The sequence below is a fragment of the Simochromis diagramma genome, unplaced genomic scaffold, assembly GCF_900408965.1.
Source record: "Simochromis diagramma unplaced genomic scaffold, fSimDia1.1 OVJJ01000531.1, whole genome shotgun sequence".
Taxonomy (NCBI): Eukaryota; Metazoa; Chordata; class Actinopteri; order Cichliformes; family Cichlidae; genus Simochromis; species Simochromis diagramma.
The window spans coordinates 1,064,955-1,209,133 of NW_024387353.1; the positions used below are offsets into that span (position 1 = coordinate 1,064,955).

The 144,179-nt window shown below is 40.6% G+C and overlaps 3 protein-coding genes and 2 long non-coding RNA genes across 16 annotated transcripts; all 5 read left to right on the forward strand.

Annotated features, from left to right (window-relative positions):
- The first annotated feature begins 642 nt into the window (after positions 1-642).
- LOC120718571 (mucin-2-like) lies at positions 643-62,326 on the forward strand. Of its 4 annotated transcripts, XM_040007109.1 has the most exons (14): positions 643-1,805; positions 1,966-2,038; positions 3,149-3,245; positions 51,362-51,630; positions 51,720-51,904; positions 52,150-52,287; positions 52,454-52,592; positions 52,837-53,017; positions 53,225-53,366; positions 53,699-53,842; positions 59,554-59,606; positions 59,702-60,070; positions 60,812-60,888; positions 61,536-62,326. In XM_040007109.1, the coding sequence occupies exons 1-14, from the start codon at positions 1,777-1,779 to the stop codon at positions 61,644-61,646; spliced, it is 2,007 nt and encodes a 668-aa protein (XP_039863043.1). In that variant the 5' UTR covers positions 643-1,776; the 3' UTR covers positions 61,647-62,326. The 4 variants fall into 4 exon arrangements, with proteins under 4 accessions (XP_039863043.1, XP_039863046.1, XP_039863045.1 ...); XM_040007112.1 differs by lacking the exon at positions 3,149-3,245 and having other exon boundaries at positions 646-2,038; positions 61,536-62,325; XM_040007111.1 differs by lacking the exons at positions 643-1,805; positions 1,966-2,038; positions 3,149-3,245; ... (2 more) ...; positions 52,150-52,287; positions 52,454-52,592 and adding exons at positions 35,562-37,520; positions 37,609-37,781; positions 37,897-38,037; positions 38,389-38,527 and having other exon boundaries at positions 52,840-53,017; positions 61,536-62,319.
- LOC120718573 lies at positions 6,130-7,720 on the forward strand. Its single transcript, XR_005692516.1, has 4 exons — positions 6,130-6,226; positions 6,698-6,841; positions 7,391-7,443; positions 7,538-7,720. It is a non-coding gene; the product is annotated as an uncharacterized LOC120718573 (long non-coding RNA).
- On the forward strand, positions 8,119-16,233 carry LOC120718574. Its single transcript, XR_005692517.1, has 3 exons — positions 8,119-8,155; positions 11,573-11,649; positions 15,645-16,233. It is a non-coding gene; the product is annotated as an uncharacterized LOC120718574 (long non-coding RNA).
- A 26,765-nt stretch (positions 62,327-89,091) lies between the features above and the next one.
- On the forward strand, positions 89,092-115,613 carry LOC120718576. 4 transcript variants are annotated; one of them, XM_040007123.1, is made up of 11 exons: positions 89,092-89,298; positions 89,385-89,572; positions 89,763-89,903; positions 90,799-90,937; positions 91,040-91,220; positions 91,351-91,492; positions 92,036-92,179; positions 92,627-92,703; positions 93,064-93,118; positions 93,292-93,313; positions 93,662-94,232. In XM_040007123.1, exons 1-10 carry the CDS (start codon positions 89,152-89,154, stop codon positions 93,293-93,295), a joined length of 1,218 nt encoding a protein of 405 aa, XP_039863057.1. In that variant the 5' UTR covers positions 89,092-89,151; the 3' UTR covers positions 93,296-93,313; positions 93,662-94,232. The 4 variants fall into 4 exon arrangements, with proteins under 4 accessions (XP_039863057.1, XP_039863056.1, XP_039863055.1 ...); XM_040007122.1 differs by lacking the exons at positions 89,385-89,572; positions 89,763-89,903; positions 90,799-90,937; ... (5 more) ...; positions 93,292-93,313; positions 93,662-94,232 and adding exons at positions 106,543-106,730; positions 106,934-107,074; positions 108,381-108,519; ... (5 more) ...; positions 114,494-114,515; positions 114,843-115,613 and having other exon boundaries at positions 89,094-89,298; XM_040007121.1 differs by lacking the exons at positions 89,092-89,298; positions 89,385-89,572; positions 89,763-89,903; ... (6 more) ...; positions 93,292-93,313; positions 93,662-94,232 and adding exons at positions 106,254-106,456; positions 106,543-106,730; positions 106,934-107,074; ... (6 more) ...; positions 114,494-114,515; positions 114,843-115,613.
- Positions 115,614-119,714: 4,101 nt separating this feature from the next.
- Positions 119,715-133,557, forward strand: LOC120718575 (uncharacterized protein YMR317W-like). Of its 6 annotated transcripts, XM_040007114.1 has the most exons (14): positions 119,715-119,834; positions 120,007-120,159; positions 120,246-120,421; positions 120,626-120,793; positions 123,154-123,286; positions 123,377-123,557; positions 124,512-124,653; positions 124,890-125,033; positions 129,036-129,179; positions 131,213-131,271; positions 131,374-132,138; positions 132,282-132,327; positions 132,416-132,442; positions 132,588-133,557. In XM_040007114.1, exons 2-13 carry the CDS (start codon positions 120,022-120,024, stop codon positions 132,417-132,419), a joined length of 2,100 nt encoding a protein of 699 aa, XP_039863048.1. In that variant the 5' UTR covers positions 119,715-119,834; positions 120,007-120,021; the 3' UTR covers positions 132,420-132,442; positions 132,588-133,557. The 6 variants fall into 6 exon arrangements, with proteins under 6 accessions (XP_039863048.1, XP_039863049.1, XP_039863050.1 ...); XM_040007115.1 differs by lacking the exon at positions 129,036-129,179; XM_040007116.1 differs by lacking the exon at positions 124,890-125,033.
- The last annotated feature ends 10,622 nt before the right edge of the window (positions 133,558-144,179 follow it).

Here is a 144,179-nt window from a genome sequence, read left to right on the forward strand (position 1 = left end):
ATATAGATATGTAAGTATATTACAGAAATGGGTCTGTTATGGTATGTTATAATGTACACGGTATGAAGGTATGTTATGAATATGTTATAACTATAAGTATGTACAGGCTATGAACAGGATATAAACATGAAAAACTATAGAAATCTGAGATATACAGCTATACAGAAATGTGAACTATGCAAGTTATAAACAGTTGTAGAATTAAAATTATCGTATTGTACAGAATGATTATTTATACAGAATTATATAGTAGTGCAGTTAAGATAAGTGAGATATGCGGATAATTTCTACAGAGGCTATATAAAGTGCTATCACCCATAAAAATACAATAAAAACAATAAAATGTAATGAAATCAATAAAGAAAATACCTAAAGTGCCAATAAGAATAGTATGAGCAAACATTTACATATCCTTCCACATACATGCTTCAGTCATTTAAAGATTTTTTTTTTGTAGCAGCATTCAGACATGTTATTGTGGTTGGGTAAAAACTGAGTTTGAGTCTATTTGTCCTTATACTGATTGCTCTGTATCGTCTGCCCGACAGTAACAGTGCAAACAGTCACACTTGAAAACTGTTTTCTCCCTATTATAACAGAAATGAACTGTGGTGTATCACAGTTTTGTGACCTTACCAACCAAAATAACCCTAAGAATACAGCAACGACTCATCCAAAAAGGTCACAAAAGACTGCAGAACAACATCCAAAGAACTGCAGACCTTACTTGCCTCTGTTAAGGTCAGAGTTCATGACTCCACCATTAGAAAGTGACTGGGGAACAATGGCCTGCATGGTAGAGCTCCATTATGAAAACCACTGCTGAGCAAAAGAAACAAAGGCTCATCTCAGTTTTGCCAGAAAGCATCTTGATGATCCCCAAGACTTTGGGGAAAATACTCTGTGGACTGATGAGACAGTTTAACTTTTTGTAAGGGTTGAGTCCCATTATATTTGGTGTAAAACTAACACAGCATTTCAGACAAGGAACATCATACCAGTGGTAAAATATGGAGGTGTTAGTGTGATGCCCTGAGGCTTTTTTGTTGTCTCAGGACCAGAAAGACTTGCTGTGGTTAATGGAACCCTGAATTCTCCCGTCTACCAAAACATCCTGACGAAGAATGCCCGACCATCTGCTTATGACCTCACCATGAAGCACACTTGAGATCTGCAGCAGAACAATGATCCAAAACACACCAGCAAGTCTACCACCAATGTAATCAGCTGCTGGAGTTGACATAAGTCACAGAAACACATTCAGTTATCAGTTTCTCTTGTGGTGCTGGGTTTGTAGCCACATTTTGCATTTTGTACAAACCTTGGTCTGTGTTGCTGGTGTGTGCGTCACATTTATAAACAGCTCATTGTGTCAGTAGCTTAACAGCATTCTGCAATTCAGAGAAGCGTCATATCTGCAATTTTCATGAGTACTTCATGCAAATCAGATCTGAGGAAGCAAAATGCACTTCATGTGGCAACACTATCCTGGCACTGTTCACTGCTTGCTGTGTGAAGAACAGTAGCTGGGCTAAGAGTTGTACAGTGATGTTAGGATATTCTCTGTACTGTCTTATAAAGGCTGAAGAAGCCAAAAAAATAAATAAAAAATGAGAAGAAAATTAAATTAAAGAAAGGCGGAATTTAAAATTTATTTTCTTGTGTAATTAACCTGTTGAATTTTGAAGTATCTAACAGCATCTGTAGATTTGTTTTTAGTTTATAACTCAATTTCCATTCATTCATTTTCTTGACTGTTTATCTAATTCAAGACAAATGGATCATCTGGTCACAGCTTTCACCAGGTGAGCAGAAACAGGGATCTATAATGTTTCATTCAAAAATGTTTGGTCTTTTGCACTTGATGAGGAAGACATTTTAATATTTTCCATTGGCTACATGTTTTGCATATTCATTAGTTTTTAGCCAGACCGTATAAATAAAGCAGCTCTCCGATTGATCCAGCTTCAGCTCAGCTCTTCACTGTAATCCAGATCTGATAACAAGAAACTCTTCTCTGGACTGGACAACAAATTGTGTGAGTATGACATACTCATAATCCTATATTTAGAAATGAAATTCACAGCAAACATTGAGTATAATGCTCCTCTATCTTAAGACTGTAACATGACATGATTTTCTAAAAATTTATTGGATTAGTTAATATAACAAAGATCAATAAATGCTTCTATAACTATAGCAGGATAGTCAGGCTTCACAGTGTCCTGAGAGTTATTAATGAGAGATAATTTACTTGTAAAATGTCTGTGAAGGTTCTCAGTCATCCAGGTCATTGTAGTCTAAGGAGCTTGGAAAGAAAAGCGCCTGGACTTCTTTAAGTTGCTTGAATACGTTTTACCTGTCATCCAAGAAGCTTCTTCAGGTCTGAAGATGTTGGAAGATGTTTTAGTTCATGAAGATGTTTTAGAATTATTTTTGACAAAAAAACAAGCTCCTAAGTCATTATTACACAGTATTATGAGCTTGTTTGTAAAACATATTTTTATCATTGTTTTAATTCCAAAGTAAAGTGATTAATGGAATAATGAATTAAAACATTGAGAAACTTATCATTTCACAAACCATTAAAAATACATTTGTTACTTAAGTAAAAATATTTGTGTTAAAAATACCATGAAAGTACTGACTCAACATCTTTCTTCAAGCAAATGTGAAAAATAATTGGTACTTCTCTGCAGGATATTCATATCTTGAGGTTACTCTATTCTGCACAAGGGCAATAAAGCAAGGATTCCCGTGAGAACAGTTTCAGAAGCTGGCATAAATAATGTAAATATTTGTCAGGGGTCAGCAACCTGTGGCTCTTTAGTCTTTATACTGCGGCTCCATTAATGACTTTCAACCCCAGACAGGCCAAGTATGGATCTTCAGATCCACATATGTATGTGAGCAGCTATTCTCCCCCATGTTAAAAACAAACACCGCTCACGCCTCAAAGATGACAGCTTACAGTCCTGCGTAAAGATAAAAGTGACTTCGTACAGCCCCGATATGCAGACGCTGTGCGCAGAGGTTCGGGACCAGAAGTCCCAGTGTAAACATACCATGGCAGACCCGACGATGTTTGCATGTACATGCTTTTTTCTTTATTGACCACTTTTCACACATGGTTGTTGTACCCACACAGCCGGCTGTAGCTTTCCAGTTCACGGCTCGACACCAGCACAACAGCAGGGAACGCAAAGACTTTAAACCGGCGAGGCTTGATTGCGGACGCCATGCAGGTGCGTCCGCCTCCCCTGCAGCGGCACTGCAGACCACACCCTGTCACACACATTAACTGCGTAAAATAAATATTTATTCAGATATTTTGCAAATATTTATTTTTCATTTTTTTTAGCAGTTGAGTGATTTTTTCGAATTATTTTTCAAATTTAGGTCAAGGCTCCACTACAGGCTGCGAAATCCCAAAGGTGATATAAGGATCACGGCTCACTACATTTTTTTTGTTTGGTATATGAATAATTTAAGTTCAGCTTTTTTTTTTTCCATATATTTTTATTGAAATTTTTTATAGTACAATACAAACAAATGTTGAACATCCTCACATTCACACACCCATCCATACATCAAACCTGCCTACATCACATTCAAATGTAGAAATGAGCATAGTTCTCACAGCAGTACAAAAATACAATGGGTTAGGATAGACAAGATTTTCCCTTCCTTCCCTTCTTCTTTTCCTTCTTTTTCATAAATGTCCTTCACCTCCTCCCCCTAAAATATCCATATGTGGCTTCCACATATTCACAAAGTCCCATTGTTTGCCCTTGGCAATATATGTTAGTCTTTCCAGGCCTAGAGAGACTGCAATTTCCTTCTTCCAGAGTCCCATGGAGGGAGCATCCATACTCTTCCAACAGCTCTTCTGGCTTGAAGTAGTCCATATTGCAGTAATTTAGTTTTTTTATCCAATTGCTTAAATTCCCTTGGATATATTCCAAGTACACAGAGTTTTCCTTTTAAAGGAATTTTTTACCTTAAACACTTCGGACAGATATTTGATAACATCTTTCCAAAATTCCTGGATTTTAGTACTCCCATAGACAATGAAGAAGAGTTCCTTTTTCAACTAAACATTTAGTACAGATGTCCGGAATATCATTGGACATATGATGAAGCTTGACAGGTGTTATATAGGTTCTCATGAGCCATTTATATTGCAGTAGTTTAAAGCGTGTGTTTACTGTTTGTTTTTGTGCTTTTAAGCAAGCCTGGTTCCAGTTATTTTCATCTATGTCCTCTTGGATCTCCCTTCTCCAAGCATCCAGTTTATCTGCCGCTGAGTCTTTGGAGGAAAGCATCAGTAAATTATAATATATAGAGAGAAAACCTTTCTCTTTTGTATTCTTAATGCATGCCCCCTCTATTTTTGTCAATGGTGGAAGTTCCGCAATGGTGTGGTGTGAAAATCTGGAACAGTCTGAGTTCACAACTGAAACAATGCAAAAATATTCATAGATTTAAAATTCTCTACAAACAGTTGGTCTGGTCACAGTATACTCAATGATGGTTTTTTAGTGTGTTCTGTAATGTCTGTTCTCTTACCATTGCTGGTATGGATTCAAAAAAAAAAAAAAAAAAAAAAGACTGTGCGTATGTATGTACATATATGTACATGTGTGTGTAGATATATATGTATGTATATGTATGTGTGTATGTGTGTGTTTGTTACTTGTAGTTATTACTGCCTGTTACCTGTGGTAATGTAATTTATAATTTATATATTCTGTATTCAGTTATGAAGGCTCTAATTGTTGTTTGCGAGCTGCAGTTTAGATGCTTGTATGCGCCCGGGGCTGTTGATGGGACTGTATGCAATAATGGGCGTAGCTGCGGGAAGTATATTGTTTTGTTTTGTTTTTTGTTTTTTTGTTGATGAGTGAGTATAGGGGTGGGATTTAATAAGTTTTCTTCGTCCCACTCCTTTTTCAGGCAATTTTTGTTTTTTGTTTTGTGCATTTTATGTTCAATATAGGTATTTGTTGTGCCTGGAAATGAACAAATAAATGAAATGAATGAAATGAAATGAATCCTTTGCAGTTTCGATGACAAATAGTTTTTCAATTGTAAATATTTTAAAAAGTGAACTTCACTACAAAATAATCCATTATGGTAAAGAGTTTATCAAATGAATGAGTAGCACTGCAAAGGTGACTGTGAAGAAAGGATGTATGCACATCATGTATTATTTTGAATTTACCCCCTATGTAGGCACTTGTGTCTTGCAGGGTTATTGACTCAGAGGATGTCCCCGCAGAGATGCCTTCGGCCACAGGGCGCCCACTGTTTTGGCTGAGGGCCAACTGCTCAGCCTCTGTGAGTGGTGGTGGTGGAGGACCCCCACCTGTTTTTCGGGCCTCCGCTTTTTTTCTGTTGGCTATAACGGGTCACATTTGAGCATACAGAGTAAGCAAATATGTACTTGTAATGTGCTCAGATAATTTCAATAAGTGCTTACAGAAAGAAAATTAATGTAGCCTCTAACTGCAATTGATTTACATCGGACAAACAGACCAAGCACTATGGCCCATAATACAATTACACCTTACCTGTTTGGACTATATTTTTATATTTCATTTTTACTTGCTGCCAGGCACGTTTGGGGCCTGTTGGGTTGCACCTGCGCTCACATCACGTCACAAAATAAAATGTATAAAATAACAAATAAAATAACATATGATAAAATAACGTGTTAAATGGGTGGAAATCCCTAGATCAATGTTTAAATTAACACTCACGCATTGACTCTGTCGGCTATGTTTTGCCATGCATGCTCCCTTTCTTTCGCAGCTGTGGCTGTGTTACTTTTTCTGCAAAATTTGCATGTTTTCGGCATATGGCTGCCATCAGAATTTCGCCGTCAAGCGCTGTAAAATACATTGACCGCGCCTTCTTTCCCTCCGTCTCCATGGTGACTCGCTGAATCTGTGCTCCGCTTATCAGGGCTTTATGTATCCTCGTGCGCGTGCTTAACTTGGGGTTAAAGCAACTCCGCGTTGATTGAACTACTTGTTATCAGCCTTTCTGAAACCGAATATTCCGAGTTGGACAGTTCGGGGTTACTCAACCGTGGGTGTCGTTTTTCACTCTGAGTTTTCTAAACCGGCTTCCTGAAACAGGGCCCAGCCAACAGAGCTCAGCTCTACAACAATGTCAGTCAGACTCTGGAAATTAACATCACTGCAGAGGCACTTAACTCCACGTAAGTAAAAACGAAAAAAAAAAAGACTTTGCCTGAAACGGTAAAATATTTATTTCAGGGCAGCCTCTAGGTAGATATAAAATATAGTCCTACAAGTCATGAATCTAATAGAAATGAGTGATGTGCAAATCTAAAATATGTTTCAGGTTATTAAGTTACATATCTGACCAGATCTTTAGTAATAAAAAACTCCAGTGCTGATGTACAAGATTACAGTCAGGTGTCAATTTAGACGACACAGTAAGTGAAACACAGCCAAAACCATACAGATTTAAGGACATAAATACTTAAAGATTAGGTAAAACAACAATAAACATTGAAAGTTACCAACAAGAAACATTTCCATCTTTGGTTGGTTTGAGGAAAAAACCCGGCTAGATAAAAGAAACAAAAGAAATATGCTCCTTTTGCAGACGTGGAGATTTTGGGAAAAGAAAATTTACAAATTTTGGATTTTTGTGTTTGTTGAAGGATCTCTGAGCTGCTCTACAGCGGGCCGTACAATTTAATCAGTAGTACATCAGGACCTGGACAGTTCATCCTGAGATGGACACCATCTGAAAGTGAAGATGGACAAACCCTCCCCATCTGTTTTGTTGTCCAGGCAGTTTTCAGGTCAGTCTCCTGTTTCATACTCTGTAGAAAGTTATAATATTTTTTATCTTTTGAGATTACAGTTGTTGTCAGAAGGCGACATATAAACCAGGAACCTTCCATGTTTTAAAAAAAATGCTCGATTAAAATACAAAGTGTCTTTGGTTAAGTAACTTGAAGTTGTCATGTGATTGAAGGGCTATATAATGAAACATTAAACTTTATCATGATTTGCCTTGGCATCGCTCAATCACGTTATTTTCTAAAAAGGCTTTAAGTCTTTTTTTTTTGTCATATTTGTTGTGTTTTGATCAAATTTATCACATTTACCTTGAAAACATTTTTGGCTTCGCTGATCTTTTACACAACCATTTTTACTGAAATAATTACATTCACTTCTCAAGAGCAGTTTTTACCAAACCATTAGATTTCCATTTATTGTTAACTTTTCTTTTTGAGTGCAGTGTGTCTGTGTGAATTTTGTCTTGTGATCTAACCATCATCATCAGAATCCCTTAAGGAGTGTTGAACAGGTATATTTGAAAAAGAAACTTGCACTTATTTCTGCAGTGGGACCAAGTATCACTCCGAGCTTCGATGTGTCACTGTGACTGTTGCAAACGGTGAGTAGAGTCCTTCACCATTTCAGCCACATTTAAATCTAATTTACTGGATCAGTGTAACTGAGCTATAACCTCTAATTCTGACTGTTCATAGGACCAATAATAACCACAACAACTACCACCAGTACTCCAACTACTGTACCTACAACAACTACTACCAGTACTACAACTACTACCAGTACTACAACTACCACCAGTACTCCAACTACTGTACCTGCAACAACTACTACCAGTACTACAACTACTACCAGTACTACAACTACTGTACCTGCAACAACTACTACCAGTACTACCACTACTCCAACTACTACCAGTACTCCAACTACTACCAGTACTACAACTACTACCAGTACTACAACTACTCCAACTACTACCAGTACTCCAACTACTACCAGTACTACAACTACTCCAACTACAACAACTACTACCACTACTCCAACTACTACCACTACTCCAACTACTACCAGTACTACAACTACTCCAACTACTACCAGTACTACAACTACTCCAACTACAACAACTACTACCAGTACTACAACTACTCCAACTACTACCACTACCCCAACAACTACTACCACTACCCCAACAACTACTACCAGTACTACAACTACTACAACTACTACCAGTACTACAACTACTCCAACTACTACTAGTACTACCACCAGTACTCCAATTACTACACCTACATCAACTACACCCAGTAAACCATCATGTGAGTATGAATGAAATGAGGTGATGTTTACTTAGTTACTTTGTCTTAGTGCAGGATATATTACTCTCACTTTAGTTCATGTCTATTAATTGCTGGTCACATCAAAACAGTAAAATTTCATAATAATAATGGACTGCATTTATATAGCGCTTTTCGAGACCCTCAAAGCGCTTTTTACAATTCCACTATTCATTCACTCTCACATTCACACACTGGTGGAGGCAAGCTACAGTTGTAGCCACAGCTGCCCTGGGGCAGACTGACAGAAGCGAGGCTGCCATATCGCGCCATCGGCCCCTCTGGCCGTGTTATTCTTTAACACAGTTAAGAATATTTCAAAACTCAGACTAATGGTGTCAAAGGCTGAACTTGAGATGATTCTTCATGCTTTTATTTCTTCCCGTGTGGATTATTGCAATGGTCTTTTTACTTGTTTTAACAAATCAGCTTTAAATCATCTTCAGACAGTGCAGGACAACTCTTAACAAGCACCAACAGAGAATCTCATATTATTCCAGTTTTAGCCTCCCTTTACTGTATGCTCTCTGTCGAACAAGTCTTTTATTATTAATGATTTAATTTTAGATAATAAACTTGACTGTTTATTTTTAACTGAAACATGGCTGGGCTCGGATGCACCAGTTGTTCTCACTGAGGCCTCCCCACCAAATTTTAATTTCTCTTTTTCTATTAGAAGTGGTAAGAGAGGTGGTGGGACTGCATCTTTAACCAACAACACACTCACCACCAAACAAATTTTATTTGATCATTTTACCACTTTTGAATTCCATGCTATTGTTTTCAGCAGCCCTCCAGTTTTATCTGTCACAATTTATAGACCACCTAAAGACAGCGCTGCTTTTATCAAGGAATTCTCAGAATTTTTAACAAACATACATTCAAACTATAATATGATAATTTTAACCGGTGATTTTAACCTGCACATAGATAATCCTTCTGACTCTGCAGCAAAAGAATTCTTAAACATTCTTCACTGTTTGGATTTTACCCAGCACGTCACGCAGCCGACTCACAACAGAGGACACACTCTGGACCTGGTCATCACCCATGGGCTGTCCACCAGCGTGTCCTCTGTTGTTGACTTGGCTGTCTCTGACCACTACTGTGTGTTTTTTAACATCACCGGTTTTATTCAGCGGGAGACCTCGGTGCGAACTGTGAGGAGGCGCTATCTAACCTCTGAAGTGGCTGCAAATTTTACCAGGGTTTTAGACGAATGCCCCCCTGTGATTTTACCTGCACCCTGCGATTTGATTTTTAATCATTTCAACAGCAAACTGAAGAAAAGCCTTGACTCCGTTGCTCCACTCACCACCAAAAAGACTAACGTAAAACATGTATCACCCTGGAGAAACGAAGAAGTCAAAAAACTCAAAAGAAATTGCAGGGCAGCAGAAAGGAGATGGAGGAAAGATAAAAATACTATCAACCATCAAATATTTTGCGAGCAACTTAAAATGTACAATAATACATTAAGGAACTCAAGAAATTCATACTTCGCCAAAATAATCAGTAATAACAAAAATAATCCCAAGGTCCTCGCACCATCAGCCCCTCTGGCCAACACCAGTAGGCGGTAGGTGAAGTGTCTTGCCCAAGGACACAACAACCGAGACTGTCCAAGCCGGGGCTCGAACCGGCAACCTTCCGATTACAAGATGAACTGCCAACTCTTGAGCCACGATCGCCCCAAATGTGATCATATCAGTTTTATATCACTTTATTTTACACTACATAATACTCTCAATTCACAAGTTGCAAAGTACTTGGTTTTAAAGTATGCTGAGTGAATTGACTAACTGCATACAAAATCAAAAGTCCAAAATAAAGGCATGCACTAATTACAGGTGATTTTCACCAGGTCACAAAACACAGGGGTTTTATCTACAATCAGGCTACGTCCACACGTACACGGGTATTTTGGAAAACAGAGATTTTCTGTTTTCGTTTTAAAAAATAATCCCGTCCACACCTAAATGCAAAAATGAAGGAAAACGCTGCTAGGAACATGCCAAAGAAGCAGATTTCTAACCGTGTAGAAATATGGGCCAATCAGAAGTCTAGAAGCCTCTGATAGGTTTGTAGCTTGAACCTATTCACTGGAACGTTGAGGACAATATAATTACACAGCAAGCAAGACACGAAGTAGGCAAAGTTCTTTATGTTTCTCGTGCACGGGAGAGAACCGGACAAACGCCGTTCCTTCGCTTGACCCCAGTTGCTCTCGTCTGCTCCCCCGTAACACTGCTCTTTTATTGAGGTTACATGAATATACATTGGTTCATTAACATATGACGTCTACATACAAACAAAGAGTACCTTGCCTGTGCGTTGTGTAAGTATGTGTGTGTGTGTGGGGTCAGAGTGTGACCCCATAAATGACTTCCCTAACCCTGCTGATCTGAAAGTCCAGCAGTTCATCTAAACAAAAGGCACTTAGAGTAAAACAGATATAGATACGTTTATCCTACCATAAAACAATAAGAGAAGGTATGACCTCTCCCATGCTCCCAGGATGTAGGTGTGAATGCCAGAACACTCTGGAATGCACACAAAGTCTTTGAAGACTATTAAGGATCACACATCCTATTACTACACAATCGATTATACACCTCTAAGCATATATGGTTGAATATTTCTAAGCATAAATGACAATCAACAATACAAATCTATCAGCCTCGGTGGGAAATAGTAAACAAAGATGGCGCATAGAAGCAGAACCGAGTCCTATGTGTGGAGGGACAGTAACTGTGTGTGTATATGTAAGCATTTAAACACTGCAGAGAGTACAATTAACAGTAACAGTATTTTGTCTAAGTCCGCCACTGTAGAAATTTATTTCACAGAAACAATAACGTGGAGCACAGTGTGACGTCAAAAAGGCGCACACCTTTGACGCTGTGTTTTCTCCGTTTTCCTCGTCCACAGGTAAATGCAAAAACTGAGTTTTCGAAAAAATCCACCCTGGCAGGCGTTTTTAAAAATCCCCGTTTTCAGTGACTGAAAACGTCGTTTACGTGTGGACAAAAGGTGCAAACGCATAGAAAAATCTCAGTTTTCAAAAATACCCGGGTACGTGTGGACATAGCCTCAACAGTGTGATCTACTGACTAATCTCAAGATCAGCAAAGTAAGAAATATACAATCACAATCAAAATGCTAGCAGGAAGTAAGTACATTATTAAGTAAAGCAAACTAAGCCTTCGTGGATAAACACAGGGCTCGTACCAAAACACAAAACAGAAAAAATTTATTTGGTCTGAATTAAAAGATTATCAACAGAGTTGATGTCACTTGGAAACTTTGATGAATGCAACTACTTGCTGTAATTGTAGCTCAGCACTGAATAGAGTTCAGTGATTTCTAATGGATTCTAAAGTGTCTTTGTGTTTCTAGATGTTACAGTTCTCAAATTGAAGATGACCTCTTTGGTGGACTTGTCTAAAATTGATAGAGATACATTCCTTACACAGGTAAGTAAATGCTTACGTTTTGTCACTCATCCAAGTGACTCCTTCAGCCTCAGCTGACTGCAGTTTCCCCAATCTTATAAACACACCATTGACTGAAACCAGCCCAATGAATTGACAGTGTGGTGTGAGGTCAGTTTCTTGATCAATAATATGCCACAGGATAAATAATTGCTGTGACCCCTGATCAACAACCACTGATTCAATGGCCATGAGTACCATTCACAGAGAGTTGGAGCATTATACAGCATTTAAGATGTACCCTTAGGCCCCTTCCTGGATTCAGAGATGGCACTCCTTCACTCCTTGCACAAAGCGTTCCTCCCTGTCCTGTTCACTCATCTAAGTGACTGCAGAAGTTTTGGTTTTGCTCACAGGCTTTCGAGCGTTTTCTTTATAAAACGCAGTTTTTAACGTTTCTTCCCGCAGTAAATATAAACAACGATAGTATTCAGGAAGAAAACCAAACATCGCATATTTTTATCATAACTCTGGTTTTACGTGGCCGATAAGATAAGATAAGATAAGATAAGATAAGATAACCTTTATTAGTCCCACACGTGGGAAATTTGTTTTGTCACAGCAGGAAGTGGACAGTGCAAAAGTTATGAGGCAAAAATTAGAATACAATAAGAATAAATACAGTACACAACTGTACAGAATAGAATAAAATACTATATACAGTAGAATAAAATAAAATAAATATACAATAAGATAAAAATAGAATACAAATACAAATACTATATACAACTGAGTAAAAATACAACGATGACAGAAAGGATTATTGCACTTAGTATTATTGCATATGTATGGATGTGTGTGCTTGATCAGTTAAAGTCTTTATTATGGAGTCTGACAGCAGCAGGGAGGAAAGACCTGCGAAATCTCTCCGTCCCACACCGTGGGTGCCGCAGTCTCCCACTGAAGGAGCTGCTCAGTGCTGTCACAGTCTGCTGCATGGGGTGGGAGATGTTGTCCAACAGGGATGACAGCTTAGCCGCCGTTCTCCTGTCACTCACCACCTCCACTGGGTCCAGAGGGCATCCTAGAACAGAGCTGGCCCTTCGGATCACCCTGTTCAGTCTCTTCCTGTCCCCAGCAGAGATGCTGCCGCCCCAGCAGACCACGCCATAAAAGATAGCAGAAGCCACAACAGAGTCATAGAAGGTCTTCAGGAGTGGGCCCTCCACTCCAAACGACCTGAGTCTCCGCAGCAGGTACAGCCTGCTCTGCCCTTTCCTGTAGAGGGCGTCTGAGTTATGAGTCCAGTCCAGTCTATTGTTCAGATGAACACCAAGGTACCTGTAGCTGTCCACAGCCTCAATGTCCATACCTTGGATGTTCAGTGGTTGCAGTGGAGAATGCTTGTGCCTGCGGAAGTCTACCACCAGTTCCTTGGTTTTACTGGCGTTGATCTGGAGGTAGTTCAGCTGGCACCAGTCCACAAAGTCTTGGGTCAGACCTCTGTACTCCTTGTCGTCCCCATCAGTGATGAGGCCGACTATTGCAGAGTCATCAGAGAACTTCTGCAGGAAGCACTGGGTGGAATTGTGGGAGAAGTCTGCAGTGTAGATGGTGAAGAGGAACGGAGCCAGAACCGTTCCCTGTGGGGCCCCCGTACTGCAGACGACCCTGTCCGACACACAGCCCTGAGTCCTCACATACTGTGGTCGGTCGGTGAGGTAGTCCAGGATCCAGGTAGTGAGGTGATGGTCCACTCCAGAGTTCACCAGCTTGTCCTTTAGAACCGAGGGAAGAATGGTGTTGAAGGCACTGGAGAAATCAAAGAACATGATTCTCACAGTGCTCCCAGCGGTCTCCAGGTGAGCGAAGGAACGATGTAGGAGGTGAATGACGGCATCATCCGCTCCAATCCCAGGCTGGTAGGCAAACTGAAGTGGGTCCAGTGATGAGCTTATTAGGCGCCGAAGCTGAGCCAGGACCAACCGCTCCAGGGTCTTCATCAGGTGGGATGTCAGAGCCACCGGCCTGTAGCTGTTGAGGTCCTTGGGGCGTGAAGTCTTTGGCACTGGTACAACACAGGAGGTTTTCCAGAGCTGTGGGACTCTTCCCAACCTCAGGCTCAGGTTGAAGAGGTGCTCCATCACCCCACACAGTTGGTCCGCGCAGGACCTGACGACCCTCGAGCTGATGCCATCTGGACCCGCTGCCTTCTTGCCATTAATCCTCCTCAGTTCCCTCCTAACCTGGGTGGTTGAGAGAGACAGGCTGGAGCCTTGTGTTGAGTGTGTATTGGATGCTGCAGTTGGGGGTGGGGGGGAGTGAGCAGGGTGAATAGAGGAGGTGTGAAGTCAACACGATCAACACAATTTAAAAACTGGTATAAAGTCCACACTTTTTCCGTCAATTGTTCCGTCTGTCCTGCTCACATCTCCAATGGTTGTACACGTTGTCATTAACGTGGCTTCACTCTACATCAGCCACGCCGCTTTGCTAGCTAAAACACCGGTGTTGGCACATAAGGACGCTGTCACAGCCTGTCGACGACGTTGATTAGCTGCGTATATACAAATGTAAATCGCTTCAGTGGCTGGACTATGGGATAAGGTGGCATTCTTCTAATCCCATACTGGAGCAGCCAGTCACTGACTAACACTGCAAAACAGGATTGTTAACATATTTACTTTAATTTCAATTTAGGTTTGATTTTTTTTTTTTTGCGCAATACAGATATTTTCTGCGCAGAGACCGTGCCAGCAGTGCGCAGCTTAGAGGGAACATTGCATGACAACTTCATGACATGAACCTCCATGTGCACATCGCTGATGTTAATGCCAGAGACCTTTACCCACTATGTGCCTTTAGAATTTAGAAAACCTGCTCTGTGATTTTATGTGGTCTGCCACTTTGTGACTGAGTTGCTGTGATTCTTAAACGCCTGAACTCTGTAATGATACCACTTACAGTTAATCATGGAATATGTATGAGGGAAGAAATTTCACAAATTGATGTTTTGCAACACACACATCCCATTATAGACAGTGTGAGTGTGTAGAGTAGCTCACTGTAATCGTCATGGCTGTGTGCAGGCAGGCAGAGAGGACCCAAAATGCTGGACTTATGGAGGCTTACATAACTCAAAATACTCAGCTTTATTGCTGGAAAGCAACTGAACAAAAAATTAACTAAACTGAGAATACAGAACAAACTAAACAAGCAGGCAGGCTGGGAAACAGAACACACAGTGAAAGTGAGGGTACGACAGGACAACGAGCAGGGGAAGATGCAGACACTAAATACAAAAGGTGAAGCGAGCTAAGAGGAGACACGGCTGACGCTGATTACACTGACAGGGAGAGCACAAAGCTGAACGCACTGACATAAGGCACAGACCTACAAAGTAAAACAGGAAGTACACAACAGACACAGAGCTCCAGACGAGACATAGAACTTAACATACACAGTCTCATGAGCAGACATAATAACATCATGGACAGACAGAGGGAACACAGAAAAGTGGGACCAGGGCAGGCACAGAACAGGAACTTAACAAATGGCGAATCTTAATGGAAAACACAATCAGAATAAACAAGATCATAATAAAGAAGCACAGAACACTGAGTCACCAGACTCAGGACAACGACAGTAATAATTTCCATAAAGAGCTAGGACACAAGTAAAAATACACAACCAAACAAACTCAGCTGTGAAACTATTGCATATAAGATTGCTAACACAATTTGTAAGAATCAGAGTTTTCTTTGGACACAGCATTTGTCTGGTTGAGCATTGTCTACATGATCCCACTTTGAGTAATGACTGTATGGGGCCATACTATAAACATCCTGATTTTCTTCACAGTGTTCACACATGATAGACATGCACAACCACACAAGTACATACTTCAACATAAAAAATTTTTCTGTGAGCACAGTTTCGTAAAACCTGTGCTGCTTCTTTCTAAAGAAGTCTCACATCTTTAAAAAAAAAAGGGAAAATGATCATATCTCTCTCTTCTTTTTTTCCCCTTTCTTTAGATAAAAAATGCGCTAATATCCAAAGGGCTGCCCCAACAGACGGTCATCCGACTCATAAACAGCAAACCAGAGATTGGTGCAACTGGCACAACATAAACATTTGACAGCTTCGAGAGCTTTTTCCTTTCAGCTGTTGAATGAAGTTTTGTCTTCACTGTTCTTTAACACACATTTTTAATAATTACAATCACTTCTCAAGAGCAGCCTTTAAAAGCAACACATTAGTCTGACTCTCCAGTGCTATAATCTGAAATGAATTAACATGTACTTTTGTTAGATTGTGAAGATTAAATGTTATTTTGCACTGAGTATCCTTAGTCTAGCACAGATACACTGATTGATTATCCACAGTGATGGGAATAACGGCGTTGCAAGTGATGGCGTTACTTTTTTCAGTAACAAGTAATCTAACTAATTACTATTTCTATCGTTACAACGCCATTACTGTTACTAACAAGAAAATGCAGTGCGGTCACGTTAGTATTTTTCAACAGACGGTTGAAGCTGCGTTCAGCTTAACACACGGAAGTAGCTGTCTACGTAACTAATCATGGTGCTACAGCTTTAAGCAGCTGCGCGCCTTGTGTAGTTAGTGTGTAGTGTTGTGGATAGTTTTGTGTTGTGTGTCAAAACAATGAGGTGACTGCTGTCTCCAGGTGTCAGGCTGTGATGTTCTCCTCTATAGTGGACAGAAATATTTGGAGTGGCACAAATAATTTGTGTGGCATCTTATTGAATAAAGAACAGCTGATTGTTCTGTAAATAGTTTGAAATGGTTATTTTAAAAAAAGTGTAGAAAGTAAATGGCTGCAAATAACTTTATTCTTTGCAAAACTTGTGCATATGATTTTAAAATTGACAATTTACATTTGCATTTAAAGTTATGAAATATGATTCAATAAACATGTTTGTGGTTGTTACAGTAAAAAATATAACTTTTTCTATTTGGATGTTTTTTGTCTGATTTTAGATCAGTTGTGTTAATACAGTATATCAAAATGAAAACATAACTGTAAATTCAGACACGTGAGGTTGTGCTGAAAAGAATGATACCAAAAAAGGCAAAGTAAATAGTTTTTAAAGGTAAAATGTGGAGGGAAAATCAAAAGCAGTTAAAAATGGACCCCATATGGTTAAACTTTTTTTTAAAGTAACGCAATAGTTACTTTTCAAGTAATTAATTACTTTTAGAATCTTCTAACTCAGTTACTAACTCAGTTACTCTTTTGAAGAAGTAACTAGTAACTATAATTACTTTTTCGAAGTAACTTGCCCAACACTGCTTATCCACAACTAGAAAACACAAGGAACAGCTCAGATAAAATAATTATAGTGGAAGATTTTAAGATTCATGTAGATGCTGAAAACAACGGACTCACTAGATGTCTTTCTGAAAGTGCTTCCTCCCTTGTGTTACAGCAGACCATTTGGGGTGTTTGAGGTGTGGACCTAAATGTAGACACAGGAGAGAGAGAGTAAGGTTTAAACAAAAGGCAAGCCTTTATTAATGCTGATATCATAAACAGAAAACAAGGCAAAGCGAGCTAGGGGAAAAAACTAAACTAAGACCTAAATTGAAACTAGTATTAACTATGAACACTGTAAAAACATGAACATGAATCTGAACAGGTGCATGAACCTGAACAGAAGTATAAAATAAACCTGAGGATTAGAGAGACATGGCACAAGACAAAAATGCAATCCTACACTGACCAGAGGAAGACAGAGAACATAAAGACACAGAAGGGTAATTAGGGAAGACGAAATACCTGGGGAAACACAGCTGACACAAATGAACCTGAACACCACAGGGGAAGTACAACTAAACACACTGAACATGGAACACCAGACCCTTCAAAGTAAAGCAGGAAAGATAACGGAACATAGACAAGCTAGCTAGATAGCTAAAGATAGCTAAACTCTGATAAAACAGAAACTTTAATTATTGTTCCCAACCATATGATGTCAGAAATTAGGCAGCATATCAGCTTCTTAGAGCCTTCTGTAAAATCGAACAGTAGAACCCTCTGTGTCAAATTTGATAGCTCGATCTCAGTTATTAAATCTGATTTTTGTTCATTCTTTTGTGGCAGAGAAAAACCCGACTCAGAGTGGTCAAAACATTTATAATTCTTTATTCAATCATCTTCTGGAAGAGAGATACCTGCACAGCCCAAAGCCAGTTGCAAAACCCTAGCATTAGAAACCAAAAATGTATATCATATCAGGTGTTAGTTTGGTCCTTTACACGTCACACATAGTTTCGATAAAAATAACTTCTTCTGGCCTGAGTTGATGTGCGTGTGTGTGTGTTATTTAGTTCCGCTTTTTCTCCCTGTACTGGTTTCCTGTATTTTATTAATATGCCTCTGCATCTCTGCAGTAAACTTCCTGTTTTTTAAACTTCCCTAACTTAAGCCTCTGTTGCTAAGGCGACCTGTCACCCTCTGACCTAGTTCTCTCTCACAGCTGGCTTTGCTTTAAACAGGCCTTTATTGTTAAAATACATAAAACAATATAATCAGAAAATAAGCACTAAGAACATATAATGATAATAATAATAATAATAATAATAATGGATTGGATTTGTATAGCGCTTTTCAAGGCACCCAAAGCGCTTTACAATGCCACTATTCAGTCACTCTCACATTCACACACTAGTGGAGGCAGCTACGGTTGTAGCCACAGCTGCCCTGGGGCAGACTGACAGAAGCGAGGCTGCCATATCGCGCCATCGGCCCCTCTGGCCGTGTTATTCTTTAACACAGTTAAGAATATTTCAAAACTCAGACTAATGGTGTCAAAGGCTGAACTTGAGATGATTCTTCATGCTTTTATTTCTTCCCGTGTGGATTATTGCAATGGTCTTTTTACTTGTTTTAACAAATCAGCTTTAAATCATCTTCAGACAGTGCAGGACAACTCTTAACAAGCACCAACAGAGAATCTCATATTATTCCAGTTTTAGCCTCCCTTTACTGTATGCTCTCTGTCGAACAAGTCTTTTATTATTAATGATTTAATTTTAGATAATAAACTTGACTGTTTATTTTTAACTGAAACATGGCTGGGCTCGGATGCACCAGTTGTTCTCACTGAGGCCTCCCCACCAAATTTTAATTTCTCTTTTTCTATTAGAAGTGGTAAGAGAGGTGGTGGGACTGCATCTTTAACCAACAACACACTCACCACCAAACAAATTTTATTTGATCATTTTACCACTTTTGAATTCCATGCTATTGTTTTCAGCAGCCCTCCAGTTTTATCTGTCACAATTTATAGACCACCTAAAGACAGCGCTGCTTTTATCAAGGAATTCTCAGAATTTTTAACAAACATACATTCAAACTATAATATGATAATTTTAACCGGTGATTTTAACCTGCACATAGATAATCCTTCTGACTCTGCAGCAAAAGAATTCTTAAACATTCTTCACTGTTTGGATTTTACCCAGCACGTCACGCAGCCGACTCACAACAGAGGACACACTCTGGACCTGGTCATCACCCATGGGCTGTCCACCAGCGTGTCCTCTGTTGTTGACTTGGCTGTCTCTGACCACTACTGTGTGTTTTTTAACATCACCGGTTTTATTCAGCGGGAGACCTCGGTGCGAACTGTGAGGAGGCGCTATCTAACCTCTGAAGTGGCTGCAAATTTTACCAGGGTTTTAGACGAATGCCCCCCTGTGATTTTACCTGCACCCTGCGATTTGATTTTTAATCATTTCAACAGCAAACTGAAGAAAAGCCTTGACTCCGTTGCTCCACTCACCACCAAAAAGACTAACGTAAAACATGTATCACCCTGGAGAAACGAAGAAGTCAAAAAACTCAAAAGAAATTGCAGGGCAGCAGAAAGGAGATGGAGGAAAGATAAAAATACTATCAACCATCAAATATTTTGCAAGCAACTTAAAATGTACAATAATACATTAAGGAACTCAAGAAATTCATACTTCGCCAAAATAATCAGTAATAACAAAAATAATCCCAAGGTCCTCTTTTCCACCATAGATCATTTATTTAACCCTGATTTTAACAGCTCCCAAAGAACCCCCACAGACTCACTCTGTGAGCAGTTTGCAGACCACTTCAGGGGAAAAATCAGCGCCATCAGATCTGATGTTTTATCTAATCGCGATATGTTTGTAAACACATCTGAGGGCTCGATTGTACCTGAGGAGACACTGGACAGCTTTGTCCTGGTTAATGCTGAGAACCTTCAGAAAGTTTTCTCCACAGTGAGACCCACCACATGTCTTTTAGATCCAATCTCCTCTTCATTCTTTAAAACACTTTATGGATTCTTTGAAGCTGAGCTTTTATACATGATGAATTGCTCTCTTCAGTTGGGTGTCTTCCCTGCTGCCTTTAAAACGGCGGTGGTGAGGCCCCTTCTGAAGAAGAGCAATTTGGATTGTAATGATTTTAATAACTACAGACCTGTATCCAACTTACCATTTTTAAGTAAAATCTTAGAAAAACTTGTTTTTACTCAGATTAATGACTTTTTGAATGATAGACAGATCCTGGAGATATTCCAGTCTGGATTTAGGGTGAACCTACAGCACAGAGACGGCTCTCCTAAAGGTTTTAAATGATCTTAGATGTAACTGGGACTCCCAAAAGCTCTCAGTCCTGGTGCTACTGGATCTAAGCGCAGCCTTTGATACAGTAGACCACGCTATTCTTTTAAACAGACTGAAACACATGGTGGGCCTCTCTGGTGCTGTACACAACTGGTTCACTTCCTATCTCTCAGACAGAACTTTTATGGTGAGTATGGATACATGCTCCTCTAAGATCCATAGAATGACATGTGGTGTGCCTCAAGGGTCGGTTTTAGGCCCTGTACTTTTTAATTTGTATATGCTCCCTCTCGGCAGTGTCATCAGGAGGCATGGAGTGAACTTCCACAGTTACGCTGATGACACTCAGCTGTACATCTCCGTGTCTCCTGATGACACCAGACCAATGGATGCCCTTTTTAACTGTATCTTAGATATACGATCTTGGATGGCAGAAAACTTTTTACAGCTTAACCAGGACGAGACTGAAGTTTTAATCGTCGGTCCTGAGGCTCAGAGAGAGAAACTCTTGTCTAAATTAGAGGCATTTTCACTATGTCCTTCGCTACAAGTGAAAAACCTGGGTGTTATTTTTGACTCTGAGCTTGGTTTTATCCCACATATTAAACATGTAACCAAAATTGGATTTTATCATCTAAAAAATATAGCCTATTCTCTCTCGGGCCAACACGGAGATGCTTTTATTACCAGTCGCATTGATTACTGTAATGCCCTGCTCTCTGGTCTCCCTAAGAAGAATATTTCAACTTTACAACTTTTACAAAACTCGGCAGCTCGTGTGCTGACGAAGACCACATTACACCGGTTTTAGAATCGCTGCACTGGCTCCCCGTGTGTTTCAGGATCGATTTTAAAGTTCTTTTATTGGTTTTTAAATGTCTTAATGGTCTTGGGCCTTCTTATCTCTCAGATCTGCTTTTACCATACGAACCCTCGCGGACCCTGAGGTCCTCTGGTACTGGCCTTTTGATTGTCCCTAAAGTCAGGACACATACTCACGGAGAGGCAGCTTTTCAGTGGTACGGTCCTCGTCTGTGGAACAGCCTGCCGGAGGAGCTCAGGGCCGCAGAGAACGTACATGTTTTTAAGAACAGGCTCAAGACCCACCTTTTTAATTTAGCTTTTACTTAGCGTTTATTTATTTTATGCTTATTTATTCTATCCTGTTATTCTATTATTAATTTAGACTTTACCTAATATTTATTGATTTTATTCTTATTCATTTTTTAATCTTCTTACTCTATTTATATTTATATTGTATCCTGTTCTTATTTATTTTATCATTTTACCCTGTATATATCCTATTGTGTCATATCTCCAGTGTTTCCTCAGAGGGCGCTCTCTGCACCGGGGCTGTGATCGACTGTGGCTCCTCTCAGTCTGGCTGGGGGGCTCCTTGGCCTCCCTCCTGCTGTGTGCCCAGCCTGGAGGCTGCGGTCTGTGACCGGCTCCCGGTGCAGACGGCTCCCTGTTATAGTGTTTCCTCACTTGGCTCATGCGAGCCCAGCCCAATTTTTACTCTTTAAGTGTGCGCGTGTGTGTGTGCGCGCGCGTGTGTGTGTGTGTGTGTGTGTGTGGGGGGGAGATATGTGTGTATTCACATCATTTATGTTAATGAGAGTGTGGGGAGTGAGTTGGAGGGTGGGGTGGGCTGCTTTTAACTATGTAAAGCACTTTGTGCTACATTTTTTTTTGTATGAAAAGTGCTTTATAAATAAAGATTGATTGATTGATTTACTGGTTGCCTGTAAATTTTAGGTTTCATTTGAAAATTTTTGTTCTAACCTTTAGGGTCCCTGGTCAAGCTTCCCAATACATATCGACCTGCTGAAAGGTAATCAGAGACTGCTGGTGGCCACACGCCCTTGATTTAAAACTCGTGGTGATCGGGCCTTTCAGGAAGTGGCGCCACAGTTGTGGAATACTCTTCGATTGTTTTTATGCTGTACTGACTCCATTGATTCTTTTAAAAAGCAGCTGAATACATTTTTATATAGACAAGCTTTCAATTAATTTGTTATTTTTATGTTGTATTTTATTGTCTTACATGTTGTATTTTCATTCCTTTATATTTGTTGACATGAAGAAAGAAAATGCTTGTTATTAGTTGTTAATACTCCCACAGTTGGCTCATTTGTTCTAATTTCCTGTTTTTTCTGTGCCACCCGGTCTACATGAGTATTGTGTTCCATGTTCATTATAAGTAAGTTCATTCCATGCATCATTAGTTAGACTAAGTTCAGCTGTGTAGTCACTGGTCTCTCATTATCATCCTCATCAGTCTGTGTATTTAAGTCTTCTGTTTCCACTTGTTCACCGTCGTGTCATTGATGTTGTCACTGCCATCATTCCTGTGTGTGTTTTTAGCCAGCCATCCAGCCAGTCATTCAGTCAGTCCTCCATTTCATGTTCTGTTCATCCACTCTATAATAAACACGGTCTTCAGTTTGTCACTCATCAACGAGGGGACTCGCCTGGCTCTGTGCAGGCCTCGGAGACGCCATGGTCCTCCACCAGCTGCCTCACCTGCATCGGAGCATTCGTCGCGGAGAGTGGGCGTCACTGGCCAAGCTTCGGCTGCTCACTCCCTCGCTGTCCCACTTCTCGCACATCCGCCAGCTGCTTCTCTCACCAGACCTTCAACCTTGCCGTGCAACAACGGCTTCACCTCCCACCTTGGCTCTACGGAGGCTTCCTCGCTCAGCGGCTCAGCTGTTTCCACTCAGCGGTCCCACAGACGGACAAAAGGACCCCTGATGATCCTCTAATCGCCTGAGCCAAGGTGTGAAACTGGGTGTGGGTCCCAATCAGCCAGGGTTTCGGGTGAGCTCATTGTGAAACCTAGCCCCACCCTATCATGTGATTTCCTGAGGTCAGATGGCCCAGGATGTGAGTGGGCGTTAAGGCGTCTGGGGAGGGAACTCAAAACTGGATTATAGATGGCAGACAGTTGGTGTCGTAAACCACCGCCTCTGTTCAAAGATGGTCGCTCACAGTGGACATAAATGGCTTCTTTCACTCCTCTTTCAAACCATCTGTCCTCTCTGTCCAAAATGTGAACATTGGCATCCTCGAAAGAGTGACCTTTATCCTTGTCTGTGAAGGATCAGTCATCCAGGTCATCATAGTCAAAGGAGTTTGCAAAGAAAAGCGTCTGGACCTCTTTAACTTGCTTGAAGACGTTTCACCTCTCATCCGAGAAGCTTCTTCAGTTCTAAGGTCAAATGGTGGAGAGTCCCAGATATAAACCTAGTGGGAGTATCCCCCCACAGAGGGACAAAAGGACCCCCTGATGATCCTCTAATCGCCTGAGCCAAGGTGTGAAACTGGGTGTGGGTCCAAATCAGCCAGGGTTTCGGGTGAGCTCATTGTGAAACCTGGCCCCACCTTATCATCGAATTCCTGAGGTCATATGGCCCAGGATGTGAGTGGGCGTTAAGGCGTCTGGGGAGGGATCTCAAAACTGGATTGTAGATGGCAGAGAGTTGGCGTCGTAAACCACCACCTCTGTTCAAAACACAGACTTAACAATGTGGTGTATGCTGTACAGTGCAGCGAGGAATGCCCAGACCTCTACATTGGAGAGACCAAACAGCCACTTCACAAGCGCATGGCACAACATAGAAGAGCCACCTCCACAGGACAAGACTCAGCTTTCCATCTGCATGTTAAACTGTTCACACATGATAGACATGCAAAACCACACAGGCACACCCTTCATCATAAAAACTCTTTATGTGAGCACAGTTTCTTAAAACCTTTGCTGCTTCTTTCTAAAGAACCCTCACATGTATAATAAAAATCAGTGAGAATATCTCTCTTCATTTTTCCCCCTCTGTAGATCAAAAATGTGCTGATATCCAACGGACTGCCCCAAGACATGATCATACGACTCATGAGCAGCATACCACAGATTGGTGCAATTGCAGCGCCCTCTACTGGCACAACATGAACATCTACTGACAACTTCTGGAACATTTTAATTTCATCTGCTGAATGAAGTTTTATCTTCACTGTTCTTTAAATAACTTAAGAGTAGATTTTAAAAGCAAAAATTTAGCCTGACTTTTCACTGCCATAATCTAAAATTAAGTAATTTGTACTGTGTTATTTTTTACTATCCTCATTTTATTTTATTCAAGTCGTATAGTTCAAATATTTTTTGTTATTTATTTTAATAATTGTTTAAATTTTATTTTATTCTCTTCACTGTGTGCAATATACTTTCATTACGCTTTTTGAGATTTATAATTTCTGTTTGAAGTAATTTGCAGTTTGGATTTGATATGTGTTATATGAAAATAAAGATATAAATGTTATTTAATATGAATGATTTTTAAAATGAATGGTAATTAAAAGGAAACTTTTAAAATGGCACAATGGAAAAAGACTAAGGGTTTATCACATCCTGCAGAACTGCCTCTGTTCAAACACAAAATACAAACATCTTTGGATATCGTCAGTTGACCAGGTCAATTATGTGATTGTATATTTTGTGCTATGAAACTCCAGCATCCAAGCAAAAGTAAATACTTCAAAGACTAAAACTGCTTTGACTTAAATGCTCACAGTAAAGGAAAAAGAGAACATTCACTTTAAAAGTAAAAGACTGTCAGGGTCCCTGTATCGACCCGGTCGGCTCAGTGTGGCTACATGTGTTTTTGTTTCGATTGTGTTCCTGCTCTGTCCCTCCTTCTCTCACTGCCTGGGCGGAGCTCACCTGTGGGCTCTTGCCCTTGGCCCACGCACCTGGTCATAATCACAAACCTGTGGCTCATCACCAAACAGTGTTCCAGTCCCTTTATAAGATGGCAGCTCTGTGTTTCTCGTTGCTGGACTGTTGCCGACTCTCGTCAGTGTTAACCCCAGCTCGGTTTATTGTCGTGTTTCCCTGGCGATCTTCCTATAGTAACCTTTTGTATCGCTGTGAATAGATTTCCGTGGACCTGCCCCTGTGCTACCTGATAGATCAAGTGTGTGAGGATTGGAGCGAGCTTTTGTGTTTCTTGTGGAGTATGAAGAGGAGCGTGAGGCGTGGACGGAGTGTGGTCTTTGGAGTGTGTGTGGACTGCAAGTGTCTTTCCCCCCTGTTTGTGTGTGGATTCCCAGAACCCGTCTTTTCCCCACTTTGTAAATAGATCAACTGGTGCTTCTGTAAATAAAAACTCTTTATTGTTCTGTACTCAGTGCCTCCAGCACTGCCGTGCTCTAATCCACAGCCAGGGAGTTTTGTGACACTGCAGCTAATCCTGTCTTGTTTCTCACACCATCATGCTCCACAACCTTTTCTGTGGAGGACTACATATCTGGAATATCAGGATGAAGATGGAAAAGACTTACTGTTTTCCTGGCACTTGAATTTTTGAAGTGGATTGTAGTCCATGTGGGAGCTAATGATATCCAATATCAACTTTCTCATTGGTCAACAGTATCAAGCAATGTTTTATTGCAGCTCTTAGAACACACAGTAGGGATTAAAGAAAATGCAAAGCAATGGTTTGAATCATATCTATCAGATAATTCTAGTTCATTCATGTGAATGGATAGTCTTCACACATTAATGTTAGGACTTTCTCAGTATTCCATGCTAGGACCAATTCCGTTTATGATATACACGCCTGCTTAGGCAGTATAATTAGAAGGAATAGCATACATTTATCTCGCTATGAATTTCATTGCTAACCAGCTTTATTTATCCATGAAGCCAGATGATATAAATCAATCAATCAAGCTACAGCTATGTCTTAAAGACTTAATAGCCTGGATATCCCATATTCTATTTGCTCCAGTATCTCAGAATATATCTAGGAATCTTGGAGTTATTTTGACCAGTATATGTTTTTACAGAGGGCTTTGTAAATGAAGCTTCAAACTATATTTCCAGTCTAAATGATGATCTTCTAAATTAGTGAGATAACATTTCTTCTCCACCTTACAGGTCCTTAGACTTATTTAAAGTGCTTTCAGAGAGACATCTACTGTGATGAAATCTGTCCCCGACTGCTGTGTAATCTATTATTTTAAATTTAAATGTTATTAGGAAAACAGGTTTTTCAGGAAATACTGTTAAATGTTCTGCATGACTGGTTTGTTGGTGGGTCAGTGATGACCTTGGGAGGCATAACCATTAAAGGACACCGCAGGTCATCTATGTGGATCATTTTATCCATTTTATTCCATCAAACAATGTCTTATCCTTTTGTTGCTAACACATTACCCAGTGAGTATAAATATGGACATTAATTTCTTTCTTATTGAAATCTGTGTTTTCAAACTGCTCCTTTATCTTTTTTGAGCAGTATAAAGTAGCTCACTGTAGTAATTTCATAGTAAGCTAGGATGTAAATAAAATAAGTTGCTTGTAAAAACAAACTTGGCTTTGAAACTAATGAAAAATTAGCTTGCCAATATAATTTGTAAGAATCAGAATGATTTTGAATGACGTTTTCATTGGACAGAGTATTCCTCTTACTGGTAGAAATGTCAGCCAGAAAGGCAATACCATAAACTGAATAAATATGATATCACTGTGATAGCAGTGACACATTTCTACTACTTAAGTTCTCAAGAGTATATTTTAAAAAGTGAAACGTTAGCTTGAATATATATATGGAAATCATCAGGAAACATTTATTTAAATAATAAATAACTTTGGACCGAGCACAGAGCCTTGTGGAACGCCACAGGCAATGTCCAAGCATGATGATGTAAGACACCCAGCTTCACAAATTGTTTCTGGTCACTTAAATCATTTTTCACCCAGTGCAGTACAACCCTCCATGATCCTGTATCATTCCAGTTTATTAATTAATATCTCATGATTGATTGTGTTGAATGCTTTCTTGAGATCCAGAAACAGTCTAGCTGCACACTGTTTCTGATCTATAGCATTTGCAATCTCCTCAATTGATTCGATTAATGCCAGTGAAGTTTACCTTTTTGACCTGAATCCATATTGACTGTCAGAGAGTAATTTATATTTATCTAAGAGTTTGTCTAGTTGTTTATTAAACAGTTGTTTATTATTTTCTAGGATTTTGGAGAATTGTGAAAGAAACAGGCCTGTAATTTGTGAAGTGGTGTCTATCCCCAGTTTTATACAGCGGCACAACTTTCGCTATTTTCATTTTGTTTGGAACTTTTCCAGTCTGAAATGATAAGTTGCAGATGTATGTTAGAGGTCCTACAATTCCTTCTATGACCTTTTCAAGTCAATATCATTACAATCAGTAGATATTTTATATTTACAAAGGGTTTACAATGTCAGTTATTTCTTTTTCCTCCACTGCTGTGAGGAACATTGAGTTAGGGTTCCTATCAAACAGGCATTCACTACAGTATACTGATGGCAGTGACTTGGGAATTTGTTCTGCCAGATTTGGTCCTATTGTCTATTGGCCCGCCGATGACTTTGGGCCGGGCCCAAAGTCCAGGGCTGTTTTTTTAGTCCCAGTCCGTCCCTGGTTGCAGCCAAGTTTGTATCCCTTCCTATATGTCACATTTTTAATAGATCTTTGACATGCAGCTTATTTTCATTGCAGTGGAAAGAATAGAAAATAATTCCTTTTCCTTAAAACAAGAACGACATTTTTAATGGTGTTGATAGCAGACCTGTTAGTCTGCTCCCTGTTCTAAGTAAAATTATGGAGAGGATTGTTTATGAGCAAATTCAACATTACTTAACAGAAAATCATCTACTCAGTTTCAACATGCTTACAAACCGCGTCTCTCCACCAGCTCAGCACTCATTGCTATGACAGATAACTGGTATAAACATCTAGATGATGGGAACTTGGTTGGTGTCACGGTCGATAGTGACACCAACACAGTTTATTTACAACACCAGTGCAGAATATATACAGTGAGGGGAAAATCCAGGGGTCCAAGTACTTACTGCAAGAGCCAAATTATCCAGACATTTTGCATCCACTTTATTGTGTAATATTTTAGTAGATTGTATTTGATGGTTTGGGCCCCAGGAAGACTAGCAACTACTGTTGTGGAAGCTAATGGGGTTCCTTATAAATAAACAATAAATAAACCACTCATACCGCTAACGGAACAAGTACCTAGCCTTACATGAAGGTAATGTTTTCAATAACAACATGAACAAGATGATAAAACAGTGAATAAACACTTTACTGAATTATCATGAAAAATTAAAACTCAACAGAAGAATTAAGAGCATCAAGATAATCGTTGCCCTGAACCAGTGGCGGTCCTAGCCTGTTTGGTGCCCCGGGCGAACACTCCCTCCCCGCAGCCAATAGCACTCTATTCTAAAACACTGTCAACCAGATCAGCAAACTTATAAACTCCACAGAAGTAAAATGAAAAATATATTAAAACTACTAAAGGTTCAATATGTTCAGCAGGACCACTTCTGGTTAACCCTTTAAAGCCGGTCAGAGCGGGCATGCTCCGTTTTGCGTAACTATTTTTAAATCCCTGTAGAACCGGAACCACGTAAGCTAGCGCAATAATTTTTTTTGCATATGAAACCGGAGGAGTTGTACTTACATCTTATGCCATCAGCTTGTCCTAAGTCACAGTTTCCTTCCACATATAGCTTTGCAAAAGCTGCATAAAAAGCGCTTGCAGGAACAATAACATAATATTCCAGAAACACGCTTTGCCGAACCGATCAGCTGTTCATAACACTTCTCACAGTGGCTGTATCCCAATTCAGGGTCTGCAGCCTTAAAGTACGCAGCCTCAACGATCCTCAAGGGCCGCATACTTAAAGACCGCTAAGGCCAGAAGTGCGAGGCTTGTGAAATGGGACGGTCTAGCCTCCGTCGCGCTGCCCAGGTTGCCTAGCAACCATGATGCTAACAGCTGGAAATGTTTCATACAGCTTTGTTTGACAGAAATGAAGGAGAAAATCTTTTGTTCATTTGTTTGTTTGTTTCTACATGAGCTTTGATTATTCTCTAATTAAGGTCAGCTATTGAATGGCGTATATTTTAAAGTAAAGGCTTTAAAACCAAGTTAGTACAAACGTCACTAATGTCACATAACTTTGCCGACATGTGGCCAACAGTAATGTTTAATGTTCTTCGTTATTAAACATTTGCACATAAATAAGTGACATTGTCAGGCGTTGTCTGGAGGCGAGGAGGAAGGAACCCAAATGCAGGACTTGCAGGTAGGTGAAGACTGGTGAAGGTTTATTATAAGGAGTGGATGAACAGAACAGAGGTAGAAAACGGCTGGCTGGCTGGCTGGCTGGACGACTGAATGAATGAATGAATGGCTGGCTGACTGACTGAACTGAACTGAACGACATCATCAATGACACGACAGTGAATGGGTAGAAACAGAGGGCTTAAATACACAGACTGGTGATAATGATAATGAGAGACCGGTGAGTACACAGCTGAACATAATGAACTAATGGGAAGAGGACTGAACATAACGCACACAGACCAAGGCTAACACAATAAAACAGGAAGTGGAACAGGCAGTAGATAAACAGTGAACAAGAACTGAAAATACTGGGTCACCGACCCAGGAACCCTGACAGTACCCCCCCCCCGACAAAGGCCGGCACCCGACGGCCAAAAGAAAAAAAAAAACAGAACAGGGCGGGCGGAGGGGGCCCAGGACGGGGGGACGGAGTCCACACAGAGACAGTTAAGGTGGGCGGCCACGTGGCCCGCGGCCGAGACGAGACAGTTCAGGGGGCCGACCGTGCGGACGGCAACGGCGGCGACGTGGACACAGTTCGGGAGGCCGACCGTGCGGACGGCAACGGCGGCGACGTGGACACAGTTCGGGGGGCCGGCCGTGCGGAAGGCAACGGCGGCCACTCAGGCGAAGGCGGTCGGGGGGCCGGCCGTGCGGAAGGCAACGGCGGCCACTCAGGCGAAGGCGGTCCGGGGGCCGGCCGTGCGGAAGGCAACGGCGGCCACTCAGGCGAAGGCGGTCCGGTGGCCGACCACGCCGGCGACGAGGAGAAGGCGGCCGAGGAGCAGCTGCAGGAGGCGGCACGGGAGCTTGCGGAGACTGAGGAGCAGCTGTAGGACCAGGCGAAGCAGAAGCCGAGGCAGAGTCTGAGGCCGGACCAGGCGAAGCAGAGGCCGAGTCTGAGGCCGGACCAGGCGAAGCAGAGGCCGAGTCTGAGGCCGGACCAGGCGAAGCAGAGGCCGAGTCTGAGGCCGGACCAGGCGAAGCAGAGGCCGAGTCTGAGGCCGGACCAGGCGAGGCAGAAGCAGAGCTAGGTGACAGCGAGGCAGCCGCAGGTGGTGGCTGGACGGGCTCCTCGGGCCCTCCAGCTGACGAGGAAGGTTGCCGGACGGGCTCCTCGGGCCCTCCAGCTGACGAGGCATGAGGCTGGTGCGGTTCTCCTGAACCCCCAGCTGACGAAGAAGGTTGCCGGACGGGCTCCTCGGGCCCTCCAGCTGACGAGGCATGGGGCTGGTGCGGTTCTCCTGAACCCCCAGCTGACGAGGAAGGTTGCCGGACGGGCTCCTCGGGCCCTCCAGCTGACGAGGCATGAGGCTGGTGCGGTTCTCCTGAACCCCCAGCTGACGAGGCATGAGGCTGGTGCGGTTCTCCTGAACCCCCAGCTGACGAGGAAGGTTGCCGGACGGGCTCCTCGGGCCCTCCAGCGAAAATGGTCTCAGAACCAGTGGGCACTGGAGCCCCTGGCACACACAGGACAGGGCCAGCGGGTGCGGAAACCCCTGGCTGAGGAGCGGCCGGGCCAGCGGGTGCGGAAACCCCTGGCTGAGGAGCGGCCGGGCCAGCGGGTGCGGAAACCCCTGGCTGGGCAGCAGGGTAGCTCACAGCAGGCTCTGGGTACTGAACAGGTTGGTGGACGGGCGACTGGACTGACTGGACAGGAGGAGACTGGACTGACTGGACAGGAGGAGACTGGACTGACTGGACAGGAGGAGACTGAGCTACGGGAGACTGGACAGGAGACTGAGCTACGGGAGACTGGACAGGAGACTGAGCTACGGGAGACTGGACAGGAGACTGAGCTACGGGAGACTGGACAGGAGCGGACTGGAGAGCAGGCGAGTGAACTGACGGGGCTGGAAGCTGAACAGCAGGCGAGGGAACTGACAGGAGTGGAAGCTGAACAGCAGGTGAGGGAACTGACAGGAGTGGAAGCTGAACAGCAGGTGAGGGAACTGACAGGAGTGGAAGCTGAACAGCAGGTGAGGGAACTGACAGGAGTGGAAGCTGAACAGCAGGTGAGGCTGACGACGGAGCTGAGGTTGGTGTGGCTAATGGCTGGGCTACAGACTGAGCTAATGAGGGAGATAAAGCTACAGCCTGAGCTAGTAAGGCCAGTGCCTGAGCAGGGGACACGTCAGCTAATCTAACCAGGGATAGAGCTAGTGCGTGAAAGGCTGGATCAGGTGGTAGATGAAGTGGTGGACTGATTAGCTCTTCCGTGCCTCCAGAGCGTGAGGGCACTGGCTGGAGAGCCTCAGCTGAGTCTCTAGGGGGGTCAGGCTGGATCCTGGCCGTCCTCAGCCTAGGTGCTGGGACAGGCACGGGAGGTGGCTGGACACCAGTCACCCCCACTCGAGAAACCGAAGCGGGTGTGGCGGTAGACTGGGTCGCAGCTGCCCTCCTCCTGGGAGCTGGCACTGGTGTGGGGGTAGACTGACTGACGGGAGTGGAGATAATGACTGGGTGTGTGTTGTTAGCAGGTTTATTGGGGATTGTTCTGGTTTTCCTGCCACCACTATTTACAGTCTTTGGGAGAGCAGAGCAGAACAAATCTTCCCAGTCCACAGAATCCTCCAGGAGGGAAACATCCCACGAATCAGAGATGGGGTTATTGTGCGTTTTGAGTGAATAATCAGATGGTGAGTGCGAAAAACAGTCACTGGAGCTCACCATCAGGAGTGGCTGAAAGTAGTCCGTTTTATGGCGGCGTGTGCGCCGATTTCTCCGGGAGGAGGAAGCGGGCGGGGTACACGTCCGAGCCTCTGGCACGGGAGCCTCTGTTGAGCCGAGGTGGAAGACGGAGCCACTGTGCCGTGGCGAGGTTGAAGGTCCGGTGAATGAGGCAGGTGATGTGTGAGCGTGGAGCGGAGTGGCGAGAGGGAGCGGCCGAAGCGCGGCGTGAAACGTCCACTCTCCGCGGCAGATGCTCCGGTGCAGGTGAGGCAGCAGGTGGGGGAACGCGGCGTCTCCGAGGCCCGCCCAGAGCCAAGCGAGTGCCCTCGAAGACGTGCTCTCGCTCCGCGAAGAGCCGCTGTCTCTCCTTGAGTTTTTCCGCCCACAAGGAGAGCGCTACCTCCTGCCGCTCATAGAGGTCCGAGTCCGCTGGGTTCCTAACGTGTCTTCGTGGCACGCGTCGTGTCATTCTGTCAGGCGTTGTGTGGAGGCGAGGAGGAAGGAACCCAAACGCAGGACTCGCAGGTAGGTGAAGACTGGTGAAGGTTTATTATAAGGAGTGGATGAACAGAACAGAGGTAGAAAACGGCTGGCTGGCTGGCTGGACGGCTGGACGACTGAATGAATGAATGAATGGCTGGCTGACTGACTGAACTGAACTGAACGACATCATCAATGACACGACAGTGAATGGGTAGAAACAGAGGGCTTAAATACACAGACTGGTGATAATGATAATGAGAGACCGGTGAGTACACAGCTGAACATAATGAACTAATGGGAAGAGGACTGAACATAACGCACACAGACCAAGGCTAACACAATAAAACAGGAAGTGGAACAGGCAGTAGATAAACAGTGAACAAGAACTGAAAATACTGGGTCACCGACCCAGAAACCCTGACAGACATAATATTCAGTACTTACTTAAAGTTTACTCTTCAGGCGCCCCTCATCCGCCGTTTTATTCCGGCAAAATTATCCACACCCACCGCGGCGCTATGCATTCTGGGATATGTTGGGCCACGAAGTATACAGTGCCACATCCTTAAAATTCAGGGAAATGAAGGACGCATTTGAGGGCCGCATTTCGAGCAGCCTTCGAATTGGAACAGCCTTCGTTGCGTCGCGGTGACGTAATCGGCCTTAAAATGCGGCCTTTAAGGCTGCAGACCCTGAATTGGGATACAGCCATTTAAACAGACTTCAGCGCAAACGATCGCATGTCTGCCATTTCCTGCCCGAAACCGGGAGTGACGTCATTTTTGCGGAAAATGTAGTTCTTTTTATTTGTAGGCCTTAAAAGCCTATACTGGTGTTTTTATAAGTCATGTTTGACTTTATGCTTTTCTGAATAGTTTCTGGGATGCTTAGAACTCGAATGCTGCTGGAAATAGTTTATTTTGATGCACCTGCTGTTTTCTTTGCAGATTTGCAGCATTGGATTGTTTTTCATTTTTCCTGCAGTATATAAAAATTGGTGTATCTCAAAAATAAAACTATGAAGACACTCAAAATAAATTTCCTGTTGTTGTAAACTATTTTTTGCAACTTTTTTGTATTTAAAGTTTTGAGGGATAAAGCCTCTTAAATTTCTCCAAGTAGAAATTTATGTAAAAGAACCAAAAACGATTTTCAATTTTTTTGTAGTTTATTGCACTTTTTCGCAATTAATGTAGTTACTATGGACTTAATGCATACATATTATTAAAATATGTTGTAGGAAGTTGTATTGATGTATAGCAACTTGAAATGCTCCCAAAAATGGCACTACAGCATGTAAAAATATAAAGTAAGCTCTGGTGGACTTGGTTCTATGGTAGGTCTTAAAGGGTTAAACAAGAAAGGCATAACCACAAGTGTTTACTAACATTTAGGTGATCAGATGAAGAGGAATGCAATTTTCTCAGTGGTGTTACGAAACACCCACATACGACTGGTCTGACAAGACTGCAACTCTTGCAAACTGTATGCAGATTTCAGTTGTATAATCATCAAAGCAAAAAAGGTGGTTTCCACTCATAGTTGTGCTCCTGTTGCTTTAGCATTTTGTTTGTAGGTTTGGTGTTTGGAAATAATTTGAATGATATCCTATAACCAGTTGAAAAAGCAGTGGGAATAAAAAAAATAAAAAGATTTAATCTTCATTTATCAGTCTTTTCATTATTTCCTTACTTTGCATTTAACAATCTTTCCATTTTTGTCTCTATTGGAGCAAAGTGCCAATAGAGTGAATCTGTTCATCTCAGTCACTGTGATGAACAGAAACTAAAGTAAGCTGGTTTTATGGTGTAAAATAAAAAAAGTGCTTAATGTTTAACTAGGAAAAGATGTGATATAAGGTTGAACCACAATGACATAGCAATGTAATAGCAATCTGTAGTATTAGAATAATAAAAGGATAATACCATGCAGAGAGCACAAAACCATGATGTTCCTTAAATGAATGTATTCTCGCGGCATTCAAGACAATTTTAACCCCCTTCTTTCGGATGAAAGCAGCTAAATAACGAAAAAAATAAAGAAATATAAAATATAATTTAAAAAACTCTTTAAAAGTTCTAAGTTCAGCTCAGTTTGAAACCAATGTCATTCATGGAAATCAACATCAGTGCAGAAGTATTTAACTCCACATAAGTGAAGAGAAAATTAATCTTTCTTACTTTACTTCTGTCCTGAAGCACTGACTTTACTGTATAACAAATGAATGGTGTTTGTATTGTATCTGCCATGTTTTGCAGCTGGGAAAGTTTGTTTGGGAACTTCCAACTGTGATGTCATGATACGCTGTGTGCAGGCAGACAGGGAAAAAGGACCCAAAATGCAGGACTCTCAAAGATGAGTGTTTGTGTAAACTGTGTGTTACAGAATAAAAGGCTGCAGGGGACACTGGTTCTTTGGAGTCAATTGAGTTCGAGGGCAAATGTTCTGCCCTGAGATCCTCCCCTTGCTAGCAAGTAAAACCGGTTAAGCTCTTCATCTTGCTTTCTTCATGGGTGATAAGTCTCTGAACTAGCGGGCCTGGTGAAGCGCAGACACAACAACAACAACAACAACAACAACAACAACAATAATAATAACAACAACAATCAAAACAGCTCAACTAAAGAATCAGAACATAAATCATAATATAGAAAAATACCAAAATACAAGAAAATGCTGCATAAAAATGACCCAGAACAATGACAGTACCCCCCTCTAAGGGCTGGCTCCTTACAGCCCCAAACAAAACAACAGACTACCATATCCGGGTGGGTGGTGGAGAGTCCAAGACGGAGGGTTCGGACCATAGCCAAAATTGAGTCCACGGAGACAGCTCAGGTGGCCGAACCGGAGGCCGACAACACAGAAGTCCAAGCATTTCAGGTGGTCGACCCGGAGGCTAGCGACAGAGACGCGTGGAAGATGGCGGTGATAAAGCAGGTCCAAAGGCTGGAGCTGAGCGGCTCTATCTATCTATCTATCTGAATAATGTGTGTCATTACATGTTCCCCCGCCTATCATGTCTCTCTCGTCTCTGTTTCACTCAGTCCAGTGTCGCATTCTCCCTCATTCATTGATGTGTATTTCTTCGTGTGTTTCGCTGTATATTTAGGTTTTGCAATTCTAGTTTTGTTTCATTTTGTATAACCTGTACGCCTGTAATTAAGTTGTGTTTTTGAGAGTCAGCCCTGCCTGTGAGTCTGCTTTTGGGTCCTATCCTGCCTGCTGCGCACAGCCAGTTCATGACACAGTAGAGGTATGATCAAGCATTTCCAAAGAGCTGTTGGACATCTACATTGTCTAAAAATGAAAGCTTATCCTACAGACTATATAAATAACATTTGTTTTAATGTCAATAGTGTAGCTACCATATTAATTTATTTTAACATATTTTGCATCAATATGAGCATTGGAGGTGGTGATTAGAGCCAATCCTCATTTTGTCCCACCTGCATTAGGTTAGTGAATATACATATTTTAGTAAATTCAGTCTAGTTTCATTTGTATTGCAGTCGTGTCAAGGTGCATTATGATTCTAACCTTTGAATCTACTAGTACTACTACAAACTACCACCAATTACTATTCCTACAAGTCTTTATCAACTACACCACCAGCTACTACATCACTTGTGAGTATAAATGAAAAGAAGTAGCATATGGCAAACACTGAGTCCATAGTATTGGGATATTCAGTACAGATTTGAGTGTGAGACTGCTTGAATTCAAGGGGTGCTCACACCAAAATGCCAAAATATCACATCATTGCAAATGGTTGCAAATGGTTACCTGTCTCTCTGTGTTAGCTCTGCGACAGACTCTCACCCTATGGTAGCTAGGATAGGCGCCAGCCCCCAGATAAACAGATAAAACATCCTCAGGAGCGTCCAGCAGATGTTGAAAGACCTCAGCCTCCTGAGGAAATACAGTCTGAATTGGCTTTCTTTATACAGACGCTGCATGTCACTCGATGTGTCATGAGAGTGTCTCGTTCACAGAGTCTGACGAAAAGCCACAGGCTGATGTAACGGCAGATTTCTTTATTCCATGTATTGATCACATATTTTAACAATTTCACTATAGCAATAGTAGAATCATGTTGTCACCAGTTGTATGCATGTAGAATGTTATCACAAGTGAGCCTCCTGTTTATTGCACCTTCACAGGGGGGCTATTGTAGAAAGTGGAACACATCCAGGTGCCACATTTAAGGGATATTTGACGGGTGCTTGTAATTTTTCTTAATGGAGAAGCGGGATCAAGGATTAGCTGAAATGAAGATATTGTCATGGTCTCACCAGCTGATCCCGTATTAGGCAACATGTGTTTTTGTTGTTTTTGCTCTTTCTCCCTCCCTTTCTCTCTCTCTCTCTCCTCCAGGGGCGGTCTTGGGACCCAGGGCTTGTTTCTTTGTAAATATGTTTGTTGTCCGTGTGTTGTGTTTTGGGTAGTCTCCCTTCTTTTCGCCTCCCCTTGTGTGCTTTCGTTCGCTCTCCCGGATGTTTTGGACACAGAGCGACCTCTGCACTAATCCATCCAGAAAACTCACACTGACGTGTATCACCAACTACTGCTGAAAATGTTAACAAAAAAATAAAATATAGAATTAAAAAAAACTTGACAAATGTAATGCAGAGCAAAGATAATGTTTGAAGTCCCAGTACGATGTGGAAAGGAATCTAATTTCTTTGTTACTGGCAAACCAGTTAGCCCTGCCTTCACTGCAAATTACTGTCAAACAGACAACCATGAAACATTTCCTCATACTACAACATGTCCCAGCCTACTATGACTTTCTTTTGTGCAGAGACGTTCTCACATTTATCATGCCGCTCTCTGCGCTGGTGTTGATGCTGCTGGTCTGCAGTGTTCAGGCTAATTTTTACAGTATAGTGGTGAACTACTATCCACGTGGCAATGTTTCAACAGGATCTTCCACTGTAAGTACACTTTCTCAAAAGACAAGTATATTTACTTTGTGAATTTTGAAGGTGTTTAAGTAAACACATCTTCACTGTAAATCTGCAGGGCATCCTTTATTACAAGTTGGGCTACAGCTCCTGCTTGTATAGTTTGCCCTACTCCATCGGTGGTCAGACACTTGTTTTAGACAAGGTCGACGAGGAGAGTAGAGGAGAATGGTGCCAAACTGAAGGAGTCATCTCTCGGCTTTTTTCCAGCAACTCTATATTTTCAATTCCGTGAGTGCACACATACGCTGTACATAATTACACATGCATAAATATGTTTTTTGTTGTCTGAGGGGGAATGAACATTAAAAAACCTCCTCTGAAAAGTCATTCATTTCTATTGCAGGGTCTCTGGCATAGACTGGATCTTTGGCATCAAAAATGGCATCGTATCATTTAAAATTCAGGCTCTGGTGGAACTGAGGATCCGCTCTGACATCGGCAAAGCCAACACATCACCACAGACCACTATCATACCAGCTATCAGGTCAGCCCTGTTTGTGTCTCCATTCCTTTTTTAGTATTTATACACAGATACATGCATTCATACAATTTTATGTGTCACGTCTGGTACTTTCATTGCTTTTCACAGACTAATTTGCTTTAAGATGGAAAGTTTCACCATAGAGAAGGAGAAAGATAGAGAATGCTACAAGTGAAAATTAATCTTTGGTCCAAGTTAATTTTTGCAGTTGTGAAACTTTAACCATAAACCCAGAACAGCATCCAGGCTGTGGGTGTACTGAGCAGCTATCAAAATGAATAAAAATTGTCAGATATTTCATGGAAATGAATGCAAATAATGGAAAATGAGTTTGGTTTTTTAACTTTCTTTCAGAGTTCCGTCAAACTGTCCAAGAAATTTGAGCCTGTTGATGTTTGATCCTGATGGAGACATAGTGAAATGCAGAAATGGAGATGCATCACTCTCAGAGTGTAGTCCCTGCACACCACCGTCTGTCCTCAGCCTTTCACCAGTAAGTAACAGCTATTTTTTTTTTGTCACTGGAGACATGTTGGCTCCAGTGTCAGATTAACGAACTGACCTCCCAGCCCAACAGAAGTGGATGTAGCTGTGGGTAATAAGAAAAGATGAAAAGAACTGTTGATAACTTTTTGTTAAGTTAAGGCCTGATCCATGTGAAATTCATAGCCACTGCTCTGACACGGTGCCATCAATCTTTGAACGTTGAAAAAGCACAGTGTATCCAGAAAACACATTATATGCTGCAATAAATGCACTGCCCAAGTGTCTCCTCTCCCCACTGCCTTTCACAACAGCAACAGCAAACAGGTCGTCAGAGGAGGCCAAGATGATGATTAAGTTTAACATTTTCTACAATATTGACAAAGCACTTTAAGCACAAGATTGTTAGTTAATAATTTAGAAATGAATATTGTCTGTATGGACTGCAATCCCCCCCCCAAAAAAAAGTGCACGTGTAAAACTGCGGTGTTAAGCGATGCGGTTGAAAAATTTGAGTGCGCCTAACTTTTGTGCGAGTTAGGCGCACCAGTGCGCCCATGGCAAAAAGTTAGTCTAGAGCCCTGCAAGTACCTGCAGAGGGTCAGGCAAGTCCTGAGGAGTCAGCTGAACGGTAAGAACAAGATCCGTGCCATCAACACCTACGCCCTAAAAGTGATCAGGTACCCTGCTGGGGTAATAGGCTGGCCAAAGGAGGAGATAGAAGCCACTGACATCAAGACAAGGAAGCTCCTTACCATGCATGGAGGGTTTCAGCCCAAGCCCAGCACCCTGAGGCTGTACGCTAAGCGGAAGAAAGAAGACCGGGGACTGGTGAGTGTCAGCACCACAGTCCTGGATGAGACAACGAACATCCAAGAATACATCAGGAAGATGGCCCCAAATGACAGCGTGCTCAGTGAATACCTCAGGCAGCAGAAACCCAAGAAAGAGGAGGGAGACGAGGAACCATCATGGAAGGACAGGCCCCTGCACGGTATGTACCACCGGCAGATAGAGGAGGTGGCTGATATCCAGAAATCCTACCAGTGGCTGGACAAAGCTGGACTGAAAGACAGCACAGAGGCACTAATCATGGCAGCACAAGAACAAGCACTAAACACAAGATCCATAGAGGCTGGGGTCTATCACACCAGGCAAGACCCCAGGTGCAGGCTGTGTAAAGATGCCCCAGAGACAATCCAGCACATAACAGCAGGGTGCAAGATGCCAGCATAGTATACAGGAAAATTTGTGCCAAGTATAACCTGAAGTCCCGAGGTCAAAATGGGAGACGCCCCCAAGGGTGGTGGAGAATGACTGAGCTAAGATCCTGTGGGACTTCCAGATACAGACGGACAAAATGGTGGTGGGTAACTAACCAGACATACTGGTGGTAGACAAACAGAAGAAGATGGCCGTAGTGACAGATGTAGCGGTTCCGAATGACAGCAACATCAGGAAGAAGGAACACGAGAAGCTGGAGAAATACCAAGGGCTCAGAGAAGAGCTCAAGAAAATGTGGAGAGTGAAGGTAACAGTGGTCCCAGTTGTAATCGGAGCACTAGGTGCGGTGACTCCCAGGCTAGGCGAGTGGCTCCAGCAGATCCCGGGAACAACATCAGAGATCTCTGTCCAGAAGAGCGCAGTCCTAGGAACAGCTAAGATACTGCGCAGGACCCTCAAACTCCCAGGCCTCTGGTAGAGGACCAAAGCTTGAAGGATTGACCGCCCACAGATGCAAGCAGGGAATTTATAAGTGGTACTATGCTGTGTGTCATAATGTTTATATTCAGATCTACTTTTTAATTAAAAAAATATATAACAAGCAAAAATGAACTGTAGATGTTTATTCAGATTTCATAATTACAAACACTGATTTGACACCTCTGTTATACTCTGCTCCATCCTGTTATGTTCCATTCCACCCTGTTTGGAAAAAATTTTTTTTTTTAAAATAATTGAGCAGAATCAGAAATCTTCTGAAACTTGTTGTGCCATGTTGAGAACTCAGGAACATTAAAATGCACAAATATGAATATGTTTTTTAAGACTGCAAGTATTTTCAATGCCGTCAGAAAAAAAATGTGTTAAAAACAAATTGTTTTTTGCATAACACAGACCTATAGTATTTGTAATTAAATTACCTGTTTCGGTTTCAAGTATAAAACATTATATTAACAAAAGGGACATACTCTGCCAAGAAAAAGTCACAATTGATCAATATTTACATGTTTAACTATTTCTGGTCTATATGTAAATGCCCCTAACAGGATGGAACACATTCAGAGGCGATGTTTAAGAAAACTACCTGTAATTACTATTATATCTATCCCTGAGCTTGATCATAATGGATTTCATATAGTTAAACATGTCAGCATTGACAATTGTTATAAAAAAACATAAATCTTTATTTTTTAAAAGTTATGAAGGTAAAATGTTGCCGCAAAAAGAGAATCACCCGACCGTTTCTGGTTAAACAACAGGGCATACCCACAAGGGTTTACTAACATTTAGGTGATCAGATGAAGAGGAAGTCGATTTTCTCAGTGGTGTTATGAAACATCCACATAAGACTGGTCTGACAAGACAGCAACACTTACAAGCTGTCAGCTGTCAGTTGTATAATCATCAAAGCAAAAAAAGAGAGATAACAATCTCCTGGGAATGAAAACCGCTTGAGAATAATGTCTGCTGCCAGGTAGTTTCCAGTCATAGTGGTGCTCTTGTTGCTTTAGCATTTTGTCACCACTGGTTTATTTGTAGGTGTGTAGTTTGGAAACAATTTGAATGTTATCCTATAACAAGCAGAAACACTTAAGAAAAAATCATTATAAAGACTCAAAAATCATTAAGAGAATTTAAAAAATGTTAACTAGTTTAAAAAGTGATGATTGCTACTTGGCAGTAATCTTTGCAATGCTCCTGGGCGGTCATTTTGGCTAAGACAACACAAAGTCCATATCAAAATGAACCTGGAAAGATCCATAACTTTATTTCCAGTGGTCACTGGGCCATATAAAACTTTAATTACGAAACAAGTCAACTTTGATTTGTTTGGTGACTTTGGTTCCCAAATGTTAAAACCTTTGGAGTCAGTTCTTCTTTCTGATGAGAAGAACTGACTCCTAAGGTTTCCTGGGGTCTCAGAGATGCACAATATGCCTGCTTCACAGAATGCTTTTGTAGGACTTACAGTACTTAATGTTTAATTAGTGTAAAACATGTGATATAAGGTTGATGTTGTAATCACAAGCACGTTACATAGTCTGTATTAATGAGTATTTAACCAAATACTAGAGTTTATCATGTTTATGAAAAGTGAACGAATCACACCAGTTTCCTAAAAAGGCCAAATGTACATGGATAAAAATGTAAAATGCACATATATCATATAAAATCTACCCCAGGAACCACAACTATTGCAACAGCAGCACAACATGATAAAAAATACGATAAATGCTTCCACAACCAGTTCAGCTGCCAGCCACTACAACTGGAAACACAATATAAGTCCAGCAAAATCAATGTTATTTACACTGTGTAATCTGTTTCTGGATCTATATATAGCTAAATAAGCTAAGTGGCAACAAAACCATTTGTCACGGACCCGGTTCCGAGGACTCGGGGTCCGTGAGCAGTGTGGACTACTATTGTCGTTATTATTATTGTTGTTATTATTATTGTTGTTATTATTATTATGTTTTTTTCTGCTGTCCTGTGTTCCGTGTTTGTGTACTGTCAGGTGTTTATGGGTGTGTGCATGATGGTGATGGGTGTGGCCCTGCCAGCTGACTGGTCACACCCAGGAATCCACACACACCTGGCGCCGATCAAGCCTCGTCAGGGGAGCTTCAAGACACTGTGGCTGAGAGCTCCTTGACGCTGGATCGTTGAGTGACTTCCCGTCAGTCTTAGATTAATGTGCAAGGTTAGTGCAATTCTGCCGTTAGGTTTTGTACTCACAGCTGCCTTTTGTATGCGTGTTTCCTCAGGAGGAATTGAGGCAACCAGGAGGCAGCACACGGTAGTGATGGGCAGGTGAAGCTTCATGAAGCACTGAAGCTTTTCATCCAATTGGTTCATCCCAGTGCAAAGCTTCTTGAAGCCTCATTTGCTCTAGTAGGACACCTACTGGACGTAAAAATATTAGTTGGCATGAATTTGAAGAGTGTGGCCTTTTGCACACAGCCTGTAAATGTCAACAACAAAAGGAGTGTGTAAAACATGTATATTGTAGTGATGGCAGTATACTTTGTATATTTATACTGGCAGTATGGAAAATGATTATTTGGAAATGCTTAAAATGGAAATGATCATTTACTGTGAGGTGAGGTGTGGTTGGGGTGTGGACAGTGGTTGTGCTTTTGTAACGTTGAGGTATGGACAGCTACACACTGAGGCTTTGAGCCTCAGTCCTGCCTGTTCACATTTTATTCTGTAAAAACTAAATTTTCACTGCTTTTATGGCCTTTTTAGTGGGTGGAACATAACTAGGATTTAATGATTTAACAAATCTTTTAAATCCTTTGTCCTGCACAATGCTAAATGGCTGGGAGTCCTCAATCACCATGCTAACCAGGTCTTCATCTATTTGAGATTGTTCTCCTGAGGAAAGACAATAAAGACAAAGCACAAATATAAATATCACACACGTAACTTATTACAGTTGTATAATATTGTTATATCATTTAGTAACATTACTGCATGCTATATTATCATGGCATTTGATGGCTCACCTGGTCTTGCTCCACAATCGGTGTTCCCCTTATTCTCATGCAAAGCTCTGTAGTGCCTAAGCATGGATGAGGTGTTGTTGTTATATCCCAGCTCCCTGGCACATAGCAAACACTTCACCTTGTACAAAAGTAACGACAGCTTAACATAAATTATATTGCACCATCAGTATTATGAAAATACATCTTCTGTAGAAATTTACATACCTTGTTGGGAGGAATAAGATCAAAATGTTCCCACACAGGGGAGGACACCCTCCTCTTCTTAGCTGGCTCCATTCTCTCCTGACTTTCTCTCCTCACTCTCATAAACCTCCAAACTCTCACTAACCGCAACTCTCCATCAAACACCTACATTTTGATTGAAGTCTGAGGGGTTTATATCGCTGTCATATCTCGCGGCAAAGTTCGAACTACTTCATGAACCAGTCACGTGGTACAGCCGGGCAGCGAGGCTTCGGACGTCATCATTTTCAGCTCCTCCCATAAATGAAGCAAGCCTCGATACGCGCATCGCGGAAACGCCCCCTCCATTACTCGACACAAGCTTCGAAGCCTCGATACAGAACGTCACATCACTAGCACACGGACAGTACACAGGGAACGGAGACAGAGCACGGGATTAGGGAGAAAACACGGGACGGGAGTCGGGATCGCACAGGGGATTTATTGTTGTCTGGTTTTACACCACTGTAAATAAACACACTGTTCGCACACAGAGCACCACGCCTGGGTCCTCCTTCCCTACACCCCCCACGGTCTGCCAGCCAGACCGTGACACCATTTCTGTTCAGGGGCACGTACTGCACAGCAAGTTCAACACAAACTGCATATCCTTTCCTTATCTGGCTTCACTTACACTAACACTGATAAGCAGTCACACAGAAGTGGTCATCGGTTCAAAAGGTCAATGCATCAAACATATTAATATAAAAAGTACAATGCAGCACCACAGGCCAATCACAAATATGGACAGGTCCCCTTGAACCACAGTGACATATTCTACAAAAAATATCAATCTGTAATATTAGAATAAAAACAGGATTTTTAACAAAAACAGCAATGCAGAGACCATAAAACTATGATGTTGCTTAAATTAAGGTATTCTTGTGGCACTCAAGACAATTTTAACCTTTTTCCTCCAGATGAAAGCAAGTAAAGAAAAACTAAAAATATAATTCAAATTGTTAAATTGAAGGTGTTGGTGCCCATTTTTAGGATTAAACAGACAAAGACAAATTAAGTTGCTTGAAACCAAGAGGGAAAACAGCAAGTAATTAAGTTTTTGTTAAGACCATATATTTCCTATGGATTCTTGTTGTTCAAGGACATGTTACTTTGAACAAAACTTAAATTGTATCCTAATGTAAGTAATGTTTAGCTCCACAACTGTTTTAGCAGATTGATGAACAGTCAATCATGTTTGGACTTCCTGTCTGGTCTGGGCTTTGGTCAGACTACCTTACAGCAGGGGTGTCCAACTCCAGCCCTTGAGAACTACTGTCCTGCAGCTTTAAATGCATCCTTGTTTCAAAACACCTGAATCAAATGCATGGCTTGTTACTAGGCCTTTGCCAAACTTGATGGCATACTGAAGCGGTAATTCAATCATTTGATTCAGCTGTGTTGGAGAAGGGATGCATCTAAAAGCTGCAGGACAGTAGCTCTCGAGGACTGGAGTTGGACACCCCTGCCTTATAGACTGCATGTTTGGTATGTTGGCACTGAGAACAACACCTGTGTTTGGAGTTCTTGTAAGTCTGAAAAAAAAGAAAGATTTCCTCATTACTCACATTGTCTGCAGACAACATGACAGAAAGCCGTACACAGATCACTCCTCTCAAATGTCAGAATTCCTGTCTTGCAGACTAACCATAACAGGTGCAGGTTTTTCATGTTCCCACAGAGTTTAATTCCACCACTGTTTGCTGGTGACTCAATATTAAAAAATGCCAAACTAGAACCAGTATTTTCCAAGTGTTAACAGGTTAAAATCATTGTGGCAGCTGTGGCTACAATGTAGCTTGCCTTCACCAGTCTGTGAATGTGTGTGTGAATGGGTGGATGACTGAATGTGTAAAGCGCTTTGGGGTCCTTAGGGACTAAGTAAAGTGCACAGATGAAAAACAAGTAGCTCACTCTCTGGGCAGCATTTACTTTTAACCCTCTAAAGCAGGGGTGGGGAACTCCAGGCTTCAAGGGCCGGTGTCCTGCAGGTTTTAGATATCACCCTGGGTCAACACACCTGAATCAAATGATTAGTTCATTACCAGGCCTCTGGAGAACTTCAAGATATGTTGAGGAGGTAATTTAACCATTTAAATCAGCTGTGTGGGATCAAGGACACATCTAAAACCTGCAGGACACCGGCCCTCGAGGCCTTGAGTTTACCATCCCTGCTCTAAAGCCTAACCTGTCACTGACATCAGACAGAACTATTTTCTCAATTAAAAGAATTCCAATGCTTTCTGTATGCAACAACTGTGCACGTTTCAGTAATGGTAGGGTTATCACAGTAATTCCATGACAGCAGCATAAAATTGTCATGAAAATCATTACATAAACTAATGAGAACGTGCACTCAAATTTAAAGACCCTGGCTTGAAGACGAGTCTGTTTACAGTATATGGACCTGTATCCATGCTAAAAGCGCATGTGATTGCAAAAGTGAAAAATAGCCTGTACCAAAAAATAAAAAATAGCAGATGAATGACAGCTTAGACATTCAACCATAAGTGGCCAATGCAAAGCAGGCCTCAAGGCAACAGGATTTCTTTTTTAGGTTTTACCATGACCTCAATGGCACGTAGCAATGTAGTAATGTATGCTCATGAGTACTGTGAGATCCAGTCATGGTAAACAATGGCATTCCCAACTCTGGTATGAGATATACTAGCTCTGCTTTGGCTTCAGTGAGTTCACAGTAACCATAAACTGCCACTGAAGGGGTGGAAAATTCAAATGATTTACTTCAAAAATTGGATACTTTGAAAAAAGTTTATCAGTTTTTTCTTTAAAAATAAAGAATTAAGTCAAAGTTCAGCTCAGTTTGAAACCAATGTCGTTCAAGAAGTATTTAACTCCAAGTAAGTGAAAAGAAAATTAATCTTTCTTACTTTACTTATGTCCTGAAGCACTGAGTATACTGTACAGCAAATGAATATCCGTGTGCTGTTTGTACTGTATCTGCCATGTTTTACAACTGGGAAAGTTTGTTTGGAAACTTCCAACAGTGAAGCATGAGACAGGTTTGACACAACAGCAATCAGAATCATAAAACTGGTTTTATACTAATCCTGAGATAAGGCATGTGAAATCAAAATAGTTTCAGGCCTAATATTAAATTAACACAGACCTTCCCAAAGTGTGGGGCCCGCCCCCTAAAGGGGGCGCAGAGCCATTGCAGGGGGGGCGCGGTATGAAAAGGGGGGGGGACAAAACGCTTGGACACTGCTAGCACGAGCCGCCCACAGAAACGCAAAGCAGGAGATGAAGCATAGCTGAATATGTTTCCAAACCAACTTCATTCTAAGCCAAAGACTAGAAAATATGGTGAAGCATATCTTCCCTTTGGCTTCACCTGCAAAGGGTTAGTACACAGCAAATTCAAAAGTGTTAAATGTTTTGGTGTTAGTAGTCTTCTTGCGAAAGTAGAGTTAATTTTACTCTAAGCAGAGTCACATTCTTTTAATGTAACTCTGAGGTGTAAAATGATAGTAGTTAAAATCGAGTGTTAAAAATGAGTGTTTCCATGTCAAATCTGGAGGTGTTACAATGGAAACATTAACTCTTGACCTCTTAACTCTGAACTCCTACAGGGGCTATGACACCAATAGAGAGTACATTCATAGGCTCCAATCAAAGCTGAAGTGAAGCCGTTTCAGAACATTTTGCTCTACATATTTGAGTTGTTTGCCATGCTTGGTAAGTCATTCTTTCAAAGATTGTTTCAATTATTATTATGAGCTTTTACTTCTGTGGCTCTTTGGAGTTGAGACAAAGCTGTGTGAAAGGCATTAGCCATGTTGGTCGGTGATAGCATAATATTCTGTTTTAGCTAGCTGAAAGGTATTGTTTGTGGGCAAATACCACAGCCTTGAAAAAAAGCTTGCATGTGAATTTTCAGTCAAACCTTTGGTCAAATACACCTAAAACAATGTCTGCGAAATGTTGGTATAATGGTGCTACTTGAAGCCTGAAAACGATCTCCCATAAAAAAAACGAGCAAACAGTAGTAGCAGACGTCCTGACTGGATTCTACATTAGCATAGATCCCTCCAGACTTTTGTGCACACGGTTTAGGTAAAAATGAAAAAGGTTGAGGTTTTACATTTAGTTCAGTATTACCTGTTGCCTGTGTCCTTGTCTTTTGGGAAAATACTTTACACAAGTAATGGCTCAAAAAGGATTCCTTTTTTTTTTTTTACTGTGCTGCAATTGATTTGTGCCATTAATTAGTGTCAACTAATTTTTATTCAATCTCCACATAGGATATGCTTGTGAAGATGGAATATGGGGGAGAGCAGAAGTGCGTTGAAGTTCCACAAAGTGATGAATGAAGGACATGCATATTGTATTTAAGAAATAAGTGATGAGAATGCTGTTATTTGCATTTACCAGCTCACCTATGTCAGACCTTTTGATAAACAAAATTCTAATGAAAGTGAGAACATGTACACTGTTACATCTTTCAGAAAATGTTTTGAAATTGTGGTGCACAGTTCAGAATAAATGTTTTTCAAAAACCATTGCGTCTTTTTAGTAAATGTTTATTTCCAAAAGAAATTTCTAGAAGTTCAGAACAGGAAAATTCACGCTTTTTAGAATTAATTAGAAAATAACTCTTACGTAGTTAAACTAAAATACTCTTTGAGAGTTAATATATAAACTCTTCGTCGTTGTGTCCTTGGGCAAGACACTTCACCCGTTGCCTACTGGTGGTGGTCAGAGGGCCCGGTGGCGCCAGTGTCCGGCAGCCTCGCCTCTGTCAGTGCGCCCCAGGGTGGCTGTGGCTACAATGTAGCTTGCCATCACCAGTGTGTGAATGTGTGTGTGGATGACTGGATATGTAAAGCGCTTTGGGGTCCTTAGGGACTAGTAAAGCGTTATTTAAATACAGGCCATTTACCATTTAATATATAAACTCTTAACACCTAGTTAGCATTAGTAAGTGTTAAATTATCAACTCCAGACAGATTTGGTGTTTAACACTAAATCAGAGTTAACGTACCAACTCTCCAAAAAGAGTTAAATTAACACTCTCTGGTGTGGACCCATATAGACACTTTAATAGTGTTGAAATCAAATCTGACAGTGTTAATTTGGACATGCTGGATTTGCTGTGTAGTTTATTTTCTTACTACCTGTAATTTATTGCAGATTACTTGTATTTGTTTAATTGTTTACTAAATGTTTGAGGTGCGAAAGAAACCGCAATGGAGCAAAATATGGGTGTGTGTGGTTGGAGGATGTGTTTGTAAGTGTGCGTGCGCGCGTGCACGTGCGAGAAGGGGGCACGAACATTTTTCTTGTAAAACAAAGGGGGGCCTAGCAAAAAAAGTTTGGGAACCACTGAATTAACAAAACAATTATTAAAAAGTAATAATAATCCAACAACCGAAGGAAGAAAATAAACGGAAGTCTGAGTTTGGAATGGAAGGTTAAAGTATTTAAAACATTTTGTCATAGAAAAGAGCAACATTTGTTTGTATAACCTTTTTAGAACTTTGTTGTTCATTGTTATTTGTTGACATTCATCAGTTAAGTTCTTATCCAAATATAAAAAACAGAAACAGGCTTCAGTGTGATGATAACATGCTGTTGGACAGCGATGTACATCTACCAGTTTCCCTACTATGACTCACCTTTGGAACAGTCTAGGTATGATCAATCCTTTCCAAAGGACTGTTGGACATTTACATTGTCTCCTACAGAATATATAAATGACATTTATAATGTAGAAAGTGGAGTTACCATATGAATGTATTTTTACCATTTGAATCACTCAAAGCTTCCTTATGACTGTTGGAGGTGGTGAGTAGAGCCATTCCCCATTTTTTTCCTACCAGCATTAGGTTACTGGATTTAAGTTTTTTAGTAAATTCACCAATTACTACACCTTCTATAGTCTTTATCAACTACACCACCAGCTCATTAAGCCCAAAAACCTGGTTCATAGTTGAGCCACAGAGAGACTCTACGAATTGACTCTGCTTTTTGAACAGTTACACAACAAACTGACACAAGTCTGTGTCAGTTCTGTGCAGTCTTTCATGACCTGAGCATTGTGCTTTTGATGTCTTACTGATCAAACCAAAGACTGTCATGTAGAGCTTTTTAGTTTTCCTCTCACACACTTTTCTTTTTGTTCTCATTCTGTCACTGTCATGAGTGTGTCTGAACAAAGCTTTCAAAGCATTCGTACAAAATTGAGCCATGTCTGAATCACTGACTGATGAATCATGAAGTAACATTGCGTATACCACATCTGAAATACTCCCTTTTTAGTCTGGAAAGAAATGATTCATTCCGCTGATCATTGTTCAGAATTGCTCCACTTTAAACACGAATAATACCAGTCACAGTTTCTTTCCAAAAGATGTGTTCCTGTGATAAACTGACTTTATTTCCTGCTTGGTAAGTTTGTCTCTCAGCATTCAACGTCAAAGCAGCAAATGCAGTTTGTTCACCTACTAAAAAATTACTGAAACAAATAAATTTTCAGCTCTCTTTAGATCTCTAATCTAAATGCCCAAAACGACAAAAACAAATTTTCTTTTACAGTCACCGGCTGTTGTGTCAAATGTACATAGAGATTGATTGCACAGATTTGCATATCATTTATATTGATATTTAATTCTATTTCTATTTATTATATTTATTTATATTTATTTATCAATATATTTATTCATATCATTTACCCTAACCTTAACTCAAAGGGCAAGAGCGTGAATGCAGCTGTATCATGAACCTGTATCATCAGAGCAACGTTGCTTGCCTCTGCATCACTGAATCCTTTTTTCTGTTAGTGAAATCCAGCTTGCGGGGCTTCACGTAGCAACAATATCTATTTCCCCCTAAAAAGAAGTTGCATAAATGTAGCCTACAGCTAATAAAGCACCTAAATACCTCTACAGCTACATGTAAATTTAAATGTTTGATGATGTGGACTTTTATTCATTCTCCATTTTCAAAGTAAGAGGCAATGATACCTTAAATTGCATTTTAAGTTGTTTTTGATTGTGCCCACATTCAAAGGAAATGATTATCATGCCCTATTATGCACCTTAATTTGTATTTATACAATTACGTGGAATAAGTTCTGAGTTGAGTGTTTTTTAATGGCCATAAAGTATTTAAATAAATAAACTGAGAGTTAAATTTGTCTTGTCTATTTCTTTTTTTGGTAATTCGCGACTCAAAACCGTGATCCGAACCGAACCATGAGTTTTTTGATCCGTTGCACTACTAGTATTGACTGTAGTACGTTTTAACATGCACAAAAGACACTAATGAAACATGGAGCTTGCACTCTCTGTGATCTGTTGTGAACAGAAATAACTATTGTTTCACAAAACCAATTGACACTGTGTTAATCACTATTACAACTTAAAGATTGGATTGGATTTATATAGCGCTTTTCGAGAACCTCAGAGCGCTTTACATTTCCACTATTCATTCACTCTCACATCCACACACTGGAGAAGGCAAGCCACAGTTGTAGCCACAGCTGCTCTGGGGCAGATGGACAGCAGCGAGGCTGCCATATCGCGCCATCGGCCCCTCTGGCCAACACCACTAGACTTCAGGTGAAGGATCTTGCCCAAGGACACAATGACCGAGACAGACAGGGCAGGTGATCGAACCGGCAATCTTCCAGTTACAAGATGAGCTTCCCAACCCCCTGAACCATGGTCGCCCCCCAAAGGATGAAATTAAAAACAAATCTGTGAAAAAGGTTTTGACAAATGTTGTTGTTTTGACAAATTCAAAACAACTTTGTTTAAATATACTTAAAAATATACTCATGCTTCTTACAGGTGGTTTAGACAGCTGGATTCGGTGAAATCCCCATCTGACTGTAATCTTTGAAAGACGTTTCCTCATTCCAGGTAATTTTCTGGTTTACAAACTGAATCAACTTCTATGTGTGGGAAAAAACACATCAGACAAGCGGACAGAGAGTGAAAGAGAGGCTGTCTTTGGGTGTACAGGTGTTCTCAGTGATTTCTACCTTTGTAGAGAGAGACACACTTTCATCATGTTGCTCTCTGAGACATCGTTGGTGCTGCTGATGGTTTGCGCCACTCAGGCTTCACATTTTTTAGGCACAGTCATGACCTACTACCCAAAGGACACTTTTGCAGATGGATCTGTCACAGTACGTACATTTTCTTTCTTAAAATAATGTACTTACTTTTAAAAATCTTACAAGACCTAAGTGAACACTTTGTGGCTGTAACTCTACAGGTGACCCTTCGGTATAAACTGAACTTCCATGGCTGCATATCTGATAACTGGAGTTGCCTCAGTGGTGATTGTGGGACTGAAACCTACACACTACATGTGGTAAAACAGGAGAGCAGCGGAGACTGGTGTCAGAGAGAGGGAATCATGACTCGACAGATTTCCAGCAACGCTCTGTTTGAACTTTGGTGAGTGTACAACAACAGGAAAAGGTAATTTGTGGCAACATTTTTAAATTCTCAGTGATGGGCAACAAAACCAAACGAAACCACTTTTCCCCAAAATGTCAACGGCTCAACAAAAAATAATGTTTTCAAGAAGTGAAGAATTATGTTAATGATCAGCTCTGCTGTATTGGTGGCTCATGATTAACTAATAATTGATTAAAACATGTTATGTTTAGACTTTGAACTGAACTGAATTTTCTATCAAGGTTGGATAGTGGTGCCTGGATATCAAACATCAATGACATCATATACTGGAGAGCTGTGACTCGGGTGGAACTGAGGAACCGATCCGACACCGGCAAAGCCAACACATCACCTCAGACCACCATCCTACCAGCTGTGAGGTAAGCCCACTTAATGTGTGTCTATGTTTGCCTAGTTTTCTTTTATAGTTCATATTTTACATTCATCCCTTTCATATTAAAATGTATTTAACAAAGTATTTATCACCTGTTCGTTACATTGAAATGAATACAGAAAATAGAGCTACAATCTTTGTTTCTCTCTCAGAGTTCCTTCAAACTGTCAGAGAGATTTCAGCCTGTTGATGTTTGACCCTGATGGAGACAAAGTTAAATGCAGATATGGAAACTCTTCACTCTCAGAGTGTAACCCCTGCACTCCACCGTCTGTCCTCAGCCTCTCATCGGTGAGTAATGACTGTTACTCTCATGTCAGATGAGACAGGCAAAGACTAAAAGCTGGCACAGACAGTCACGCAATAATGTGATGGGAATTTTTTAATTGAATTACAATTGATCTAAATTTTGTAGAAGTGAAAGTTTATCCAAAACAAGTGTTGTTTCTACATTTTTTTATATCCTTGAATTGAATTGCATAACAGAAAACATTTTGGTTATTTTGATTTCAAGCCCATTTTTGTCCTCTTGCAGTCGTCTTGTACTCTGTCATTCAGCCCCACCAACAGCAGTAATGAAGGTTCATATGTAGTACAGCTGGTGATGGAGGACTTCCCCAGACAGACCATCACTCTGACTCAAACCAACGGGACACAAACAACAATAACTACCAACGATGCCATCAGCAAAATACCGATTCAGTTTGCTTTGAAAGGTACCAATATACGTTTCATTATCTTACAATGAAAGCACTAAAGAGCTGCTGACGATGAACTTAGTGCTCGGCCTGATGTACAGAGATGTTTGACCACCAGTGTCATCGGGACTGATTCTCTGGACCAACAAATATTAATCTGTCCAGCAGATATTTTACTCTGGATCATCTTTGCATCCTGAGGTTAACTTCTCTGTATTCTTCCAGTTGATCCTGCAGTGCCATCCTGCACAGAAGGACTCTTTCTGCCCAAGTTTCTTCCTCCAACACCAGCCAACGGAGCTCAGCTCTACAACAATGTCAGTCAGACTCTGGAAATTAACATCACTGCGGAGGCACTTAACTCCACGTAAGTAAAACACAGTTAAAGACTTTGTCTGAATATATAAAAGTTTAAATATTTAATTCAGGGAAGCCTCTGGGTAGACATGAAATATAGTCCTGAGTCATGAATCTTAGAGAAATGAGTGACGTGCAAATTTAACATATGTTTCAGGTCTTCAGGTTACATATCTAACAACATGTCAGATGTCAAGTTAAATGACACAGTGTCTGTGAGAAAAAACATGGCCTAATAAAAGCTATACTCAGTTGGGAAACAAAAAGAAATATGCTCCTTTTCCAGATCGGCAGATTTTGAAAAAAAGAAAGTTGACAAGTTTTTGATTTTGTTCTTTGAAGGATCTTTGAGCTGCTCTACAGCGGGCCGTACAATTTAATCAACAACACATCAGGACCAGGACAGTTCACCCTGAGATGGACACCATCTGAAAGCGAAGAAGGACAAAGCCTCCCCATCTGTTTTGTTGTCCAGGCAGTTTTCAGGTCAGTCTCCTGTTTCATATAAATGACTCTGTAGAAAGTTATAGCAGCTGACATTCCTGAAAGGAAAGCTTTTAAACTCATATTTGAACTTGCTGCCTAACAAGTTTCCTGTTTAAAGGATTGTCCCGTCATTAGAAGACAGTTAGCGCTCCTTTGAGTCAATAAATATTTTTTATCTTTTGAGATTACGATTGTAGTCAGAAGGCAAAATGAAAACCTGGAAGGTGATAACAAGAGGAAAAACAGTGGTTAGACAGTGTTGGGAAGGTTACTTTCAAAATGTATTCCACTGCAGATTACAGAAAAAATGGCCCAAAAGGTATTTTGTAACGTATTCCGTTACGTTACTCAAGGACAGTAATGTATTCTGAATACTTTGGATTACTTAATATATTGTCATGCTTTTAACAACTACAGGAATGTACTATTGCTGTGTAATTTATTACTATTACTGAAGGATACTCGCCATACCAATACCAACTAGATTTTTAAAAATCTTAATATAAAATGAGTAACAGTAGGATGGACATTAGATAGGCCTGCACTTTTTGCAGTGATCTCGCATAAAAAACTATTTCGGTATCCTGCCCATGCACTGCTGGCTGCTGTAACTGATGCCACCAATATTAATAGGATGCTTACATTAGAGCCTCTTATTGCATGTCTTGTTTTGGTTTCAAGCAATCAGAATCAGAAAAACTGTATTAATCCCAAATAGAAATTGAGTTGTTTTTTGTTTTGTTTTTTAAAAAAGGAATCCTGTGAATCCTACTCGAACCTGGGCCGGCCGCTCTCAGCCATGTCATATATGACTGCATGCGGACTGCAACTGAGCTAAACCTGCGCCCAACTGTGTTTAATCACTAAATTGGAGAAGACATAGAGAGGGGATAGCCTAACATACGAAACAGGAAATGACCGCTGTGTATTCCATTTATTTAAAAAAAGTAGATGTATTCTGATTACCACCCATTAAACGGTAACAGGATACAGATACTAATATTTTGTATTTTAAATACGTAACGCTGGTACATGTATTCCGTTACTCCCCAACACTGCTTTTAGATAAGAAAAGACACTAAGAACCTGGGTAGAGGATCATGGATTTATCAAGTAAATAAATATGGATGATCACTGGGGACCTTAAAATAGAAAGAGAAAAAGAGAAAAAAGACTGAAGAAGATTCATGGATGTAGTGAAGGAAGACATACATAGGGTTGGTGTGACTGAAGAGGATGTTAGAAACACAGGAGGCAAATCTTCTGCCTGTAATGACCAGTAGAATAGAATAGAATAATCCTTTAATTGTCCCACAAGGGGAAATTTGGGTGTAACAGCAGCAAGAAAGACACATATACAAACAAACAGTACACAAGACACAGAACAGAAACATACACAATTTTTACATATTTACATCAAATCAAATCAAATCACTTTTATTGTCACATCACATGTGCAGGTACACTGGTACAGTACATGCGAGTGAAATTCTTGTGTGCGAGCTTCACAAGCAACAGAGTTGTGCAAAAATACAATAACATAAAACACGCAAAATATAAGGAAGGCTAAATCTGAGAGTAATAAATATATGTACAATATAAGAGTGTATGCATTACTGGATGTGTATACTAAATATGTTTTTCTACGTGTATGTGTGTGTGTGTGTGTGTGTATACATATTTTACAAATTAAATAGAGTAAACAATAAAATAAAATATATAAAATATATAGAGGTTGGTAGTTGGACATGTGCAAAACAAGTGGCATTTATATAGAGTGTGAAGTGCATAATGTTGAAGTTCCAGTAGTGAAGGTGAGGTGTCTATGACGTGTTCAGCAGTCTGATGGCCTGGTGGAAAAAGCTGTCTCTCAGTCTGCTGGTTCGGGACCGGATGCTGCAGAACCCCCTTCCTGATGGAAGTAGTCTGAAGAGTTTATGGCTGGGGTGACTGGAGTCCTTGATGATCCTCCCCACTTTCCTCATGCACCACTTCCTGTAGATGTCTTGGAGGGAGGGAAGCTCACTTCCAATTATCCGTTCAGAGCACCACACTACTCTCTGGAGAGCTTTGCGGTTGTAAGCGGTGCTGTTGCCATACCAGTTGGTGATGCATCCAGTGAGGATGCTCTCAATGGCACAGCAATAGAAGGTCCTGAGGATGCGGGGGCTCATGCTGAATCTTTTCAGTCTCCTGAGAAAGAAGAGGCGCTGCTGCGCCTTCTTCACTGTTTTGTTTATGTGTCCTGACCACGTAAGATCCTCAGCCAGATGTACACCAAGGAACCGGAAGCTGCTCACTCTCTCCACAGCAGCGCCATTGATGGTGATGGGGGTGTGTACTTCTCTGCACCTCCGGAGAGGATAATGGTTACCAAAAACAGAGTACTGTACCGTTATTAAATTAAATAAAACTAAATACAGATAAGAGGCAAACCATGGTTGTAGTGTGAATCGGTTGATAAAATAGTGCCAAGTTACAGCGCTGATGTAAACATCTATGTTTGTTGGTAGCAGTTTTGATTGTACAGTCTGACAGCTGCAGGGAGGAAGGACCTGCGGAAACTCTCCTTCATGCATCTAGGATGCAGCAGTCTGTCACTGAAGGAGCTCTGCAGTTCAGCAACATTTACATGCATGTTGTGGGAGACTCTGTCCATCAGAGATGTTATTTTGGCCAGAGTCCTTCTGTCTCCCACCACCTGCACTGGGTCCAGGGTGCATCCTGATGAGTTTATCCAACCTCTTCCTCTCAGCTGTCAATAAACTGCTGCTCCAACATACAACACTGTAAAAAAATGACGGATGCCACCACAGAGTCATAGAAAGTCTTTAAAAGCGCTCCCTGTACTCCAAATGACGTCAGCCACCTCAGCAGGTAGAGTCTGCTCTGACTCTTCCTGTGAAGAGCATCAGTGTTGCGGCTCCAGTCCAGTTTATTATTCAGGTGAACACCCAGGTACTTATAAGAGTCCACTATCTCAATGTCCACTCCACGGATGTTCACCGGTGTCAGTGTGGTGGGTCTGCGTCTTCAGAAGTCCACCACCAACTCCTGAGGATGTTGATCAGCAGGTGCTTCTGCTGGCACCAGTCCACAAAGTCCAGAGTCCACTGTCTTACTCTGAGTCGTCCTCACTTGTGATGTGGCCGACTATAGCAGAGTCGTCGGAGAACTTCTGTAGGTGGCAGCATGAGGAGTTGATGGAGAAGTCTGCAGTATAGAGGGTGAAGAGGAACGGTGCCAGGACAGTTCCCTGTGGTGCCCCCGTACTGCAGACCAATGTATCAGAGACACAGCCCTGTGTCCTCATATACTGTGTGCGTTCTGTGAGGTAGTCCAGTATCCACTGGGACATGTGGTGGTCCACTCCCGATAGCTCCAGCTTATCCCTCAGAAGTCGTGGCTGGATGGTGTTAAAAGCACTGGAGAAATCAAAGAACATGATCCTCACAGTTCTTCCAGGCTTCTCCAGGTGAGTCAGAGCTCTGTGCAGGAGCTAGTTGATGGCGTCCTCCACCCCGATGCCAGGCTGGTAAGCAAACTGTAGCGGATCCAATGAAGACCTCACAGGGGGCGCAGATAGTGTAGAACCAACCACTCGAGGGTCTTCATCATATGTGATGTCAGGGCTACCGGCCTGTAGCTGCTGACATCCTTAGGATGGGAGGTCTTTGGTACTGGTACCACACAGGAGGTCTTCCACAGCTGTGGTACTTTCCGCAGCGACAGGCTCAGGTTGAACAGATATCCTAGGATGCCACACAGTTCATCTGCGCAGCACCTCAGGAGCCTGGAGCTGATGCCATCTGGACTTGCAGTCTTGTGAAGCTCATTCCTCACTTGAAGTGCTGAGATGGAGAGGGGGTATTTCAGGGGGGTGGGGTGTATGTTGGAGTTCACAGAAGGTGGGGGTGGTGTGATGGCTGGGAGCTGAGAGATGTGAAGTCCTGAGATGAAAGACAGGCAGTTCCTGAAGATGAGGGAGATTGCAGCAAGGGGAGGGGTGGTTGATCAAACCTATTAAAGTATTTATTTAGGTCATTCACCCACCCCAAGTCTCCTGCAGCCTCGGCGGTTGTTTTTTGTCCTGAGATTGTCTTCAGGCTGTTCCAAACCCCTCTGATGTTGTCCTGTTGCAGCTGCTCTTCCATCTTCCTCCTGTAGTTTTCCTTCCCTTGCCTTATCTTCCATTTCCGCTTCTTCTGGACAGCTCTTAGCTCCTGTTTGTCTCCAGATCTAAAGACTCTCTTCTTCTCCTTGAGGAGAGCCTTAATTTCAGGATTTATCCATGGCTTGTTGTTAGAAAAACACCGTACCTTTATGATGGGTACGCGGTTGTCCACACAAAAGTTCATGTAATCCGTAATGCAGTCTGTGATGCTGTTGAGGTCATCCTCCAGGGGGCTGCAGAGGTTGTCCCACACAGTAGAATGGAAACAGTCCCTCAGGGCCTCTTCAGTCTCTGCCGACCATTTCCTAACTGTGTGTTTCACAACCTGTTCTCTGTGTGCTAGAGGTTTATACACAGGCTGGAGATGAACCAGGTTGTGATCTGAGCCCACCAGGAGAGGGAGAGGTGATGAGCTGTATGCCTCCTTGGTGTTAGCATAAAATAAGTCCAATGTTTTATTGTCTCTGGTGTGGCAGGTGACGTACTGGGTGAAGGTGGGGAGAGTGGAGGACAAGGAGATGTGATTAAAGCCCCCAGAGATCAGGAAAAGGGCCTGAGGGTGCTGTGTTTGGAGTCTGCTGGTTACAGTGTGCAGGACCTCACAGGCTGCTGCAGTGTTAGCAGAGGGCAGGACATACACAGCTATCATAATGACGTGTGTAAACTCTCGCGGTAAATAGTACGGTCTCATGCTAACCGCTAACAGCTCAATGTCCTTACAGCATAGCTCAATGTCTCTTTGTTAGATAACTCCCCAGAGTTATAGCATCTATCGTTCACAAACACAGCCAGACCCCCTCCTCTCCTCTTACCACTCTCCGTTGTTCTGTCTGCCCAGATCAGATGGAAACCATCTATGTTTATGTGTGAGTCCGGAGTTAGCGTGGTTAGTCACAACTCTGTGAAGCACATTCCCTGTAGCTGCTCTGATGTCGGGTTAGAGCCCCAGTTTTTTGGGGCGTGATCTCACATTCCCCATAATAATAGATGGAATCGCTGGCTGGTAGCTCCTAACCTTACTGTGATGCCTGATCCCGGCCCAAGTGCCGCCTCTCTTCCTCCTCACCTCGCGGGCGATGTTGGCTTGCTCGGTGGTAGGCAGAACAGTGGAGGCCCTGAGGGCTAACAGCTGATCCCTGCTGTAAACAATAGGTGGTCGGACCTCCACGCGCTCTTTTTTTTTTACAGATGCTGTAAAAAAATGTGATAAAAAACACGATTGTCCATAAAATTCTGAGCTCCACTGTGGAGTAGTACAGCCCTCAATAAAAAAAACAAGAACAAGAAACACAATAACAACAAAAAAAGAGAAAAAAGGACTCGGTCAGGTTGGAGCTGCTGATACTGGCTGCCAACTTGGAGCGGCGCCGGAAGTAAGTAAGGGGTACAGTAAGGGGTTCAAGTATTAGAAAGCAGGCAGTTTGAAAACCACTATGTTGTAAAAGCATGCTCAATTAAGATAGAAAGTGTCAGTGTTTAGGTGACTTGAAGATATCATGGCATCAGAGGACTATATTAAACTTTCTTATTTCTGCAGTGGAACCAAGTATCACTCAGAGCTTCGATGTGTCACTGTGACTGTTGCAAACGGTGAGTAGAGTCCTTCACCATTTCAGCCACATTTTAAATCTAATTTACTGAATCAGTGTAACTGAGTTATAACATCTAATTCTGACTGTTTATAGGACCAGTAATAACCACAACAACTACTACCAGTACTCCAACTACTGTACCTGCAACAACTACTACCAGTACTCCAACTACTGAACCTGCAACAACTACTACCAGTACTCCAACTACTGTACCTGCAACAACTACTACCAGTACTCCAAATACTGTAACTCCAAGAACTACTACCAGTACTCCAACTACTGTACCTGCAACAACTACTACCAGTACTCCAACTACTGTACCTGCAACAACTACTACCAGTACTCCAAATACTGTAACTCCAAGAACTACTACCAGTACTGCAACTACTGAACCTGCAACAACTACTACCAGTACTCCAAGCACAACTCTTTCTACATCAACTACACCCAGTGAACCATCTTGTGAGTATGAATAAAATGAGGTGATGTTTACAGAGTTACTCTGCTTCAGTGTAACAATTATTAAGCTCACCTTAATTCATGTCTATTGATTGCTGGTCACACCAAAACAGTAAAATTCAAGTCAGTTTTATATCACTCATTTGTAAATCCAGCAAAATACTTTTGAGGTATGCTGAGTGAATTTTGTAGCACTGACTAACTGCATACAAAATCCAAAGTTCAAAATAAAGGCATGAGCTGATTAGAGGTGATTTTCACCAGGCCACAAAAGCATAATGGTTTGTCTTTGCAATCAACAGTGTCAATTAGTGAATAAACTTAAGATCAGCAAAGTAAGAAATATACAATCACAATCAAAATGCCAGCAGGAAGTAAATCGATTATTAAGTAAAGCTAAGCCTTGGTGGATGAACACAGACTCGTTTAGCAACAAACACAAAACAAATTTGGTTGATATAAAAGTTGTTAAAGTGTGCACCTATTTAAACAGAGATACACTGATCGATTTTACACATTCTGGAGTTATTAAGCCATCTGTGTTTAATGTGTCATGGAGGACAACATGGAAGACACAATCTCTCATTACTAACACAAAATAGAAAAAACGTATTTGGTCTGAATTAAAAAAAATATCAACAGAATTGAGGTAGCTTGGAAACTTTGATAAATGCAACTACTTGCACTAACTTTAGCGCAAAGTGATTTCTAATGAATTCTAACATGTTGCATTCTTGTGTTTAGATGTTGCAGTTTTTCAAATGAAAATGACCTCCTTGGTGGACTTGTCTAAAATTGATAGAGATACCTTCCTTACACAGGTAAGTATATTTTTATTTATTCAGAAATTCTATCAGAGCGTCAAACAACTGCACCATATGAACTGTAAGGAAAAAGTTTATCGACAACAAATTACCGGAATACACCCATTATCACCAGTGACTCATAAGGATAAACGGAATGAGGGCAGGCTCCTTATTACACTAAATGGAAAAAAAATACCGGGCCACTAACATGTTAAAACTACAGGAGCTGATCTCTCAAGAAAACCATGAAATGACAACTTCATGACATGAAGCTCCAGGTGCACAGTTTTTGTGCTGATGTTAATGCCAGAGATTTTTACCCACTATGTGCCTCAGAATCTGGCAACCCTCATTTGTAACGTTATGTGGTCTAACACTTTGTGACTGAGTTGCTGTGATTCTTAACAACTTCAGAGGATTCCTTTGGGTGAGCGTGTCTAACATCCCACTGGGAGAAATGACTGTATGGGGCCATACTATAAGCTGAATAATCATCCTAATTTACTCCACAGTGTTCACACGATAGACATGCACGACCACACAAGTACATATTTCAACCATTTCTGTGAGCAGAGTTTTGTAAAACCTGCGCTGCTTCTGTCTTACATTTAAAAAACAAATCAGTGATCATATCTCTCGCTCTTCTTTTTTTCTCTCTGTAGATCAAAAATTTGCTTATATCCAAAGGGCTGCCCCAACACACGATTATCCGACTCATAAGCAGCAAACCACAGATTGGAGCACCTGCAGCGCCCTCTACTGGCACAACATGAACATCTACTGACAGCTTCAAGACCTTTTTTCTTTCAGCTGCTGAATGAAGTTTTGGCTTCACTCCTATTTAACACACATTTTTAATAATTAAGTTCACTTCTCAAGAGCAGCTTTTAAAAGCAACATGTTAGCCTGACTCTCCAGTGCTATAATCTAAAATGAATTAATTTGTGCTTAGAAATTGTTAGATTACATATTATTTTTGGTGTGACTATCCTTAGTCTAGAACCGATACACTGATTATCCACGACTGGAAAACACGAAGAACAGCTCAGATAAAATAATTATAGTGGAAGATTTTAACATTAATTGATGTTGATAATGACAACCTCACTTTCTGAAAATTGTTAAATATCCCAATTCTTTGATCTTTGGGCTGAAGGAAGAACAACACTCGGTGTATAAATGCTCAGTCAACAATCTTTTATTCCATACAATTCTCATTATTCCATACAACACTTTGAGCATAAATGGCTGGACGGGAGATGTGGACAGGAGGCTGTCTGCCAGATCTCGAAGTGTCTGACCGTTTCTCACATTCTTACAGCTTCAGCCCCCTTCCAAAGTGATAAAACCTAAACTTCCACATTCTTTCTCTCTTAGTGAGCCTAAGTTATGACATTGGCTTCCTGTGCAGTATGTTCTGTTCTTTCTAATCAGACAAATAAGGCCATGATCCTCTGAAAACAGTATTTCTTATAAATGAGCAGTGTTGGGTAAGTTACTTTAAATTAGTAACTTAGTTAGTTACTAATTAGTAACATTACTAGTTACTTCCATAGTTACTTCCATCAAAAGTAACTCAGTTACTTCAAGTTACTCGTTACTTTCAAGGTAACTAGTTACTAGGGAAAGTAACTTTGGTTTTACTCTTGTTAATGTGTTGCTTCCGTAACTGGATACCCAGCAAGAGTGCCAGTCTTCTAGCTTGCTTACTTGCCACAAGTGCATTGTGCCACCTACCAATAGAAAGGAAAAGATAATGTGCATATTTCCACGAGAGAAATCCCACGCCTGATTCTATCCTAGCCTGCTTTTTACATCCAACACAAAAACTGCAGTCGTGGTGCTTTCGATTGTACTCAGAACTCGGAAATTCTGCCTTCTGAATAGGAAGATGTAGGTAACACCAGACTGCAGATAAGCTGCATACAGGGCTGGGCTGGGACAAAAAATCGTCCCGGGCATTTTGACTAGAGACCGGCCCACCATTATAGCAAAAATCATAAAGCCTTTGAATGAAAACAAACACTGTTGTGACAGTGATGTACACTGTTTTGATGGTATATATGTATCAATCTATCAATCGTTTGTTGTAAGACTCAGATAATTATTTTTTAAAAGCTAGATATTTTAAATGAGAATAAGAAAGAAAAGTATTTCTTTGTGCCCCCCTTCCCCTGTTAATACCCTACCTGGCCCCCTGGCAACACTTTGCTAGACCCGCCCCTGCACAGTTACCAGCTGTCAGCTACTTAGAAAAGGATCCTGGTGTTGTTTGGCTCTCAGAAACAGTTCATAACTTCCCTTCAATTCATTCATGTCACCTAAAAGGTAAACCTGTTTCTCCATCACCTGTTCAGCTCTGATGATTCAGTAAGGACATCTCCTGGTTTCGTCTTCATGTTTCCCTCTCACCAGATAACCAAACCGATATCATGACCAGCAGCTTTTACAGCTGTGGCTCCAGCAAACATCAGCCGATACTAGAAAGTATTATTAAATAAATTCTAACAACAGCTGATCAAACGTGCTGCTGTTGTTTAACGCGACATCCGCTGGTTTCCTCTTTCTGGCGCAAAGTGGGCGATAAACAAACAAGAGAGAAAAGCTGATCAGCTGATCATTGATCAGTTTCATGATTGAAGTAGAAACAGGAGAGGGAGGGGAGAGAATGAGAGAAGAAGAGGCAGCTGTGCAGCAAAGACGCAGAATAAATCCAGCTTTGTGTCTTTTTCATTCTAGCTGAAGTCCGGGACAAACTGTGTTCCTTTTCACCTCAATACGAAACGCGTAATAATTTCTCTGAATACGAGACCATTCCGTTTTTTAGGGGATGGTTGGCAACTCTAATAATTAACCTTATGAACAAAATAAAGTTCAACATCACTAACATAGCACCCACCCAGCTGTATAGAAACCCCGTCATGCTAGCTAGCACGCAGTACGAAAAAGTCAGCATAACGAAAATAGACTCCACCTAAACTTGGTTCATATCTGACCCAGATAGACTGCAGGTTATAACTTCTTACCTGAAGTTCAGTTCACCTGACACTCTGTGGAAGCTCCGCGATAGCCGCCACACAAAGTAACGAATAACAAATAACAAGCCTATCTACATCCCAGTAACGATTAACGCGTTCCTGATTTTGGCATAATAACTAGTTACCGTGCTCATTACCACAATAATAACGTAGTTACTGTAATGCATTACTTAATAACGCGTCCAAACACTGTAAATGAGCAGTATAATGCATCATAAAACAGTTTAATGATTTCACAATCTTTAATCCAAGGCATAATGTGACCTATAGCCGTATAATGATTCAACAATTCTTGGATTAGAAGTATAAGGTGGCATAAGATAGTATAATAATCTCACAAAATGCTGTAACAAAATTTAAAGAAATGCATCTTCTTGTGTTACCTTCTTCAATGCCATGTGTTAACACATGTGTTACTCTGTAAAAAAAGGGGAAAAAAAGACCCTCCCTAAAGCTACTCATCTGCTCATAACTGTTAGAAGAAAGTAGGACCAATCCTCGGTTGGCTCAACAGAGCTCTGGCAGCGAAAATCTCTGTTTAAAAAGTTGCTGCTTCGTGCATATTTGAATTGTAACATTAACTTTCCTAAACTGCAGGTATTGACTTTGTTGTGTGGAGGGAAAGTTTGACATGCAAAAACATGATGATATGATAATAAGTTGTATTTTAAGTAGTGTATATATTATATTAGAAATAAATTAGTTGTTGTTATTGAGGTTTATATTGGTAAAGAAGCTGAATAATGATATTATTAACTATATTAACTAGAGGTGCAACGGATCACGGTTGATCCGAAATCCGAACCGATCCCTCTCCACGGTTCGGCACGCACGTGATCCGAAAATTCGAAAAAGAAAAAAAGTATGTGTATGGTGCGCGTGGTCAGTCTGTCAAGCGGTAGTTATGGCCAGCGCTAACGGTCCAAGTGAGAAGCAGAGGAGTTTGCGACACTTAAGCAGCCCTTTGCTGCCCAATCCGACCGGGCTAAAGCTATTACAAAAGGTAATGGGGTGTTTAGCTGCAGACGGGAGGCCGTATTCCATTGTGCAAAACAAGGGGTTTAAATGTGCTTGAGCCACGCTATGATATGTCGTTGCGCGTCCACTTCAGTGTGACAAGATCGTTCCGAGCATGTATGAGCAGGAGAAGTTTAAAGTTATGGCTGAACTGTCCCAGGCATCTTTTGTTGCTCTAACTACAAATGGGTGGACCTCCAGGGCAACGGAAAGCCACGTGACCTTGACCGCTCGTTATATCACAGCGAAGTGGTAGATACAAAGCCCTGTACTGCCCTATAGATTACATTAGATTCGATGAAACTTTATTTATCCTTCGGGTGGGTTCCTCCGGGAAATTCAGTTTCCAGTAGCACAGCACCGACAGAAGTTGCAGAATGTGATGAGATGAGATGATGAGATAGCCTTTATTTGTCAGTTGCAGGTCTTTTGCCCACAACCGAGATGACAGACCTTGCCGACCGTACATAAAATACACAAACATCACATTGGGGAGACAGGTCAGGCTAGGTAGCGAGGAAAAAAAAAACATTGAAATGTGTAACACAAAAGGATAATACAGGAATGCACAGATATCAACACACCATAGCACAATAAACACAGACAAGCAACATGGGAAAGAGTTCCAGTGTGTACATCTGATCTGGGACCGCTGCAATCTTTCGACTGCGCCTCCAACTGACCCGATGTCCACATCAGAGGGGAGGTAAGTGTTGGAGGTGGCGTTGGATCCAGGGTAGGGAGGGTGATGCGTCGGTGAGTGCTTATCAGTATCAGTATATGTATGTGTGTGCGTGTCCATAGTTCAGCTGAGACAGTGTCCTTCACCCTGCCAGGCTAAGTAAACAGTCTTCCAGCCAACCCAGGTGGCCTTGCATGGAATGGGAAGGAACAGACTAAACACAGTCGTTATCAGGGTGTTTTGTTCAGCTCCAGCCTTGAGACCGCAGCTGGCGCCGAGAGGGTATCCGCATAAGTGATGTTATTTTTTTTACTTTAGTGCGAACAGCTCATATGAATTTCAAAGCAGTTCTACAGTCCAACACTGGTCTCTCAATCTCCCGTTGGAGAGCCGTGAGCTTCGCCATGCTTGCGTTCTGTGATGTTGTCATTTCTTGTGCTCAAGGAGCCAATTTCTGAGAATTCACGGCAGTGTGCCTCCCCGAGATGTCATCCAATTTTGCACCCAGAGATGTTATCCCGGGCTAGCCCTTCCGAGATGTATCCAGTCTGCAGTCAGAGATCTTATTCTGAGTATTCACAGTAGCCTCTCCAAGATCTTATCCATGCTGACTCAATGAGCCCATTTTGAGAAACTCACGCCTCTCCAATCGTTCCAATCCCAGCGGGCAGCCTTGTGGGGGTTTGAACAGCCGGTTCCGCTTCCTTACTTCTTCGATAAGTCAGGGCCAAGCCAGCTCTGATCAGCCAGAATCCTGTTACCATGGTTCAGAATAGGTAGATATCTTCAGCACTCAGGCTCACCCAAGCCCAAACTTCTCATTGAGAAAGGGGTGTCAATTGCATTTAGGGACCAGTTGATCCAATCCATAATTCCTCTTTTAGGTTTTAGAGAACAGACTGTGAGAGAATATTCCAGGGAAAATACAAAAAAACCACGAGACTAGACAAGGACATAAGCAGGGAAGATAAGGGAGAGGAGAAAAAGTGCGTCCGCCTCCTCCGAGTGCCAAAGAAGAAAACCCTGAATGTGAGCAGAAATATACCATATATACACATATATAAATAAAGAGAATACAAAAGGGATAAATAGAATAAATAGGAATAAGAATACAAGGGAACGGCACATTTCAAGTATTGTGAGTCCATTACACCGTTGGATATTAACAAAAACTATTGCACAGTGAAAAGGCACTACAGCTTACTTGTTCCCCCCTCCTTTGTCCCCGTTTCCCCTCCCTCTCCCCTCCAGCGAGGAGTTAAACAGTTTGTTGGCGTGTGGGACAAAGGACTTTTTAAGTATGCTGGTCCTTGACTTTGGGAGAAGCAACCTGTCACTGAACAGACTCTTCTGGTTGTTTATTGCCGCGTGCAGAGGATGCAGAGGCTGGCCAGCATGGTCCATAATGTCCATATTGCACCTTAATTTGTTTTTATATAAGTGCATGGAATGAGTCTTCAGTTGAATGTTTTTTAATAGGCAAGAAATACTTAAATAAGTAAATGACGAGTCGAATTTTTGTCTTTTTTTTTCTATTTTTGCTGATGCGAAAATTGATCCAATCTGTGACTTAAAACCGTGATCATATCCGAACTGTGAGATTTTAGATCCATTGCACCACTAATATTAAGTGATAATTTATGGTAAAGGGGTGGGATTAAATAAGTGTGCACTTCTTTCCACTACTTTTTGATACACTGTAAGAAGTCATCTATAGAATTTACCCAATAAATCTGAGGTAACAATTTGCATTGACTTTTTTGGGGTAGATTTAAGTCAATATATTGTATATAAAATAGCTTCAATAAAAAGCTATGAAATACTTAATTAAATTGGGTAAAATTTACCCCATATTTACGTATATATTTAACAGCTACTTACTCATTGAAATTAGGTAAAATTAATTATATAATTACTAATAAAATGTAATTATTATCACTTGATAAACATTACCTATTCATATAAGGTAAAATGTACCCCCCCAAAAAGACATTCAGATGGCTTCATCATCTCAATGGTTTTATTCTATAAAAACACAGAATAAAGTGCAACACAACAGCTAATACAGGTTGTTTCTGTGCATGTACATTATCAAACATCTGGATAGAAAGCACGGAACACTAACACCAACATTCTATAGTTTCTGTGCTTGCTGTCAGAAGAAAAATTACAGCTCCATCAAGCTATGTCTGGACAAAAGATCCTCTTGGAACAAGAGACGAAATGTGTGTGCATTGCATTCAAAGTGTCCAGCAGAGGTCTCAACTTGGAACCAGCAGCTCCTCCTTTGGCACGCATAAGCTGCAAAAGACCAGTTTCCTCCACCAAGGAAACTGTGGTGATGCGTCTGAACTCTTCGATGATTTAAGAAGTAAGGGGACAAAAACAATGAAATTTTAAATGACAGACCAGATCTCATAGTTGTAACATGAATGTTTTTTTTATTTATTTGTTTTGCTGCTTAAAAATCTCCCTATAGCTGGAGTTCATGATGCTGCTGTGTCCCAGTGTTTCCACGCAGTGCGATCTTCTGAGAGGATAATGAAGCAGATATGTGAGCAAAGCTGTATCTGCATGACAGAACAAGCGACTACTGCCGCACACATTTTTAAATACAAGCAAGCATGCTTCAGAGCTTTTTCAGAAAGTTCTGGTGCTGCTAAAACAAAGCCGCCAGTTACAGCTGGGAGAAAGCTTTCAGTGAGCTCTCCGGGATGATGAGGAGCTACAGATCAATGGGGAGACGCAGACGGATGCAACAGCTGACTGTTCAATCAATCAATCAGTCAGTCTTTATTTATAAAGCACTTTTCACACAAAAAATGTAGCACAAAGTGCTTTACATAGTTAAAAGCAGCCCACCCCACCCTCCAACTCACTCCCCACACTCTCATTAACATAAATGATGTGAATACACACATATCCCCCTCCCCCCCCACCCCCACCCCCACCCACACACACACACACACGCGCACACTTAAAGAGTAAAAATTGGGCTGGGTTCGCATGTGCCAAGTGAGGAAACACTATAACAGGGAGCCGTCTGCACCGGGAGCCGGTCACAGACCGCAGCCTCCAGGCTGGGCACACAGCAGGAGGGAGGCAAAGAAGCCCCCCAGCCAGGCTGAGAGGACCCCCAGAGACCCAGCAGCCACGGTCGATCACAGCCCCGGTGCAGAGAGCCCCCTCCGAGGAAACACTGGAGATATGACACAATAGGATATATACAGGGTAAAATGATAAAATAAATAAGAACGGGATACAATATAAATATAAATAGAGTAAGAAGATTAAAAAATGAATAAGAATAAAATCAATAAATATTAGGTAAAGCCTAAATTAATAATAAAATAACAGGATAGAATAAATAAGCATAAAATAAATAAACGCTAAGTAAAAGCTAAATTGAAAAGGTGGGTCTTGAGCCTGTTCTTAAAAACATGTACGTTCTCTGCGGCCTGAGCTCCTCCGGCAGGCTGTTCCACAGATCTAGGACCATAACCACTGAAAAGCTGGCTCTCCGTGAGTATGTGTCCTGACTTTGAGGGACAATCAAAAAGGCCAACACCAGAAGGACCTCAGGGTCCGCGAGGGTTGCATATGGTAAAAGCAGATCTGAGAGATAAGAAGGCCAAGACCATTAGACATTTAAAAACCAATAAAGAACTTTAAATCGATCCTGAAACACACGGGAGCCAGTGCAGCGATCTAAAAACCGTGGTAATGTGGTCTTCGTCAGCACACGAGCTGGCCGAGTTTGGTAAAAGTTGTAAAAGTTGAAATATATCTTCTTAGGGAGACCAGAGAGCAGGGCATGACAGTAATCAATGCGACTGGTAATAAAAGCATGCATCAGCATCTCCGTGTTGGCCCGAGAGAGAATAGGGCGGACTCTGGCTATATTTTTTAGATGATAAAATCCAATTTTGGTTACATGTTTAATATGTGGGATAAAACCAAGCTCAGAGTCAAAAATAACACCCAGGTTTTTCACTTGTAGCGAAGGACATAGTGAAAATGCCTCTAATTTAGACAAGAGTTTTTCTCTCTGAGCCTCGGGACCGACGATTAAAACTTCAGTCTCGTCCTGGTTAAGCTGTAAAAAGTTTTCTGCCATCCAAGATCTTATATCTAAAATACAGTTAAAAAGGGCATCCATTGGTCTGGTGTCATCAGGAGACACAGAGATGTACAGCTGCGTGTCATCAGCGTAACTGTGAAAGTTCACTCCATGCCTCCTGATGACACTGCCAAGAGGCAACATATACAAATTAAAAAGTACAGGGCCTAGAACCGACCCTTGAGGCACACCACATGTCATTCTATGGATCTTAGAGGAGCATGTATCCATACTCACCATAAAAGTTCTGTCAGAGAGATAGGAAGTGAACCAGTTATGTACAGCACCAGAGAGGCCCACCATGTGTTTCAGTCTGTTTAAAAGAATAGCGTGGTCTACTGTATCAAAGGCTGCGCTTAGATCCAGTAGCACCAGGACTGAGAGCTTTTGGGAGTCCCAGTTATATCTAAGATCATTTTAAACCTTTAGGAGAGCCGTCTCTGCGCTGTGGTTCACCCTAAATCCAGACTGGAATATCTCCAGGATCTGTCTATCATTCAAAAAGCCATTAATCTGCGTAAAAACAAGTTTTTCTAAGATTTTACTTAAAAATGGTAAGTTGGATACAGGTCTGTAGTTATTAAAATCATTACAATCCAAATTGCTCTTCTTCAGAAGGGGCCTCACCACCGCCGTTTTAAAGGCAGCAGGGAAGACACCCAACTGAAGAGAGCAATTCATCATGTATAAAAGCTCAGCTTCAAAAAATCCATAAAGTGTTTTAAAGAGTGAAGAAGGGATTGGATCTAAAAGACATGTGGTGGGTCTCACTGTGGAGAAAACTTTCTGAAGGTTCTCAGCATTAACCAGGACAAAGCTGTCCAGTGTCTCCTCAGGTACAATCGAGCCCTCAGATGTGTTTACAAACATATCGCGATTAGATAAAATATCAGATCTGATGGCGCTGACTTTTCCCCTGAAGTGGTCTGCAAACTGCTCACAGAGCAAGTCTGTGGGGGTTCTTTGGGAGCTGTTAAAATCAGGGTTAAATAAATGATCTATGGTGGAAAAGAGGACCTTGGGATTATTTTTGTTATTACTGATTATTTTGGCGAAGTATGGTTTATAATTTTAAAAATACAAATAATTTGTAAAATATGCTGTCACACAATTAATTCCACAAAATTGCCCATAACTGAGTCTCCGCATTTGACCTTTAACTACACATACGATACACAATAATAACACTGACACCCAGTGGATCATCTCTAATGTAAGGATGGTTTCTACAACACATTGCATCTAAATTCCTGCATCTCATTGTTCCTTTTTCCTTTTTGAAATCAACGATATACTGGACTGAGCCTGACAGAAGACATTACTATAGCTCTCTGAAGCAGTGAGGTGCAGATTGATGAAGCTGTAGTGCCCTCTACTGTTACATCATGTGTTAGAACATGAACTTCCTTGCCTGAATAGGAAAATCAGAAAATCTATATAAATATTTCTACAGATAACTTTTTATCAAGAATGATCATATTGAGTAAGTAAAATATAAATTTGTTAGGTTGCAGATATTATGTAACAATATGCTTCTCATTCTGTTCATTGTTTTTTTGGTTTGTTTTTTCCCCCCAGTAATTTTAATGGCTGTTTAACGACTATAATAATGTTTAATGTCTTTTTTCCATTAGATTTATGATTTTAACATAATGCTTTATTGAGTTTCTAAAATTATATTAATGTAGTAACTCCTATCTCTTATGTTCTAAGAGAAAAACATGAAATCATGATAAAATGTTTTTTGTTTTTACACTATTGTTGTTTTATATGACTTCACTGACTGGAACACATAATTGGACATGCAGGCATTTATTGTGAAATTACTAATACTAATATTAATGTTAGTAATACTAATAAGACTAAACCCATAACTGTGTAATACTATTAATAAAGTGTAACTTCAGTAATATCAGTAATGGAGGCATAGTATTGATTGATTAAGTTGAATGAAGTATGAAGGATCTTTGATACCCTTCCTCCATTAGCGTACGGTGACCTTTACAGAAAGGCAAGCAGAGACGTACTGTTTGTGCTGCCTGTATACACTTTACATGGGCATCTTCACCTTTCAATTCAATTCAACTCAATTTTATTTATACAGCACCAAATCACAAATCACAACAACAGTCTTCTCAAGGTGCTTTATATTGTAAGGTCAACACGTTCTTACTCCCATAGCGTAGCACAGTACACTATGTGACAAATCGTTGGTATGTTACGCTTTTGGCCACCCAACATGTTTCTATGTTACACATTCAGGAACAGGAGGAAACATGAGAACCATTCTTTAAATATTGTTATTCGTTGTCTTAGTTCTCTTGATGGTTTTCTGTTTATATTTATGTCATATTCATAGTTCTTGCCCTTGGTTTCCGTCACCTTGCCTTTCCCATGTTCCTTGCTTTTCATCTCAGTGTCGAGTCTGCGTCTCCGTGTCTGTCTTGCATTTCCTGTTTTACTTTGACAGTCTGTGTCCTGTGTCAGTGTATTCTGTTTTGCTCCATCCCTGTCTCATCATGTCTGTTTAGTCACAGCTGTGTTTCCCACCTGTTTGCCATTTCCTCATTACCCTCTGTGTGCATATAACGCCTATGTCCCAATTCAGGGTCTGCACGCTTGAAGTACGCGCACTACGCGTACTACGTACGGTGCGTACTATAAGTATGAGAAGTGCAGAAGTGAGAGGCTTGTGAAATGGGACGGTCTAGCCTTCGTTGTGCTGTTCAGGTTGCCTAGCAACCATGATACTAACCGCGAGAAACGTTACATACAGCTTTGTGTGACTTAAATGAAGGAGAAAAATGTTTTGTTGGTCATTCATTTTTGTTCTGACATCTCTTTGATTAGTTGAGTATCTGAGGCTGAGACCACAGAACTGTAAAACATGATTGTTGGGCTTCATTTCTGTACTGAACAGTCATTTCAAGATTAGTGAGTAAATAACAATTAGTTAATGTTGTTCATGAGACTAAAATCATCTCACTGTGGTAATGTAATTATAATATGGCCAATATTATAGTATTGTCAGATTAGAAGTACAAACATCGCTAATGTGACACAACTTTGCCAACATGTGGCCAACAGTAATGTTTTAATGTTCTTCGTTATTAAACATTCGCACATAAATAAGTGACATCATATTCAGTACTTACTTTTGACAGTTCACTCTTCGGCTGCTCCCTTCTGCCGTATTTTGCGGCAAAATTATACACACCCACCGCCGTGCTATGAATTGTGGGATATATGGGACCACGAAGCGTGCACCGGACCACACTTGATATTTGGGGAAATCGACGGCGCATTTGGAGTATGCGTTTGAAGTACACTTCGAATTGGGACAGCCGTCGTTGCGTGGCGGTGACGCAATCGCACTTAAAACGCATACTTCAAGCGTGCAGACCCTGAATTGGGACACAGCCATAGAGTGTGTGTTTCCCTCTGTCTTTTGTTGGATCGTCTGCTTGTCTTCACTTGTTTATCAACCCCTGCATGCCATGGTTTCAGGTTCTCATGTTTACCTTCTTCCACTGTAGGTTTTTGTTAGGTTTTTTTCTGTTCCGCTTTGCTAGCTGTTTTTGAAGTGTTTTCATTTAGCCAAAAATAAAGGCCTGTCTTCAGTTTATCCTCCTTAAGTTATCCTTCAGTTTATAAGGGCCCTCATTCTCCCTTTTCTGGCTTGCCTTGCAAACCTTAACACTATTTTAAACATGCCAAGGTAACTCCTCAATTAAAGAAACAGAATCTTCATGCCAGCTTCACTGGTAATTATTGGCCTATTTCAAAACTGCCATTCATAAGCAAATTATTAGAAATAAATTTAGAAAATCAGTTCAGATCTTTACCATGCAGATTAGAGAGTTTTTACCCTTTTCAGTCTGGCTTTCAAAAGTACTTCTCCACTTGAAGGTCTACTATGATCTTATAATTACTTCTGATGCAGAAAATTATTCTTTATTCGTTTTTACTTGGTCTGAATCCAGCCTTTGATACCATTGACCACAAAATTGTACTTAATAGGATTAAGGTTTTGTCTGGTATATTTGCTTTTTTTCTTACTTATCTAATAGGATCTTCTCTGTTAGAACAAGCAAGTTCTCCTCTAACATTGCCTCCCTAACCTGTGGGGTTACACAGGGTTCAGTTTTGGGTCCATTATTACTTTCTTTCAACATGGTTCCTTTAGCTGGCATTATTTTCACATATATCCCTTTTTTTTTTAAAAAAAAAAAATTTTTTTTATAATTTCTGTGTCGACTGACATATACGTCAGAAGAGTGAAAGCAATGCAACCTACAAGTGTCACACATTTATGGGAACTTCTGCTACAGGTATGGGTGGAACTTTCTGAAGAATATTTGATTACCTTCTGTCACAGTAGTTGAAGGAGCACCTGCTGTAGCTTTAGTCGCTATCTAGTCTATCTCGCAGGTTCCAAAATTATGGACAATGCATCTCAGGCTGAGTTGTGTTGGGTTATTCTGATAGAGTCACATCTGACATTGGCTCACTGTCTTCAACATCTGCTGACAGCTAAGTTATTTGTGGTGCACTGCTCCCCTTTCCTTTCTTTCATGATACAGTGAGCATTACCAGTCAGCTACATACAAATACGCTCAGAGCTACAGTCAAGTCCTGCACCTCAGTGAGCCTGTTCAGAGAAAATGTGCTTTTAATGTAATGGTCTGAATGCTTGAGCGTCCTTTGTTTAGTGATACAAAACTAAACTCTGACAGCAACTGTGTGAATATGTAATGCTGTTTTTACATAAGATTAAAACGGTGAATAAAAGCCACATTCACTCTACATTGGCCACAACGCTTTGCTAGCTAAAACACCGGTGTCAGCACATAACGACCCTGTCATAGTCTGTCAGTGATGTTGATGCATATATAGTGGCTTGCAAAAGTATTCGGCCCCCATGAACTTTTCCACATTTTGTCACATTACAGCTACAAACATGAATCAAATTTATTGGAATTCCACGTGAAAGTCCAATACAAAGTGGTGTACGCGTGAGAAGTGGAACGAAAATCATACATGATTCCAAACATTTTGTACAAACAAATAACTGAAAAGTGGGGTTTGCATAATTATTCAGCCCCCTTTGGTCTGAGTGCAGTCAGTTGCCCATAGACATTGCCTGATGAGTGCTAATGACTAAATAGAGTGCACCTGTGTGTAATCTAATGTCAGTACAAATACAGCTGCTCTGTGACGGCCTCAGAGGTTGTCTAAGAAAATATTGGGAGCAACAACACCATGAAGTCCAAAGAACACACCAGACAGGTCAGGGATAAAGTTATTGAGATATTTAATATATCTCAATAACTTTATATATATTTCTCTTCAGCAGGGACAGGGAAGCTGGTCAGAGTTGGTGGGAAGATGGATGGAGCCAAATACAGGGCAATCTTGGAAGAAAACCTCGTGGAGTCTGCAAAAGACTTGAGACTGGGGCGGAGGTTCACCTTCCAGCAGGACAACGACCCTAAACATAAAGCCAGGGCAACAATGGAATGATTTAAACCAAAACATATCCATGTGTTAGAATGGCCCAGTCAAAGTCCAGATCTAAATCCAATCGAGAATCTGTGGCAAGATCTGAAAACTGCTGTTCAAAAACGCTGTCCATCTAATCTGACTGAGCTGGAGCTGTTTTGCAAAGAAGAATGGGCAAGGATTTCAGTCTCTAGATGTGCAAAGCTGGTAGAGACATACCCTAAAAAACTGGCAGCTGTAATTTGTTACGAAATAAATATATATTCTTTGTGCTTATTTTCTGATTATATTGTTTTATGTATTTTAATAATAAAGGCTTGTAAAGCAAAGCCAGTTTTGACTCACAAAGTAAGTGCTCAGCCAGAGTGAAAAGCAGGAAGTTAGTGTAGAGCTGTACAAGCATATTAATGAATACAGGAAACCTGACAGAAAAAGCGGAACTAGTAACATATAAGGAGTCGTTTATATCGAAACTATGTGTGACGTGTAAAGTACCAAAAGAACACCTATATGAGACAGATTTTTAGCTTCTAATGTTAGAGATTCTGCAACTGTCTTTGGGCTGTGCAGGGCTCTCTCTTCCGGAAGATGATTGAATAAAGAATTATAAATGTTTTGACCACTCCTGAGTCGGGTTTTCTCTGTTCTGTCATGGGGATCAAAGAATCAGGTTTAATAAATTGCAGCAAAAGGTGGTTCTACAAAGTATTGACTCAGGGGGCTGAATAATTATGCACACCCCACTTTTGCACACTGCAGCAGTCTCAAAATTGCAAAGCTTCTGAAGCGTGATCATCGAACAATCAAGCGTTTCATTCAAAATAGTCAACAGGGTCGCAAGAAGCGTGTGGAAAAACCAAGGCACAAAATAACTGCCCATGAACTGAGAAAAGTCAAGCGTGCAGCTGCCAAGATGCCACCTGCCACCAGTTTGGCCATATTTCAGAGCTGGAACATCACTGGAGTGCCCAAAAGCACAAGGTGTGCAATACTCAGAGACATGGCCAAGGTAAGAAAGGCTGAAAGACGACCACCACTGAACAAGACACACAAGCTGAAACGTCAAGACTGGGCCAAGAAATATCTCAGGACTGTTTTTTCTAAGGTTTTATGGACTGATGAAATGAGAGTGAGTCTTGATGGGCCAGATGGATGGGCCCGTGGCTGGATTGGTAAAGGGCAGAGAGCTCCAGTCCGACTCAGACGCCAGCAAGGTGGAGGTGGAGTACTGGTTTGGGCTGGTATCATCAAAGATGAGCTTGTGGGGCCTTTTCGGGTTGAGGATGGAGTCAAGCTCAACTCCCAGTCCTACTGCCAGTTTCTGGAAGACACCTTCTTCAAGCAGTGGTACAGGAAGAAGTCTGCATCCTTCAAGAAAAACATGATTTCCATGCAGGACAATGGTCCATCACACACGTCCAAGTACTCCACAGCGTGGCTGGCAAGAAAGGGTATAAAAGAAGAAAAACTAATGACATGGCCACCTTGTTCACCTGATCTGAACCCCATTGAGAACCTGTGGTCCATCATCAAATGTGAGATTTACAAGGAGGGAAAACAGTACACCTCTCTGAACAGTGTCTGGGAGGCTGTGGTTGCTGCTGCACGCAATGTTGATGGTGAACAGATCAAACAACTGACAGAATCCATGGATGGCAGGCTTTTAGAATAGAATAGAATAGAATTCAACTTTATTGTCATTGCACATGCACAGGTACAGGGCAACGAAATGCAGTTTGCATCCATCCAGAAGTGCTTTAGTGATATAGATATATTACAATATATATTAGCAATAATATAGATATGTGAGTATATTACAGAAATGGGTCTATTATGGTATGTTATAATGTACACGGTATGAAGTATGTTGTGAATATTCTATAACTATAAGTATGTACAGGCTGTAGTGAGTACAAGCTATGTACAGGATATGAACAGGATATAAATATGAAAAACTATACAGAATATGAAATAAATAACTTTACAGAATCTGAGATATACAGCTATACAGAAATGGGAACTATGCAAGTTGTAAACAGTTGTAGGATTAAAGATGATTTTTTTTTTTTTTTTTTTTTTTTTTTTTTTTTTTTGGCCTGTCCCGTTTGGCTCTTTTGCCATCAGAATTGTTGTCTAAAGGCAAAGAAAGATGCCCAACGGATTTACTTTACCAAACTGACCATCCCAGCCTTGCCGTAATGGTCCATTTGATTCACCTTTTATTGTTTATTTTATTTTCACTTACTGAATACGGGACAGACTTGACTGGGGGAAAGAAGGGGAGAAAGAAAGAAGGAAAGAGAAACAGCTGAGAAGAGGGACGGGGGAGAAGGGCAAAAGACAAAAACCAACAGAACGGGCAGAGAAAAAAAATGCATATATCAATCACCTGGATCACCTGCTGAGAAAGAAAAAAGAAAGCAAGCAGAAGAGAACAAGAGTAATAGAATAAACAACATCACAATGATATATGGGAATATGACAGTAAATACTAAATGTTAAACATTATTGTGCAGCACATAAGATCAACAGAACACAGTGTGCTTTGAGGTAGGAGCCAAAAAGGGTGTAGTTTGTGGGTGTGATCACCCGTGTGTACACCTGTGAGCATGGACGCGCTTGTTTTTTGTTTTTTAAAAGGTTCCTTCATGTAATAATCTGCTAGAGGGTGTGGGGGGGCCACAGCCCCGTCCTCCAGGGCGTGAAGCAGGTGTGGAGGAGATCAAAACTCCAGACATCCAGAGGCCCCCAGAACACAAGAGACCAAGGAAGACCAACAGAGGGGCAGCTGCGCCACTGTCCCGGAAAGAGCTGAGGAGAGTCCCAGATGAGGGCTCACTCAGCAGCCGCGGAGCAGAAGCCAGGGGGAGTTGCAGTGACACGCCCGTGAGCTCCGCCGGCAGCCAGCTGCGCCTGAGTGACCGAGCCCCAGGCCGAGAGGCCGGGGGCACCCCACCTCCGAAGTGGCCCGAGCGAGCCCCAGGCTCCAGGCCCCGATAAGCGGCCGCCAAGGAGTGAGCCGGTGTGTACCTGGACGCCCATCCCCGGACACAAAGAACCACCAACGCACCGATGTCTGAGGGAGTCCGCCACTGGCAGGGGAAGTGGTGGTAGGGGGAGATAGGCCTCCAAACCTTGGAGGGCCTGAGATGTCCCCAGAGAGGTGGCGCCTGACACCCAACCTGACATATAGACACAGACATACAGGCACACACAGACACAAACATCCATTCCCGCCCTCATGCTCTCATATGCACTTACTCCACACTCAACCAACGTGGAGACAGACATAAAGAGACGTTGTACACACGATCACGCTCCCCAAGCGTACTCTACAAACCGGGTCTAGGTGCCCCCGCCCCTGGAGGGGGGAACTGCACCCAGACCCAGGTGGTGTTTCCCTTTTCCCTGCGGTGGGGGGAGGCAGACCGCCCCGACTCCGCAGCAGCAGGAAGGCTCCACACTCCAGACCGCAGTCGGACGGCCAACTCCTCCTCCTAGTCCTAGCCCCCCTGCTCCAGCAGGTCGCAGAGAATGGGGGTGAGAGAAGACTCCAAACCTCCCTCCACCCGCTCATTGTAGTGTTGATGCATGTGTGTTCTAAGGTGCATTTAAAACCCAGGAGGGCTTGGAGCTACCTGCCAGAGAGCAGCAGGTAAGCGCATGGTCCCTCCTGCTAGCCCTCAATGTCTACGTGTATTTAAAATTGAGAAGTGGGCAACGATGCCAGGGGTGGGGTGTACACCCTGATGGTACTTTGGACTCCGTGTATCGTGCCCACCCCCAAGATCCTATATGTATGTGTAATGAGAGTGTGAGTAATGTGAATGTCTAAGTTGTGGGATAAAATTGAGGCAGAGGCAGCCAGAAGGGGACAGAGGGGGGGATTAAAGATTATCGAATGTACAGGATGATTATTTACACAGAGCTATAGAGTAGTGCAGTTAAGATAAGTGAGGGTGTAGATAGTTTCTACAGAGGCTATATAAAGTGCTAGTGGTTGTGAGTGGTGGTTCAGTCCATGTTATTATTGTGTGTTTGAGGGTACAGTTGTCCATTGTGGGTGTGTGTATGTTCAGTCCATGAGTTTAACGTGGGTCAGATGTCAGGAGGCAGAGTTCAGGAGTCTGACAGCTGTGGGGAAGAAGCTGTTCCGGTATCTGGTGGTCTTAGTCCGGAGGCTCCTGTGGCGCCTCCCAGAGGGCAGGAGGGTGAAGAGTCCATGTGATGGGTGACTGGGGTCTTTGATGATTTTCCACCCCTTTTCAGACACCGCTTCCTGTAGATGTCTTTTATGGCAGGAAGTGGTGCTCCGGCGATGCGCTGGGCAGTTTTCACGACCCTCTGCAACGCCTTCCGGTCCGAGGCAGAGCAGTTCCCATACCAGACTGTTATACAGTTGGTCAGGATGCTCTCGATGGTGCAACGATAGAAGTTCACCAGGATGTCTGAGGACAGGTGGTTCTTCCTCAGAGTCCTCAAGAAGAAGAGGCGCTGGTGAGCCTTCTTGACCAGCTTGGAGCAGTTGGTCGTCCAGGTGAGATCCTCGGAGATGTGGACTCCCAGGAACTTGAAGCTGCTCACACGCTCCACAGCCGTCCCCTTAATGTGGATGGGTGGATGTGGGTCAGCATTCCTCCTGTAGTCCACAATGAGCACCTTGGTCTTCTCGGTGTTGAGCAGCAGGTTGTTTCTGTCGCACCACTCAGCCAGACGATCCACCTCCTCCCTGTAGGCGGCCTCATCGTTGTCACTGATGAGGCCAATCACCGTGGTGTCATCTGCAAACTTAATGATGGTGTTGGAACCATCAGCAGGTCTGCAGTCGTGGGTGAAGAGGGAGTAGAGGAAAGGGCTCATCACACAGCCTTGTGGTACACCGGTGTTCATTGTGATGGTAGATGAGCAGTGGTTATCCAGCCGGACATGTTGGGGGCAGTTGGTCAGGAAGTCCAGTAACCATTTGCAGATGAGGGAACTGATGCCCAGGTCTGTCAGTTTCCTGATGAGTTGTGAGGGGTGGATTGTATTGAATGCTGAACTGAAGTCTATAAACAGCATTCTGGCGTAGGTGTTGTTGTTGTCCAGGTGTGAGAGGACAGAGTGCAGTGCGATGGAGACTGCATCCTCTGTGCTCCTGTTCTGGCGGTATGCGAATTGGTGGGGGTCCAGGGTGGGGGGGAGACAGGATTTGAAGTGTGCTAGGACCAGCTGCTCTAAGCACTTAGTGATGATGGGGGTGAGTGCTACTGGGCGGTAATCATTGAGGCAAGATGGGTTGGAGTTTTTGGGTATCGGGACGATGGAGGTGGATTTGAAGCAGGCCGGTACCACAGCGTGGGCCAAGGACAGATTGAATATGTCTGTGAGCACTCCTGCAAGCTCCCCAGAACACGCTCTGAGAACACGCCCGGGGATGCCATCAGGGCCTGCAGCCTTGTGGACATTGATCCTGCTCAGCACCGCTCCTACATCGGTGGGGGAGAGAGTCAGAGGTTGGTGGTCTGGCGTCATGTCTGCTTTGGTTGTGGTTGTGGGGTTCCCTCGCTCAAAACGAGCATAAAAGTTGTTGAGCTCGTTGAGGAAGGAGACATCAGAGGATGCGGGGGAGGGTTTGGTGGTCCTGTAGTCTGTAATGGTCTGGAGTCCTTGCCACATGCGTCGGGGGTTGGAGTTGGAGAAGTGTTCTTCTACCTTCTTTTTGTAATGGTGTTTGGCTTTTTTGATGCCCTTCTTTAGATTAGCCCTGGCTGTGCTGTAGGCGTGTGCATCTCCTGACCTAAAGGCGGCGTTGCGGGCCTTCAGGAGGAGACGAACATCCCGGTTCATCCAAGGCTTCTGGTTGGGGTACATGGTGATCCGTTTCTGGGTGGTGACACTGTCTGTGGTTTCGGAGATGTAATCCAGTACAGATGAGGCGTACTGGTCCAGGTCTGTGTGGGTGAACATATTCCAGTCTGTGTTTTTAAATCTGTCCTGGAGCACTGCGTCTGTCCCCTCTGGCCACACTTTAATTGTCCTCACAGCAGGTTTCACACGTTGGATGAGTGGTGAATACCTAGGTGTGAGGAACAGGGAGGATTTTTAAAATTAAGTTGCTAATCCAGCTGTATGGGCTCAAATTGTGGTCATCAATATTTTATACCTGTAAATCAAATGTGTATTTGTGTACTGAGTTTTGTAAACTTGTAAACCAAAATATGTCAAAATTTTATGTTTGTCCATCTACACATGAGAATTTGTGTGTGTGTAAAAAAGATTTGTGTTTGTAAAGAATACTTACACAAGTTACAATTATTTTGGTAGGTCTGCTTTCAGATACAAAGCAAAACAGTACATGTAAAACTACTCTCAGGTTCCCTGACTGTGTGGATTTCAACTTACAAGTATACAGTGAACAGAAAAGAGAAATTAATTTTGAAATAAGGAGTGGAATCACCATTTTAAAAAGCATTTTGAAAATCAATTTATTAAATTGGTATTCAAAAATGGATTTTGAAATGTTGTTTTTAAATGTTTTTAAATTTATTTCGATGCGCGTGGCTCTTGTGGTCCTCCATACAAAACCAGTGGAGATCAAATGACCACCGGTTTCACGTTTGCACAGCTGCTTTCTATGTAAGCTGTGATGCATGGCTGGGCTAGCCGGAGTGTCTTAAAGAGGTCATCTTGCGTACCTATGGAATATGTAACGGCATAATATGATAAAGAACTAGTTTGTCAGTGTCACTCCGAGACAGGATGTTTCTAATTTAGTGCAAATTAAAAAAAATCAGTCCCAGAATTTTGCTTAGTATGCACATTGAAGGACATATCTTGGTCATAAATGACCCCAAGATTCCTCAGTGTTACTGGAGGCCAAGGTAATGCCATCAAGTTAGACTTTGTGTTCCTACGATTGTGGAAATGATTCTTCGAATTTGTTACTTCCATTCCTGGTAATAAAATGATGAGCAGCTTCCTGTTCATGTTTCTAAAGTAGAATAACTGGCTATTGTTATTAGGTCTTTTTGAACTGTTTATCAATTTTTCTTTGAGTTGTCTTTCACATGTAAGCACTACAGAAAAGATTATATAGCCCCTTTTCCATGAATCTCTACTCAGATTTTATCGCCACGGTTCAACACAGTTTTTAGGGTTTTCCATTAGGTCATAGTATCTGGTTTCCTCATCATAAACAGTGTTTTTGTTTATGAGTTGGACTGTAGCATCAGGTTTGTTGTTAACTTGTACTTAAGATTTACAGGTAATTTAATGGAGGGAAAAAGAAAGTAATGTAATGATTAATGTAACAAGTTACTTTTTCTGTTGAGTAATTAAATAACATACTACATTTTACTACAACTTATTTTTAATACTTTCCTACTTTGTTTGATTAAAGACAGCAACACTGGCTGCCACATTATTCCTGATCTGCAATAAAGTGCTACAACTACAAACTACAAACTGCAAAAACAATTACCCGTTAAACAACAATCCACACAAGGCATCCAAAATTATCTGATGTCAGATAACATTCTTTCAGTTTCTGTTTATAAATGGTCTAGTTGTCTGACTCAGTTGTAGCCTTTGTAAAAGAAATTAAAAAAAACAAACACATTCCCACAGTGTGACAAACTAGTGATGTCATGTTTGATAAGAGATCTCAGTTTTGATCAAATAGTTCACATTCTCCAACATCTTAGCATGAGCGTGCTTTTGATTATAAAAAGAAAAAAAATGTCACTGGTCAGAACAGATTGTGTGAGCTCACGTCTCATCATTTGCTGATGTAGGGATTGCTTTACATTTCTCTGATTTGTGTTTCTTTGTCAGCATAAAATAATTTATCTACATGTCACTTATATCATTATGGTAATAATTAGTATTATTAAAGGACATAGTTACAAGAACACTTTGGGGCATTATTTTGGCTGTTTTTATATCTATATCTATCCTTCTAGAGGCAGCTATTTTTCTGTGTGGAGTTTGCGTATTCTCCCCGTGTTTGTGTGGGTTCTCTCTGGGTACTTCGGCCTCCTCCCACATTTATCTCTACGTTTTATTTGAGTCAAATTAAAGTTCAAGAATCTGGAGGTAGTCCTCCTCTGTCATAATTCCATCCATTTTTTTAATTTACCATTACCACTGGCAATAAAACAGCCATAGACCATGATGCTACTGTTTTATTGCAGCTTGACACCCGGTTCTTCAATTTGAAAACCTCAGATTTAATTTTTCAAAAATATCTTGTCATTGTTGTGAAATAGCTCCAGCTTTGTATCGTTCAACTATAAAACCTTTCCTCCAAAAAAGCATTTAGCTTGTAAGACCAAACCCATAAAAAAAAAGGCCAGAAAATTCAGATTTTTTTGGAACTGAGATGTCTAATAACCCTTATAACAAAGTCCACACATTTTGTTTTGCTACATTATGTTGTTTAAGATGTACTTTTATGATATATTTAATATATCATAAAAATATATATCATTTTTTTGTTGCATTTGATACATTGTGCGTTTTTGGTAACTTTTTGTTAACACCAATGTTAACTCTAGACAAAAAAAAAAGTTTTCTCCATAACATTTTGATATTTTGGCAAGTATAAATTATGTTGATGAGAGACAGGTCTCAGAAGCTCATGTAAGGTCCATTTACAAATGGCTTGTAATTCTACAATTCTCTTTCTAAGAGCACCACAAACATATGCTTTTGAAACTGGAAAATCCTCAATAAATTAAAACTTCCACAGTAAGTTCTTGCATATTTTTAAAGTCAAATTAATCATTAAAAGTTCCAAATTATCATTATATTCATTCCCATGATTAGCGGATGTGAACTTCTGGCCAGAACTCTATTTATTATTTTGTGCTTACTGTCTTCTTACATAATTTTCACTATGTGAATAACGCAGGTCAGTTTAATGATAATATATAATAGAAACTTTAAAGGTGAGCCTGGGAAGTCAAAGAACACATTCTTGTTAACAAACTGTATTGAACAAATTAATCATCTATCTTAGTGTTTCTCAAACTGTGGTACCTGTACCACTAGTGGTACTTGGGCTCTCTCTGATGGTACACAGGAAATCTCCATTTTTAGTGTAATATAAACACAGTGATACTGGAGGATGAGCACTAACTTTTTTCCACTCGATAAAAGTTCACATGAGGGTTCCCGAAGGTTAGGGACAAATGCAATCGCATGGCAGGATGCTGTAAACCCGGGGTATCAAACTCAATTGCACAGGGGCCCAAAACGTCAAGGCACACTTTAGGTCGCGGGCCAAACAAGATAAACATTTATTGAACACACTATAACAATGTTTTTTAAACATGAATATGAATGAAAACAGACAGGAATATTATTCCAGATTAAATAAACTTAAAAAAATAAACTTTAACTTTAAATATTTTGCTCTTCATAAAAATATATTCTGTCAAAATTATGCAAGTTAGAAATATGAACATGCTGCCAAAACCCCCAGAAAAAATAAATGAAAGCAAACACAAGGTTGGAGCCGCATGTAGACAGAGCTGCGCACTGCTTCAGGAATGGAACTAATAAACTAATAAACTGTGTACAGTGTACAGTGTCGTACTTTGCCTTGAGTGCATCATTACACTGCAGCTCCATCTGAATCTGCACAGGTGCAGTTCAGCAAAGTCCGCTGACTTGGTTCAACATTACTTGGCAACAGAGAAAGTGAGGCAGGTTGCACTGGTGCATTTGTGACAGCGTCACTTGAAATGCCTTCACCGCATCATACATGCCATGTCCATGAACTGACAGGTTTCCTTGCTGAGCTCAAAAACTCTATTGAGAACTTTTATCCCAACTCAGCCAACGGACCTCTGTATGATGAGGAATGTCGGCAAACTCTGAATCTATTTCCCACATAAAAGACTGAAATTGATGGTGATTTAAACCTTTAGCTCAGATAAAATGTACGGTTTGCGTTACGGTGATCATTACATGCTCCATTTTTAGGACTTTACCACACAGCGTCTCCTGGTGTGTGATGCAGTGATATGCTGTCAACTCACCGGTACAGTTCTCCTCCTGCATCTTTACTCGCATCCTGCTGACTAGTCCGCTTTTTTCACCGCACAACACTGGCGCTCCATCTGTTGTAAGTCCAACAATTTTGTCCCAGGGAAGTTTCATGTCGGTTACACTTTGACATACGTTTTAAAAAATGTCTTTTCCTGTTGTTGTCCCGTGCACCGATTTAATGTTCATTATTTCCTCTCCACGGATGAAGATGGCCAGCTGTGCAATGTCCATCATGTCTGTACTTTCATCTACAGCAAGAGAGTATGCAATGAAGATTTTGCTTCTTTCACACAACTGTGTTCTTAAATCAGTGGCCATCTCACAAACCCGATCAGCAATCGTATTTCTGCTCAGGCTCACAAAATCTGCGTTTTGTCTGGACACATTATTTATGTGTAATATCTTTAGGTATGTTGGTAAATAGACTTCGGTGAACAGTTTACAAAGGGGTTACAGTGGGGCAAAAAAGTATTTAGTCAGCCACCGATTGTGCAAGTTCCCCCACTTAAAATGATGACAGAGGTCAGTAATTTGCACCAGAGGTACACTTCAACTGTGGAGACAGAATGTGAAAAAAAATCCATGTATTCACATGGTAGGATTTGTAAAGAATTTATTCGTAAATCAGGGTGGAAAATAAGTATTTGGTCACCTCAAACAAGGAAAATCTCTGGCTCTCACAGACCTGTAACGTCTTCTGTAAGAAGCTTTTCTGTCCCCCACTCGTTACCTGTATGAATGGCACCTGTTTGAACTCATCATCTGTATAAAAGACACATGTCCACAGCCTCAAACAGTCAGACTCCAAACTCCGCCATGGCCAAGACCAAAGAGCTTTCAAAGGACACCGGGAAAAGTATTGTAGACCTGCACCAGAATGGGAAGAGTGAATCTACAATAGGCAAGCAGCTTGGTGTGAAAAAATCAACTGTGGGAGCAATCATCAGAAAATGGAAGACATACAAGACCACTGATAATCTCCCTCGATCTGGGGCTCCACGCAAGATCTCATCCCGTGGGGTCGAAATGATCATGAGAACGGTGAGCAAAGATCCCAGAACCACACGGGGGGACCTGGTGAATGACCTGCAGAGAGCTGGGACCAAAGTAACAAAGGTCACCATCAGTAACACACTACAACGGCAGGGAATCAAATCCCGCAGTGCCAGACGTGTTCCGCTGCTGAAGCCAGTGCATGTCCAGGCCCGTCTGAAGTTTGCCAGAGAGCACATGGATGATACAGCAGAGGATTGGGAGAATGTCATGTGGTCAGATGAAACCAAAGTAGAACTTTTTGGTATAAACTCAACTCGTCGTGTTTGGAGGAAGAAGAATACTGAGTTGCATCCCAAGAACACCATACCTACTGTGAAGCATGGGGGTGGAAACATCATGCTATGGGGCTGTTTTTCTGCCAAGGGGACAGGACGACTGATCCGTGTTAAGGACAGAATGAATGGGGCCATGTATCATGAGATTTTGAGCCAAAACCTCCTTCCATCAGTGAGAACTTTGAAGATGAAACGAGGCTGGGTCTTCCAACATGACAATGATCCAAAACACACCGCCCGGGCAACAAAGGAGTGGCTCCGTAAGAAGGATTTGAAAGTCCTGGAGTGGCCTAGCCAGTCTCCAGACCTCAACCCCATAGAAAATCTGTGGCGGGAGTTGAAAGTCCGTGTTGCTCGGCGACAGCCCCAAAACATCACTGCTCTCGAGAAGATCTGCATGGAGGAATGGGCCAAAATACCAGCTACTGTGTGTGCAAACCTGGTAAAGACCTATAGTAAACGTTTGACCTCTGTTATTGCCAACAAAGGTTATGTTACAAAGTATTGAGTTGTATTTTTGTTATTGACCAAATACTTATTTTCCACCCTGATTTACGAATAAATTCTTTACAAATCCTACCATGTGGATTCATGGATTTTTTTTTTCACATTCTGTCTCTCACAGTTGAAGTGTACCTCTGGTGCAAATTACTGACCTCTGTCATCATTTTAAGTGGGGGAACTTGCACAATCGGTGGCTGACTAAATACTTTTTTGCCCCACTGTATATATAGAATTAAAAAATTATCTGTTTTTCAAGTATCTTTATAACTCTGTTACTGTACTTAAATTATAACCAATCCGGCTCTTTATCAATACTTAAAATATTTTTACAGAACTATTGTAATATTTGCTGCCATTTCTGCTGTCCTCTTGGCCAACTTACTCTTACAAAAGACATTTTTAATGTCAATGAGATTTTTGTAACCGCATAAATAAAGGTTATATAAAAGTCACTGCCAAAAACTGCGGCTTCTACCTTGTTACACGAATGTTGTTTGTGGCTCAAGATGACTTTATGTCATCCATGAGGGATGCATTTGACATATTATAGCCCAACAAGTTACTTATAGCAGTTTAAATACCAGCAATCAGTTTTTGGCAAACACTGGAAATCACTTTTTGGCAGACAATCACTTTATGGCACAACACCAGCTGATTTGGCTGGCTCCTCTGCTACAATAAAACTTTCACAACAGCTTCACTTTGTGATTTTGCTCTGGTGACAAAAGTCTGCTGAAATTTCAGATTCTTCTTTAGCTCTTCTACTTTCTGTAGTTTCTGCTCAGCATTTAGGTTTTTCAGCTTATCCTGACGTTTTGTCTCGTCTTAAATTAAATTCCTTTATTACAGCCACGATAGCTCCACTAATAAGACACACGGGTTTACCAGCAATGTCTGTAAACATATATTCAGTCACCCACCGGCGCTGAAAGGCTCTGCTTTCAAAATCAACTTTTCTCTCCACCATTGTGAGGAGCTAGCTTCGTAATAACAGAAGTTTGACTTGATTGACGCGGGAATGTACCCAGTTAGCCTTGCGTTCAGCAAGGAGGCTGCAGTGCTGCATTATGGGATCTGTAGTTTGTATATTATTAGCGTCTGTCGCCAGGCCATGCATAACAATAATAGTACATCTATATAAAATGATCTCGCAGGCCGGATATAAATGTACGTCGGGCCGGATGTGGCCCGCAGGCCTTGACTTTGACACATGTGCTGTAAACGGACCAAACTTTAGTCCAGAGAACAACTGAGATAATCCATCCATATGAGATTAGTCATTAGTATACTGCTGCATATATTGGGCTGTAGTTACATGGTAAAGTTTTAAAAAGTGCTTTTACGGGCTTTTTCAGATTAAATAGAACACAATAAACAGCATTAAAAAAATGTTAAAAACACAACAAGCCTGATAAACAGAGACTAGTTTGAACCCGGAAGCAGGGTTCATCAGTTCATCATTTAAAGATTGGCTTTACCACATGATGTGAATGTTTTAGTGCAGTACAGTTGTTATTATATAAGAAATTTAAATTTTCTCGTGTAAACTGTATATGGTGTTAATTAGGCCTATACTACTGTACTTTAATGTCGGTCTTAAGTACCTCTGTGGCTCTTTAAGTGCCTCTGTGCCTTGGTTAAAGCTGTTGTGTGTTTTGCCCTTTTTCCTGGCATAAAAAAGAAAATTGTTGGAAAAGTGATAAAATAACAATGAAAGATCATTCTAAAATAAAATAGTTTAAAAAATACAATTAATTCAAAACTAAATTGTTTTATTGTATTTGACTCAAGCAGCAATTAAAACATTTCTATGTTTTGAAACTAATCTCATTTCCTGACAGTTGGTTGAGACATTTGCTTTCACTGTTCATTATTATTTATCAGGTACCATCTCAAACTCATGAGCATGAAACATTTCCTCATACCAGAACAGTTTACTACACATTGTACAGGATGCGGGAAACAGCAAGTAGATAAAAGGAGGAGAGTCAGAGAGAGGCTGTATTTGACGTACAAGTGTCTTTGTGAAGACAGACTAACAGATTGACCATGTCGCTCTCCGCAGTGCTGCTGCTGCTGCTGCATCTGACGGTCTGCAACTCGCAGAATGTTGATTTCTTAATTAGCAATTTAAAGGGCTTTGTTGGTGCAATCAACTTCTATACAAAAGAGAAGTTTGTAAATAATTCTTCTTCGGTATGTACAGGTTTTTTTCTAAAATGTGTTTATATTTTGAAATGTAGGTTTTCTTTACTAAATTCGTATTCACTGTGACTCCACAGCTGACCATTCGCCTAATGGGGAACAATCTCAACTGCATTCCCGATTTCTCATTTGATTGCCAAAATAGCAACTGTGGGTATGTGAGCACTTTGGTACGCACGGTCGACCAAGAAGGCAGCGGAGAGTGGTGTCAGAATGAACTTAGGTCTGTTCAGCCATCTCCCATTAATGTGGTTGGTTCACTCAGGTGAGTGTACCTCGAAAATATATAAAACGAACTTATTACTCATATTGTTATCATTCACACACACACACACACACACACACACACACACACACACACACACACACACACACATATATATTAGTCCATGTAGTGTTGACTACATGGACTAATATACACGGACAACTGACTCTCACACTATTTTCTATTGAAGGTTCCCTGGTGTTAATTGGGTGAGTGGCATCAAAAATAACATTGGATCATGGACAACTACAGTAACATACGACCTGAGGAACCGCTCTGACATCAACAAAGAAAACTCCTCACCCCAGTCTACCATGATCCCATTTGTGAGGTGAGCCAACTCACTGTTTGTGTCTCTGCTAAAGAAGCAACAGCAGTAGCAGGACAAGAGTGACTGTGGCATTACTGCAAACTTCAAATCTGATATTGTTTCCATGTAGAAGACAAAACTGCTCACAGTATAAGGGCAAAGTCTAAAAATATAGACAAAAATATAGACTATAACTTGCTGCATGGTCAACTTTAACAGCTATTGCAACCACTGCCTCTGTAATAGAGTGGCAACAAACGAATTAAATGAACAAAAATAATTTACCAAAAATAGTTTCCACACTAAAGCTTTTGCATTTAAAGGTTTTAATTGTAATCCTATAACTCTTTCCTTAAAGAGCTTCTCTTATAGTACCCCCAGGCTCCAAATGAGAGAAAAACAGAAAATTAGGATGAGTATGAAGATGAGTTAACTTCTTTGTCACCAAATGAGAAAAATCTCTTTTAAGTTTAGTTTAACAAACAGACTTCCTGTCAGAAACCTCCCAAAATGAGAAGTGCAGTTAAAATGGAAACATCCCCTGAGAAACTTCAAAGAGAAAATATGCAGCTATTTTGTACCTGTGGCAAGTTTAAATTTATAAAGATATTTTATTTGTCTGTTGTTGTTCCTTATGGCAGCAAATTATAGAGTAATTTTAATGTTCCTCCATGTTTGCTGTAATATTTAAGTAGTTTAGTGATGCTATAAATTAAATCTCGCTTAATATATAAACTATACAATTTAAAGTTTTATTTTGAGACAGTGAACTGAATATTGCTGTGTTTAAAATTACCAGTGATCAGGCTGTGGCTGTATTTTGCAGATTTTAAGAGTGAATGCATGGAGCTGCACATTAACTTCACACTAAAGTGAATCCTGGAAAATGAAGATTGTATTTGTAATTCTTTCTCAGAGTTCCTTCAAACTGTCGGAGAGATTTCAGCCTGTTGATGTTTGACCCTGATGGGGATCAGGTTAAATGCAGATATGGAAACTCCTCACTCTTTGAGTGTGACAGCTGTGAGCCACCATCTGTCCTCAGCCTCTCATCAGTGAGCATGACTGTTAATCTAGTGTTTAATGAGACAGAAGGATAGTTGTAATAATAAACATTTGCTCATTTGATCTCTTTTCCTTTTTTATTCCTCATGCAGTCCACTTGTACTCTGTCGTTCGGCCCCACTGCCGACAGTAATGTGGGCAACTATGGAGTACAGCTGCTGATGGAGGACTTTCCCAGGAAGAACATCACCATGACTGGAGTCAATGGCACACAAACAACACAAACACCTAACGATGCTCTCAGCAAAGTACCGATCCAGTTTGTTCTGATAGGTACAAGTCCATATTTTAATAGATGGAGTTGAACCTGTAAAGATCTGATCTAAACTTAGAAATACTGTTCTAACTTCGAACTATGAATTCCACCCCGAAAGAAACTCGTTGGTTTTCTGTCATCTTTCAGTGGATCCTCCTGTCTTGTCCTGCATAGAGGGAGACTTTTTGCCCAAATTCTTGCCTCCAACCCCAAACAACAGAGCTCGGCTCTACACGCCTGTTGATAAGACTCTGGAAATCAACATCAGTGCAGAGGCACAAAACTCCACGTAAGTCAAAGAAAAACACATTTGACATTCTTGACATTGTAAAGTAAGGTTAACTGTGTCCCACAGAACTGTTTTCAGGTTAGACAAGAAATACATTCACACATCAGTGGATTCCTGTCATGTTTCTGTTCATTGATCAAATCAAGATTTTATCCGTTGCGTTCTGTTTAATCTGTGCATCAGTCCTGCACTGGCACACAAAACAGGTTTAACAAGACACGTAAGAGCGTAACACAGTCAGATGTATACAAGGCTGTATGAGATATAAAGAGTAGGTTCAACACATATTTAACCCAAAGAGGAGTCAAATCTGTTTTAAGGCTATTTTGCTTTAATGCAACATGAGTAAATAAAAACTCGTGAAATTATGTTTAAGTAAAATTTGGCTTATTAACTCAAACCCTTAAAGCCAAACAGAAGTGAGTCAGGTGAAGTCTCCATTCAAAGTGATGCTCATTCACAGACAAACACTTTGCTTTGTATGTAGTTGAAGAAGCTATGAGAATTAAGTTGATTCATTTTTTGTTTTTCTCTTCGTTGAAGGATCTCTGAGCTGCTGTTCAGCGGACCATATGATGCAATTCAGAATAAAACTGGACCAGGAAATTTCACCCTGAGATGGACGCCGTCTAAATCACAAGACAATGACACCCTCCCCTTCTGCTTTGTTGTCCAGGCACTTTCCAAGTCAGTACCTTTTTACAAATTCATCCCTTAGAGCATGAGTGTTAGGCAGAAAGCACTTAAGCATAGACAAAAGAGCTTGTTTGAATGGGTGAATGAGGCGTGCTGCATAAAGCAGAGAAGCACTAAAGAAGAATCAGTCCATTTGCAATTTTGCAGCCATAAACTATATTGGTGAATGTTTAAATCTGACTTTATTAGAAAATTATTTAGACCCCAGGCCCAGAAGGAGTCATGGCAAGAAAATTAAATCCCCCCAAAAAGCCAAAACCCCTTCCTCTGCTTCCAATGACCAACCAAAAAGTTATTGGTTTGTCATCTAGAACTGTTAATCAAACACACCCATATTACTTGTACATATACTTTGTGTCATTAACAGAAAAGACAATCTTAAAATATAATATAATCTCATGGAAATAATGGAATCACTGTTTTGATTTATTTCCGTAGGGAAACCAAGTATCACTCAGACCTTCGATGTGTCAGCGTGACTGTTGGAAATGGTGCCCCAGCCAGTGCTTCAGCTTGTAAGTAACAATGACAGGAAGTAAATGTTAACAAATAAAATAAAGTTGCTAAACCTGTGTATTTGTAAATAATTTTTGACATTGTTGCAAAATTCATTAATTAGAAATGAAAAGCTAAAAATGAACAACTAACCGCAATGAATTTCTCTTCATATTTATCTCCTTTCTTGGAGGCAGAAATGATGCTCAGACCTTATTTTATATTTAATTGCCATAAATCCAGAGGTGACATAAATATAGCTCTTAAAATTTGTGTCACCATTTGTCAGCCAATCAGGTCGACTAAATCTTTATATGTTTTTAAATGAAAAGTCTATTTGGTTGGTCAGAAGTTCTTTAATCATTTTCTACTTGTTTTAGTTGTCCTGGTCGTGGGATCTTTCCTTTCAACTCTTATTCTTGCCTTCCCTTCCATGTAAGTATGTGTCTGCATATTTAGATCTTTTTTTGCCGAAATGTGACATTTTGTGTATTTTTTAAACGTGTTAGGCCCATAAAATTATCATTACTATTGTTAACTTTTAAAATGAAACAAAATCAACCCCATTGATCATCATTCTGATGTTGAGTTTTTGTCTCTTGTCTCAGATGAATATGGATAAAATCAGAGGTAAGTTCTTCTATAATCAGATTTTCAACCATAGCATCAATAACTGCTCTTTACCACTAAGTACTAATAGTACAACTGGTATTGCTAAAAGTAGTAGTGTTGATGTCCAGTGATTGAGCTACAGAAAACTATGAGCACACACAAAATGGCTATGGCAACCTCTGTAGGAGCATACAAATAATTCACAAAATATGCTAACACCACACAAAGCACAACTTATTCTATGAAATGTTCCAGAAATGAGTCACATCATACAATCACTAAATATCTAACATATCAATCTGAGGATTATCTCAAATGTAAAAAAAAAAAATTTCTATGAACGCGCTGTTTCTAATTTCCTTCTAGATTGAAGATGTACCTGACTCTGGATTGATGCAACGGTAGCGCCCTCTACTGTTACAACATGAATGTCATCTGACTCTGCACAAATAACTTTTTTCAAGTTTCTTTAAGTTTTGTTCCAACCAATGTAATCAAATTAAATAAGTACAGTAAAAAATATAATGTTAAGTGCAAGGTTATATATCTGAATTTATTTGATTCTGTCATTCTTTTCATTTATCAGTACTTTTAATCTGTGCTTTGGAACTGTTTTTTTATTTTTATTTCACTGTGGTTTTATTGACTTTACAATCTTTTTCGTTTATATTTGGAGTACTACTGTATTCAACATAAATAAACATAGTACTCATCACCCAGTAAATCATTGTCCTAGTAAAGTGGGAATTATTGTTAATATAATTACTGGTTTCGTAACCTTGCTTTTCGAGGAATGGAACAATTACAAATCTTGAAATGTTGTAAAACTAATAATAGTGTGAAGAGCTGACCTAAAAAAAACTATCACACTGATATTTATCTGGAAACAAAATCCATCAAAATATTTTTAAGCTGTTAATGAAGTATAACATAACATCCAAAATGGACTCATGGTATTTATTTATTTTCAGAGTGCTGTGCAAGTATGACTAATCTTTGAAGTGTCACTGTTGCAAACACTGATTGGAGTCTTTACTAATTTGTCCTCATTTGTTTCAGGCGATTTACTGAATTGATGTAAATTTTATTTCTGATAGTTTAGCTTGATTTATTTTACCAAGTTATTAATCAGATCATCTGTAACAACACCTCCTATTAGTCCACAAACTGCTACACTTGAACCAACACCTACTAGTCAACTACTCCTACAAGTCTTCCAAAAACGACATTCCCTGGAAATACTCCAACTTGGTGAATTAACAGTGAATTAATCATGTGAAATAGTTAAAAATGTTAAACAAAAATTAATACATGTAAAACATGGCAGCAATCCAGGCTGACACACGTGGAAGTTAGCTTGTTAGCTCCCTTCTCTTACTTACTTGCAGCAAGGGCAGCCACAGAGTGCTCCCACGGGAGTGAGAGTTCAGGGACTCGCGCTTTGCCACTGCCCTGGTCTTTATTTATACATCCGTAGGTGTGTTTATTCCTTACATTGGAATGTGGATGTGTATATGCGTGCGTGTGTGTGTGTGTGTGTGTGTGTGGGGGGGGGGGGGGGGGGGGGGGGGGGTCAGAGTGTGACCCCATAAAGACTTCCCTAAACCTGCTGGTCTGGAAGTCCGCAGGTTAATCTAAACAAAAGGCACTTAGACTAGAACTGATATAGCTACGTTTATCCTACCACAAAACAATAAGAGAAGGTACGACCTCTCCCATGCTCCCAGGATGTGGGTGTGAATGCCAGAGCACTCTGGAATGCACACAAAGTCTTGTAGTGAACAACAGGCTAAGACATCAAAAGGTCAACATGCAGTATTCTACCATATGCAAACTTATATTATTAAGTGTGCCTATGCCAAGAGGCACACTTATTACTATTCCTCGGATCCACAGTTTTGACACAAGCTTCATATATGTTATATCATTTTTTGCGGCTGGATCAGAAATGGTGTGCTATGACTTTTGGTGTTTATTACTTCTATAGTTTTTTAAATATGAATATTTTAATGCAAGTTTTTGCCCATTGAAATGAATGGGAAGGAAAGTGAAACTTAACTTGAAACGAAAGTGAAACTTAATCTGTGGTGTGTTGGCTCACTCTAGTGGTATGCCAGCAGTAGTACGGCCTGTCTACCCTTATTTGGATTTTTTTTTTGTAGCCGTATGAATGGCAAACTACACTCATTGGCAGCGGCATAGGCACACTTAAAATTTCTTCTGAAATTTTCGCTTTCTAGTTAATAGATTATACTGACTACTAAGTATAATTTTCTATTGACAGCCAAAAAAAGGTAAGTGACACTAGAGAATGCTGTAAGTCAGCGGTCTCCAAGCTTTTTTGCACCACGGACCGGTTTATGCCTGACAATATTTTCACGGACCGGCCTTTAAGGTGTCGCGGATAAATACAGCAAAATAAAACTAGTACTGGTACCAAAAAAAAAGAAGATTTATTCATAACACACGTAAAATGACCCAGGAAAAACGAGTTAACGATCAAAACGATAACAAAATAACGCTGAAAACCGATAAAAACCCTGAAAACCATACATTTCACACCTGAGCCTCAACTCTCGCGGCCCGGTACCGGTCCGAGGCCCGGGGGTTGGGGACCGCTGCTGTTGGTGATGTCAGATGCCGGACTCTTGGCAGAAAGAAAGCAAATGGTAGCTTAGAATTTAACAAATGTTTTTTTAAGCTTCAGTTATATTAACATTACATCTTGGAGAGAATCTAAACAAGAGGATATAGTGATGAAGAAAGCCCAGAACACAGCCTCCATGGCCAAAATTAGGATGCCATCATTGAAAAGATGTCGCCAGGCAGACTCCCCCGGCACAACATCGCCTGACTTTGCTAAGTTCCTGGAGTTAATCGATATGCAAATGCCAGCTTCGATGCAAGGTTGTCCTGGTGGAGGTTTTACACCATTTAAATCCGTGAGAGAATCCATGGAGTTCAACCAGCAGCAGGTGGAAACGCTGCTGAAAAAGCCACGCTATGGGAGCCGGTTAAGTCTCTTACCGAGAATGGGACCCAGCTGAACTTAGAAAATAAAAAAAATAAAAGACTGTTAATACACTGCATGCCAGTAGTACGATAGACAATCTTGTGTTTTCTGGTATCCCAGAATCTGCTGGAGAGGACACAGAAGCAACAGTGAAAAGCTTAATTAAAACCCACCTGAAGCTTCCGAGGACACCATAAAGAACAGTCACGAAAGAGTCCTTCTTATCGGAGCTAAGAGATCGGGGGCTGGGAGACCACATCCAATTGTGGCCAAATTTGGCCATTTCAAGTAGAAGGAGCAGGTAGCTGAAAGGAACGGACTTCAACATGAACAACCAATTTCCGAAAGAGATCCTGGAACTACACAAGGCCCTATTCCCAATCAGACGCGACTTCACCCAGAAGATGCCGTGCATTTAGGAAGTCATTAAGTAGTGTTGAGAATAATAGATTGCTTGGTATACATTGGAGTTAGAGAGACTGTAGTTTGTGATTGTTTGCAACATTATAATATGGCACAGGGGCGATTCTAGGATCAGAGCTTTGGGGGTGCTGAGCACCCAGAGAGCTGCCCAGCCATGCCAGATAAACTTTACTTGTCACAATGAGACTTCTTCCCTGTCTCTGTCAGTCCCTGCATCCCTAAATGCCTCCAGTTGTCCCAAGTTCTCTCTGACTGTCTCCTTGGTGCATTTAAACCCCTGTTCCTCCCTGTCCTCGTTGTCTGTTGTCTTCGTCTCCGTTATCAGTCATCATAATTTTACCCTCTCTGTGCAAGTCTGCAAATTTCTTTATTAAATCATAAGATTCTTAAATTCATCAAGTCTCTCTGTGCCTGGGTCCTCGTCACAAAACATGACATCACTGTTTTGTAAATTTTAACACAATTTAATAAGGATATGCTTCAGCCAATACCTTTTGATTAGCCTTGTCTCGTGGTTTCTTGCTTTATCTATTTATGATCTTTATTCTGTTTTCACTGAGATATTTGAATGCTAATCAGTAAATCAATATTCAATTCTAAAAAAAAAAATTCTAATACCCACATTTGTGAAAGAAAAGCAAAACACTTTTTTGAAAAGTCTGTAACAAAACCATCAAATCTGATAAAGGTTATTTAAATGCTGCAAAAGAAGAATGGATTGCAATAAAAAAAAAAATACATATCCTAACCTTAATTACTGGGGGAGAATAATGAATGATGCTCACAGTGAGTAAAAAGTAAACTGAGTGCATTATTTGGACAGAGATTCACTTTTAATGTGTATGTATAATATAATACAGATACATAAAAATACACTCCAAAAATAGAAGAGTCCTTTAAATGTACAAATTATTAACTAAAAAAATTATAAAAATGGAGGCAACTGTGCCTATGGTACAATGTATGAAAAGATCTTTACTGCAGATACTACTAATATGGCTCTGCAGATTTTTATTCTAACCTATGTCAACTCACCTTGAGGTTGGCAAATCTATCACTGTTTGGTGGTCAACTCTGTCAAGCAGTTTAACAGTTTCTGTTGTGCCAGTCACTGTTCCCTGTCTGTTTTCTTACCTGGTTCTTCCTGACCTTGTACTTTCTCCTCACATTCCCCTCTTTCCTCTCTCTTTCTTTGGACTGACAATCATACCCAAATAGATTGTATTAGATGAAAAAAGTAAATTAATATGAAAAAATACTATTGAAATCACTAATAGAAAAGTCCTCTCTCAGTGTACTTTCAACCAAAAGGCAAATAACCAAACCACATGCACATCTAATAAAATATATAAATACTAAAACACTGATCCAACATTATCCTTTATTGACGGATCATTTGTTCTTACACTTTTACCTGAATGTGGCTCCTTTTGTTGAAAAAACTTATATCCATTATGAACCTGGCTGTCTCTCTGTACACACACACATGCACAACAGGAGTTATAAGGTTAATGGGAATCCAGTCAGTTAGCAAGTAAGTACCTTGGGTTTAATATCAGCACATATGACAAAATAAGCAGCTTCTCTCATTCCTTTTCAAACTGGACAGTGGTAACAACACTAGGTTACAGATAATTTTAAGTTTTATATTTTAAATAGGCTCTATACATTTCAATGCGAGCAACAGGACAGTCAAATGTCACTGATTTTTGTCATGGTTCTGGGTCCGTTGGACCCAGTATTTTGAGTTTATTATGTTTTGGTGTAATTTTGCATCATGGATTGTGTTCTTGTTCTCTTGTGGTTGTGGTGATTATTATTATTATTAGAGTTTCATGTTTCTGTTATCCATATTTTAGGAATTGTGGTTTCATGTATAGTTCAGTTCCATGTGTCATTTTCTGTCTCTCTGTGTTGAGTCCGTGTCTCTGAGTTGTGATTCATGTTTCCTGTTTTATTGTGAAAGTCTGTCTTACTGTATAGCCAGCAACGCTAAGTCGGGGGCTAAAAGCACTAATGATGAATTGTGTATTGGCAGCTGGTAACAGAGTTAATGTTTATTCAAATTCAGCATATAAATGTGACATGTGCTTCAAATTGTGCGACTGCAATTGCACTTAATCTTATTGCACATGTGTGTTTTTGATCAGCTGCAAAAGTCTTTTTTTGTGGAGTCTGACAGCAGTGGGGAGGAAAGACCTGCAAAATATCGCCGTCCCACGTCGTGGGTGCCGCAGCCTGCTACTGAAGGAGCTGCTCAGTGCTGTCAGTCTCCTACATGGGGTGGGAGATGTTGTCCAGCCAGAGTGACAGATTAGCCACCATTCTCCTGTCACTCACCACCTCCAGTGGGTCCAAAGGGCATCCTAGAACAGAGCTGGCCCTTCTGCTCAGCCTGTTCAGTCTCTTCCTGTCCCCAGCAGAGATGCTGCCGCCCCAGCAGACCACACCATTAAAGATGGCAGAGGCCACCACAGAGTCATAGAAGGTCTTCATGATAAGCATATCGAGATAAATTACTGTTCATCATGTCATCCACAGGCAAGATTGGGCAAAGAAACTATACAGTCTACGCACGTAATCCCTATTATTAAATTCACTATTAAACTCTGGTGGATTATAGCGACAAAATATAGAATTATAGAAGACTGCAAACCGCTGAGTTGGCCTGCATATTCTCAAAAATTCCAAAGTGGCCAACGGGATAGTACATTTTTAAGATGAGTTAATAAAGGAATTACGGCAATGTGCACATTAATAGACGGGAAAATATTCAAATCTTTCGAGAACCTACAGAGACAGTTTGGACTGGATAAATCAGACTTATTTAGGTACTTCCAATTAAGATACTTTTACAATACAGAAATTAGGAAGAAGGCCTTGAGAGAAGGAAGACAGATAATAGAAATAATATCAGGTGCGTATAAAAATCCTCCATCAAAAATTTTATCAAAATTATATATTGGTCTGCGAAACTTGAAAAGGAATGAAACATTATATATTAAACAAAAGTTGGAATCTGAATTACATCTTGAGTTGTCAGAGGACGATTGGCTCTCACATGTCTCTCACAGCATAATTCCACCAGCTCTAGACAACGGAGAGAATATGGCTGGAAAAATGTGCTTAGGTTTTTTATTACTCCTTGCATCAAAAGCAAGCAGCTGAAAACACCTCAACAATGCTGGAGATTATGTGGTGTGAGTACAAGAAAACAATTATTAGAAGATAATGTGTTAAATTTGCTTAGATGAGAGGATCCAGCAGTAGATCAGAGGAATAGGGAGGGATTTGTCTGTGTGTTTCAGTCTGGTTTAGCTGTAGGCTTGAGAGTGTGTGTAATTGTTTAGAGGGAAAGGAATTTATGGACAGCGGGGGTCTGCCTGTCATAAAAGGAGACAGGAAGCTACAGTTGGGGGATGATGATGCTTGTACCTATAATAAAAGCTCATAATTGTCACAACTTAGAAGTAGGTTTTCAGGAGACTCTCTAAATGTTTAGCTGTAAAAGTAAGACAAGAGGTCAATGGCCCAGTGGATGCAGAGTGGGGGTCTGAGTGCTTGTAATCTGTTAACTATGTTTTGTAGAGGAATTTGGTGTAGCTTGGGTGAGGGGAGATGGCCCTCTTTATGACTGGCAGGAAGTCACATATACAGAGACACACACCCACATCCACACGCACACTCACGTGCACTCACATAAACACACAGGTACACGCGCACACAGGCACTCACGTGCTCGCACACAAACACGGAGTTTGCAACACACCATGTGGGTTTTACGATGGGGTTGCTTCTATAAAACTGGTTGTAACAAACAAAGAAGTAAAGATCTGCAGAGGGACACCGGCCTTGCATGTCTTCCCTCCTAGAAGATGCATGCGTGACTGAAGATGAATAAAGGTTTTGTGAAATGACTACTGATCTCTGGATGCCCGAGGAATAAAAAGAACCGGGGTGAAACTGCTTTATGTAACAGTTTTGGTGGCGAAACCCGGGAGATTCGCTCGAGGCCCAGAGAGGATGAATTGGCAGAGCTGAGATCGTGAAAATGAGGCGAACAGAGAGCTAGCTCACATGACTAAAAAGCACGACCCGTTTATTTTCGAACCATGCATATTGGATGAAGTCTAAATTATCTGTTCGCTAAATTGAGCGCATCCCAGTTTAAATTCACTCAGTAGAATAAAGAGTCCCAGTGCGACAAAAGCAAGAGACTTTTGCTAAGAACTTCAGGTTGATGTTTAGCGTGCTCTAAGAAAATCAGGCTCAGTGCGTTAAAGCAGGAGACGTTTGTTACGAATTTGTGTAGTTAGAAAGCGGGGTTTGAGGCCTCGTCACCGGCTGACGGCCGTGTGTGTTTCAGGCTTGGCTGCCCCACTCACTCTCGGACGCGAGGGTGAGACCCGTGGGACGGGAGGACTAGGCTGGTAACCTGGGGACCGGGGACTCCTAAATAACTAAAGCTAGATGTTAGATCCTAGTCACGGTTGATAGCCTGCATGAGAGTGGGGGCAAGTTGCTTCGCTAGTGAGAGTACGAGCTGCTTTGCTTAGCCAACTAACTACAGCGTGTGTAGACTGTGTAGTGTGTGTTGAAAGCGCCGTTAGAGTCAGCGTCTCGACTGCAGTTCGGGAGTCAATTAAAGTAACAAAGGAATTTGAGTCTAAAAGTGTGTGTTTGTGGTGTGTAGAAATCGCGGCAGGAGATGGTTGAGGTGTAAAAGAGCGGACGGCACCCGCTCTTTGTGCTGATAAGGGCGTTGTCCTGAATCAGCAGAGGAGGAAGTGTCTTGCAGCGAGTTGTGAAGCGCACTGCGAGAAGCATGAGATGTGTGAGAGCCAGCCTCGAGGGGTGGGTTCATAGGTGGAACGAAGGAGGAGTAAAATGGTGTGTGTGTGTGTGTGTGTGTGTGTGTGTGTGTGTGCGCGCGTGTCTGAAAGAATGGTGTGTGTGTGAGCTCCCTTGAGGAAAAAGGGGAAACAAAGTACATTTGTTGATTGTTGGTGAAATAATAATAGCAAAGAAATCATAGTGATCAAATAGGGGAAAATGAACTAAAGTAAATAAAGAAAACTCAACAGTGGATTAGTGTTAAGATAATGATAAATAAACTGATCAAATTAACAGTGACATTTAAAGGTGATCAAGTATTCAAGGATGAATGGAGAATTTGATTGTGGACTGTATGAGAGCTGTTGGGGAGAAAGGAAAATGAGGTTGGAGGAGTGAGTTAACAGGTTAATGTGTGGGTGTAAAACAATGGGTTAAGAAAAAGAAAAAGAAAGAAAGAAAATTAATGAAAATAAAGAAAATAAAAAGTGTGTAAGTGTGAGTGAGAAATTGTCTCCAACTGGGGGAAGCAGTGATACTACAGGTCACCTTCTTCCCCTGCTGGACACAAAAGAAAACATAATTTGGAGTGTTGTGGATGAAAATAATTAATAACAATATGATGAAGATTTTTTGTGTTTGCGGTTAAGAACAAATAAAAATTTCATTTTCTGGGTTTCAAGTTAGGAGAGTTCAGGTAGGGAACGGACCTGGATCAATACTCCACGGGCAGCAGTCGGAAGAAAATTATAGGTTAACATCATTAGAAACACCCAGCCTGAGCTTTGGCTGAATTGTTTTGCAGCTTCTCTTCCTCATCCTGAAAAAGCAGGCTCCAAGGAAGCTAATCTCTCCTTGAAGACACGGAGTGCAGTTCCAGAAGCACGAGCATGAACATCAACAGTGGACAACAGTCCAAGAGACAATACCAGAGTCCTGAGCAGAGAGGTCCAGCATGGGAAAGCTATGAGCAAACGGCATCAGAAAGAGAAGATCCATCATCTAGATTGGATGGATGGAGATGCGTTTCCAGCAAGCTGCAACCTCACCGTGTGTGAAGGACTTTTGAGGAGTCTGTCTGAGTTTGACATTTGCCATGTTTGGAGCAAGATGGCAATGAAAGAGACAGTGGGACAAAGAGATACATGGGACAAAGCTGAAGAGAACGGACTGTCATTGGACTGAAAAGTGGGAGAGGAGAACGGAGTGAGAGGAGCAGGTGAGGACACAGAGGAATGCTGTTGTTTTAGTGTGGGGAATCAAATGGGGTTAAGGAATTCGGGGAGACGAACGACTGCCTTGAAGTGAAGGATTGACAGTGTCCAGACCACCACAAAAGGGGGAGGAAGACAAGAACTGAGGTATGCAAGTGTACTGTTAGAGAAAATTGAAAGGTGGCTCCACACATGCACATTATATGTACTAGAGATAACACAAAATCATACATAAAGTGGCACACATCCAAAGAGGGTATTTGTAGAAGGGGTTAATAATGCACAGAGTGGTTGCCTATGGTAACCTGCAAGCATTTGGGGTTTAGCTGTGCCTGACTATGACAGAGATTTTCATTTAGATGTTTCTGAAACAAAAGGTGGAGTGAACTGAGTTTTGTTTCAGAAAAAAAGGGGAAGGTACATAAAAGGACAGTTGAACAATTGAGTTGAACAATCTTGACATTTAACCACTGGCTAATGTTTTCTTATGACAGGGTTACGGGCTGGGAGTAGAGTTACTCCAAGAGAGAAGCCCTGGGAATTTTTTGAGAGAATATGCAACTTTCTTGTGCATCTCTAATTGTGTGGAGTTGACTCATGGCGAGGTCCATGTGCCAAAAGAGGGTTTTCTGGGGAGTTTCATTTTTAAGTTACAGGTGGAGCGATGGAGTTATGGTTCTGTAAGCAGTACAGACACCAGGAGCATGCAGTGCCAGAGGAGAAGTGGGTCTGTTGGAAAGGGCTCAAGAGGAAGTGATCTGGCCCAAGCTGGACCAGACAATTCGAAGTGATGGAAAGGATCTCACACCCAGTCCAGCTGAAAAGGAAAGTCGAGACCTTTGATTTTAAGTCCACTGTCATTTAACATAAAGTGGACAAAACAAACAAACATAACACATAATTTTCAGCAGAACTGAACAAACTGATGTGCCAAAATCATAACTGTAATCTGTATTCCCCACAGAATTACTTGCACACTTCAAATATGCCTTTACCCTCATAAAATTAAAAATTAGATTTTTTATTTCTTATTTTTCCTTAATCTGAAAGGTCTGTCAGTTATTTACCCCAGTGACTGACATTATGCTTTACCGTAACAACCATAACAACCGTAGTTAGTTCACCTACTTCCTGCATTGAAAGATTGTATGGTTGTCACATCTGATGAAGATGTGAAGGGTGTCAAACCACAAAAGAATTACCCGTTAAACAACAATCCACACAAGGCATCCAAAATTATCTGATGTCAGATAACATTCTTTCAGTTTCTGTTGATAAGTTGTCTCGTTGTGTGTCTCAGTTGTAGCCTTTTTCTAAAGAACAACGCACATTCTGACACTGTGGTGTCTAGTGATGACGTGTTTGAGGAGAGATCTCAGTCCTTATCAAATTATTCACATTCTCTGACATCTAAGCATGAGCGTGCTTTGGATTTTGAAAAGAAAAAAAGTGACTGATCAGAACAAATAACAGTTCAGACTTTCCAGAACAGTAAGTTAAGATTGTGTGAGCTCACATCTCATCATTTGCTGATGTGGTGATTTGTGTTGCTTTGTCAGCATAAAATAATTTATCTACATGTCACTTAAATCATTATGATAATAATTAGTATTATTAAAGAACATAGAGCCTTGTTCCTGGATTGTTACCATCCCAACTAATTTCCTCTCATCTGAAGGTGACAGTTTGGGTTTTCTTCCAGACACACAGTGTGAATAACTTATACTTAGGTACATTTGTTTGAGCTGATGATCTTGAATGCATTTATTGGGGTATGAATGTTAGATAGGATGCAGTTAGTTTAAGTAAATGGGCAATAGAGACATGCATAAAAAACTTCAAGTTTTTATGCACAGAAAACACGCTATGAAAACAGTCCGTTTAGAAATGGCTTGTAAATCTACATTTCTCTGTCTAATCGCTTCACTGGCTATGTCCATACTAATGCGTTTTCATTTGAAAACGCATCGTTTTCTCTCCGTTTTGGCCTTCCGTCCACACTGACACCGTGTTTTCCCAAGGAAAAACGCACACATTTCAGAACAGAGCTGTCCCGTCGCAGTGTGGACACTCGAAAACGCAGACTTTCTAAAACGATGACGCATTTTATTCATGTGATGCAGTCATGTGACCAATTAAACTAGGATAGCAGAGGGCATTATACAGCAGCTGTTTGGATTGCTCTCAATTTTGACAACCCTAAAAAAGATTAATATCAATTTGTACATGCTCCAGATAGCTTTTCTTCCAATTCTTTAATTCTCACTCACTTTTGCGCATGCGCAGGACTGGAATGTAAGTGTTTTCGGTGGTTTCAATGTGGACGCACAACTCTGTGAAAACAACTGAAAACACTAGTGTGGACGCGGAGCATTTTCAGACAAAAACACGAAAACAGTGTGGACGTAGCCTGAGTTCCCTGGACATCTCCATTGCTTTTTGGTCAGTGAAATGAGTGGTTCAAACCAATCATTTTCATGCTGGTAAAAACTATCAGTCATAACCTTCAGCACCACCTACATATGCTTATGAACCTGTTTGGAAAATCCTAAATAAATTCAAACTTCTGTAGTCAATTCTTGCATTCTTGTTATTAAATTTCAATAAATCATTAAAAGTCCCATATTATCATGATATTCCTTCCCATGATTAGTGGATGTAAACTTCTGACTTACTGTGCTCTTAGATGATTTTCTCTATGTGAGTAACGTAAGTCAGTTTAATGATATTGTAATAGAAACTTTAAAGGTGAGACTGGGAAGTCAAGGAAGACATTCTTGTCAACAAATTGTATTGAACAAACTATCATCTAGCTAGTTGGACAGTGGATTTGGTCTGTTGCAATAATATCTGTCTTTTACTATAGAAATTGTACATCAGCAGTTTGCAGCTGGAGGTCCTCTGCCTTGGCCAAGGTTGTTGTGTGTTTTGCCCTTTTTCTGGCATAAATAGGGAAAATAGATGCAGAAGTGCTAAAATAACAATGGGATCAAATTCTAAATAGGAGTGCCTTAAAAATAAAATTAATACACACATTAAAATGCTTTATTACATTTGGTTGAAGCAGCAATTAAAACATTTCTATTTTTAGTTTTGAAACAAATCTCATTTACTAACAGTTGGTTGACCCAGGACACGTTGGAGAGATTATATCTCTTGGCTGGCCTGGGAACGCCTTGGTGTTCCCCCGGATAAGCTGGAGGAGGTGGCTGGGGAGAGGGAGGTCTGGGCTTCTCTGCTTAGGCTGCTGCCCCCGCGACCCGGCCCCAGATAAAGCGGAAGAAGATAGATGGATGGAAACTAATCTCATTTCCTGACAGTTGGTTGAGACATTTGCTTTCACTGTTCATTATCAGTTATCAGGTACCATCTCAAACTCATGAGCATGAAACATTTCCTCATACCAGAACAGTTTACTACACATTGTATAGGATGCGGGAAACAGCAAGTAGATAAAAGGAGGAGAGTCAGAGAGAGGCTGTATTTGACGTACAAGTGTCTTTGTGAAGACAGACTAACAGATTGACCATGTCGCTCTCCGCAGTGCTGCTGCTGCTGCTGCATCTGACGGTCTGCAACTCGCAGGATATTGATTTCTTAATTAGCAATTTAAAGGGCTTTGTTGGTGCAATCAACTTCTATACAAATAAGAAGTTTGTAGTAAATAATTCTTCTTCGGTATGTACAGGTTTTTTTCTAAAATGTGTTTATATTTTGAAATGTAGGTTTTCTTTACTAAATTCGTATTCACTGTGACTCCACAGCTGACCATTCGCCTAATGGGGAACAATCTCAACTGCACTCCCGAGTTCTCATTTGATTGCCAAAATAGCAACTGTGGGTATGTGAGCACTTTGGTACGCACGGTCGACCAAGAAGGCAGCGGAGAGTGGTGTCAGAATGAACTTAGGTCTGTTCAGCCATCTCCCATTAATGTGGTTGGTTCTCTCTGGTGAGTGTACCTCGAAAATATATAAAATGAACTTATTACTCATATTGTTATCATTCACACACACACACACACACACACACACACACACACACACACACACACACACACACACACACACACACACACACATTAGTCCATGTAGTGTTTTGCTATATACAGTGTAACACGCTGAAAACTGACTCTCACACTATTTTCTATTGAAGGTTCCCTGGTGTTGATTGGGTGAGTGGCATCAAAAATAACATTGGATCATGGACAACTACATTAACATACGACCTGAGGAACCGCTCTGACATCAACAAAGAAAACTCCTCACCCCAGTCTACCATGATCCCATTTGTGAGGTGAGCCAACTCACTGTTTGTGTCTCTGCTAAAAAAGCAACAGCAGTAGCAGGACAAGAGTGACTGTGGCATTACTGCAAACTTCAAATCTGATATTGTTTCCATGTAGAAGACAAAACTGCTCACAGTATAAGGGCAAAGTCTAAAAATATAGACAAAAATATAGACTATAACTTGCTGCATGGTCAACGTTAACAGCTATTGCAACCACTGCACAGCAAAATCTCCAGTGTTAAATTAACACTAGAGAGTGTCTATATGGGTCCACACCTCTGAGTGTTAAATACAACACTGTTGAGTGTTAAATTAACACTTTTGACAGTGTTATATGTTTAAAAGTAACCTAGTCAGTTTTGAAGATTAACAAAGACTAACACTGAGCAGTGCTGATTTTCTAACACTGGAATATTTCTAACATTTTGAGTTATTTTCCAGTGTTAGAAAATCAGCACTGCTCAGTGTTAGTCTTTGTTAATCTTCAAAACTGACTAGGTTACTTTTAAACATATAACACTGTCAAAAGTGTTAATTTAACACTCAACAGTGTTGTATTTAACACTCAGAGGTGTGGACCCATATAGACACTCTCTAGTGTTAATTTAACACTGGAGATTTTGCTGTGTGCCTCCGTAATAGAGTGGCAATAAACTAATTAAATGAACAAAAATAATTTACCAAAAATAGTTTCCACACTAAAGCTTTTGCATTTAAAGGTTTTAATTGTAATCCTATAACTCTTTCCTTAAAGAGCTTCTCTTACAGTACCCCCAGGCTCCAAATGAGAGAAAAACAGAAAATGAGGATGAGTATGAAGATGAGTTAACTTCTTTGTCACCAAATGAGAAAAATCTCTTTTAAGTTTAGTTTAACAAACAGACTTCCTGTCAGAAACCTCCCAAAATGAGAAGTGCAGTTAAAATGGAAACATCCCCTGAGAAACTTCAAAGAGAAAATATGCAGCTATTTTGTACCTGTGGCAAGTTTAAATTTATAAAGATATTTTATTTGTCTGTTGTTGTTCCTTATGGCAGCAAATTATAGAGTAATTTTAATGTTCCTCCATGTTTGCTGTAATATTTAAGTAGTTTAGTGATGCTTTAAATTAAATCTCGCTTAATATATAAACTATACAATTTAAAGTTTTATTTTGAGACAGTGAACTGAATATTGCTGTGTTTAAAATTACCAGTGATCAGGCTGTGGCTGTATTTTGCAGATTTTAAGAGTGAATGCATGGAGCTGCACATTAACTTCACACTAAAGTGAATCCTGGAAAATGAAGATTGTATTTGTAATTCTTTCTCAGAGTTCCTTCAAACTGTCGGAGAGATTTCAGCCTGTTGATGTTTGACCCTGATGGGGATCAGGTTAAATGCAGATATGGAAACTCCTCACTCTTTGAGTGTGACGGCTGTAAGCCACCATCTGTCCTCAGCCTCTCATCAGTGAGCATGACTGTTAATCTAGTGTTTAATGAGACAGAAGGATAGTTGTAATAATAAACATTTGCTTATTTGATCTCTTTTCCTTTTTTATTCCTCATGCAGTCCACTTGTACTCTGTCGTTCGGCCCCACTGCCGACAGTAATGTGGGCAACTATGGAGTACAGCTGCTGATGGAGGACTTTCCCAGGAAGAACATCACCATGACTGGAGTCAATGGCACACAAACAACACAAACACCTAACGATGCTCTCAGCAAAGTACCGATCCAGTTTGTTCTGATAGGTACAAGTCCATATTTTAATAGATGGAGTTGAACCTGTAAAGATCTGATCTAAACTTAGAAATATTGTTCTAACTTCGAACTATGAATTCCACCCCGAAAGAAACTCGTTGGTTTTCTGTCATCTTTCAGTGGATCCCCAGGTCTCATCCTGCACAGAGGGAGACTTTTTGCCCAAATTCTTGCCTCCAACCCCAAACAACAGAGCTCGGCTCTACACGCCTGTTGATAAGACTCTGGAAATCAGCATCAGTGCAGAGGCACAAAACTCCACGTAAGTCAACAAAAAACACATTTGACATCCTTGATATTGTAAAGTAAGGTTAACTGTCCCACAGAACTGTTTTCAGGTTAGACAAGAAATACATTCACACATCAGTGGATTCCTGTCATGTTTCTGTTCATTGATCAAATCAAGATTTTATCCGTTGCGTTCTGTTTAATCTGTGCATCAGTCCTGCACTGGCACACAAAACAGGTTTAACAAGACACGTAAGAGCGTAACACAGTCAGATGTATACAAGGCTGTATTAGATATAAAGAGTAGGTTCAACACATATTTAACCCAAAGAGGAGTCAAATCTGTTTTAAGGCTATTTTGCTTTAATGCAACATGAGTAAATAAAAACTCGTGAAATTATGTTTAAGTAAAATTTGGCTTATTAACTCAAACCCTTAAAGCCAAACAGAAGTGAGTCAGGTGAAGTCTCCATTCAAAGTGATGCTCATTCACAGACAAACACTTTGCTTTGTATGTAGTTGAAGAAGCTATGAGAATTAAGTTGATTCATTTTTTGTTTTTCTCTTCGTTGAAGGATCTCTGAGCTGCTGTTCAGCGGACCATATGATGCAATTCAGAATAAAATTGGACCAGGAAAGTTCACCCTGAGATGGACGCCGTCTAAATCACAAGACAATGACACCCTCCCCTTCTGCTTTGTTGTCCAGGCACTTTCCAAGTCAGTACCTTTTTACAAATTCATCCCTTAGAGCATGAGTGTTAGGCAGAAAGCACTTAAGCATAGACAAAAGAGCTTGTTTGAATGGGTGAATGAGGCGTGCTGCATAAAGCAGAAAAGCACTAAAGAAGAATCAGTCCATTTGCAATTTTGCAGCCATAAACTATATTGGTGAATGTTTAAATCTGACTTTATTAGAAAATTATTTAGACCCCAGGCCCAGAAGGAGTCATGGCAAGAAAATTAAATCCCCCCAAAGAGCCAAAAACCCCTTCCTCTGCTTCCAATGACCAACCAAAAAGTTATTGGTTTGTCATAAACAAAGTTTGTTTATGTTAAACTACATCCTAGATAATAAATTGGAGTTTTGCTGTTGAAGCTATGATGTGATGCTTTTATGCTTTATTCATATATGGTTACATTTTAACATTGTGACATTTGGAGCGGGTGTGAAATTACAGATGAGCCCAAACATGTTTTTCAGCCCTGAAAATTTCATGTGAACATCGTCTGTACTTACCAAGATATACAGGCTGTAAAATACAACAGAAATTCAAAAATAATAAATATCAGCCAACAAAAAACAGATAACTCTGTGGGGGTTCACAAACAGATTCTTCATTGAATCCGTCTACACTACTGGCATTTGAAATTATAATTACTAAAATGAAAAAGGTGAACTCAAGGACAAATTTGAAGTCACCTATAGGCTTTATTTTGCAGATTTTACACAAAGACCCACTTTAATGTTGACTCGAAACAATAACTTATTACGCTTTACTCATTCCTTTTGTTAAAAGACATAATGTTCCTTAATTGCCTACTTATTTAGTAGGGGTGCAACGATACACAAAATTCACGCTTCGGTTCGATACTTTGGTGTCACGGTTCGATATTTTTTCGATACAAAAAAAATGTTCATGCCCTTTTAATTTGTCATTTATTAAAATTATAAATATATATTTTAACTCAAAGGTACAGTTTTTAAATTGAACCCTAACCCTTGTGCGTGTTTTTTATTTTGACAGCGAATGCGCACCTGCGGACCACTTATGTGCAGCCCTGGTTATTTAGCTCGTCATATTATAGCCACAGAAATTCTTTTGTCCATGAAACCATAAAGCTGCACTTTCTTTTTGCCTTATAGTCTGATTTGTCATAACTTCTCCGTTTTGTGGTAAGCTTTTCTTTGGCTGTCACTTCTTCACCCTGACCTGTCTTATTTGGCTCAGCAGAACTGAAATATAAATCCTGCTGCTTTTACACACGCACTCACATAAGCTCAGCGATTCTCTGCGCGATCAACCTCTCACATGTTTAAGCTGCAGGAGATTGCACTTGTCATGTTTGCATAGTAAGCTAACGATTAATAAGACGATGTCAGAGGAATTGGTGCACAAATTATCATCACTCACAGATCAGTGCTGTCGCTCTCTATACACAGTTTGCACGATTGCAAAGTGAAAGCAAAAAAACAAGCGCAAATTCAAACGCGATTTCAATATGTCACATATTGACAGTGGCTCACCGATGCCAATGACATAATTACCCAGCTACATTTCTGAAAGAATGCAAAAGCATTGACATATATTTTTCTTCCTACAATAGCCCGACGGGCAGGGAAGAGATAGATTTTGGTAGCCCGACTGAAAAAATCGCTAGCCCCAGGACGTCGGGCTAGCGATATTGCAAGCCCTGTATCTGATTGAGGAATCACTCATCTTTGGAAAAGAGAGTTTATTACAGAGAAATGTCTCTTTCCAAAATAAAAGCTATGCTATCCGCTTCTTCTGGGCTATATTCTCAGCAGCATAAGGAGAATCATGTGCTAACAGCTGTCTAAATGACTCGGCTAAAGTTAGTAGCATGCTTGTTGTTTTTGTCTTTGCACTAGGATGATGTCGGCGTAAATGTACAGTCATATTCGTTGTGTTCCCACTAGTGCTTTCAGGTTAATCTCGTTGAAATGACCTTAACGCCACAACACGGCAAATCTCCGTTAACGAGCTACCGCCGATCGCCCGTGCATGGGGCTAGACGGCCAACACGTTAACGAGCTAACTGCGCTAACACACTAGTTCCCACCCATGTAATTGAGCATTGCATGGCACATCCAACATACTGTTTTACTTTAGTCGATGACTCGCTTACCTTCAGGGTCATACCTCACATGAAAACCAAAATAATTCCAAACGCCAGATCTGAATGAGAGTGGGGGAGGTCCATGTTGCAAGGTGAGCTTAACTTCTGTCTTGCTAGCTTGCCCTGCGCTCTTCCTTCTGACTATGCTGTCTGTGTTGAGCGCTCAGTGGATCTGCGCTCGACAGTGCAGCCTAGGCAGAGTAGTCGAATGCAGATTCACTGAGCGCTCAACACAGACAGCATCGTCAGAAGGAAAGTTGATAAAATAAATTACAAATGTTGTATTCTTCGATACATATCCGTACCGAACCGAAAGCACTGTATCGAACGGTTCAATATCGATACGAATATCGTTGCACCCCTATTATTTAGAACAGTAACATATATAATGCTATTAGTTAAAAATATAATCAGATTACAATAATACATTAGTTTGAAATGTGTTGCGCCCAAAACTGGTGATTGACAGGTTTAGCTGTCCTAGAAATTTTTTTATTGTTTTGTTTCGTTTTATCTGAAGAGATTATGAAGATTATGTGAAAAACAATAAACTATCTAAAACAGGAAAAATAGAAGGGGAAGTTGCAGTACAGGAAATGCTTTAATGAGGCAGATCAGTAATGAGTCTACTTACTGCCAACAAACCAAGGCTACGTCCACAACTACATGGGTATTTTTCAATTTTTCCAAAAATCCCGTGCACATGTACAGGTTTGAAAAAATACTTCTGTCCACAATAAAACACCAAAAACGCATTCAAACTCTGTCAAGAACAGAATCATGTAGAAATGTTGGCCAATCAACATTTGGCCAAGTGTAGAAGCCTGGGAGGGAAAGAGAAGTTGGAAAGGCAGCTAATTATGTGCCACTGTTCAAGTGGCTTTATAATTTTGAATGTTAATAACCAAAGACAGTATTTTGGCTGTATAAGCAACCTATGAAAGAAAAATGCATAAATTTATTCAAAACTATGGTAACGGATTTGGGTTGTGAGAGCGTCTGTGTTGAATGGAGAAGTTCACTCTGACTCCTCCGTCCTTTTAAAAGAATCAGAATCAGAATCAGAATCAGAAAGGGTTTTATTGCCAAATGTTGAGCAGGTTTACAACATTAGGAAATTGCTGCGGTGCTTCAGTGCAAACATACTGTCATAAATTGCGCTTAAATAGACATGAAAAAATAAAAGTAAGAATAAGAATTAAAAGTGCTACGTAGAAAGATGTATACATGAGTGCAGGTGGTGATCAGTGCCAAAACATGGAATGATGCAGTGAACACAGCGTAGGGTCATGTGTTAGTGGTGGGAACAGTCGTACGTTTATTGTTCATGTGTCCAACAGCAGAGGGGAAGAAACTGTTCTTATGGCGAGAGGTTCTGGTGCGAATTGACCGGAGCCTCCTGCCTGAGGGGAGCAGGTCAAACAGACTGTATCCAGGGTGAGAAAGGTCAGCTGAGATCCGAGCTGCACGCCGCAGTGTCCTGGAGGTGGGAGGGACAGTAACTGTGTGTGTATATGTAAGTGCGTTAAAAACTGCACATAGTAAGATTAACAGCAACAGTATTTTGTCTATATCCACCATTGCAAAAATTCATCTCATGTAAAGACAGCACAGAGCGTGATGCCAAAAACGTTGTGAGTAAATCTCAGTTTTCCTCATCCACAGCTAAAAGCAAAATGCAGTTTACATGTGAACGAAAGGCCCACATGCATAGAAAAACCTGCGTTTTCAAAAATACCTGTGTACGTGTGGACATAGGCTAAGGGTCATCTAGAACTGTTAATTACTTGTACATATACTTTGTGTCATTAACAGAAAAGACGATCTTAAAATATAATATAATCTCATGGAAATAATGGAATCACTGTTCTGATTTATTTCCGTAGGGAAACCAAGTATCACTCAGACCTTCGATGTGTCAGCGTGACTGTTGGAAATAGTCCTGTTAGTAGTGCCCCAGCCAGTGCTTCAGCTTGTAAGTATCAATGCCAGGAAGTAAATGTTAACAAATATATAAAGTTGCTAAATGTTTCTAAATCTGCGTATTTGTAAATAATTTTTGACATTGTTGCAAAACTCATTCATGAAAAGCTAAAACAGGATAAATCCCTGTAGATTATTACATTTACATTTATTTTAAGTCAGCTTTATAGCCGTTTACCTGCTCATGAAACGATTTGTATTGCCGGGGCAGTGCTCAGAGCTTTTTTTTTTTATCTTTAAAAGCCATATATAGATACAGTTTTTAAACTTTGTGACACCATTTGTCAGCCAATCAGGTCGACTAAATCTTTATGTGTTTTTAAATGAAAAGTCTATTTGGTTGGTCAGAAGTTCTTTAATCATTTTCTGCTTGTTTTAGTTGTCCTGGTCGTGGGATCTTTCCTTTCAACTCTTATTCTTGCCTTCCCTTCCATGTAAGTATGTGTCTGCATATTTAGATCTTTTTTTGCTGAAATGTGACATTTTGTGTATTTTTTTTAAACGTGTTGGGCCCATAAAATTATCATTACTATTGTTAACTTTTAAAATGAAACAAAATCAACCCCATTGATCATCATTCTGATGTTGAGTTTTTGTCTCTTGTCTCAGATGAATATGGATAAAATCAGAGGTAAGTTCTTCTATAATCAGATTTTCTACCATAGCATCAGTAATAATAGTACCACTGGTATTGCTAAAAGTAGCAGTGTTGATGTCCAGTGATTGAGCTACAGAAAACTATGAACACACACACAATTGCTATGGCAACCTCTGTAGGAGCATACAAATAATTCACAAAATATGCTAACACCACACAAAGCACAACTTATTCTATGACATATTCCATAAATGAATCACATCATCCAATCACTAAATATCTAACATATCAATCTGAGGATTATCTCAAATGTAAAGAAAAAAAAATTCTATGAATTCACTGTTTCTAATTTCCTTCTAGATTGAAGATTGACTCTGGATTGATGCAACAGTATCGCCCTCTACTGTTACAACATGAATGTCATCTGACTCTGCACAAATAACTTTTTTCAAGTTTCTTTAAGTTTTATTCCAACCAATGTAATCCAAGCACTAATTGGAGTTTTTACTCACTTGTCCTTGCTTGTTCCAGGCGATTTATTGAATTGATATAAATTTCATTTCTGATAGTTTACCTTGATTTATTTTATCAAATTATTAATCACATCATCTGTAACAACACCTCCTATTAGTCCACAAACTACTGCACTTTAACCAACACTTTCTAGTCAACTAAACACTACTTTTATAAACCTTTCAAAAACAACATTCCCAGGCAATACTCCCGTTTATGAGTATGAATTACAGATAGTAACTGTTACCAAACACTAAAGCTTCATAGACATGTTGCATCAAGAGCAAAAACTAAACTTGCATGCTTTAATGACCATTAAAATCTAAACAGCAAATTTTTGTATCAGTTTTACTTGATAGAAATCCTCATCATTCTCTGATGGCAGTGCTGATCTTTGAGAGGAAAAACAGAGACACTGACTTGGATTGGATGTGTGTGATGATGTTGTTATTGTCATGTTAGCATTGAATTGTAGGCGTGGCGGGGAAGATTGAAAGAAATGAATGGATGTAACATCACTTTTACTCAGATCATGTGATCAGTTCCATGGATGCCAACTTCCACCCCGACCTTGTATAAATGATTTGTTAAAAGGCAAATAAACAACGATTCCTATGATGACTTTCTTTTTAACTGAGTATGTCTGACTGAGGCAAGTGCTTTTTTGCACTGATGAACACCAAGAAGATTTTTAAAAGTCGGTAAAATACAGATTTTGTGTTGCAACTTACCCCAGTTGGGTACTGGGATGTAACAGTGAATTAATCATGTGAAATATTTGTAGTTGTAGGTAGGTGATAACATAAAAAGTGTAATAATCATCTAAATTTGACAAACTATTATATAGGAGTGACAAAACTATAGAGGCTCTGGTGCCTTGCTAGCAGGTGATATCAGGGCGACTCTCCAAAACATTCAGAGATCCATTATGCAACAGGAATATGCATGGCAAAAGCGAGGGAGTTAGACCTAGTGTTATGGCCCGTCTAGGCGTGGCCCAACCATAACATAAGGGTGATCCATCCCTGTCCAACCCCAAGCAGCACATGACGCAAATAATACTTTTTGGCAGTGATTTATTTACAATGAGTGAATTTAGAAACAAAGGAAGGGAGCGAGTTATAACTTGGGGGTGAGCCCAAGGCCAAAAAAACAAACAAAAGGGATCTCCGGGGTAAATCAAACTTACCTATTCAAAAGAATTAAACCAAACGACAATGACTTACCTCCCTACCTAACAAAAACAGGAGAAAACTGTATTCAAACAAAAAGGCGGTCCACCCTTACATGCTCCTACATTAAACAAACATTGCTAAACAGTGAACACAGTCTGCCGGTTGGGTTGGGCTGAGGATGAATCCCCTGGCAGTCCATGGCGGTCTCTTCTTATGTGCTGCCTCCCGGTCATTAGCCAACCGGTATGATCCGTTCACTCTGGATGCACCAATCATGGAGTAGCACCTGCACACTCAGATTTGCATATTAAAATTACAACAACAGTCGTAACACCTAGATTCACATTTTTGTAACTAGACAGTATCTATAGAAATACTCACAAGAGCTGAAATTTTCAGTAGACCCACCAATCGTGTGGGAGCCCAGATATTCTCCCAATATGTATGCATCATTAACAGTATAAGAGATGCCCTTTACTTGCCACTCACATAAGCCTGACAGAAGCTTACTGAAAACTTTATCCACAACAGAGCCATGCCAACTGTATTTGGTGGTGTGGACAAACTATGGCTTGAAGTCTGAAATGATCTGACCAAACTCAAACTTCATACGGGATAATATGGGATTAATGCCAAACAGAGCAAGCTTAATTTAAGATAAAATATCATGGACTTGACATCAGATTGAAAAAAAATAATTGCAGTTCGCTGCTGTAAAGTTAGTTCAAGTTTGAATCACAGAACTGTCTGCCAGAAGAATGCTGTCTTGGTTTTGTTTTTCATTCCTGGTTGGATTATGTTTGGTAAACACTGGTCGTTAAAAATAATGCACATGTGCCTGCATGTTGATATTAAGAGTACCTAATGGGCTGAACATTCTCAATATGAAACCCAGTGAAACCCTATCGTTACACAAAAAATCCCAGAGCGCAAAGATATCTTTACCAACATCTGTCTGTGATGCCACAACTTTCGCAAAACACCAGCGCTTGACTCGTTGGGAACTAACAATAAAATCATGTCTTTATTGTGTTTGGTTTATGAAAAAAGCTCAATTTCTAATTAATTTTAAACATGCTCTTGGGCACACAAAGTCTTGATGACTGGAATGTAAAGAATTACACATTACAGGTCCATCTACACATACAAATGCATTGCTTTTCAGTAATTATTTCAATGTTGGCGATGGGACTGGAATGACATTTACACTCAGGGGTCATGAAATTAGCTTGGCATCAAGTAACACTGTGAGGAATCTTGGAGTCATTGTTGACCAGGATATGTCCTTCAGTGTGTACATTATACAAAAGTTGTTTAACTGCTTTCTTGCTTTTGGCATGTCCTAAAATTGTCCTGAAAAGTACTTGATCCAGAAAGAGAGAGCAGATTTCTTCCACACTGGCTGTTCTTCATTGGCTCCCTGTTAAATGAAGAATTTAACATTTAAAAATTTTTAAATTTAAAATCCTTCTCCTCAAATACAAGGTATTGAATAATCAGGTGCCGTCTTATCTTAATAACCTTATAGCAGATCATTACATGAAGGAACCTTTTAAATACAAGCGCGCTCATGTTCACAGGTGTACACACGGGTGCTCACACACACAAACGACACCCTTTTTGGCTCCTACCTCAAAGCACACTGTGCGCTGTCGATCTTACGTGCTGCACAATAATGTTTAATATTTAGTATTTACTGTTACATTCCCATAGATCATCGTAATGTTGTTTATTATGTTGCTCTTTTTTTTCTTCTGCTTGTTTTCTCTTTTTTTCTTTCTCAACAGGTGATCCAGGTGATTGATATATGTATTTTTTGTCTGCTTATTTTGTTTTTTGCCCTTTATCCCCGTCTCTCTTCCCCGCTGTTTTTCTTTCCCTCTTTCTTTCTCCCCTTTCTTTTCCCCAGTCAGGTCTGTCCCGTATTTAGCAAGTGAAAATAAAATAAAATAAACAATAAAAGGTGAATCAAATAGACCATTACGGCAAGGCTGGGATGGTCCATTTGGCAAAGTAAATCCGTTGGGCGTCTTCCCATGCCTTCCTCCCCTCACCTTCAACCAGTGACAGCAGGTAGCTGCCGCTCCCTGAGAGTGATTTCTGTTTTTCTTTCTTTTTAAAGCCCAAAGACCTAAAGGTTGAGGTTACCTTCAAATTACTTATAAATTACTTATAAATTCGAATTCAGCCACTGACAAAACCACAAGCAGAACAAAATGATGAAAAACTTGGGGGCAGATGTGCGCTCAAGTCAGTTTACCTTAGGAAACGTCTGATCTCATTGAGTAATGAGCAATGAGTGAATCTGATCTGTGAACAAGTTTCAGTATCTTCACTCAAAAAATAAGTAAATAAAACTATACCATCTTCAAATCCTTAAATGTGACACATTTTCCCAGTATTATTATTTGGGACTGATAATAAAGCCACATTAATAATTAATTATAAAACTGTTCATGTTCATAACTACAAAAATATAGAATTAACATCATTTATGAGGAATCAGTGTCAGATAGGTAGCTCAGATGCAGCAGGAGGGGAGGACTCAGAGAGAGACTCAGAGTGTATTGAAGAAAACCTTCAGCGAGCAGCTTAAATTCACAGAGTCAGTAACCATGGTTTCTGGCTCAAGTTAACATCTCTTTCTTTTATATAAAAGCAGGAATTTCTCTAAACTCTGGTTCAAGAAACTGCAATAGGGCGCCTGGAGAGAGCCATGTGTGCCCTCTTTACCAGCTTTGTGTTTTAGTTTCGCTTTTCACACTAAACTCACTGTGTGAGTTTGTTTAGGAAACAGTGAAGCTCTAGGTTAAAAACCTGTATACATAAAGTGTTGATGTATGTCGACAATGTGGGGACCAAGTGCGTTGAAGGGTGCTGATCAAGCATTTCATGGTGTCGCTGGTGTCACTTTGTCAAGGACAAAAGACATAAAGACCCCTTTACCGAAGTCTCGCTGTCTTATCTAAAGAAACACACACAAAATACTATTTAACATAACTGAATAAACACCTTATTGCATTAGGTGTTTTCACATGCTGTATTTACCTCTCAATAAGACCCACCTTATTGAGAGGTAGCAATATTCTGCTAACAGTTTGGAGTGAAATAATTAAAGTCAATTTGTAAGTAAGCATAGTGCCACATTTATGCAGGATAAATATTGAAACATACACAGCGGCTGCAAATCAGGTAATTATATCAGTGTTTAAAACCTAAATTATTCTCACTGATCACAAGTCTGCACAGAAATTATCACAGAAATTCACATTAATTCACTGAACAGCCACAAAAGACATGCAGGTAATGCAGTTGTTTGAAAAATGACTGAAAAGATTAAAATACAGACATTTGACCAATCAAATCAAATGTTAGGCAAAAGAAAACATTTGACAAACATATTACGTACAAATACAACTAACTTCTGCCGCCTGTATTAGGCAATCACAGCACATTAGTATTTGTCATTGCTGACCTCAGTCCTGCAGGCTAGTTATGGAAATTCTCACTGATGTGGAATAAAATCTTGTATACTGTAAACTAAATCACGTGCCATGTTAAAAATACATGAGTCAGTCAGAAAGAGGCTGTCTTCGTAGTTACAAATAAATGACTTCAGTTGCTTATTTTGCTTAGCGAGGTTTTACTCAAGTGGTTTAGCGAGGTATTGTTTTTCTATTTTCACCTCTTGTAATTTTTGTATTTCATCCCCTCTTTAACCTCTTTGAGCTATTTTGAGCTGTAATATTTTATATATTTCATTGATTTTGATATTTTGGCTGTTGTAACAGTAATTTCTCAGCATAGGATAAAAGTGCATCTTATCTTATCCACAGACAAACAGACTCACTATGTCGCGCTCTGTGCTGCCGCTGCTCTTCTTCGTGGTTTGCAGCACACAGGCTTTTGACTTCTTGAGAAACCAGCATCCTGGATTTTATGGCACAGCTACATACTACACAAAATACGCTGATAATGGATCTGCTATGGTATGTGTGCTTTCTTTTGTAAAATGTGCTTACTTTTTTAAATTTTCTTGTCCTTTAGTAAAAGCATACTGGCTGTTTTTCCACAGCTGACTGTTCGTTATACACTGAACAACCGCTACTGCTACAATGCTTCCTCGTATAACTGCCAAGATAACAGCTGTGAAAATGTGCTAAACAAAATCAGTGAAATCAGTGGAGAGTGGTGCCAGATGGAGGAAATCTATTATGGTGAGGTTCCTGACAAAGATGTGCACCTGGTTATGTGAGTACATCTTAGGAATAACCTTCTCTTAAACTTTAATATTTCAACTAAACATGAACTTTATTAAAAGAAAAGTAAGCGATTGACTCTGATGATATAATAACACATTTTATATTAGGTTTGATTGTCCTAGTGTATAATACATACCTAATATACACCATGCAACATAGTGAAAACTCAATCTCCAACAAATTTCTACTGAAGGCTGCATGGTGATAATTGGATGTATGCCAGTAACTTGACTTCTGGTGCTAACGAGACGAATGGAGTCATGAGCAACATCACAACTGAAGCACTGATAGACCTGAGGACCCGCTCCGACACTGGCAAAGAAAATTCATCTCCACAGACCACCATCCTGCCAGTTATGATGTAAGTTTGCTGACTGTTTGAGTCACTGTTTTACAGCTGAAAGCTTTAAACCGTTGTGTGTGTGTGTGTGTGTGTGTGTGTGTGTGTGTGTGTGTGTGTGTGTGTGTGTGTGTGTGTGTGTGTGTGTGTGTGTGTTTTAGATTTGGCCCTCTCTGTGCTTTTATATAGTGCAATTTATCCTAAAATTAAATTACAACATTTCACATTTCTCTGGGCTGTACTGACATCTGCATCTGTTTTATTTGCAACACAACTAGAATATCTTGTTTTGGAGGTACTCCACCTTCTTCTATTCACTTTGTGCAATATACCAGGAAGCAAAACAATTCCAGTATGATGCTACAACCTAGGAGTGTTCTTAAGTTTGAAAGCCTTACCTTTACTCCTCCACACATACTGCTTTTCTTTGAAGCCAAATAGCTCAGTCTTTGCATCATCTGACTCTAAAACTCTTCTCCAGAAGGCATTTGGTTCGTCAGTGAGGTTGTCTTGGAACTTGAAGTTGTGGATTTTAGACCAGGGGCTTCTTTCATGGTAAACACTTTGTCAATTCATGTCAGGCTTGAACCTAGGTGGTTACTGGGTCATTCCTGTACATCCTAACCACTTTCTTCCGATCTGAGGGTGACCATTTGGGTCTTCCTCCAAATCTTTATTAAATGGTGAAATATCCAAATAACTTGCACATACATGCTGTTGTTTGAATTGATCATATTGTGTTGCCTTCATAGCACTTGTCAAAAATAACACAGCATCCACTTATGCTTTGTGAACTACTGCTCCAAACATTTTTATTAACATCATTATTAGTGATGTGTCGGTCGCGAACGAAATGGCTCTTAGAGCCGGATCTTTGAAGTGAACGACGCGAGCCGGCTCCTTATCGCGACCCGTGGGGGGTTTTTTTTGTTTGTTTGTTTTTTCTCTCACCCTCTCTCTCACACTTTTTTCCCACTTCACTCCACACGCGAGCCTTGTGCTTTGCGCTGGGAAGAGGGGGGAGGGGCAGTAGTTACACTCTCAGTAGCACAGGAACAGAGCAGGAGGGAGACAGAGAAAGAGAGCCAGGGACAACAACGTCACATTAGAAAGGTATAGTAATCATCCACAACTATTTTCAGTTGCGGCTGATAAAGGATTCAGAAAGTTTATTCATGCAGGCCCATATGACAAAGAATATGCATGTTCTTTTTGTTTTCATATTTTAATTTATATTTAATTGTGTTATGGTTTGTAGTGTTTTGTGTTGTTTCACTTTAAGTTTGTTTAAAAGGAAAAAGCTGAAAATTTAAATAGTTAAAAGTTGAACTGTGAATAGTTGTTTTTTGTATTATATGATTTATTTATTACATTTTATGTGGAGTGAATAAATAAAAGTATATTTACGGTGGCCCCTACAGACAAAGCACATACAAACCGCAAAGCATGTAAAAACTCAGAAGCACGTAAAAACTCAAAACACGTACAAAAGACAACAGAAGTGCTCCAGGATGCTGGGCACAGTGTTGAGCTTTTGTTACCAAGTGGCTACACAAGCCAGCAAGTACCAATGACCGGATTTGGTGTGTGGTAATACAAGGTAAATGAACTTTTTTTTTTTATTTATTTGCATATACATGAGTGCTTGTGTATAAATACACAAACAATACACATATGCTTTCATATGTAATTTAAGTGATCTAGGCAGCTCTGCTTTTGAAGTTCAGTTAACGTTAGAAATGTTTTTTGGAGTTTGTACGTGCTTTGTCTTTAGGGGCCACCGTAAATATTTATATATAAACATATATAAATAAAACCACTTTTTTTAACATTAGTAATTCCTTTTGTGCATAATTTTATATTGTTGTTAATAATAAATTAATTAAAGCAACAAAACAACCTGAAGAGCCAGGTTCGGAGCCGAAAGAGCCGTTTCTCTAAAAAGAGCCGGAAATCCCATCACTAATCATTATGCAACATCACAGACCAGTCTTCTTTTACGTGCTCCCCCCGAGGCATTCGTGAGCTTTCTTAAATACAGTGCCCCATGCTGGTAAACCCTATCATTACATCAACATCTACATATCAACACAGATATTGGAATCTGTATTTTTTCGAAATGCTTCCACGTAACCTTCCCAATGTACAATTCTTCTTCTTAGAGCTTCTCTGAGTGCTTTGTACTTTTCCAGTGTTTCTAGCATTGGTCAATCCAATGACTGCTGACTAACAAACCTTTTTGACACCAAAGAGAAACTACTAACTTCATGTTTAGTGGCCATGAATAAGCTCAGTAAAAACTTACTGCTCTTCAATAAAGTTGCTAACCTAAAACTGTTCCAGTTGAGCTTCTTAATTAAGTGGATATTTATAATTCACAGAGTTCCTTCAAACTGTCAGATGAATTTCACCTTGTTGATGTTTGATCCTGATGGGGACGAGGTTAAATGCAGATTTGGAAACACATCAGAGTGTCAGCCGTGCAATTTGTCATCTTTCCTTACCATTTTACCAGTGAGTATGGCTTTCATTTAGAGGATAGTTGGCCCAAAACTAACTTATTAGGCTACTTTGACCACATGTCCTTTTTCTGTCCTCTTGCAGTCATCTTGTACTCTGTCATTCAGCCCCAACAACAGCACTACTGAAGGCTTGTATGTAGTACAGCTGATGATGGAGGACTTTCCCATAAAGAACATCACACTGACTCAAACTAATGGGACAAAGACAAAAATAACGACCAATGATGCTATCAGCAAAGTGCCAGTCCAATTTATTTTGAGAGGTATATGTCTATATTATAATGTTTTCATAATTTATAAATATTTAAATTTTATAAATTTGGCAACATCAGTGATATGCACTGAATTTAAAATATTGTATATGTTTGGGCTGATCTTCACAGGGAGTGAAAACATTGTCTTTCCAAGGTTGCATCACTAGCTTAAACTGTGTCACTTATTAACTCAAGACAGACACTGACAAAAAGAATTCAAGCCTCTACAGTTTCATTAAAAACACAAAGCTGGGAGTTGACTGTAAGGGGATGGTTTACATCATTCATATTAAATTATGATAATAACAACTCTAGCTGTAATGAATTGCTTGCACCTTTCATTTGTGTAACTCAATGAGCGATTGCAAGCATAAATCATCTGTTTGTATCATGAGATTTGCAGAAAATATGTGGATGCCACTGGGTTTAATTAGCTAAGGTCACCATGCTGCACAAGCCTCCTCAAATCACTGACTTCCTGTCTAGTGATGACATAATTTCCTATTACAGACTACACTGATTTAAAGGGGCCAAGTAAAGTCATTTTAAAATGACTTTAAGGGAGAAGTCCAGACTCACCCCAGTCACCTACCCATACCCGGACCATCACAATTGGCTGTTTTCAATAGGAAGATTAAAGGCTGTACTCCCCTAAAGTAGAGCCCATCCCCCTTTGAAGAAAACTAATTTCTAACTGCTTATATCTGCAATCTAGCTGAGGGTAGTAAAATAGAGTCACTGGTAAACTGACAGCTTCACATTCATGCTCAGCTTTCTTCACCACAACACATTGGTGTACCCAAAACCTGTCAGTCTATATTCTCCACTAGGTCCTCACTCATGAGCAAGACCTCTTATACTCCACCACCTGGGTAGTAACGCATCCCTGACCTGAAGTGGGCAGTTTATTTCAGTATAAAAATGTCAGTATGACTTACAAATTTGTTTTATGTATTGTTTCAGTGACTACTGCTGCGACATCCTGTGCAGAAGGAGATTTTTTGCCCAAGTTCCTGTCTCCAACACCAGCCAACGGTGCTCAGCTCTACAACAGGGCCAATCAGACTCTGGAAATTAACATCGCTGCAGAGTCAACAAACTCTACGTAAGTGAAAGGGAAAGGTTAATAAGATCTCCAGGGCTGAACTTGTTAGAGATATATCTCTACAAATCATCTGTGGAAGTTGGTAATGATTTTCCAGGTGATTAGTTGAGCAATCTGATTTCACAAGGCAGCGAAGAATGTGATAAAGGAATGATATTATTTGTCTCTATTGCAGCTAATATTGAATTCATAATACATCTTTGTAAATAGGTGTTTTGCTTTTCTGTTTGCTGAAGGATCTCTGAGCTGATGTCCACCGATTCATCTAATGTAACTGTGATTAAAACGGGACCAGGGCAGTTCAGTCTGAGATGGATGCCGTCTGAAAGAGAATATGGTGGAAGCCATCCATTCTGCTTTGTTATACAGGCAGACTCCAAGTAAGTAACTTGATTTATACAGTACTGTGCAAAAGTCCTGACTAGCTCTTATTTCATATTTTGCTTATAAGGAGGTTTCGAGTAGAAGGGCTTTCTTATTTTCTAAGTGTTCTCCAGGTTTTCTGGAGGTCTTTTAAAGTTTTCTTAACACATTGGCTGGTTTTTCACAAATTTTCAGTTTAGCCCTTGTACCTGACCATTTCCAGAGTAATGACCTATGAATTATCAAAGCATTATGGCTACATCCCAACTCAAGGAAGTAGTAAGTATCTAGCTGTACTCCCCTATAGCGAGTTTTCAATTGTATCTTTAGGCTCTTTGCTATAATAGCATCCTGTTTCAAAAACACATAAGTTTTTTCTATTTCTTCAATTGATTCCATAAAAAATGCCAAAGATAACATAGTTTGACAGAAATAAAATAGTATTTTTGCACCAACAAGACGATTCTCAGATAGCTATGAGACTCAAACTTTGAATGTCTAAGCTTGATGTGTGGTGCACCCTTAATTATTTTTTAAGTAGTGACAGGCTTAAAAATCTATCGAAAGTACATGAATATTATTTGAAAATCATGGTTTGCATCTAGCCATTCAGTTGAGCTTTCTACTCAAAACACAGACAAAAAGGGCTGATGTATACCAAACTGCAAAAGAACCGCACTAAAAAGCAGTTATTAATCCAAATTTGATGGAGGTGGTCAGGAGAGAGGTACAACAGTGGTACCTATGGCTATTTGCAAAAATACTGACATCTCTATTATGGTTTGGCACCACGTTTGTGGTCAAAGGTGAAGGAGTTAAGAATACAGAAAAGTATCAGCAGATTTTGCTCAACAACACAAAGCCATTTGAAAAGTGTCTGGTTAACAACAAATTCATTTTTGAGTACAACAATAATCCCAAACACATTGCAGTAAAAAACGCACCAAGGAAAACTGTCAGTCATCAATTTGCACCCCAGAGCCCAGGCCTCGACATTACAGAAGCAGTGTGGGATCACCTTGGCAGAGAATGGATCAGAAGGTAGCCGACATTCAAAAAAGAGCTTTGACTGTCCTTCAAGAAGCCCGGAGAACCATTCCTTGAGACTGCTTAACCCTCTACTGCATGACTTTTTAATTTTTTGAGAAAATGATATTTCACCCTATTTTGGGGGAGCTTTAGGGTCCCTAATAATATATCAATCATAAAATTTGACACCCTGCCCCCCCCCCCCCAAAGCAAATATTGGTTTGTTGCTTCAAGGCAACACTGTGCAACAAGGGTAGTAAAATGCCAAGTTATTCCATAATAAGTTATATTAGTACAACAAGGATGAACAAATAAATAAACAAGAAATAAACAATGTAAACATTTCACAGAACAATAAAACACCAAAATACATCCAACATTTGACCCTAACCCCATGCATGCTTGCGCGCGCACACACATTGTGTTTCCATCACTTTTCGGGACATTACATTAACTTACATTCATTTCCTGGACACTTATCCTGACTCTACCCATCACAAGTCCCTGCCTGAATCTTACCCTAACCCTGACTCAACTTTCACCTTAAAATTAAATGATTTAACTTGCAATTTGTCCCCATAAAGTAGGCGAGACCTCACAATGGGAGTGTGTAAAAAAATTTGTGTCCCCACAATAATAAGTAATACACGTCCACACACACACGCACACACACAGCAAAATTGGTATGGCACGGATCTGGTCCACACAATGTGCTTACACATGGCCCACATACCGCAAAGAATGACGGCCCTTTGGTGGCCCAGACCTGGTTTGCCAGTGGTGGCCCACACATGGGCCAGCACAAGGCCAGTTTCAGACACCCTGGTTGTCCTGTGCTGGCCCACGTGTGGATTACCTCTGGCAAACCTGATCTGGGCCACCAAAGGGCCATCATTCATTGCGGTATGTGGGCCATCTGTAGGTGGTGTGCAGCCACGGGCCAGTTGTAGACACACTGCTGGCCCGTAACGGTTTCAGCTCTGGCCCCAGATGTCAGCCTAATGTGTACCTTAATCAAGCCATGCAATAACAACATGTGCCAGAACATGCAAAACAGTGCAAAAGTAACATGCCGAAACTCTGTTCAGACAGTGAATGGACTGATTTTTATATAGCGCTTTTCTACTCTCCTAGATTGCTCAAACTGCTCTATACAACATGCCACATTCACCCACTTTTGCTTAACTGAATGCTTCCTAACTACATTCATACACGTTCACACTCTTGACATGCAGACTGGAGGAGCCAGGGATCGAACCGCTAAGCTTCCGATTAGTTTGTAACCTGCTCTACCACCTGAGATATGGCATGCCATCGCATAAACAGTGGCGTCATTGCCAGACCTGGCACACATCTGGTTGGCATACACTCTGCCAAAACACCAGTCAGTCAGAAAGTGCCAGCTTGATGCCAGCTCTGGGCCAGACCTGTTTTCTGTAGGCCTGGGCCACATAAACCAAGCCACAATCAAGCCAGATATGGCATGCAATCACATAGACAGTGCCATCTATGCCAGGCCTGGCCCATATCTGGATGACATACGTCTTATCATACCAGAAGTCGGCCAGCAGTGCCGACTTGATACCAGATCCTGGCCAGACCTGCTTGCTATGTGGGCACTAGCACACACACACAGACACAGTTACTTTACCAACTGACCCCTGAGCTCCTAAGTGTCCCGCAAACCTCATTCAGGGATCCACTCCTCTACTTCAATTTCACTCCCTGAAAGCTCACTGTCCTCACTTTCTGAGGACAGAAAGTGCACATTCCCTTGGTTTCCTTAGATAAAAGGTATTTACATCCATGTCCTGTAATTATGAGTAGATTGTAAAGTAAAAAAACATTGACTATGATCATATAAATGCACACAAACACATCTCTACAAACATATGCAAATGCATTATATTGCCTGAAAAAAATTGGGCTAATTGCGCAGTGTTGCCTTGAGGCAATGAATGAAAATTAACAGTTTTACTGTATAAATAAATTTTAAAAAGTAGAACAAACAATCAAATATGCTTCTTAACATATTCATGCACATACAAGTATTTTTTAATATACATTTATTTCACTATAAACATGTAAAATATTGATCTTTATCTTGCCTCCTAATGGAGATGTCACTCATGTAGTGCAGCTTGTAGAAAGGGGTCCTCCCCCACCAAAATGAAAGTCACACCACCTTCAACTCATCATGTTATTGGAAAGAGATGTGTCTGGTAGCATTATTTGAAAAAAAAAGTTGTTTTTTCGCCTTTTTGCGCCTTTTCGTTGTTGTTGTTGTTGTGCTAAGCTAACAGGCAGAATGCTACAAGCATAGCTCTAAAGAATGTAGCATCATGGGCAGTGTAGTCCGTGTTGCAGGGAGAATGGACTGCCATACACGTTATGTGTCTGTGAGCGCGAGGAGGGGAAAAAAGGGGAGTGGAAAGGTACGAGTTGTCATCGAGGAAAAACGGGAGCTGGAAGCATGTAAATATAATAATAACCACTTCAGCTAAGAAGAGAGCCTGACGAGCCCAGTTGTAAGTAAGCTATTAAGACTCGACTGTACACCGTGTTCGTGTTTTCCTCCGAAACAATAAGTTCCGTTGGAGCAGTCTTTCAACGCCTCTCTCTGTCTCTCGCAAGAAAAGTTGACCCACACAACAAAGTAAAGCTATTTTTCGGCTACGAGCCGACACGGACCCCGCCGTATTAGTCAGAGGTCCCTTTACTACAGTTCGGAGTCGCGGACCTTCAGCAATAGTAATAGTAATAAATCACACAGCAATAGTACATTCACGTTGTTGTAAAAAGCATGATAATATATTAAGTAATCCAAAGTATTCAGAATACGTTACTGTCATTGAGTAACGTAACGGAATACTTTCACAAGGCAGCGAAGAATGTGACAAAGGAATGATATTATTTGTCTCTATTACATCTAATATTGAATTCATAATACATCTTTGTAAATAGGTGTTTTGCTTTTCTGTTTGCTGAAGGATCTCTGAGCTGCTGTTCACCGGTCCATCTAATGTAACTGTGATTAAAACGGGACCAGGGCAGTTCAATCTGAGATGGATGCCGTCTGTAAGAGAATATGGTGGAAGCCATCCATTCTGCTTTGTTATACAGGCAGACTCCAAGTAAGTAACTTGATTTATACAGTACTGTGCAAAAGTCCTGACTAGCTCTTATTTCATATTTTTCTTGTAAGGAGGTTTCGAGTGGAAGGGCTTTCTTATTTTCTAAGTAAGTGTTCTCCAGGTTTTCTGGAGGTCTTTTAAAGTTTTCTTAACACATTGGCTGGTTTTTCACAAATTTTCAGTTTAGCCCTTGTACCTGACCATTTCCAGAGTAATGACCTATGAATTATCAAAGCATTATGGGTACATCCCAACTCAAGGAAGTAGTAAGTATCTAGCTGTACTCCCCAATAGCGAGTTTTCAATTGTATCTTTAGGCTCTTTGCTATAATAGCATCCTGTTTCAAAAACACTTAATTTTTTTTCTATTTCTTCAATTGATTCCATAAAAAATGCCAAAGATAACATAGTTTGACAGAAATGAAATAGTATTTTTGCACCAACAAGACGATTCTCAGATAGCTATGAGACTCAAACTTTGAATGTCTAAGCTTGATGTGTGGTGCACCCTTAATTATTTTTTAAGTAGTGACAGGCTTAAAAATCTATCGAAAGTACATGAATATTATTTGAAAATCATGGTTTGCATCTAGCCATTCAGTTGAGCTTTCTACTCAAAACACAGACAAAAAGGGCTGATGTATACCAAACTGCAAAAGAACTGCACTAAAAAGCAGTTATTAATCCAAATTTGATGGAGGTGGTCAGGAGAGAGGTACAACAGTGGTACCTATGGCTATTTGCAAAAATACTGACATCTCTATTATGGTTTGGCACCACATGTGTGGTCAAAAGTGAAGGAGTTAAGAATACAGAAAAGTATCAGCAGATTTTGCTCAACAACACAAAGCCATTTGAAAAGTGTCTGGTTAACAACAAATTCATTTTTGAGTACAACAATAATCCCAAACACATTGCAGTAAAAAATGCACCAAGGAAAACTGTCAGTCATCAATTTGCGCCCCAGAGCCCAGGCCTCGACATTACAGAAGCAGTGTGGGATCACCTTGGCAGAGAATGGATCAGAAGGTAGCCGACATTCAAAAAAGAGCTTTGACTGTCCTTCAAGAAGCCCGGAGAACCATTCCTTGAGACTGCTTAAAGAAAGTATAAGAAAGCTTGGCTGTGTTGAAGTGTAAACTTTTTTAAGAGTGAACTTCTTGCAGATTTTATAAAATGACCTGTTTTGATGTTGGTCTTTATATGAAATCTACACTGTCTAGAAGTGTTTGCTTGTTTACTTGATTATTTTTAACATGTATTTTCACATTTGAAATTTTGCACGAATCTGACTTTTTTTCCAGTAAACTTTTTCATCTTTTGAGGTTACAGTTGGAGCCAGAAGATGACATGAAGTCCTGGAAATGTCTACAATACTTAAAAAATTTATTAGACCAGCGATCATAAAAACAAACAAAAAAAACCCCATAAATATTTTAGAAACCTGCCAAAAACATCTATAAACAATTATTATATTAGTATTTATTAGGCAAATAAAGTGCATGTTTTGGGCCACACTTAAATTCAGACAACCCCTTATGTTGAGCAAAAAGCCAAAGGTCCAGGTGCACCCTGCCTAGGACAGGATTACCAGGGTCCTACCCTGGAGCCAGGTTTGGGGAAGAGACTCCAGGGTGAGTATCTGGTGGCTGGGCCTTAGCCCATGAGACCTAGGTGAGCTCAGTCTGAAGAAGCTACAGGCAAAAGATGGATGGACAGACTTCTCTCATTCTGCTGTTGGCCAATGCAAGCAAATGACTATAACTTGGCATCTTAATAAGAAAGAAATAGAAAATTATACGACAGCTGTGCCATAAAGATTACATTAGGTGGTGATTTAATAAATCTATTAAGCACTGTGTGACTAAAATTCTTTGAGCTCTGCTAAACTGTACAGCACCATATTTTTAAATCTGATAAACCATTAATTATTTACAAGCTTAAGAATGAAAGTGAATACTTTGGGAACCAAAATAATTGAAAAAAATTACAATTTGTAACACAAATAATGATGTATCTACATTAATTTATAGCCACAGTGGAACCAAGTACTACTCAGAGCTTCGATGCGTCATTGTGAGCGTTGGAAACAGTGAGCAAAGCCGTTACCCTTTTCTCCCAAGTCTTACATTTTGCTACTGATGTACCCAATTCATGTATTTAATTTAACATCTCTACTTAACTTGATTCACAGAGTCAGACATAATTATAGCAACGGCCACTGGAGCAACTCTTACCAGTGAAGCAACTACTACAACTGGAGCAATTCAAACAAGTGGAGAAACTACTACAACTGGAGCAATTCAAACAAGTGTAGAAGCTCCTACAACTGAAGCAATTCAAACAAGTGGAGAAACTACTACAACTGGAGCAATTCAAACAAGTGTAGAAGCTCCTACAACAGGAGCAATTCAAACAAGTGGAGAAACTACTACAACTGGAGCAATTCAAACAAGTGTAGAAGCTCCTACAACAGGAGCAATTCAAACAAGTGTAGAAACTACTACAACTGGAGCAATTCAAACAAGTGGAGAAGCTCCTACAACTGGAGCAATTCAAACAAGTGGAGAAGCTCCTACAACTGGAGCAATTCAAACAAGTGGAGAAACTACTACAACTGGAGCAATTCAAACAAGTGGAGAAGCTCCTACAACTGGAGCAATTCAAACAAGTGTAGAAGCTCCTACAACTGGAGCAATTCAAACAAGTGGAGAAGCTCCTACAACAGGAGCAATTCAAACAAGTGGAGAAACTACTACAACTGGAGCAATTCAAACAAGTGGAGAAACTACTACAACTGAAGCAATTCAAACAAGTGGAGAAGCTCCTACAACAGGAGCAATTCAAACAAGTGGAGAAACTACTACAACTGGAGCAACTAACACCAATAAAGCAACTACTACAACTGGAGCAACTCTTCCCAGTAAAGCAACTACTGCAAATGCAGCAACTCACACCAGTAAAGCAACTACAACTCTTTCATTTACCCCTCCAGCTAGTACACCAGTTTTGAAGTGTCATGCAAGCCATTGTTGATAAACATTTTTAATCAAGATTAGCACTTTTAACTTTCAATGTTTTTTTGTTTTCTATTTCTTTCAGTTATTCTGATCATGGGACCTTTACTTTCAACTCTTATCCTTAATAAGTAAGTATCTATGCGTCTATGTGTATATACATTAACAGTCAACTCTTCTTGCTATCAATATAATGGTGAGTCTTTGTTTCTGTCTCAGGTGAATGTGGACACATTGCTACCTGAGGTTGGTCTATTCTTATAAAGCCACAGAACCTCTCACAGTATCACATAATTTCTTTTTACAACTCAGGGAAAGTTTGCATTAGTAGTCATGATTAATGACAGTAACACCTGAAGCTCACTGTTCCTTTTTATCCATGTGCTGACAGGACCAGAAGATACCGCACCAGACCTCAAAAGCAGCCAGTGCAGATGAGTGTGCCACCACCTAATTTTTAAACACGAACATCTACCTGCAGGAAACTCTTGAATTCTATCTGTTTATTAAGTTTATTTACTCATTCATTTTTGTTCTTCTTTAATATTGAATGAAATCGAATGAAGTCTATTATTGTTAATCATTTATTTCACATTTTAATTTTTTATGTAATGGTTGTTAAATGACTGTCCTCTTTCTTTCATGTTATACCTTCTCTAATCAGTTGTTGCTATTAGAACTACAGTGGCTAAAATAAGTAATGAATAACAACACTACAGATGACAACAGAGCTGCTATTGACATGAAATTCTCACCAGATATTGGTAACACTCCGTCCAATCCACACATGCAAAGAAATGAAACCACAGTTATCCATGAGAAATAACACAGGGAAAAAATGTTGAACACGTGAAAAATGGGCCGTGCAAAAGGGTATGGAAAGTCATAAAAACAGCTAAAATATATCATCGTCTTTTATTTATATAGCACTTTAAAAATACACCTGGTAGACCAAAGTGCTGTTCAATACAAACATAAATATAGTAATAAAATAGCAAAAACCAGACAGCAATAAAATTAATAAAAATGTTAGTTACCCACAGAGTTAAAAGCCAGGGAATAGAAATAGGTTTTTAATGTGGACTTAAAAACTAGCACTGATGTAGCTTGTCTAATATGGAGAGCAAGGTTAGTCCAAAGCATCGGAGCCACAACAGAGAACGCTCGGTCTCCTTTAAGTTTCAGCCATGACTTAGGGACTAAAAGCCACAGCTGCTCAGCTGACTGAAGTGAACGAATGGGGACATGGGGCTTCAACAAATCAGACAAATAAACAGGTGCCAGACCATTTAGAGATTTAAAAAACAATAAAAGGACTTTAAAATGGATCCAAAATTCAATTGGAAGCCAATGTAGAGAGGCAAAAACAGGAGTGATGTGGTCGAATATCCTTCTGCCAGTTAAAAATAGGGATGGGTACCGGTATCCGGGTTCTGACATAAACGGTAGTAACCAGACCGAAAAGCAGCGCACATTTCGGTGCTTTTTTTTTCCTGAGCTGTGATACACTTTAGATTCTAGCCAATCATTTTACGTTTCCGAGGATAGTAGGCGGGGCCAGGTACGTACGTTCTTTTAGATCAGAGCTACAGATTAAAAATGCCCAAGGCGAAGCGGTCAAAGTCTGGCTGTACTTCACAGCAAAAGATGTAAACTCAGCAGCCTGCAACAAGTGCTTTAAGCTGATACTGTGCAAAGGAGGTAACACCTCGAATCTGATGAAACACCTGGCGACGCATAGCGTTTTTTAAAAGCCGAGAAATGCACCGTATTTGATAGCTTGCTGCGAGACCTCACACCGAGCACATCTACTGCGGGTGCGGTGCCTGTTATCAGACCTGGAGTTAGCAACATCCCCCAAGAACCTGAAGAGTAGAGTCCTGGCCCCTAGCCCTGCCAGTGTAGCAGAAATGATGATGGATGATGATGGCAGCAGCAGCCGTTCTTCTCTGCGTGAGTCGCTTAATGTTGTTCGCGTGTAATTTACGTTGATTAGGCTAACCACGTTATTAAATTAATGCACGTAAGGTGAACTAGCAAACACTGTCGTAGTTACATGCGGCTGTCTTCTTGTTTGATGGCAGATACTCCCTTCACCCTGGCCAAAAGGGCTAAAATGACCAAAGAAAAAGTGGGAAACAGCTAAACATGAGAGGTTTTTGGACAAAGTTGGTGTTTTTTTTCCCCCATTGTTTAAGCACTGCTTCCAGCCAAGAGTAATGCCATAAATCCCCTATAGCTGCAGAAAATGCTAACACTGTTATCTTTTTACAAAAAAAACAGCTAAATATGAGAGGTTTTTGGACAAAGTTTGTGTTTTTCATTCTTTAAGCACCGGTTCGAGCACCGTTTAAGCACCGGCACCATTTCAAAAATACCGGTTTGGTACTGGTATCGGATAAAACCTGAACGATACCCATCCCTAGTTAAAAAACGTGCCGCAGCATTTTGCACTAGTTGTAAGCGTGGCAAAGTGCCCAGTTTAGTTAATCTTTGGTTCTACTCCTGCCACCTCCTTTGCTGTTGTACCTTCACTGACACAATAAAGCTCACTCTCATCAGCCAGTGCTTGCATCTTGGGTCCTACTTCCAACCTCCCAACCTCGTCTGCCACTGTGGAAGTGACATAAAGGCATGAATAACACTTTAAAAGTCACACTTGTAAAGAAAGGGCTTAACCTTCGATAAAAGTCTGAGGTGATAGAATGCTGATTTTACCATATATATCAGTAATTAGAAAGCAGTCCTGCCACTTAGAGCAAATTGATATCAGCTGTTTCAGTTCAAACTATAAAAGATGTCTCATTAAAAGAAACATTCCTTGATTTAAAACAGTGAGCTATCTGAAGACCTATGCAACCTTATTTTTGCAATCACAAACTTGCAACAACCAGGTGCTCCCTGCAAGATTTTAGAGAAAAGAGTGAAAATTGATTTTTATTGATTAAATGATTGATAATTTTTATTGATTGTGATTGAATAAATAATTATAAATACTATGACCAACTGAGTTGTGTCCTCTCTGTCCAGTAAAAGAATAAAAGAATGAGATTTAATACTGTAAATGGAGGTTTTGAATATACAAGAAAATAACTCATAATAACTCGTAGTCATTTTACATGAAAACTGATATCATATCAACTGGTTGCCCTGAAATTAATTCTTATCTTTTGTAGATATTACTAGGATCCATCCATTGATCATTAGTGTCCCATATACACCAGCATGGTGTTGTCTTGTAGAATGAATTAGAACCGCATTTCCACCAAATTCAAAGCAAAATTGCTAAATAAGTATATCTTTACACTTGTTCAGTAGAAATGTCACTGTTTGTGGGTAATTTTTCCAACAATCTCCTTTGTTAGCATGAGGTGAACAGAGTTTAACAAAAAACTTGATTGAGGTGATGCAGACCATGGGGAGAAAAAGAAACAAAGTTCAAGAGAAAAATAATTAATCTCACTATTGGGCTTGGAAACAGTGTGAAGAAAACAGGAACAGAATGACGCTAGGGAACCAGGTACTCTAACAGGACACTCTAACAACCACAGAAGAGAAGACACCTATAAATAAACAGAGGGGCAGAGATACTCTGACAGTCTTATGGCCTATTTTGACAAGAATGTGGCAAATGGTTGATAGAAACTGGACAATTTGATGATTTGTGTTGTCTTGCTATTCTGTGTAGTGTGACATTCTTTTTTGCTTTCTATATGATTCTGTTCAATAAACTCTGTTTAAACTCTGTTTTTCCAGAGAATCTCTCTGAGTTGTTTAATTTTATTTTGATCTAAAAACCTGAATCTACAAGTTATTGGCTGGATAAAGTTCATCAGTCAAAGTTCAAAATTGTGACCTGACAAAAGCTACTCCAATGTTTGTTCTCATTGTGTTTGCTCTTGTTGTGATTACACAACTTATTTTGTGTAATCATGATTTCTATTTGAAAGCTGATACTTGGAGTTGGTGCATTGTTTTTTCTTCTAGGTCAAGTCTCAAGCTTTTACACTCAAAACAGGTTTAACAAGACAGGTACAATGGCTGTATGACTTTATTTTCATGCAACAAAAAGTACACGAGTAACTTAAAACCAGACACAAACTCCCTTAAGTGGAAAAAAATGTAATTAAGAAGGGAATGAGATGCTAAATGGAAAATAAAAACAATCTGGGTTCATAGTTGCTGAAACATTACAAATATGTCATTACAAAAACATGTTCCTTTGTTTGTAGGTGAAGAGGCATTGAAGTTCTCTAGCATATCGAGACTATCTCTCCACACCGTTACATATTCCATATGTACGGGGTATGACCCCCCTTGGTCGTGGCACATGGATACTTCTTTAAGACACTCCGGCTTGCCCGGCCACACCCCAGAGTTCACGTATAATACAGCTGTGCAGATGTGACACCGGTGATTGTTTGATCTCAACTTGTGCGTGTGAGTGACTTTTCTTCGAGAGTGCTGTGTGTGTGTGCACGTACGTCCGTCTGGAGCCTGTTTCGGCAGCCTCCCTGGACGCTAGCCTCTCCCCAGTCATTTCCCTTAGCTTTGGTCCCCTTAGTTTTCTCTCGGCCCCAGTCTCCCCTAGTTGGTCTCCCGTTGCCCGGCTCCTTTGCCGATTGAGCTGACATCTGTGTGTGTGGTGATCGGCCTGTGTTCTCTCAGCGTCTTGCCCGCTTCGCAAGCTTCACGCCGCTTGGACCTCGCTGTGCTTTGGTCCGGCGAGTGAGCATTCTCCGGTCTGTTAGCCTGTCTGTGTTTACCCGTCACTTGGGTTACCGCAGCCAGCGTGGCTCCGCTCATAGCTCGGCTGCATTGGGGAAAGGTGTCAGAGTTCCAAGCATACACTTTCACCTGTCAGCACTGTGATGCAGAAGCGCCCCTCCCCCATCTCATGCCTCTCAAGCTACTATGGCGAAAATGGCTGCCATTGCTGTGGAGACCAGATAGGCAGGCCATGGGCTGGATCCCCTCCCACCCCTGTTTGCTGATTCACTGCTGGCCCTTCCTATAGTGTCCCAACCATGGCTCTTCCTCTGTGAGGCCTGGGCCAGTTTTGGTCAATTATCAGGAGGTGGATGTTGAAGTAGCTTCCATCCTCTCCTCCCGTGTCGCCCAACTGTCCATGGGCTGCCCCCTGCTGGTCCCCAGACACGGTGTTGGGCAAGATGGGTCCCTTCAGCTCTAAATTGCAGCATGCTGGGTATGTGAACTAGCCCTTCCTGAGGTCCCAGTAGAGTCTAGTAGAGCGGACCTCAAGGTTGATGATGTCACGCAACCTCAGCGGCTCCTACCAGCGGCAGGCCCTCACAGGGGCGTGAGGGTTACTGATGCTCTGCTGGCATCCAGTTGTCACTCCCTCTATAAGGATGGAGCTTGACACATCAGCTGCAGGCAGGCTCGGGATACGAAGAGTCCTCCCCCATTTTGTGCCTCTCGGGTTAACATGGGGATGATGGCTGCAGTGTTCCCTCCCATGGCCCCGCCTCTGTGAGGCCTGGGCCGGTGAAGGTTGATTATCATGAGCTGGAGGTTGAAGAAGCTTCCATCCCCTCTGGCTGCCACTGGAGTGGTGCCCAGACGGGTGGACCCATGTCTGGGTCGCCTGATTTCTGGGTGATAGCCAGTTGCTGAGCTCAAGTGGCTTGGTAGACTGTGCTCCCCTGGCGTATTGCCTGCGTTAGCCAGCTTACACACCAGTCATACCTCGCTGCGACGAGTGAAAATTCTCTAGCCTAGTTTAGCCAGTTTTCTGTCTGGCGTGTTACCCACAGTGCGCAGCTCACACGACCAGCGGAGTTCCTGTAATAGCTCAACAATTCACAGTTATTGCAGATAGACAAGGAGTCACTATGGCGCTCTCTGTGTGGCTCCTGCTGCTGATGGTCTACAGAACACAGGCTTCTGTTGTCTTCAACGTCCAACAGGCTTATTCTTATGGCACAGGCACCTACTATACAAAATTCACTGAAGCTCTGCCATCAAGGGTGATCATTGGTTAATGGTAATGTGACTGATGCAAATCCTTTTAGCAAAACTGTCATTAATAGTTAAATATTTTAGTTCATGACACGATCCAAGATACAAGCTGGAGAAGACCACCCCTTCTGTTTTGTTATTCAAGCAATTTCCAAGTTAGTACCTACATTATACCATTTGTAAATGGTCAAACCAACCCATCCATATAGATACAGTGGCTTGCAAAAGTATTCGGCCTCCTTGTACTTTTCCACATTTTTTCACATTACAGCCACAAACATGAATCAATTTTAGTGGAATTCCACATGAAAGACCAACACAAAGTGGTGTACACGTGAGAAGTGGAAACGAAAATCATACATGATTCCAAACATTTTTTACAAATAAATAACTGAAAAGTGGGGTACAAGATACAGTGGGGCAAAAAAGTATTTAGTCAGCCACCGATTGTGCAAGTTCCCCCACTTAAAATGATGACAGAGGTCAGTAATTTGCACCAGAGGTACACTTCAACTGTGAGAGACAGAATGTGAAAAAAAAATCCATGAATCCACATGGTAGGATTTGTAAAGAATTTATTCGTAAATCAGGGTGGAAAATAAGTATTTGGTCAATAACAAAAATACAACTCAATACTTTGTAACATAACCTTTGTTGGCAATAACAGAGGTCAAACGTTTACTATAGGTCTTTACCAGGTTTGCACACACAGTAGCTGGTATTTTGGCCCATTCCTCCATGCAGATCTTCTCGAGAGCAGTGATGTTTTGGGGCTGTCGCCGAGCAACACGGACTTTCAACTCCCGCCACAGATTTTCTATGGGGTTGAGGTCTGGAGACTGGCTAGGCCACTCCAGGACTTTCAAATGCTTCTTACGGAGCCACTCCTTTGTTGCCCGGGCGGTGTGTTTTGGATCATTGTCATGTTGAAAGACCCAGCCTCGTTTCATCTTCAAAGTTCTCACTGATGGAAGGAGGTTTTGGCTCAAAATCTCACGATACATGGCCCCATTCATTCTGTCCTTAACACGGATCAGTCGTCCTGTCCCCTTGGCAGAAAAACAGCCCCATAGCATGATGTTTCCACCCCCATGCTTCACAGTAGGTATGGTGTTCTTGGGATGCAACTCAGTATTCTTCTTCCTCCAAACACGACGAGTTGAGTTTATAGCAAAAAGTTCTACTTTGGTTTCATCTGACCACATGACATTCTCCCAATCCTCTGCTGTATCATCCATGTGCTCTCTGGCAAACTTCAGACGGGCCTGGACATGCACTGGCTTCAGCAGCGGAACACGTCTGGCACTGCGGGATTTGATTCCCTGCCGTTGTAGTGTGTTACTGATGGTGACCTTTGTTACTTTGGTCCCAGCTCTCTGCAGGTCATTCACCAGGTCCCCCCGTGTGGTTCTGGGATCTTTGCTCACCGTTCTCATGATCATTTTGACCCCACGGGATGAGATCTTGCGTGGAGCCCCAGATCGAGGGAGATTATCAGTGGTCTTGTATGTCTTCCATTTTCTGATGATTGCTCCCACAGTTGATTTTTTTCACACCAAGCTGCTTGCCTATCGTAGATTCACTCTTCCCAGTCTGGTGCAGGTCTACAATACTTTTCCTGGTGTCCTTCGAAAGCTCTTTGGTCTTGGCCATGGCGGAGTTTGGAGTCTGACTGTTTGAGGCTGTGGACAGGTGTCTTTTATACAGATGATGAGTTCAAACAGGTGCCATTCATACAGGTAACGAGTGGGGGACAGAAAAGCTTCTTACAGAAGACGTTACAGGTCTGTGAGAGCCAGAGATTTTCCTTGTTTGAGGTGACCAAATACTTATTTTCCACCCTAATTTACGAATAAATTCTTTACAAATCCTACCATGTGGATTCATGGATTTTTTTTTCACATTCTGTCTCTCACAGTTGAAGTGTACCTCTGGTGCAAATTACTGACCTCTGTCATCATTTTAAGTGGGGGAACTTGCACAATCGGTGGCTGACTAAATACTTTTTTGCCCCACTGTACATGTGCTAACAATAATAATATCTTCTTTAAAGAGTCTGCAGTGTACTATTAAACATTTCCAGTTAAGATATTGTTAAATGCTGCATATCTGGAAAGGCTGAAGGTCACTTTCTACTTGTATTTCAATCATGAACTCAAATGTGAAAAACAAAACAAAACATCAGATTTCCATGAACTATTCTAAACTTTGAAAGATATTGTCTGTATTCAAGGTTCTTTCTTTGCTTATCTTCAAAAATGTAAAGAATAAGCTCATTTATTTCCACAGTGGAACCAAGTATCACTCTGAGCTTCGATGCATAGTTGTGAGTGTTGATGTCAGTGAGTACAACTTTTCTTTGTTTTAATGTCAACAGTTATTTACTGTATTAATATTGTTCACTAATAAGCTTTTATTTTGACTTTATCTAGAGGGTTACTACACCAACACCTACAACAGCCAACACACCAGTTTGTGAGTAACTAATGACAGAGTTAGCCTACCTTGATAGACTTTGGGCAACTTGGAGAATCCTAAAAAATGGGACCCCAGGCCTTTGAGTTCCAGTTTTCCACTTAGGCTGTGCTCACTCTTAGTCAGTGTTAGGAAGGTTACTTTTAAAATGTATTCCACTACAGATTACAGAATACATGCCCCAAAATGTATTTTGTAACGTATTCCATTACATTACTCAATAAGAGTAACTTATTCTGAATACTTAGGAGTACTTAATATATTGATGCACTTTTTACAACTACATGAATGTACTATTGCTGTGTGATTTATTACTATTAGTTAAGGTTTAAGGACATTAGGTAAGGCTGCACTTTTTGCAGCGATTTCGTATAGAAAACTATTCTGTGCGTATATAAAACAGGTCTGCAGCGCCGAACCCTCGTAAAGGGACCTCTGGCTAATACGTCGGGTTCCGTGTCAGAAAATGTTAGACAGCAGGGATAAACACTCTAAAACGCTCTAAACACTATAGATAATCATACAGTTTAACTCGTTCCCCTTCACACTGAGCCTATTAGTGGCACTTCCTCAAAGAAAAACATTTCATCACTCCAATCTTCTTCAGTCTCAGCTGAATGCAGCTTTCCTCAACCTTATAAACAGTACATTTGCATAAGGACCAAAACTTGCATCACTGATGAACAATGGACTGTGAGGTCAGTTTCTTGATCATTAATATTCAAATTGTCATAAGCATTGATCAATCACGGTAATTGGGGAAACCTGAATTCAGGTGAGATTGAAGAAGATTGGAGTGATGAAACGTTTCTCCCAGTGAAAACACTAAGTCCCAATGAACAGAATCAACTTTTTAGGATTTCTTTAACCGGATGATTGAGCATGCATCAAGACATAAACTCATTCATTAAATTTGCTTTCCATGAACACAGCTTCTAAGATCATGTTCTGTCACTGTCTCTGTGACACTAACTCAGAGTCACTTAGTCCAGAAATTAAAGCAGCACTGGTGAAAAGGGACTCCCACCTGATGTCCTTCTACAGTTGCGACACAGTAACATGCAGATTGGTGCAACTGCAGTGCCCTGTTATGACGCATAAAAATATGCATTTCATTTTAGTGACTTGATTAAATACTTCTGATGTAAAAAGAAATTTTGCATTTTGCATTTGAAAAAGTCATTGATGATGTCAGATATTTGATCTTGTACTGAAAAGGTGTTTCTTTACTTGTTTAGATTATTTATCATTATTGTATTAGCAAATGGTGTTCTGGGCACATTTTCACTTTAGGTAGGACTTTAGGAACACATTTCCATTAAGATAAAAGCAACAGTATTGTCCATAAAAGAAATTAACTATGATGTGGCTAAGAAAAGTGTGGGTAATACATTTGTGGAGTACCAGTCACTCTCCTTTGTCTTCTCCAGGTATTCATGTGTATCGAAGCAGCTGACCGCTACTTAAAGGTTCTGGAAGGGACCAAGGAGAAAGAAGCAGGAGTTTTTAAGTTCGTATTTGGGATTTGTAGGGTTATATCATTTTAAATTAGATATAGGGTTTATGTATACTTTGGAAGATAGTTTCAATCATAAAATATGATATAAAATGGTTTTGTGGCTCAATTGCCACTTTAGAAAATGTGGAAACAGCCGTGGCAGGTTATGAGCAAAGTGTGGCTCATCAGCAGCAGGATATTAAGGTTTTGGCAATTACCCAATTACTTCTGGGGTTTTTTCGCTGCTATTAGGTCACTAGTGCCCACAGAGCCGCTATATTAAGATTTGTAAATTAACATTTTGACTAATAAAAATAATTACATTTGGCATTTGTTAAATCTTAAATCTGTGAATCTCTTTAAAATAAGCCTTAAATGTCATGGCTGTGCAAGGGCAGGCAGAAATGCTGGACCCAAGAGCAGGACACACGGAGGCAAAGTGAACTTGTAGATACTCAGCTTTATTACTGGTTGCAGGCAAAACAGAAAACTGGTTAAACCGGACATGAGACTAACAGGCAGACAGAACACACAGTGAAAGACAATGGACGAAGCGACACGGAACTAAGGGAGACTCTGACATAAATACACAGAAGGCTAACGAAGGACATAAGGACACAGGGGACGATTACACATAACAAGACAGGGAGGACATGAAGCTGAAAATACTGACTCAAGACGCGAACCTTAAACGTAACACACAGAGTCAGCCGAGAGGAGCACATGACGGGATGAGGTAAACATGGAACACAAGAAGTCGGAGCAAAGCACAATAACTCACATCACTAAACACACAGCGGGAGACACAGAGGTTCCTAATACTCATTTGTAGACTCTAGCAAGACATCACTACAGCTGGGAAACCATGAACCACAGATTGGTGCAACTGCAACACCCTCTAGTGACACAACATAAACATCAAATCAATGACTCATGTTTGATATCTGCAAGGCTTGATTCTGATGTGATTTCCCAGCAGGAGCAAGCTTTGGATTTGAAAAATAATTTAAGTCAGCTATTTAAAGTTAATTCATCCCATCATTTAGTCAGTGCTGAGCACATTTGGTAGTGTGTTTTTGAGTGGGTCTGTGAAATGTGATGGGTTTTTGGGAGAAAGGATGAGTGACTGGGCTCATAATTTTGAAATCAATGACCTGACTGTTGAACACAACAGCCCCGTGTTTCAGTACCATCTGGGAAGAATGTGATTGCTAACTGCTTCATTTTTCAGCATAGCAATAATCACAAATACACTGCCAATGCAGTAAAATGCAGCAAATGCACTTGGATAGAAAAACACACAATAGAACGCAATCACTCTGGGATTGGCCTCCCTAAATCTTAGACCTCAACATTATTCAAGTAGTGTGAGATCACCTTGATAGAGAGCACAACAAAATGCAGCCAACTTGCAAAGAAGAGCTTTGAATGTCCTCATATTTGGACATACTAAGTACTGACATTCAAGTTTTTTAGAGTTAGATTTGCCTATGATTTTACCATCACAAATCCATTGAAAAGCTGTGAAGAAACACAAAAAAATACTATAAACAAACATAAAAAGATATATTGAAGTTTCAACTGCTTTAACTGAATAAATACGGGAGAAGGTACTTTTAATCCCATGTAATCTGTGCTATCTCTAGCTACTCATGTCTGTGCTTGTCCTGCTAGAATTGTTAGAACGTGCAGTGGTCAATATTGTTAATCACACTATTTTCTATCCTATATAGCTAATATACTCAAATTAGTTGATGTAAATGGGAGTCTCCTTCACACAAAACGGGTAATTATGGTTCCACATGCGATAAAGTGGCAGGAGTGAGCAGCAGTACAACTGAGCAGTAGCAGATTTAAAGTGGCAGTTGGCACAGTATTGCACGGAGTAAGGGTTTTTATTTTTATTTAAATACTAATAAAAAATGAAATGACCAGTGCAGAGTGTAGTATGTACTTGAGAAACTGTAGGACAGATTCTGAGTGCATCCTGTGGAGTGTGTGTGTTTAAGTGTTGTGGTTGAGGTGTCG

Excerpts from the sequence above, each read along its gene's own strand:
- LOC120718571 (XM_040007109.1), top strand. The coding sequence starts at position 1,777 with ATGGATCATCTGGTCACAGCTTTCACCAG. Across the intron at positions 53,843-59,553 it reads GTTGTCCAGGCAGTTTTCAG|TGGAACCAAGTATCACTCAG; the intron begins GTCAGTCTCCTG and ends TTATTTCTGCAG. Across the intron at positions 59,607-59,701 it reads CACTGTGACTGTTGCAAACG|GACCAGTAATAACCACAACA; the intron begins GTGAGTAGAGTC and ends GACTGTTTATAG.
- LOC120718576 (XM_040007121.1), top strand. The coding sequence starts at position 106,307 with ATGTCGCTCTCCGCAGTGCTGCTGCTGCTGCTGCATCTGACGGTCTGC. Across the intron at positions 106,731-106,933 it reads AATGTGGTTGGTTCTCTCTG|GTTCCCTGGTGTTGATTGGG; the intron begins GTGAGTGTACCT and ends TTTCTATTGAAG. Across the intron at positions 108,803-108,932 it reads GATCCAGTTTGTTCTGATAG|TGGATCCCCAGGTCTCATCC; the intron begins GTACAAGTCCAT and ends GTCATCTTTCAG.
- LOC120718575 (XM_040007114.1), top strand. The coding sequence starts at position 120,022 with ATGTCGCGCTCTGTGCTGCCGCTGCTCTTCTTCGTGGTTTGCAGCACA. Across the intron at positions 129,180-131,212 it reads GTTATACAGGCAGACTCCAA|CCACAGTGGAACCAAGTACT; the intron begins GTAAGTAACTTG and ends ATTAATTTATAG. Across the intron at positions 132,139-132,281 it reads AAATGCAGCAACTCACACCA|TTATTCTGATCATGGGACCT; the intron begins GTAAAGCAACTA and ends TATTTCTTTCAG.